Source organism: Mustela erminea, chromosome 9, assembly GCF_009829155.1.
Source record: "Mustela erminea isolate mMusErm1 chromosome 9, mMusErm1.Pri, whole genome shotgun sequence".
Lineage (NCBI taxonomy): Eukaryota > Metazoa > Chordata > Mammalia > Carnivora > Mustelidae > Mustela > Mustela erminea.
In genome coordinates, this window is record NC_045622.1 from 61,128,145 (window position 1) to 61,271,930 (window position 143,786).

Here is a 143,786-nt window from a genome sequence, read left to right on the forward strand (position 1 = left end):
ATGACATGTTGTGATATGTGCCATAGAGACAAATAGAGCAGAGAGTTATAGAGTCAGGACTGCTATTTTAGATAAATTGATCAGAGAATGCATCTCTGATTAAGGAACATTTGATCTGAATACAAATTCTACATCACTCTTTTATTCCAGTTTAATTAACACTAAAATTAAAATGTCATAAAAGACAAGAGAGGCAAATGGTCCTGAAAAGGAACTGATCAACACAAATAATAGAGAGGGCTCTAGTAAGATTACCTGATTAATCTGGGTATTTATAAAAAATACCCAATTCTTTTGGCACTTGAGGTCATTAGCAAGAGCAATTTCTATGCATGCTAAAACAAAAGTTAAATTGCAGTGAGACAAGAAAGCTATAGGAATTGAGGATGAAGAAGCAACATAAACAGGTTACTCATACTGTTTGTGATCAGGAAATAGGGGAAATCTCTGAAAAGAAGACAAAGTAAAGATATATTTTGAGATAGGCAGACTTCAAAACCTTCCTAGAATGAAGAGCACTATTCATCAGACAAGAGTGAATTAATCCTTGAGTGAAAGGCTGTCCGTTTTGTGGGCTGCTCTGGGATTTGAGGTGAATGGACTCAAACATTTTGTGACTAACCCCTAACAACATTTGGGTTGTATTCCCATTGCAATGCCAAAAAAAACTGGAGGATGTTTGTTATAAAGCAGGGAGGGCCTGGAGAGCACCACACCAGGATCAGACATCTCACGGACCTAATTTATACAAAAATCCCAGATTCCAAGAGTGGCAAGCAAGGACACAAATCTGTTCTGAACAACAAAAGGCTGACAAAGGCAGCTGAAGCCAGGAGAGCAGACACAGCTACAGAAGGCATTACAGGTATCTTCCAAGACTTCGAAGTACTAAGTAAACCAGTCAATGACCTGTACCCTAAAAGTGAGGGGATAGACGTTTCCCACCATCCTCTAAGAAACCCCCTTCCTCCTCTCTGAGTTTAGTTAGTATATGCCTTATCCTTGCCTTCTATGGCTTTCCTTATTTGATTCTTCACCTCTAGTACCTCCCTTCTCTCAGGCTCTTGACTCGTAGAAACTAAATTCTGTGACTAGGAAACAGGAGAAAAATGAGACTGAGTTCTAGGATTTTCAGTAAATCAATGATAAACCAACAGGCCTAGAATAATAAATTCTACACCCAGTATTCCTAGAACAAAAAGCAACTTTAAACAAAACATTGCTTTATTCACTCAATGAAAAGACATGATTTTTTTAAAGACCTCATATTTAATATAAATTGAAGCTGAGTTCCCGCTAAATCAACCAAAAATTGAAGCTATTTGCCATCACACTTATTTTATATTGATCATGAATTTCCAACTGTTTCAGTGAGATATAAAACAAAGATTAAAATATATTAATATTTATAAAGAGGGAAAGTAGCACTGTTCATAAGCAACTTTTTTTTTTTAAGGTATTTGTTGCACTTTTTTTTTTTAAGATTTTATTTTTAAGTACTCTCTACACCCAGCATGGGACTCTAATTTACAATCCTGATATCAAGAGTTGTATGCTCTGTGAACTAAGTCAACCAGATGCCCTAAAAGCAAATTTTTGTTATACCCAGAAAATCAGGAAAAGAGTATTAATGGGAAAAATTTAAACATTGACAACAGTTTAGCAAAATGGTTGATACACAAGACAGAAATAACAAAACAAACAAAATTGCAATTTATAAAATGATAAACCCCAAATATTTGGTTTATCAGCAATGATTAATTGGTTTAGATAATATAGAAAAAAATCCATGAAGTATTTAAAAGTAGCACAAGTTTAGCAAAATGAATGAATGCAAAAGGAAATAACAAAACCAATATAATAACACTAAAAAAAGGTAAACTCACTGGATTTCCATAGGTCATAAATACACAATGGAATACATAATGAAAAAACTCATATTCATTCAAAATATCTCAAAATACTAATAATAAGAACACTGCAGAAGTACAAAATTTTAATAAAATTTTTTGAAGATTTAAACAAAGGCAGAGAGAATCCACATTTAATGAATAAGCAGACTTGACAGTATAAAGATGTCAATTTTTTTTCCAAAATTAAGTTACAAATTTTGAACAGTCCCAAACAAAATTGCTATTTTAGTATTCGATATAAGAAATCAAATTTAATCTGAAAAACAAACACATGAAAAGGACTTTAAAATTAAAGAGAATAGGTAATAAGGGATTATAGTCCTCTTGTGTGTTAAATTTATTATAAAACTAAAATGTTTGACTCAGTTTGATATTGGCACAAAATTAACCAGAAAAAAATAGAAAAGACTGAGTGCTACATAGAACTTATACATATAAACATTTACTATATTATGAAAGAGGCATAATAATGGCTTGGTAAGACATGTAGAAACCACTGTTTAATTATGCAAAACCACTTTATTTACATACCTCTCTTTAACAGAAAAACTCATCCCATATAAGTAAGTTGCATCACAAAACCAGAAGGTCTACCATTAAAAACTAAAAGTCATAGAGAAGTGAGTCCTGGTCAAAATTCTCAGTGAAGAATGGTCTTTTGTAACTGTGTTTTGGTTGAATAACAGAATATTTTGAGAATTTGATGAAAGCTGAACAGTTCCTCTCCTCAGAATAATATAAATGTATATGAATTTTTTCATATAAATTTAAGAAATTCAAGAATTTCATGGAGACAACCAATAAATTCTTGATAAAAGAGTTCTACTTAAGTTTATAAGACCTAGAAACAAAACATTTAAAAATTGTGTAAGATACGACATAAATATATCCAAATATATATAGATAGATAAAAATATAGATATATAACATATATTTTTAAATTTGTAATAAAACCAAAGAAAAATTAGGGAAAATATTATAAAAGCCATATGACATCATTTAGTGGCCACTGAAAAAAATTGTTTCTAAAACTTCCCAATGCATCAGAAAATTTATATGTACCAAGAAATTTATATGTACTATGGGCACCTGGGTGGCTCAGTGGGTTAAGTCTCTGCCTTCAACTCAGGTCATGGTCTCAGGGTCCTGGGATCGAGCTTCACATCGGGCTCTCTGCTCAGCTTTCCCCTCTCTCTCTGCCTGCCTCTCTGCCTACTTGTGGTATCTCTCTCTCTCTCTCTTTCTGTGAAATAAATAAATAAATAAATAAATCTTTAATTAAAAGGAAGAAATTTACATGTTCTAAGAAAAAGCACAGGATGAAGAATTTCACTTACATGAAACTTTATAAAACATTATCTTTCAGCAAAAAAGTGCTGAAAATTAAATATTCTAAAACGTTATAAACCATTACCTTTGTTTGTTGGTATTTTGATTTATAGTTACTTTTCTTAACTTCTGTTTTTTGTTTTCTAAAAGTGCTACTGTTTAATTTTTTATTTTTATTTTTCAGTTTCATGAGTACTGTATGTTTATTATAATTATAAAAGGCATGGTCCTTCATTCTTCACAGAGGCAGTGAGGGATGGAGGCTTCTCTTATACTTAATGCCATCAATGAAGCAAAGATAGAGATTTGGAAAGGCAATATTGATACCTAAATATTTGACAAGGGAAGGTATTACTCACAAATAAAGGTTAAAAAAAAAAAAAAAAGAATTCTCAGGTATTTCCAAATGGTTTTCCAAAACCATAATGCCTGTATGCTTTTTGATACAAATTTTTGAAAATAGTCTACAATAGTTCAAGAGTGAACAAAACTGAGACTGTGAGAATGAGGAGGACAGAGTGTATAAAGGACCAATAATGAGCTGCAAAATCACTTAAATGAAACGGTCTAAATGTGTGTCATAAATGCCTACTGCTTTAAACCTATACCACACAAAACTCTGAAAGTGTTGGGAAGTCTGGTGGTAATTTTCTCTCCTTAAATCTTTTACTAATAAAATTGATGACTCTAAAATATAGCTTTATGTATGTCTTTAAATTACTTTCATAATTGGAAGATGAAATAGTGATATCCCTACAGATATTAACCTTTTAGCTAGGATTTGATGCCAGAGATTAATTTTTGCTCAAGTTTTCTCACTTATTAGTGTTTTCAGAAATGATTCTTATCTAGACAAATCATTCAACCTCTGTATCCTTATGTGTAAATACCAACCCCTGCTGGGTGAAGATTAAATTACTTGATTTTTGTGGAGATATCATTTGTCAACTACAGACATTGTTTAAAAGAAAAACATGGTCAGGTTCTCCCTGTGGTTGCTTGGTTTCTTCGTGAAGATCCCCAACAATGGAGAAAACACCTCTGCCCTCTAAATTTGGGTTCTTTATAAGGTACAAGTCTTCTGCTATGTGTCTGCATTACACACACACACACACACACACACACATCTACCCAGAATTTCCAGAAAACAAAGTCAATAAATCTTCACTTTTATTCTGCTAAAAATTTTTATGTTAGAATATATTTTTATGTTAGAATAGATATTGTTCTTATCCAAACTTTTCTCAGGGGTCCAAGTGGGTTGAGGATACATTATCTTAAAAAGGACTTCTTGAGTTATAAAGGATAAATCTTCTACATCTACACAAATTTTGAGCCTCAGCTGAGCTTACCATAGGCTATGCTTGTTTCCCCTTAATTCACAGATAGATGCTGAGAAGACATCCCACGATATGGATACCACCTTGAGCATAAACAATAGCTCCAGTTTCCAAGTGTCTGAGTTCATCCTCATGGGGCTCCCAGGCATTCATGAGTGGCAGCACTGGCTCTCCCTGCCCCTGGCTCTGCTCTACATCTTAGCTCTTGGTGCCAACATCCTCATCTTAATCACCATCCAACATGAGCCTTCTCTGCACCAGCCCATGTACTGGCTCCTTGGTATCTTGGCTATAGTGGACATTGGCCTGGCTACCACCATCATGCCCAAGATACTGGCCATTCTATGGTTTGAGGCCAAGGCCATCAGCCTTCCTGAGTGCTTTGCTCAGATCTATGCCATCCACTCTTTTATGGGCATGGAGTCAGGCATCTTCCTCTGCATGGCTGTCGATAGATATGTAGCCATCTGCTACCCACTTCAGTACCCCTCCATAGTCACTGAGGCTTTTGTGATCAAAGCCACACTGTCCATGGTGCTCAGGAATGGCCTCTTGACCATCCCAGTGCCTGTACTGGCTGCCCAGCGACACTACTGCTCCAGGAATGAAATTGACCACTGCCTGTGCTCTAATTTGGGGGTCACCAGTCTGGCCTGTGATGACATCACGATTAACAGATTTTACCAGTTGGCCTTGGCATGGGTTATGGTTGGAAGTGACATGGGTCTGGTGTTTGCTTCCTATGCTTTGATTATTCGCTCCGTGCTGAGGCTGAACTCTGCTGAAGCAACATCAAAGGCCCTGAGTACCTGCAGCTCCCATCTCATCCTCATTCTCTTTTTCTACACAGCTGTTATTGTTGTGTCTGTCACCCAGCTGGCAGGAAGAAAGCTGCCTGTCATCCCTGCTCTCTTCAATGTGCTACACAGTGTCATGCCCCCAGCCTTTAACCCCATGGTGTATGCCCTCCGGACCCAGGAGCTGAGAGTAGGCTTCCAGAAGGTGCTTGGTTTGGGCGACAACATGTCCAGGAAGTAAGCCAACTTTAAATGGCAGTGTTCTATAACTGGTGTTACAGAAAGAGCACAGGCTTTAGAGTGTAACAGCCCTGGGTTAAGAAAGATTGCATGTCTCCCAATTGTTAGGAATATCAATTCATATTAATTCACCTATTTGGTACAGCATATACTAAGTGCCAGGCACTGTTCAAAACATTTCACAAATATTAACTCATATAATTGCATAACAACCCTATGAAACAAGTACAACTGTTATTTATATATTTTGCAGATGAAGTAAGAAAGTTGAGAAACTTGCCCAAGGTCAAATGGGAAGTTGCAGAGTGAGGTTAGAACACACTTCTCTCTATTAAAATTCACTACTAACTTTTAAAAACAGAAATTAAGATGATAAAAAAAAAGGAATGATATTTAACTAAAGGAAATTGTAAATCACTTCTCCATTAATAAAAGAAAATTCCATTTAAAAGTTGGCAGCAATTTTCCTGTCTAATAGAAAATACAGTACATTTTAAATGCTATAGAGTCACTCTAGATAACCCTATTAATTACCCCTCATCACACACACACACACACACGCACACACACACACACACATACAGCCGTGTGTCTGAGAATTGGACCCAATTCTAACACTACTACTGGGAAACAGCATCAGATTTCACAGGTTAAGGGTTCAGTCCTACAAGACTGCCTTTACCCTACCCTCTGCTTCAGATGCCTAGTTGTAAGGCCTAGACTGTCCAGCCTGTGCTCCTGCCCAACCAGATATAGACTAGAGATTCCAAATGATGGGAGAGCAGAACGCTGGCTGAAGACAAAGCATAAGGGGACACCCTGCAACCTCCCCCCCTCCACTCTTGGGTGAGACCTGTGTGACATTCTTCCAGGAATCTCCCAACTATCTTAATGTTAATGCCTTGCTAGAGGGGAAAAGCCTCCAGTATCCTGTGAGTCTTCTTTTTTTTTTTTTTTTTTTTTGAGTCTTCTTTAGTATATAAAATTTCTTTCAGAAATCTCCCTTTTTCCTTACCTCCCCCAACCCCATAGTATATAATCAAGCATCCCTCACAAGCCCAGGCAACAGCTCTTTCTGCCCACAGGTCCTGTCCCTGTGCTTTAATAAACCACCATTTTACACCAAAGATGGCTCAAGAATTCTTTCTTGGACATTGGCTCCAGACTCCAACCCACCAAACGTCACCTATAATTACAAAACCACATCACAATGACCCTTCCTTGGGTTTCAGAAAGCAGTCACAAGTCCAGGTTGTTACCTGTACTTCTGACAAACTTGCTATGATCAGAGATTTCCAGGACCTCTTTCTCAAGTTCCATTAATTTGCTATGGCAGCTCACAGAACTCAGAGAAACATTTTTTTAGCTAGATCTCCAGTTTATTATAAAAAGTTATGTCAGAAATAGCCAGATGGAGGAGAAGCAGTGCAACGTATGTGTTAAGTGATGTGAACAAGAAAGCAAAAGAAAAAAATAAACTTCCTTATACCTTACAGACCATTGACAAGTACTTGAGACATGTTGGGGCAGGGTTGGGGCGTGAGGGGTCAGTGACCTTCCTCCAGGAATTGATGTTATACTTTGTTAGAGGCAAAGACAACTTTGGCTTGACATTAGCCTAGATTTTCAGGATCCTGTAAGTCTTCTTTAACATATAAAAATCTCTTTGGAAATTTCCTTTCTTTCTACCCCCCAGGATGTATGTTAGCAATCTTCTTCCAAGCATATAGCCCACTGATACACATCTGAAGGGTCTCACGACTAAAGTTTTACTAGAACGTAGTAAATGACCTTTTCCTAACAACAGCTAGCTCCTCAAGGTCCTGGAAACCTTGCTTCCAAATTCCTTAGACTTATGCTATCCCCAAACCCTTCCCAACTTGAAAGCATATAATCAGCCACTTCTTACAACCCCAGTGCAGCTCTTTTTGTGCATATGTCCTGTCCCAATGCTTTAATAAAATCGTTTTTGCACCAAAGACATCTCAAGAATTTTTTCTTGACCATTCACTCCTGAACCCCAATGTTTCACATCATTAGGGCACAGAGCTTCTGTGCCCTCTCCAGGCACAACACTCTCCCCATATCAACATGTGTTCACTGTTGGGTCCATGGTCAAAGGAACGAGACTGATAAAAAGTGAAGGTCAAGCAAAGGTTTATTTCATGCCAAGCACTGAGAATCAGACTGACCAGCCAGGGCCATCTCTTGCAAAGAGGCGACCTCTCTCTGCCTTACAGACTAGCTTTTAACGACAAAGGCCATGTGGTTGGACCTGGCCATGCACAGGTGGCCAGTGAAATTATAACACACAGGGAAAGCTGCACAGTCATGCTAGGTCACACATAAGTGACCAATTGAATCAATTGGATTACAATTTACCCTAGTAGATATTTGAACTAGCCTATCACCTTGGTCAGAATTGGTGCCCAAAAAGCACCCAAAGGACGGGGCCCATACTCTTTGGTAGCTAGGGAGAGAGTTTGCGCCCCCATTGATTGGATACCTCCACCTGGCCTGACCCATCCTTGTATTTGGGCTTTGTTACCTGGGACTGGTTTCGGGGACTTGTTTTTAAGTAAGCCCCCTGGGGGGAGGGGGAGACAGGGACAGTTTAAGTTTTACTGTATAAACAACAAAGTCATTCAAAGTCATTGCTTAACCAGATGGAATCACTCTGGCTGAATAGGCCCTTACATTCACCAGCTGGGAAGAGATCTGAACCCAGGCATTTTTTGTGGGGATTCCATTACACAGTCATAACTGACTAAGTCATTGGCCATTTGCTGACTCAGCCTCCAGTTCCCACCACCCCCACCCCACCCTTCCCCAGATGTGGGCCCATCCTCAGATTACAGAAGGACATCCCAAAAGTCACCTCATTGACATAACAAAAGCAACCTTTAGCTCCCTTACCACAGGAAATTCTAAGGGTTTTAGGGGCCTTGAGCTGGGAACAATGGATGAAGACCAAATACACAGGAAAAACCCCTTTGGTCACCTGAGTGACCAAAATATATATCCCTTAGAAATCACAGAATGAGAGACCAGGACTGAGAAACTGAGGCCATTAAAATTCAAAAAATTATCTTTCTTTTAACAGAATGAGTTAGATAGCAGTTCTATTTTATATCTATAGACAAGGCAGAATTGGACCATGTGCTTTTCACCTGTTTTTAACAATGATCTTTGTAGAGGCTGCTTTTAGGTAAACAGGGTTGAGCAAAAGAGAAAGGTCCCACAGTGACTACTTGGCTAAATACAGACAGTCCCACCAAGCCACCGACCTCAAAATATCCATAGACCCTAACTGAACAATGAGCTATTTACAATCAAGCACAGTTACCAAAAAGGGGAGAATTCCACACATTGCCATACCAACTTATTTTAACCCCTTTTTAAAAAGCCCCCATCCACCACATCCTTGCAGACAGTCCTCTGCTATCCTGTCCACATCTCCTTTGCTGTGTAGTCAATAAACTTCTATCGCCATTGTTCTGCCTCAGCTGAATTCTTTAACCACCTTGCCACTGGCCTCCTCCCAATCATCACCCAACATACAAACTAATATAATATTATATGTCAATTATACTTCAATTAAGAAGTTTTTCAAATTACTCTAATTTGAGTGGGCCATCTGTTCCCTATTAGTACTCTATCTACTGCAACGCTCATTCAATTAGGCAATATGGAAGTCATTAGCAAAACCAGTTTCAGTATAACAGTAGGATAGGATTCTTAGTTATAAGTATAAAGGTGAGGAATTGAGAGCAATATACAAAGATGACTCTTACAAGAGACTGAGTCAGGGAAAGATAGATGCTGGGGATACAGGGTATGACTGAGAAGTGCCATGGAAAGACCCAGGCAGAAGTGTGTAGAGAAGAGATATTCTGTGAAGTCCTTGGAATCCTCAAACATTGAGGTAGAAGATTCAGGAGAGTGGAAGACTGTGGACACAGGGTACGGAGGATACAGTCCCTTCTGTTATATCACTTGGTTTGATACATTACAAAACAGTTAGAGGATAACCAGATTTCACCTTTGCCTTTGTGCAATCCAAACACAGAAAACTGCATCAAGCTGGGCGTGAGCATCCTAGGATATAACACACACACACACACACACACACACACACACACACTCCTAACACCCACCAGATTCCTACCCTCAATCACAACTTTCTGAGTTCAGACAAAGCTCTTTTTACCACTTCACCATAAGCTTATAAGCTACAGCCCTTCCACCCACTTTCACAGTCAAATTTCATGTCCTTCTCAAAGTAAAGTGTTGTCTTCATTACAGTATTTGTATTTCCTTAACCATTTAACATGTGTCAAAATCTGCTAGGTTTATCCTAGTTCTCTATCTTTTTCATGTGTCACTGGTAACATTTCTGAGTATTACATTCCTAATTCCATTTTCCTCATAAATCCTGTGGCTTCTTATGTGGAGTTTTGCATAGCACAGTGATTTTGAAGAACTCCTGCATTCCATTACAACAGAACTGACTACTTGCTAGAGTGAGTGGGGAGGAAACCAAGTTTAGACAAAAAGGGCCAACACACTTTCTTCTGACAGTTCAACCTGGCAGAGCTGTCCACCTCCTGGGCCAATGTCCTTGGACTAGGTTTGTTCCCAGAGCAGCCAAGACAGGCCTCCAAGTCACTGGGGAACCTCCTGTTGGAGTGAGACATCTGCTCCAGGGGCAGCCAGATGGCAATGAGGAGTGCCATGGGGTGAGCCCAGGTTGGGGTGGGGGTCAAACCAAAACCAGGTGATTTCAGACCTGTGATTCACATCCAAAACCCCAGGAGTGGTAGGAAAGGGACACATCTGCTCTGAGCAACAAAAGGCCCAGCATAAGCAGCAGCAGCCAGGAGAAGGGAAGTAGCCCAGAAGGACGAACCAGCCTGGGAGGCATCTTCATGGCCCCTCCTGCAGTAGTAAGTAAATCAGCCACTATCATGGACTCTGGGAGGGGAATCAGTGGAGACAGTTCTCCTCTCAGGATTCTGTCCCTGTCTATGAATCTGGCTCACTGTCCTTGGATTTCTCAACTTGCCTTTCTTTACCTTCCAACAGTCTCTTCACCGGGGCAGAGGTTAAGAGCTCTAATCTGGGAATTTGTGGCTGAGTTCTGACATGGCCATATTGCAAACAGTGGGGCTCTCCATCCAGGGGAATGTGCAAAGAAAACCCCTTGGTTGCCACAGTGTCAGGCACACAGGAGCTGCTCAGTAAAGCTTTGGTGAGTAAACGACCAAGCTAAGTGATTCTTGAATGATAAATTATAAGGCAAAGATCCCCAAAATTAAAGGATATTATGAATCATGACTCTCAGTTCTTCAATGATCTGGAACTATTGCAGTATATAAAACACATTCTTAATTGGTTTTATTTGTAAAACACAAAAGCCAACACCATTCTCAGTGTAGAATATTTTATTAAATCAACCAATGGGGGAAAAATGAGATTGGCTGGTAGCACTGTTTTATGTTGTTCTGATTAAAACAAAGCAGAAAAACATAAATGAGAGCTATATTTGGAAAAGAGAGCTCCAAATTATCATATTTATAACACTAGTGAGGTCTTACTAGAAAATCAAAGAGAAAAAAATGAAAAAGGATTTATAGTGAACAATAAAATAGTGAAGTTAATCCAAAGCAAAATAGATATCAGCAAGTTTTTTTTTTTATTTCCAGCATAACAGTATTCATTATTTTTGCACCACACCCCGTGCTCCATGCAATCCGTGCCCTCTATAATACCCACCACCTGGTACCCCAACCTCCCACCCCCCGTCCCTTCAAAACCCTCAGATTGTTTTTCAGAGTCCATAGTCTCTCATGGTTCACCTCCGCTTCCAATTTCCAACTCCCTTCTCCACTCTAAGTCCCCATGTCCTCGATGCTATTTGTTATGCTCCACAAATAAGTGAAACCATATGATAATTGACTCTCTCTGCTTGACTTATTTCACTCAGCATAATCTCTTCCAGTCCCGTCCATGTTGCTACAAAAGTTGGGTATTCATCCTTTCTGATGGAGGCATAATACTCTATCCCCAGGGGTACAGGTCTGTGAATCACCAGGTTTACACACTTCACAGCACTCACCAAAGCACATACCCTCCCCAATGTCCATAATCCCACCCCCTTCTCCCAAACCCCCTCCCCCCAGCAACCCTCAGTTTGTTTTGTGAGATTAAAAGTCACTTATGGTTTGTCTCCCTCCCAATCCCATCTTGTTTCATTTATTCTTCTCCTACCCACTTAAGCCCCCATGTTGCATCACCACTTCCTCATATCAGGGAGATCATATGATAGTTGTCTTTCTCTGCTTGACTTATTTCGCTAAGCATGATACGCTCTAGTTCCATCCATGTTGTCGCAAATGGCAGGATTTCATTTCTTTTGATGGCTGCATAGTATTCCATTGTGTATATATACCACATCTTCTTGATCCATTCATCTGTATATCAGCAAGTTTCAAATGTACTAGCAACAATTAATTAGAAAATAAACTCTAGAGGAGCACCTCAATGGCGCAATCAGTTGCATGTCCAACTTTTGATTTCAGATAAGGTCATGATCTCAATAAATAAAATTTTAAAAAAAAGAAAGAAAAGAAACTCTAGGGAAAAAATCCACTAATAAAACTTCAAATATGGAGGGAAGACAGTTCGGGGTTTTTTGTTTTGTTTTTTAATTTTGAAATGTTGGGATGCCTAGGTGGCTCAGTTGATTAAGCATCTGCCTTCAACTCAGGTCCTGATCTTAGGGTCCTGGGATCAAGTCCTACATTAGGCTCCTTGCTCAGCAGGAAGTCTGCTTCTCCCTCTGCTTTGCTCTTTCTCTCTCTCTCTGACAAATAAATAAAATCTTTAACAAATAATCAAGTAAATAAAGTTTGAAATGTTGAGACATTAAATAATAGCTTTTAGTGATAGATGTATATGAAATTTAAGTAAAGACAAATCAGGGATGCCTAGGTGGCTCAGTCAGTTAAGCATCTGCCTTTGGCTCAGGTCATGATCCCAGGGTTCTGGGATCAAGTCCCTCATCAGGCTCCTTGTTTACCAGGGAGACTGCTTCTCTCTCTGCCTCTGCCTGCCACTCTGCCTACTTGTGTTCTCCCTCTCTCTCTGACAAATAAATAAATAAAAGCTTAAAAAAAATCAAATTGCTGAATAAAAGAAAAAAAACTTTAATTAAAAATAGAACTACTATAGGATCTATCAATTCCACTTCGGGTGGAACTGATTGCGCCACTGAGGTGCTCCTCTAGAGTTTATTTTCTAATTAATTGTTGCTAGTACATTTGAAACTTGCTGATATCTATTTTGCTTTGCATTAACTTCACTATCTTATTGTTCACTATAAATCCTTTTTCATTTTTTTCTCTTTGATTTTCTAGTAAGACCTCACTAGTGTTATAAATATAATTTGGAGCTCTCTTTTCCAAATATAGCTCTCATTTATGTTTTTCTGCTTTGTTTTAATCAGAGCAACATAAAACAGTGCTACCAGCCAATCTCATTTTTCCTCCATTGGTTGATTTAATAAAATATTCTTCATTGAGAATGGTGCTGGCTTTTGTGTTTTACAAATACTTCAATTTACAAATACTTTGGGTATTTATCCAGGAAAATAAAAACACTGATTCAAAAAATATATACAATATATATATATATATATATATATATATATACATATATACTCCATGTTTATTTCAGCATTATTTACAATAGCCAAGATATAGAATGTGTTAATGTTCATAAATTAGTTTTCATATTTTATAGGATCAAAATTAAATTGGGTTTTTTTTTTTTAACCAACAAAAGAATTTACAGTGTTGCTAGCAGGCTAAACATAAGTTTTAAAATTTTAAATGTAAAATATTGAGTGAATAAAAGATCTATATATGTCAAATTGATGTGGGGAACAAAGACAAAAGAAAAAAATTGAATTCCCTACAACTTACAGCCCATTGACAAGTCCTTAAGACAGGCAGAGTGACCTTTGTCTAGGAACTCAACTGCCTTGATGTTAACACATTGCCAAGGGCAAAAGACAATCTTACCTTAACATCATCCCAACCTCCAGGATCCTGTAAGTCTACTATTACATATAAAAATTCCTTTGAACTTTGGTCTTTTGGCTCAGAGTAGGCAGAGGTACAATTGACTTCAGTCATCCTGAATCCTGGTTTATCAGACACCAGTCACCTCAACCATGCCACCCACATTCAACCCCTATGAGATCAAACTCATATTTCTGATGTGCACCAGTGGCGAAGTTAATGCCACATCTCTCTGGCCCTGAAGATCAACCTCCTGGGTCTGTCTTCAAAAAGCGTTGGTGATGACATCCCTCCTAGTGACTGGAAGGGTCTGAGGATGACAGTAAAACTGACCATTCAGAATAGACAAGCCCAGATTGAAGCAGTACCTTCTGCCTCTGTCCTAATTATCAAAGCCCTCAAGGAATCATCAAGAGATAGAATGAAGGAGAAAAACAGTAAGCACAGTGGAAATACCACTTTTGATGAGATTGTCAGTATTGCCTGGCAGATACGGCACTGATTTTTAGCCAGAGAATTCTCTGGAACCATTAAAGAGATCCTGGGGACTGCCCAGTCTATGTGCTGCCATGTTGATGGCCATGACCATCATGACATCCTAGATGGCATCAGAGTGGTGCAGTGGAATGCCTGGCTAGTGAAAAACTATAAAGGAAAATATTTTAATAAAGGATCATTTGACAACCAGAAAAAAAATTCCTTTGGAAACTTCTCCTGTCCTTCAAGATACATGTTGGCAATCATCTTCCAAGCATATGGCCCACTGATATACATCTGAAGGGTCCCATAACTAAGATTTTATTAGACAGTAATAAATCACCTTTTCCTAACAATAGCTAGCCTCTCAAGGTCCTAGAAACCTCACTTCTAAAATTCAGAGACTTACACTATCCCTCATCCCCCTCCCAACTTGAAAGTATATAATCTGCCACCCCTCACAACTCCAGTGCAGCTCTTCCTGCCCATAGGTCCTGACCCTGTGCTTTAATAAAACAACACTTTTGCACCAAAGATGTCTCAGAAATCCTTTCTTGACAATTCGCTCCAAACCCCAGCATTTCCACCTCAAAATCTCTTATAAATCTAGAGAAGTTTTGCTCACTATGGTAATACCACAATGCACAGATAGAAAAGTGAAACAGAAAAAATATAAAAACTTACTGCAAACAAAAGGAGGAGTTAGCAGTCGATGGGAAAAGAAACTAAAAGAACTGTTTTGCTATTTGAAGAAAAATAAAACAATATAAATATATTCCTCCCATTATAGATCAAAATCTATTCAAGATAAATGAGTTACATTTTTGTAATGAACCATTAAAAACAGGAAAAAAGAGCAATGAGAATAATAATTAAAATTCTGAAGATGATTTTCTTATTCACTCAAGATTTACTGCCCATTTTCCCTTGCTGTTAAAATAACTTTAAAATGTTCTACAGCCAAGCAAGATTTGAATAAAAATAAAGACCTCACAAATGGGGAGGTACTGTTACAAAAAGTTACTATGGCAAACACTGATTTCACTTAAGCATAATTATCTAAATATTTAAATGTCAAAATATATACAGAAATTATGAAAATTAAATCTAGTATATGTTAAAATTCATTTAAGGAAATACATGGTATTATCCACTTTTTAAAATAATGCTCTTGGAAAAGTTCTACTAAAATCTGGAAGTGCTAGGAAAGTTGTTACTAATTTAATCATCTTATATATCTTGTATTTAAAAATCAATAAATTGAAAAATTAGGTTTTAATATGTTTTCAATTTAACTTTTATAATCAAAAAGGGAAAAGGGGTTATACCTTAAAAGAACCATTTTTACTAAGCCATCAGGAATAGTTTAACAAAATTTGCATAGTAGCTAAATACAGAATACTAGGATTTTTAGTTCCAGTGCATTTATTATTTAAAACTATAGCCTCAAATAAATCACTTAACTTCTGTGAACTTCAATTTCCTCAAATTTGAAAAAGTCCTCTTTCAAAAGATTTTTTTTTTAAACATCTAAACCCTATTCAAAACAAAACCGTTATGATAATTCCTGTTTTGATTTCTTGTTCTTCTTGGAAGACCTCCAAGAAGGGTTGTATCTATTCTGTCCTTAGTTTAACTCCTGAGAAATCAGAATATTCATGACTGTGTCTCCCGCTTTGTCTATACCCTCTTGCTCCAGGTAGAAAAATGCCACTGAGTGACATAAGCCTGTAAATGATTCCCCTCTGACTTTGCTTCTTCTGTATCTTCCTCTTAGGGCTCATGTTGGCCATCTCTGTTACTCTCTTCTGAATATTTTCCACAGACAAGGGACATGGTGTATTATCTTGACGAAAGGGACTATGAGTGAATCTTATATCTTTAAATTAAATCTGAATCTCAGCTGGACACTTAACCAAGCTTCCTTTTTGTTTCCCTGGATCTAAAGGCAGACACTACCAATTCAGATTCCACAAGATATGGATATCTCCCAGAACGCACCCAACAGCTCAAGATTTCAAGTGTCTAACTTCATTCTGATGGGGCTCCCAGGCATTCACGAATGGCAGCACTGGCTCTCTCTGCCACTGGCTCTGATATACTTCTTAGCTCTTGGTGCCAACACTCTCATTGTGATCACTGTTCACCATGAGCATAACCTGCATCAGCCCATGTATCAGTTCCTCAGTATCCTGGCTATAGTGGACATTGGCTTGGCTACTACCATCATGCCCAAGATTCTGGCCATCTTCTGGTTTGATGTCAAGGCCATTAGCCTCCCTGAGTGCTTTACTCAAATTTATGCTGTTCACTGTTTTATTAGCATGGAGTCAGGCATCTTCCTCTGCATGGCTGTGGATAGATATGTAGCCATCTGCCACCCACTTCAGTACTCCTTCATAGTTACTGAAGCTTTTGTGGTAAAAGCCACAGTGTTCATGGTGCTTAGGAATGTGCTGGTGACCATTCCAGTGCCTATACTGGCTGCCCAGAGACACTACTGCTCCAGGAATGAAATTGACCACTGCATGTGCTCCAACCCAGGGGTCACTGGTTTGGCCTGTGATGATATTACCATTAATAGGTTTTATCAGTTGGCTTTGGCATGGGTCCTTGGTGGAAGTGACATGGTTCTAGTCTTTATTTCCTATGTTCTGATCTTTCGCTCCGTGCTGAGGCTGAACTCCACTGAGGCAATAGTCAAGGCTCTGAGCACCTGCAGTTCTCATCTCATCCTAATCCTCTTCTTCTACACAACCATTGTCGTAGTGTCTATAGCCCATCTGGCAGGAAAAGCAGTTCCCATCTTCCCTGTTCTTCTAAATGTGCTCAACATTGTCATCCCTCCAGCTCTCAACCCCATGGTATATGCTCTTAGGGCCCAGGAACTCAGAGTAGGCTTCCAGAGGGTGTTTGGGTTAGATAAGAATGTGTCCCAAAAATGACACAATCTTGAAGAATGTGATATGTCATATTACAAAAGAGCACAGGTTTTGAAAACCAACAGACCCAAGTTGCAGTCCAATTTCCCTCTCTCATTAGGAAATATCATTTTTTTAGCTAACACATGAACAAAACTTCAAACTGTCTAGAAATAAAAATGTTGCAAACAAAATAAATATGAGAGGTAGTTCCTGACTAAGTGGAACTATACACATCGTTTTTAAGGGAAGCAATTTACATTTAAAAGTTACAGTCATGGAAATAACTCAAACATGCATCAGCTGATGAATGAACAAATAAAATGAGGTATATCCATATTTTGGAATATTATCCCAACAATAAAAAGGAATGAAGTTAAAAACAAAACAAAACAAAAAATGAATGAAGTACTGACACATGCTACAATGTGAATGAACCTTTAAAACATTATGTTAATTGAAAGAAGCCAGACTTAACAGATCATATATTGTATAATTTTATTTATAGGAATTGTGTGTAATAGGCAAATCCATAGAGACAGAAAGTAGATTTGTGTTTGTCAGAGGCTGGGGATGTTGAGTGTGGAGGAATGGCGATGACTACTAAAGGATAACATTTATTTTGTGGGGATGAAAGTGTTCTGGAATTACATAATGGTGATAGTTGCACATTTCTATGAATATACTAAAAACCAATGAATTGTATACTTCAAAAGAGTAAAGTATACTCTTTTGTATACTCAAAAGAGTAAAACAGTAGTATGTACAATAAGTTTCTGTTTTTTTAATGTTGCCAGATGTTTGTCTAACACTAAAGGCAGCAGATTTTCCTTCTTCTAGAAATCACTACAATAAAAATTAATTGTATATGGAAGAATGTAACATAAACTATTTTGTGATTTGACAAAGCTTGATCTCTCTCACTATATATGGAGAAGCCAAAGAAGCTTTCTGGAAGAAAAGTAATGAGATTACCTGACTCCATAACCTTTCATTTTGGATTTTAATATAATGTGATTTTTCCCAAAGAGTGGATGATGATCCCAACATATTCTAGATCTTCTCTGCATCAAAGATCATATAAAATACCATAAAGAGAAATCTCACCAGAAGAGAAGAGAGTGAAAAAGAAAGAGAGATAAAGAGAGAGTACTGGGAGGAAGTAAAACCAATGTCCTAGGACCAGTGTCAAAATCCAGATGGATAAGGGATAGTTGCCAGTTTCAGCAAATAAAGATACAGAATGTCAGTTGTTTTATTTTCAGATAAATAGCAAATAATTTTTTAGTAAAAGTATGTGTCATGCAATATTTGGTATCTATTCATACTTAAAAAAATTAGTCATTGTTTATTTGAAATTCAAACTTAACTTGGTGACCTATATTTTATCTGGAATCCCTATAGGTAGTAGTATGCTCACAGGTCCCCACATGGCTGAGGGTGGGACTCTTTCTGACTTAGTCTTTCCAACTCTGTGGGAAGAGTATTTGTCATAAGACTAAGCATGTAAGTGCTAGCTAAAGGGTTGTCAATTTGGGAGTCTGAGTATGGAGAATGCTTGGCCAAACATAATACTGAGGAAATGTGTTCATCTTACCACAAAGGAATTTTTAGACAGTACAAAATGGTTTGGAGAGGTCATAAATCTTCTTCTATAAAATTAGAAATAATTATCAGAAATACTCATATCATGGTTCTGAACACCAACAACAAACTGAGAGACAAAATTTATTGAACAGTTGCTGAATGTCAGCTAGAAGGGACATGATTCTGTTGCTCTTGCCTGGGGTGGCTCCCGTCTAACCTCCTCCAAAGCCAGCTTGGTCAGTATGACGGTTTCACCAGAGGAAGACTGGGCATAAAATCAATAGCTTCACTACTGGAAGGGGATGACTTGATTTGGAATGAAGAGTGGAAAACTCATATCCAGTGTTGAATGGGGAAACCCTGCAGTCATCCTAGCCAGAGGATGATGTTCTGGTTGGATTTAGCCCCAGACTGGGAGACTGGCCAAAGGTGAGAGAAATTTAGAGGGTTTAATAAGCTCTTCACACATGTCCAGCTGACTGGAAGGTTATACAGACATTCAAGGGAAAACAAGGAGAACCCAAACTCTCCACACATCCTAACCTGTCCAGAAGCTGAGTACACATGAGAAGACACTTAAAAAAAAACAAAGGAAAATTAAAGCAGGGGCAGACCTGAAAACTGCCTGAACTTTGGATGTGCTTCCCAAGCTGAACACAGATCCACAGCAGAAGAGACAACTCTTACTAGCTCAAGGTATTTAGACACAAAATCTGGTAAATCACTGGTAGCCCACTAAGCTACGCATACACAGGGAAACCCATTAAATTCCAGACTTAACAGTAAAATGTTAAGTTTAAAAATATCTGAGGAGAGAAGTCAGGTGAAAGCTGTGAGAGAGATGCCAGGAAAAGCCACTCAAAACAAAATAGCAACAACACTTACATGGGGTTGGGGAGAATCAGAAAAGATATTTAAAATGTCTAGTTTTAAAAAGTTGTTCTTTAAGCAGGAGACATGTAGAGAAAGAAGAAAGTATGACCTATGGGGGTGGGGGGAGGCAGCAGTCATCAAAACTCTCAGCAGACCTAGATACTGTGTTTCTCGAAAACAGGATTCAGAGCAGCCATTATAAACATGTTCAAACAATAAAAGGGAACCACACTTAAAGAATTAGAGAAAAATATGAGGACAGTGACTGTACAAACAGAGAATCTCAATAAAGAGATAGAAACTATACATATTAATCAAATGGAATTTCTGGAGTTGAAAAGTATGATAACTGGGATGGAAGGAACAACTCATTGACAGGCCATTCTTGGTGTAAACCAGATCTGAGAGGGCAGGAAAGAAAAACAAAACAAAACAAACAAACCCAGTGAACTTGAAAATAAATCAAAGGAAAGTATACAATCTGAAGTACAAAGAGAAAAAATAATGATTTAAAAAAATGAACAGAGACTCAGAGACCTGTAATACAACAAATACACCAACATAGACATAATGCAATTCTCAGAAGGAGAAGAGAAAGCAAGGATGGGGCAGAAAAATGTATTAAAGAAATATAGGTAGGAACAATTTATGAAAAAACAATAATCTACATATCAAAGAACATCAGAGTCCCAATTATGGTAAAAACAAAGAGACCTATATCTCTTTAATCTACACACATAAGAGTCAGCCTACTAAAGACAAAGAGAAAAATCTTGAAACCAGCAAGAGAAAAATAACTCATCACAAGCAAACACACATTACAACTGATAAATCCTAGAGGCCAGAAGAGAATAACATGACATATCTCAAGTTCTGACCATTCTTGGTGTAAACCAAGAATTCTATATCCAGCAAAATTAGCCCTCAAAACATAAAGGCAAATAAACACTATCATAGACAGAAAAAAAAAAAAGGCTGATAAAATTCATTGCCAGCAGACTTGCCTTATAGGAAATACTAAAGAAAATCACAGAGGAAAGTAAGTAACACCAAACAGTATGTTGAATCCATAGAAAGAAATGGAGAAAATAAGAACATTAAATATGTAGGTAAATATAATGACTATATAAAATATATTTTATTTTTTTCTCTCAAAAGTTCTTTAAAAGATAAGACTATAAGAGCAATAACAACAACACTCTGTTGGTGGGTTTGTAACACATACAGATACAATATTTATACAATAGTGATAACAAAGGAGGAAGTAATGTAGATATATTAAAACAAAGTTCTTATATTTTATCAGAATCAAGTTTTTATTCATGTAAATTATGATAAAAAGAGTATAAAGATATAAAGTGGGGGGGGGGGGACAAGATGGCAGGGAACTAGGAGGAGGCGCCTTTTCAACCTGTACCCTAAAGTGAGCTGAGTACCTACCAAAGAACTCCATTCACCCATGAAATCAGCCTGAGATCAGAATTATACACGTCTGGATCTCTACAGGGGCAGAAGACGCCAGTGGGCAGGTAAAGCAGAGTGGGAACGGTGACTGATATCAGAAGATAAACAAAAGGGGGAGGGAGCCACCAGAGGTGACCGGTTGGAAAGTAATATCCCTAACACAAGCGAGAGTGCCCTGCGCCTGGGGACCAGCATTAACTTGGAGACTGGTTGAAAGCACTCCAAAGAGCAAAAGAATGCGGGGGGGATATTGTAGGAATCAGGGCGGCTAGGGACAGGGGCTTAAGTCCCCAGTCCCAGGACAGCCTCCCCTGATGCTGAGCCTGAGAGAGTTCAGTGGAGAAACCAGGTCTTGGTCCCTGAGCCGCCAGCGCAACTGAGATTGTGTGGGTTCTGGCTCCTGTGAGGGGATGGAAGCCATACCGGAGGGCAGAACACTCGAGCCCTGCTATAGAACCTGAGATGCGCGGGGCCCCTCATCCTCCCCTGAGAGAGGTACAAAGGCCCAGCCTGCACTCTTTGATATGCGCCATTGTTTCAGAGCCTAAGACACGCCCCCAAACTCTCCCCTTAGAGAGGTGCTCGAAGGCCCAGCCTGGTACTTTTGGACCTGTGCCCCGTTCTCAGAGCCTGAGACGCGCACGCAACCCACAGACTCCCCTGAAAGAGGTGCGTGCAAGCCGGGCATTCTTAGACCCAGAAATACCAGGCACTCCCAGCCTGGGCCAGCGGGAAAATCTCAGCATGCAGTCATTGCTTGGATCCTCTCTGGTGGTCTGGAGTTCCCAGACAGCCACCGCTGCTGTGGTTTTGGGTACAAGCAGAAGATCCTGTGTCCCCAGGGACCGTGACTCAGAACCTGCACTGCCAGTGGCCAAGGGGAAATTTATATGGGCTCTGCAACACCCACAGAAGAACAGACTGAGGCTTCTCTCTGAGATGGAGGTCAAGGTGCAGTTTGCTTTCCTCTGAACCTATAAAAACCATCAAAAGCGGTCAAGACAAGAGGCGGGGGAAAAAAGAAAAAGGTGAACAAACATAAGAACCTCCAGAGAACAAAAGCCTGAAAAAAACCTGTTTCCTCAGAGCCCACCCTCTTGAGGGGGACTGGAGGACTTAACTCAGGGAACATCATTGACTGAAAAACCCATGTGGGAGACCCCTCCCCCAGTAAACCAAGCAGGAAATAAAAAAAAAAAAAAAGACTACATGAGAACCACCACCACTACTTCATAGGACAAGTTTTATTTTTAATTTGTTCCCACTATTCTGGCTCATTTTTCTAATATAGATAATTTTTTAACCTATTTACCATCAGAGCAAGCTGTCCATTACATCAAATTCCATAATAACCTTCTAACCTAAACATTTTGATACATACACCTGTGTTATTCTTTTGCATTTCTATTTTTGATATTTTTTAATTTTAGTTTAGTTCAGTCTAGTTTATTCCTTTTTTATTTTTATTTTCTAATATTCACATAGAGTTAAACTTCAAAGTAATCCCCTTTCCACAATCAATACTACCCCTATAGGTAAAACAATTTTTAATCCCCCTTTATCCTAGGAAGTTGAGTCCTAAGATATCAAGATACCAAGATATCAAGATACATCCAGGAAGGATCAAAACAAACTTCCTCACCCACACTGAGAATTTATAACCACTCTCCCATCTTTTTCTTCCACCAGTGTTTCTGTGTTTGTGTTTGTCCTGATAGTATATAAATCTTAAACTTGGGGTTCTTTATGACAAGGTTCTTCCTTTATTTGCATATATTTTTTTCACTTGTTATATATTTTATCAGTCTTTTTGTTTGTCTGTTTTTGTTTGTATACCTCATAAATCTTACCTTGGGGCCCATATGGGCTGAACCTTCTCTTTCATCTTCCTTTTCTTTCCTGTCTCTCTCTCTTTTTTTTTTCTTTTTTCTCTCATTTGGGTGGGGAATCCTGATTGCTCAGAAGTGTTCCAGGGTGCACCCTGACTGCACAATGGTCGATACATCCAGCTACATCTGTTCAGTCATCTATCACCAAAATGACTAGGTGGAGGAATGCCCAACAGAAGAAAAATACAGAGGATGGACCTTCTGCAACAGAGCTAATGGCTATCAACATAGACAATATGTCGGAAAGAGAATTCAGGCTAACAATTATCCAGGCAATAGCTAGGTTGGAGAAAGCCATGGATGACCAAATGGAATTGATTAGGGCCGAGCTGAAAGCGACCAAACAGGATGTTCACAATGTTAGGGCAGAGCTAAAAGCTAGCAGGGATGAGGTTCACAATGCTCTCAATAAGTTCCAATATAATCTAAATTCTCTCAAAGCTAGGGTAACTGAGACAGAAGATAGAATTCATGATCTGGAGGACAAACAGATAGAGAGAAAGGATCAGGAGGAAGCCTGGAACAAACAGCTTAGAAACCACGAAAACAGAATCAGGGAAATAAATGATGCCATGAAACGTTCCAACGTCAGAATTATTGGAATCCCTGAAGGGGAGGAGAAAGAAAGAAGTCTAGAAGATATAGTGGAACAAGTTTTTCATGAAAATTTTCCCAATCTCGTGAATGGAATCAGCGTTCATGTACTTAGAGGCCAAACAATCTCCACCCAAGATTATAGATTCCAGAAAAACATTAAAACACCTGATAGTCAAATTGAGGAATCATAATTGTAGGTATAATCTCTTGAAAGCCGCTAGGACAAAGAGGCTCCTTTTTTACAGAGGAAAGCCCATCAGAATAATAGTCAGTCCTGTCCACAGAGACCTGGCAAGCCAGAAAGGGCTGGCAAGATATATTCAGGGCACTAAATGAGAGGAAAATGCAGCCAAGAATACTTTATCCAGCAAGACTGATGTTCAAAATGGATGGAGAGATAAAGAATTTCCATAAAATGGCAAGGGTTGCAGATTGGATAAAACAACAGGACCCATCCATATGTTGTCTACAAGAGACCCATTTTGAACCTAAAGATACAACCAGACTGAAAGTGAAGGGATGGAGAAGCATTTATCATGCCAATGGGCCCCAAAAGAAGACTGGGGTAGCAATTCTCATATCAGATAAATTAGATTTTAAACTAAAGACTGAAGTCAGAGATACAGAAGGACACTATATAATCTTTAAAGGGACTATCCACCAAGATGATCTAACAATTGTAAATATCTATGCCCCCAATATGGGAGCAGCCAATTATATAAGAAAACTGTTAATCAAAACAAAGAGTTATATTGATATGAATACACTAATCATAGGAGATCTTAACATGCCTCTCTCAGAAATAGACATCATCGAAGCAGAAAATCAATAAAGAAACAAGAGCATTGAATGACACATTGGACCAGATGGGCCTCATAGATATATACAGAACATTCCACCCTAAAACAACAGAATATTCATTCTTCTCAAGTGCACATGGAACCTTCTCCAGAATAGACCACATATGGGGTCACAAATCAGGACTCAACCGATACCAAAAGACTGAGATTATTCCCTGCATATTCTCAGATCACAATGCTTTGAAACAGTAGCTCAATCACAAGGAAAAGTTCAGAAGGAACTCAAACACCTGAGAGCTAAAGATCACCTTGGTTAAGAATGCTTGGATCAACCAGGAGATCAAAGAAGAACTGAAACAATTCATGGAAACCAATGACAATGAAGACACTTCGATCCAAAACCTATGGGATACAGCAAAGGCGGTTCTAAGGGGGAAATACATAGCTATCCAAGCCTCCCTCAAAAAAATTGAAAAATCCAAAACACAGCAGCTGTCTCTACACCTTAAAGAACTGGAGAATCAACAACAAATCAAACCAACTCCACACATAAGAAGGGAAATCATCAAGATTAGAGCTGAGATCAATGAGGTAGAAACCAGAGATACAGTAGAACGTATCAATGAAACTAGAAGCTGGTTTTTTGAAAGAATCAATAAGATCGATAAACCATTGGCCACACTAATCCAAAAGAAAAGAGAGAAAGCCCAAATTTATAAAATTATGAATGAAAAGGGAGAGATCACAATGAACACCAAGGAAGTAGAAACAATCACCAGAAGTTATTATCAACAGTTATATGCCAATAAGCTTAGCAACCTAGATGAAATGGATGCATTCCTGGAAAACTATAAACTACCAAAATTGAACCAGGAAGAAATCAACAACCTGAACAGACCAATATCTAATAATGAGATTGAAGCAGTGATCAAAAACCTCCCAAAAAACAAGAGCCCAGGACCTGATGGATTCCCTGGGGAATTCTACCAAACTTTCAAAAAAGAAATAACACCTATTCTCCTGAAGCTGTTTCAAAAAATTGAAGCAGAAGGAAAACTTCCGGACTCTTTCTATGAAGCCAGCATTACCGTGATCCCCAAACCAGGCAAAGACCCTACCAAAAAGGAGAACTTTAGACCAATATCACTGATGAATATGGATGCTAAGATTCTCAACAAGATCCTAGCCAACATGATCCAACAGCACATTAAAAAGATTATCCACCATGATCAGGTGGGATTCATCCCTGGGCTACAAAAATGGTTCAACATTCACAAATCAATCAATGTGATACAACAAATTAATATAAGAAGAGAGAAGAACCACATGGTCCTCTCAATTGATGCAGAAAAAGCATTTGACAAAATCCAGCATCCATTCCTGATTAAAACGCTTCAAAGTATAGGGATAGAGGGAACATTCCTGAACCTCATCAAATCTATCTATGAAAGACCCACAGCAAATATCATCCTCAATGGGAAAAGCTTGCAGCCTTCCCGTTGAGATCAGGAACACGACAAGGATGCCCACTCTCACCACTCTTGTTCAACATAGTATTAGAAGTCCTAGCAACAGCAATCAGACAACAAAGAGAAATAAAAGGTATCCAAATTGGCAATGAAGAAGTCAAACACTCTCTCTTTGCAGATGACATGATTCTTTATATGGAAAACCCAAAAGACTCCACCCCCAAACTACTAGAACTCATACAGCAATTCAGCAACGTGGCAGGATACAAAGTCAATGTGCAGAAGTCAGTGGATTTCTTATACACTAACAATGAAAATACAGAAAGGGAAATTAGAGAATCAATTCCATTTACTATAGCACCAAGAACCATAAGATCCCTGGAAATAAACCTAACCAAAGAGGTAAAGGATCTGTACTCGAGGAATTACAGAACACTCATGAAAGAAATTGAAGAAGACACAAAAAGATGGAAGACTATTCCATGCTCTTGGATCAGAAGAATAAACATTGTTAAAATGTCTCTACTGTCTAGAGCAATCTATACTTTTAATGCCATTCCGATCAAAATTCCACTGGTATTCTTCAAAGAGCTGGAGCAAATAATACAAAAATTTGTATGGAATCAGAAGAGACCCCGAATTGCTAAGGAAATGTTGAAAAACAAAAATAAAGCTGGTGACATCACATTACCTGATTTCAAGCTTTATTACAAAGCTGTGATCACCAAGACAGCATGGTACTGGCATCAAAACAGACACATAGACCAGTGGAACAGAGTAGAGAGCCCAGATATGGACACTCAACTCTATGGTCAATTAATCGTCGACAAAACAGGAAGAAATATACAGTGGAAAAAAGACAGTCTCTTCAATAAATGGTGCTGGGAAAACTGGACAGCTATATGTAGAAGAATGAAACTCGACCATTCTCTTACACCATACACAGAGATCAACCCAAAATATATAAAAGATCTCAACGTGGGCGCCGGGGTGGCTCAGTGGGTTAAGCCGCTGCCTTCGGCTCAGGTCATGATCTCAGGGTCCTGGGATCGAGTCCCGCATCGGGCTCTCTGCTCAGCCCGCTTCCTCCTCTCTCTCTCTCTCTCTCTCTCTGCCTGCCTGCCTCTCTGCCTACTTGTGATCTCTCTCTGTCAAATAAATAAATAAAATCTTAAAAAAAAAAAAAAGATCTCAACGTGAGACAGGAATCCATCAGAATCCTAGAGGAGAACATAGGCAGTAATCTCTCCGATATCAGCCACAGCAAGTTCTTTCAAGATATGTCTCCAAAAGCAAAGGAAACAAAAGCGAAAATAAACTTTTGGGAATTCATCAAAATCAAAAGCTTTTGGAAAGCAAAGGAAACAGTCAAAAAAACAAAGAGGCAACCCACGGAATGGGAGAAGATATTTGCAAATGACAGTACAAACCAAAGGTTGATATCCAGGATCTATAATGAACTCCTCAAACTCAACGCACACGAAACAGGCAAACATATCAAAAAATGGGAAGAAGATATGAACAGACACTTCTCCAATCAAGATATACAAATGGCTATCAGACACATGAAAAAATGTTCATCATCATTAGCCATCAGGGAGATTCAAATTAAAACCACATTGAGATATCACCTTACACCAGTTAGAATGGCCAAAATTAACAAAACAGGAAACAACATGTGTTGGAGAGGATGTGGAGAAAGGGGAACCCTCTTACACTGTTAGTGGGAATGCAGGTTGGTGCAGCCAATTTGGAGAACAGTGTGGAGATTCCTCAAGAAATTAAAAATACCCTCCCCAATGTCCATAATCCCACCCCCTTCTCCCAAACCCCCTCCCCCCAGCAACCCTCAGTTTGTTTTGTGAGATTAAAAGTCACTTATGGTTTGTCTCCCTCCCAATCCCATCTTGTTTCATTTATTCTTCTCCTACCCACTTAAGCCCCCATGTTGCATCACCACTTCCTCATATCAAGGAGATCATATGATAGTTGTCTTTCTCTGCTTGACTTATTTCGCTAAGCATGATACGCTCTAGTTCCATCCATGTTGTCGCAAATGGCAAGATTTCATTTCTTTTGATGGCTGCATAGTATTCCATTGTGTATATATACCACATCTTCTTGATCCATTCATCTGTTGATGGACATCTAGGTTCTTTCCATAGTTTGGCTATTGTGGACATTGCTGCTATAAACATTCGGGTGCATGTGCCCCTTTGGATCACTAAAAATAGAACTTCCCTATGACCCTCCAATTGCACTCCTGGGTATTTACCCCAAAGATACAGATGTCTTGAAAAAAAGGGCCATCTGTAACCTAATGTTTATAGCAGCAATGGCCATGGTCACCAAACTAGATGATGCCCTTCAACAGACGAATGGATAAGGACGATATGGTCCATATACACTATGGAGTATTATGCCTCCATCAGAAAGGATGAATACCCAACTTTTGTAGCAACATGGACGGGACTGGAAGAGATTATGCTGAGTGAAATAAGTCAAGCAGAAAGAGTCAATTATCATATGGCTTCACTTATTTGTGGAGCATAACAAATATCATGGAGGACAAGGGGTGTTAGAGAGGAGAAGGGAGTTGGGGTATATTGGAAGGGGAGGTGAATCATGAGAGACTATGGACTCTGAAAAACAATCTGAGGGGTTTGAAGTGGCGGGGGGGTGGGAGGCTGGGGTACCAGGTGGTGGGTATTATAGAGGGCACGGATTGCATGGAGCACTGGGTGTGGTGAAAAAATAATGAATACTGTTTTTCTGAAAATAAGTTAATTATTTTTTAAAAAAAAAAACAGAAAGAAATAGAAACAGTCAAGAAAACAAAGAGGCAACTCATGGAATGGAAGAAGATATTTGCAAATGCCAGTACAGACAAAAGGTTGATATCCAGGGTCTATAAAGAACTCCTCAAACTCAACACACACAAAACAGATAATCATATCAAGAAATGGGCAGAAGATATGAACAGACACTTCTCCAGTGAAGACATACAAATGGCTATCAGACACATGAAAAAATATTCATCATCACTAGCCATCAGGGAGATTCAAATCAAAACCACATTGAGATATCACCTTACACCAGTTAGAATGGCCAAAATTAGAAAGACAGGAAACAACATGTGTTGGAGGGGATGTGGAGAAAGGGGAACCCTCTTCCACTGTTGGTGAGAATGCGAGTTGGTGCATGCAGCCTCTTTGGAGAACAGTGTGGAGATTCCTCAAGAAATTAAAAATAGAACTTCCCTATGACCCTTCAATTGCACTACTGGGTATTAACACCAAAGATACAGATATAGTGAAAAGAAGGGCCATCTGTACCCCAATGTTTATAGCAACAACGGCCACGGTCACCAAACTATGGAAAGAACCAAGATGCCCTTCAATGGACGAATGGATAAGGAAGATGTGGTCCATATACACTATGGAGTGTTGTGCCTCCATCAGAAAGGATGTACCCAACTTTTGTAGCAACATGGACGGGACTGAAGGAGATTGTGCTGAGTGAAATAAGTCAAGCAGAGAGAGTCAATTATCATACAGTTTCACTTATTAGTGGAGCATAACAAATAGCATGGTGGACATGGGGACTTATGAGAAGGGAGTTGGGGGAAATTGGAAGGGGAGGTGAACCATGAGAGACTATGGACCCTGAAAAACAATCTGAGGGGTTTTAAGTGACGGGGGGGTGGGAGGTTGGGCAACCAGGTGGTGGGTATTAGAGAGGGCACGGATTCATGGAGCACTGGGTGTGGTACAAAAACAATGAATACTGTTATGCTGAAAATAAATAAAAAATAAATTTAAAAAAAGATATAAAGTATATAAGGTAATAGCTAATAAAATAACTAAAACATGGTTTAAGAATCAATTATGTAAGATTTTGCTTCAGACACTTGGGGCTGTATGGATAGGTGCCAAACATTTATAGATAATGTACTTTCTAAGGTATTGGTCCTTCTAGCATTATTAAATAACTCTAGAAATACTTGTTTGAAAGTCTGTTTTATCTTACATTAATATAGTCACTCGAATATTTATGACTTTTGTTTGTATAGCTTATATTTTTACACTATAAATTTCAAACTGTACTTTTAAGAGTACTTTCGATCGCAGTGTTCAGTACCTGCACATTTGATGTTACTGTTTATATGTTTGGATTTATATATGCCATTTTGCTTTTTGTTTTCTATGTCTCTCTCTCTCTCTCTCATAAATAAATAAATACATATCTTTTAAAAAGACTTTATAATTACAAGGAGAAATGCTCATGAAATAATATTAATTTAAAAAGAAAACTATATATTTTTTTTTTACATTTTTTTTTTATTTCCAGCATAACAGTATTCATTATTTTTGCACCACACCCCGCGCTCCATGCAATCCGTGCCCTCTATAATACCCACCACCTGGTACCCCAACCACCCACCCCCCGTCCCTTCAAAACCCTCAGATTGTTTTTCAGAGTCCATAGTCTCTCATGGTTCACCTCCGCTTCCAATTTCCCCCAACTCCCTTCTCCACTCTAAGTCCCCATATCCTCCATGCTATTTGTTATGCTCCACAAATAAGTGAAACCATATGATAATTGACTCTCTCTGCTTGACTTATTTCACTCAGCATAATCTCTTCCAGTCCCGTCCATGTTGCTACAAAAGTTGGGTATTCATCCTTTCTGATGGAGGCATAATACTCTATCCCCAGGGGTACAGGTCTGTGAATCACCAGGTTTACACACTTCACAGCACTCACCAAAGCACATACTATCTTCAATAAGATATTTCTCTCTCTTCTCTTCTCTTTCTCTCCTATTTACTATTTTATATGCTTTGGTGAAAGACTGATAGGACTTTTGGGGTGCCTGGCTGGCTCTGTTGGTAGAGCATGTGACTCTTGATCTTGAGGTTGTGAGTTAGAGCCCCATGTTGCATGCAGAGTATACTTTTTTTTAAAAAAAAGGATTAAAAATAAAAAAGAATGGCAGAGTCTTTTGGATTGAGTGTGAGATGCTGGAGAAGAAATAGTAAACAATGAAGACATGACCTCGCCCCCATACTGTTTACATTCTAAAAGGTAATATAGACAGTAAACATATAAATACACTTCAATACAGAAGTCTCTAAAAATCAAGAGATTTGGATCCTTTGCCTTTCAGCCTCTCATCTGCCACATAACAGTAGCTGACAGCTTTCAGTAACTGATTTCTGAAAAATGTCCTCTCTACTCATATGGTTGACAAGGAGGCACCACCACTCCTTCCTCACAACACTTTGGAATATGAGTAAACATATGACTTCAACTGAACCAAAGAGATGCTTCTCCAAAATTTTTAGGCAGTCACTCTCCAGTGGACAAAATTTCTAAATATAACACTCAGAAACTGTATTTCCAGGCTACAGAGAAAACCACAATGGCTCTCCCTCAAGTGTTATTCTCTCCAGCTTTATTCATATATAATTGACATATAACACTGTGTAAGCTTGAGATGTACAATGTGTTGATTTATATACTTATACAATACAGAATGATTGCCACCACAGTGTTAGCTAACACCTCTATTACATCCCACAATTCACATAATTATCATTTCTTTTTAGTGGTGAGAACATTAAGATCTACTCTATTAGCAACTTTCAAGTGTATAATACAGTATAATGAGCTGTAATTGCCATGTTGTGCATTAGATCCCCAGAACTTATTTTCTTATAACTAGAAGTTTGTATCCTTTGACCAGCTTCTCCCCATTAATCAACCCCCATGCCTGGTTAACACTACTGTACTATTTCTCTGAGTTTGGTTTTTTTAGATTCCACATCCAGCCTCCAGAAATACTAGATATCTCACATATATCAAATCTAAAACATCCTCCTCTGGTAATAAACTTCCAAGTTAGAATTATGGCTAACATCGAGTGCCCACTAAGTGCTGAGCAATGTACCAAGTAGTTTATAAATTTTAGTCCTTACAAAACCATTACAGCATAGATAGGTTAGGACTAAATTTCCAAAAGGTGAGAACCTAACTATGGTGAAAAATCAGGAGATAAGGGAGCTAGGATTTGAATCCAGACACATTTTATTCCAAAACTATGTACTTTCTGCTTCAGCAAACTAAGGTGCCTACACTTGAGAACTTGGTTGCTAAGTTCTTTCTTCTCCTGCTGATAAGAGAAAATTGTGAAAGAAACATGACCTTTTTCAAGGCCTCCCCACAATAGATATCATGTGAGCCATACTGTCCCTGATTTCCTTGGTTTTTGCTCCATAGATGATGGGATTAAGCATGGTGGGGGGTGGGGAATTAACACACAGAGATTTGCCAGAAGGATGTAGACATGGTGGGGGATATTCTTGCCAAACTAATGGGTCAAGAAATTAAAACAGGATGGGATAAAAAGAGGAGAATGACTCCAATGTAGGAACCACATATATTGAGAGCCTTGTGCCAGGCATCCTGGGAAGGAAGTCTAAACACAGCTTGGAGAATCAAAGTGTAGGAAATACCAATGAGTGCAACATCTTCCAAAACTGATGCCATTGGCAAGGAGAAGCCGTACCAGATACTGACAATGATGTCAGCACAGGCCAATCTGTCCACTCCAATGTGCATGTGAGCATATGAATGGGGGATGATATTAGTTTGAAAGTATGGCAGCCTCTTTAGCCAGAATATGATAGGGAAAATAGTCCCAATGCTTCATCCCCAGATTGTCAGTCATTTTTCCAATTTCCATAGGAGCTAAGATGGCTGTGTATCTCAAGGGAGCACAAACGGCCACACAGCAGTCAAATGCCATGGCCAACAGGATACCTAACTCAGCCACAAAGGCAGAATGGATGAAAAACACCTGAGTGATGCAGGCATCAGATGCAATCTCCCCAGCATGAAACCAAAATACAGCCAGGGCCTTGGGAATGGTGGTGGTAGACAGCAGGATGTCAGTGCCAGCCAACATGGAGAGGAAGACATACATGCGTTCATGGAGGGTGCGTTCACTGAAGACAACAAGGTCAAGGGCTCCATTTCCCAATACTGCAGTGATGTACATAAAGCAGAAAAGGAGATAAAGCCAGGTGTGATAGTTCTCCAGTCCCGGAATGCAAAGTAGGGTGAACACAGTGCAGCCGGAAGGTGATGAAGTTAGCACCAAACATGCCTGCTTTGGGAGTCTCTCTATGAAGACTATATAAAGAGAATCAGTGGGCAAAACCAACAATAAGTTTCACTAAAAGTTGAACATTAGATAATTAAATCAATCACTAATGCCTTGACTTAGAGTAGAGATTATTGTGCTTTTATTTCCTACATTATCATTACAAACACAAATATAAATAAAGGTTCCTAGTCACGCCTCAGCAATGTCCAGTAGCCATATATGCCTCCCCATTCTCACTTACATGTTCCTATTCTGGCTTTAAGCATTCTTCATTTGTTCTGGTGCAATTGCATCCTAACCAATTGGCTCCCCATCAGCTATGTTGCAGCCTGGCTGTAATGCACAAAAACAAAAATCTTATTGGATTTCCACTTAAAACTTTTATATGATTTTTTCATTACAAGATAAAGCTCAAACTTCTCAAACATGCAAAGCCTTCCACAATCCCACTGTTACTCTCTTTTCTAGATTTAGTCCCCTTTAGGCACTCTGACATTAAACTACATGGACATTAAATAGACCATGATCTATTCTCCACACAAAGACTCAGTTTTCCAACCTTCGTGACTTTTTTTAAGCTTTCCTCTTAATCTGGAACATACTTTTCTACCTTTGATGTCTGTTAAATCTACTGAGCTTCCAATTCACAGGCTAAATATTTATCATTTGAGAAGCCTTCTCCAGGTCCAAATTCTGGGCTTCCAACCTCCTGATTATTGACAAAAGGCAAGTTTTTCACACTGCAGAAATTTAGTCTGATCCATGAAAATGAGCTATTCCTATTTATCTTGCAAGGATTAAATCAAATGCTTTCTTTAAACTGCCTAGTATAATGCCTAGCATAAAAATACTAAATAAATGTCAGCTATTATTAGTCAGCAGATCAATAAAACTACACAGAGAGCCCAGAAACTAATATATTTGGAATTTTAAGTGTAATAAAATACCATTTCAATTTAGTGGGGGAAAGGAAGGCCTAGTCAACTAATGGCATTGGGATATTGAGCAATGATATTTTTATAGAAGAATAAAATTAGTTCCCACCTCACTCAGTAAACAAATAGAAATCTTAGATAAATTAAAGATGTATATTTTAAAAATAAAATCAAAAAATATTAAAAATTAAAGTGAAGGTCTTAGGAGAAAACCAGAAAATACATTTTTAAGTTAGGAAAGATCTTTCTGAGTAAGTTAAGAAAATGGTATTTCATGGACAGTAATAATTGAATGATGTAATTGTGCAAAAATGTAGACAACTCTAGGAGAATAAATAAATATTCCAGGAGAATAAATTATAAAACATAGACAAAAGGCGAATATCCTTAAATAGTAAAAGTTAGTATAAATGAATGAGGAAAAAAAATATGCAAAGAATCAGAAGGGGCAATTCGTACCACAAGAAAAATAAATGGCCAAAATACACATGAATAGATGCTCAAAACTTATAGAACTGAAAATCTGTCAAATTGAAATATCACAGTTTTCCTATCAAATTGGAAAACATAAGCAAAAAATTAGCCTCCAGTGCTGATTACACAGCAAGAGAATATACAGATATTTCTATAAGGATACTCATTGCTGTACTGTCATTATAATAAAAGAAATTATGGCAACTTCCAAATCCATCAATAGGGCAAAAAAATTAAATTATGGCATATACAGTATAATAGACTGTTCTGTACTACCTCAAAAACTAATGATGGTTAATCTCACAAAACAAACTGAAGGTTGCTGGGAGGTCGGGTGGGTAGGGATAGGGTGGCTGGGTTATGGACATTGGTGAAGGTATGTGCTATGATGAGTGCGTGAAATGTGTAAGCCTGATGATTCACAGACCTGCACCCCTGGGGCAAATAATACAGAATATGTTAATAAAAATTAAAAATAAACTAAAAAAACTAATGATGTACTATATGCTGACTAATTAAACATAAAAAATAGAATGCTTTGTTTCCATTTTTAAGAAAAAAAGTATCAGTCATGGCATATAGTTAGGTGTAAAACCAAACTGAAAATTAAAAATGACTAAGTTAATTCTCTTCTTCTTTCTTGTTTCAATTACAACACTTTACATTATAAGTAACAGAAAATCCCACCTCACTTTGGCTTGAACACATAGGGAAATGTTTTTGCTCCTGCAACAGAAAGTTATGTTTCTAACCCTCAGGTTTATGGAAAAATTCAAGCAAGGATCACATTTCTTTGTGACTCTGGTCTATCCTCCAGGTGCTGAGTCTCGTAGGCAAGGAATAAGGTGAAATGAATGAGAACTTAGCTCAGTACAAAATGCAAGCATGCACCAAAAGCTCAATAAACATAATATTTTAATACAATTTTTTTTATTTCTATTCAGCGTAACAGTATTCATTGTTTTTGCACCACACCCAGTGCTCCATGAAATACGTGCCCTCCCCAATACCCACCACCTGGTTCCCCCAACCTCCCATCCTCCACCCCTTCAAAACCCTCAGGTTGTTTCTCAGAGTCCATAGTCTCTCATGGTTCACCTCCCCTTCCAATTTCCCTCAGCTCCCTTCTCCTTCCCATCTCCCCATGTCCTCCATGTTATTTGTTATGTTCCACAAATAAGTGAAACCATAAAATTGACTTTCTCTGCTTGACTTATTTCACTCAGCATAATCTCTTCCAGTCCCATCCATGTGGCTACAAAAGTTGGGTATTCATCCTTTCTGATAGAGGCATAATACTCCATAGTGTATATGGACCACATCTTCCTTATCCATTTGTCCGCTGAAGGGCATCTTGGTTCTTTCCACAGTTTGGCGACCATGGCCATTGCTACTGTGAACATTGGATACAGATGGCCCTTCTTTTCACTACATCTGTATCTTTGGGGTAAATATCCAGTAGTGCAATTGCAGGGTCATAGGGAAGTTCTATTTTTAATTTCTTGAGAAATCTCCATACTGTTCTCCAAATTGGCTGCACCAACTTGCATTCCCACCAACAGTGTAAAATGGTTCCCCTTTCTCTGCACCTTCTCCAAGTGACACGTTGTTTCCTGTCTTGCTAATTTTGGCCATTCTAACTGGTGTAAGGTGGTATCTCAATGTGGTTTTAATTTGAATCTCCCTGATGGCTAGTGATGATGAACATTTTTTCATGTGTCTGATAGCCATTTGTATGTCTTGATTGGAGAAGTGTCTGTTCATATCTTCTGCCCATTTTTTGATAAGATTATCTGTTCTGTGTGTGTTGAGTTTGAGGAGTTCATTATAGATCCTGGATATCAACCTTTGTTCTGTACTGTCATTTGCAAATATCTTCTCCCATTCCATGAGTTGCCTCTTTGTTCTGTTGACTGTTTCCTTTGCTGTGTAGTAGCTTTTGATCTTGATAAAGCCCCAAAAGTTCATTTTTGCTTTTGTTTCCTTTGCCTTTGGAGACATACCTTGAAAGAAGTTGCCGTGGCTGATATTGAAGAGGTTACTGCCTATGTTCTCTAGGATTCTGATGGATTCCTGTCTCATGTTGAGGTCTTTTATCCATTCCAAGTTTATCTTTGTGTACGGTGTGGGAGAATGGTCGCGTTTCATTCTTCTACATATAGCTGTCCAGTTTTCCCAGCACCATTTATTGAAGAGACTGTCTTTTTTCCACTGTGTATTTTTTCCTGTTTTGTCAAAGATTATTTGCCCATAGAGTTGAGCGTCCATATCTGGGCTCTCTACTCTGTTCCACTGGTCTCAATTTTCAAATCAAAATTAATGCAAAATATCCATGATGAACAAGTCACCAACATTTTAAATAAAGATAGGACTGACCATGCTGTACTGAGCCATGTCAGAGCCCAAGGCAAAAGAGAAAATGGGAGCACCTTTATATATGTTTTCATGTGCTTTTAATGGTTAACTTTTTCCCTAATTTTATTTTGAAAGCATTATTTATGAGTTTCTCCCATTAAAACGACTAGAATTAGAGTAAATTTTAATTTTACATAAATAGTATATTTAAACTTAATGTTGTGAGTTTTAATATACTGACTTTTCAGTGTTTTTTTTTTTTTTACTTTTAAGATTCATTTATTTATTTGAGAGAGAGTGTGTTTCCCACCTCATGAGTTGGGGAAGGGTAGAGGACAAGAATCTTGAAGCAGACTCTCTGATGAGTGAGGAGCCCAACACAGCACTTGAACTTAAGACCCATGAGATCATGACCTGGGCCAAAAACCAAGAGACAGACACTTAACCAACTGAAACATCCAGGTGCCCCCAGTGTTCAATATTTTTTTTCAAACCACTTTAATTCTGGGAAAATATTAGTCATACTCCCAGCCCTACATAGTAAAAAATGTCTGCAGCAGTCCAAGATGTCAAGATGTACACACTGGATAGTATATACTTATACTACACTATCCAGAGGAATCAAGAAGATCTCATCTGAATCAATAGTTTATTAAGTTTATTCCAAGAAAACCTAAAATTTCTAGGAACAAAATATTTGTCCCCTTCCCAGAAACGTACCCCAGTTCAAGAGAAAGTTCTTCCTCAACGTGTGAGAGAAGCTGAGTGAAATAGGGCAGTATTTGGACCTCATCCTTTGGGCAAGGAGAGAGCTTCTACTCCACTAGGTCTTTAGGGAGCATCTGGTTTAATTAGAAAGAGGCAGACCCCAGCAGAACCGATCTCCAGAGATCACTCAGGAAACAGAGAGGGTGGGCAATCTCACTATGCCCTACCTAAAGCAGTCTGTACATACCACATCTATTAAAGACTCCATGTCTCCGGTTAAGATAATGGACAGAGCGGATTTGGGTCAATACATAGAACACTGAAACCCTGCTTATTCCTGTTAGACTTCAATGTACATAGAAACCTGTGGAAATGTAGAAGAAATAGATCAGAAGGAACTAAGTGGTGTGTATGTGTGTGTACAAATGATTTTGTCCTAAAATTAGATAATACTTAACAGTGAAGGGTCCAGAGGTCAACCACTTCACCAACATTTCAAATTAATCAATCCATAAATATACATCGTGAATCCTATGCTGGATGTTGGAACTGTAATGATGAGTAAGACATATTCTGTACTCTCACAGAACCCAAGCTCTGATGGTTTCATGGAGTAATTAACCTTCGATTGAAATATAAATGTCATTGCTGTGGAAAGCCAGAGGACAAGGTAATCACCTCTAACTTGGGGGGATTGGTGAAGACTTCAAAAGGAATTGACATCAATACTCTACCATTTGCCAGGTGAGTGGCCTTCATTATTCATCCTCTCTGAAACTTGGGTGCCCTTGTGTGTAAAACAAATAGCAAAGGTACTATCTCATAAGGCTGTGTAAGGATTAAATAAATTAATGCAGCAGAGCACTTAACATGGCTCCCAGCATAGATTAATCCCTTAATAAACATTAGCTATTATTTTAAGTTATAATTATTAATACTATTATATACAAATAGGTTGCTATCTGGTCGTGTGTTTTGAGGTAGAAATGGAAAAGTTAGGACTACATTATTAAGTTAATGCATGGCTTAGAAATTACCCTATAGTCCTATGATTTCTAAACTGCAGCTAATGAAGCACTAGGTTATTTTAGAAATGTAAATTGATGTGCAATCAGAAAAATGATATGGACATGGACACAAATATCTATGGTCACATTACTGTGGGATATGCTGCAAACTCTAGTCTTCCCTTTGACAACTACATGCATGACCCACAGTGTCAGTATTTTTCACTTATTTGACCATGGAACTTTCTTTAAAACATCTATTGTGATATCTGCTCTTTCTGCAGAATAGTCTATGGAAAACACTTCTATAAGTAATGAAGATTACCTGAAAGTATTTGACAGCTCTGCCTTTTAGAATGTTTAATTTCAAGTCAATTTATAATTTAGGTTACAGTATAAAAGACTGAAAACAATGAAATCAATTAAGAAGCTAATGTGTTATCTGAGGTGAAAGATGATAACAGACATAAGTAATTGGTAGAGGAAACATTTAAAGGAAAACTAACAATACAAAGAACATAGCATTAATGAAATATTTCTCAGATATCTACTATGAACCAAGGATTGTATTAAGTATTATACATATGGTTTATTTCGTTTCATCGTCTCAATTATTATATATATGATTTATTTCATGTAATCTTCTCAATAATCCTATGAGGTATTATTGCTATCCCCATTTTATAGATAAAAAAATGAGGACTAAAAATATTATATATGTTTCACACATTCACACAGCTAGAAAATAATAGCGATAGGGCTTTAATCCTGACAGCACTGCAAATATTAGCCACATAATTATTTAGTGGTACAATTGGTATTGGTAATAATCATTAACTTCTTGAGGAACAGGACAGAAAGGAAGAAGTTGAGAAACTCCCCAGGGTTTCCAGCTCAGTGAAGCTGATTGAATCATCATAATCTAGGTCCTAAGAAAAGGGATGGAATAGAAAGAAAAGCTAGCCTTAATGGGAGCTCTACATCCTGGAGGAGAAATCCAGTTGATAGGTATATTTATGCATCAAAAACTCAAAAAAGATTTCTGGGGTGGAGAGAGGGATGTCGGACTCATTTGTGTCGATGGTGGTTGAAGAAATGAGTGTATATGATCTCTTCGGAAAAAGCATGAAAGAATGAGGGGCAAGACTTTAAACTCCAAGAGACTACCTCAAACTGCTAACCTGGCCAGGAACAATGTGCTATAATTCCTTACACTGAGAAGGGTCGGGGGCCAGGTTAGAAGAGAAAATCAAGAGAGCCCTGTTTCTTCCTACTCTAGTCTATTCCCTGGTCTCTGTGTTACAGCAAAGGTGTAAGAAGTAAGAAGCTCTGCACTCTACAGCTTCTTTGCCTCCCTGACACCAAGCTGCCTCTGTGAGGAACTGGTTTACTCATCACTGGTTTGTGGACTAATTTAGCTGATCATTTGAGTGCATAATAGAAATGCATGCTCTAACATCAGGATGTGATTGGGCTCTCATTCATTTTTCAAACATTTGTTAAGTGCCTGGCATTTTATAATGCACTGGAGTACAAATATGAATGACACACATTCTTCTGATTTCAAGGAGTTTACAGTTAATTCGGGTACAAATAAATAAACAACCCATTACAATTCACTAAACACATTTTGAGATTTGTACAAGATACAATCAATATACAAAGATAGCTGTCTTGGATTGCTTGGAAAAGTGAGGGAAGAGTTTTCAGGGAAGGTAGTTCTTCATCTGAAATTTGAAGAATGATTTCTAGATGGCTGAAGGGCATGCATGACTATTTTTCATAAACACCTTCCAGGAACACCTGGGTAACTCAGTGATTAGGCGGCTGCCTTTGTCTCAGATCATGATCCCAGGATCCTGGGATCGAGCCCCACATCAGGCTCCCTGCTTAGTGGTGAGCTTGCTTCTCCCTCTCCCACTCTCCCTGTTTGTGTTCCCTCTCTCACTGTCTCTCTACCTCTCTGTCAAATACATAAATAAAAAGCTTAAAAAAATAAAAATAAATAAATTTTAGAATAGATAAATAAATAATACCTGCCACTGTAAAAGTTAGGACACAGAACTTCCTGAGTCTCTACAAACAATCAGTGCACATTTGGAGATTAAAAAAAACAAACTGGAACCCCTTCAGATGTTAAATATAAAATTATTTTCATCCATGTGCTTATAACCCACTTCATGTTGTGTTCAATTCTCTGTGTTTCTGGAGTACGTCTGGTCTACTAGATACCAAATGTTCACATGAGAGTCATGTACATTTAGTTATTATCTCTGGGATGTGGAGAAAGGATATGAGAAGAGAAGATAAAGCAAACAAAGAAACAGGAGAGGAGGCAAAGATGAAGAGCCAGAAGAGAAAAAAAAAAGAAAAGATGGAAGGGACTGATGACAACAAAGAAGGAAGAGAAAGAGGAAGAAAAGTAAAAGCCCTCCTAGTCCAAAAAAATCTCTGTATTTTATGCTTAGTTTCCTTGATAAAGCTTGGAGTGCAGATTCATGGGGAGCCATTAGCCCAGAGGGGAAGCACAGCACCAAGTCTTGATGTCAAAGAACCGGTGGGCTACACCCTCCCGGATTTGCTTAGTCTTCACACCATAGACGATGGGGTTGAGCATTGGTGGCACCACCACATAAAGATTGGCCAGCAGGATATGGACATGTCGAGGAATGTTACGTCCAAAGCGGTGGGTCAATAATGTAAAGAAGGATGGAACATAAAACATGAGGATGACACAGAGGTGAGAGCCACAAGTGCTGAGAGCCTTGTGCCGGGCATCGTGGGAGGGCAAACGAAACACTGCTCGGAGGATCAGTGAGTAAGACACAGCAATGAGGATCACATCCAAGATGACCATGACAATGGGCACTGAGAAGCCATACCAGATGTTAATGGTGATGTCAGCACAAGCCAAGCGAGCCACTCCAATATGCTCACAGTAGGAATGGGGGACGATGTTGGTCCGGCAGAAGGGCAGCCGCTTCAATAAGAAGATCACTGGAAAGATGATGCAGAAGCTTCGGGTGACAATGGCCAGAGCAATCCTTCCCACAACACGCCATGTTAGCACTGTTGTATAATGCAAGGGGGCACAGATGGCCACAAAACGATCAAAGGCCATGGCTAATAGAATGGCTGACTCCCCCACAAACATCACATGGACAAAAAAAACTTGGGTGACACAAGCATCAAAGGCAATGTCATGGGCATGGAGCCAAAAGATGGCTAGAGCTTTGGGTACAGTAGTGGTGGATAGCAGGATATCTGTGATGGCCAACATAGAGAGGAAGAAGTACATGGGCTCATGAAGATTACGTTCCGTGATGATGACCACTATCAGGATGGTGTTCCCCAGGACAGCAGTGATATACATGAGGCAGAGGGGTACTGATAGCCAAATGTGGTAAGACTCCCACCCAGGGATGCCCAGTAGGACAAAAACCGCAGGATGGAAGATGGTAAAGTTGGTGTGAGTCATGATGCACTTTAGGGTCCTCTCTGTAACACCTCAGAAGCCGAAGAGTCTGCTAAAAGTGACAGGAACAGAAAGGATTCCTAAGTGTGTGCGGAGACCATAAAAGATAGCACTGGGTTCTAAACTGTGGGACTCTCTAGACAACTTCTCCCAGAGAACGCTCATTTGGGTGTAGGAATGACTTCTGATCCATGGTGCCTCATTAGCATGAACAGCTTCTATGTCAATCATGCTTCAAGAACTAACAGAGGTTTCCCCTGCCTCCAGTCACCCTACTCCCAAAGTTTGACCCCACTATACTTTTCTGACCTCATTCTGCCATTTCTACACAAGTGGTGTTTGCACCCTTACCTGTTTTATACTTCTCCCTGCCCCCAAGATTTTGCTCCTTCTCTGTTTATTTAAATTTCCCTTCCCTTCCTCTTCTACTTACACAAATTTTAACCTTAAAATACGTCCTTAAAATATATCAATTTGTAGTGGTCTGTGTTCATAGCAATGTATCTCCTTCCTGAAGACCTATTAGCTAAACTATATTCTAACCTGATTATATTTAATCACATTAAATTTATTTGGCTATTACTTTGAACATTTCACATGATATTAGCCTAATACCTTGGCACTTGTGCCTTCCTGTGCATGAAAAGAGAGCATCAAGCAGATATCCAGAAGGAGCCTAAAGCGTGTATTTCTCCATTCTGGCCCAAATTCAAATCTTCCCTCAAGGCAGGAAGGAATGGAGCAACCAATGAAACTAAGAGGGACCATATTCATTGCCTGCTCCTTGTGACTTCTCATGCTCCTCCCCAAACGGTTCCATAAATGTGTGTCTAGCCTAGCTCTCCTTATACTTAAGAGCCTCCTCCCACCCCCAGAATAGGAAAACTATTCTGAGTACAAGGAATCAATACACACAATACACTTCCCTGTGGCTCCATCAATATAGCCCTCCTCCTGCCCCACTTGTTTCTTAACCTCAGAAAGATTCAGATCTCCCTTCTGCTAAGAAGGGCTAAGCATAAAGTCCTCCCTCTTTAGCTTTCCCCAACACTCAGGTATGACTGGTTTCTTACTGAAGCTCTGGACTGCCTGTTAGCTATCAGGACTGGAGAAAGTATGATTAAATCTCTGAAAGGGAACATGGACAAAGGTATCATAGAAAGACTAAGGAGAGAATCAGGAGTATAAAATTACCAAATAAATACTAGATGGAACTACTGATAAACAGAGGGCCCCAGGGAGGAGGGCATCCAAAGGAATGAAACCCCCATTTATGAGTCTATCCCCCTGGCCCCTACACAGATGCACTTGCTCAGAGCATGAGGGGCTGTGTGGAGGGAGCAATGGGACTACAGGTGGGTACCGAAAAGGGAACAGGGCCAGATTCAAAGAAGCATGGTCCCCAGGGAGGCTAATAATATGATGTCTTTCAAGGCAGTATATTTCAAATATCCTTCAACTTCTATTTAGAGGAAAGGCTGAGCTTTGCTAGGATAAGCATAGAGAAAGACCACTGATAGCATTGCTCTGCCTCTATTTGAAAGCACAGGCCCCAAATTTATATAAACAAAGACCCACCAGAAAACAAATTCCTTTCCTTAGATGAAAATTTACTGAAAATTTTCCTCATCACTTCTCTCAATCCCATTAGTTATTAATTAGTTATTAATGCATCCCTTCTCAATGAAAGGTACCTGATCTAAGTCCTCAGAAACATAACTCTGGCTCTCTGTTATAATTCTAATGATGTTTTAAAACTTCAAGGGTGAGGCAGCAAAAGCAGGGCAGGGAGAAGGACAGTGAGAGCTGGATGGCTATTAATGAGATTCCAGAAAGGAGGTTACTCTGTGTGAAGAAGGATTTTCATTTCATTCAATGGCTTCTGAGTGCCCCATCTCAGCCCTGCTGAAGGTTCTCAACAGGAAGGTTCTAGCTTCATTTAAAAAGTGATATGAGGGGGCGCCTGGGTGGCTCAGTGGTTTGAGCCGCTGCCTTCGGCTCGGGTCGTGATCTCGGGGTGCTGGGATCGAGTCCCGCATCGGGCTCTCTGCTCAGCGGGGAGCCTGCTTCCCTCTGTCTCGCTCTGTCTGCCTCTCCATCTACTTGTGATTTCTCTCTGTCAAATAAATAAATAAATAAAATCTTTAAAAAAAAAATTTAAAAAAAAAGTGATATGAGAAGAGAGGAAAGTCATAGGCACAAGGAGGCTCATCCGAAGTTTCACAGAAATTATCTCCCAGAACTCTAAGAGAATATCTAGACGAGTGAGAAAAAAGGATTCAGAATGGTGAGGAAGGGGCAGGGAGCCATACTGAGTGGGAAGGAATAGGTATAGTAGGTGAGGACAAGGTCTAGAGCCAGACTTCCCAGTTAATTTCCCAGTTAATTTCCCAGTTCTCCCCTGACTAGCTGCATAATCCTGGGCAAGTTACTTTACTCCTGTACACCTCCATTTTCTCATTTATAACATGTGGGTAACAATGAACTTCAAGAGATAATCGGGAGGATTAAATGAGTTAGTTCAGATAAAGTGCTCCAAAAACGAGGTTATTATTCTCGTTATTAGCATTTATAAGTCTCTTTGGCTATCATCCCATTGTCTTTTTTCAACAGGCAAAACACCTTAATGAATATTCAGGAATATTAAAGTCTTATTCTTCACCCAAATACGACCAGAGGAAATTCATTTCCCAGGAAAAAAAAAGAGTGAAAAGGATGAGAAAAGTGTCCCAGAAGGGGAAAAAAAAAAAAAAAAAAAAAAACCAGCCTGAGAACAGATCTGTCAGAAGGACCTGGTGTCTCAGAACCAAGACTGGAAGGCTGGTGCACCGAGCAGGCCCACCACTGACGGACTTAGCTGGCGTCACAGCTACCTGGCAGGCTTCCCTTGAGTGCTTGGAAAAACACCCATCTGTCTCAGCAGACACAGACTGTCTCCATCATTTATAGAATGCTGGGGGCAGGGCAGAGTGATGGAGTCAGAGCTCCAGCTCTAGAACCAAGGAGAGCCAGGAGTGAGCATCGGGGGAAGATCCAGTTCAGGCTAAGGAAAAATGGAGCCATTTCTTCCCTGCAGCCCCTGAACAGACTTCGCTGTCTCCTTCTCCTCCCAGGGTCTTCTTTTCTTCCTGTGAGTCCCAACCAGCTCTATTTTTTGGTTATGCCCCTTCTCTGTTTAGAGGGTTATGTAAAAGCCTTTTATATCTTCATGTAGTCTTAACATTGGAAGACTCCCCTGACATCAGAACAACGTATAAAAATGCGTACTCACAAACTGCATTAAGTACAATTGTTAGACAACTATATAGCAGTGGAGCCCATTACTTTTTTGCCTAGTTGTATTATGTAGATATTTATTTATTTAAACAAATAGTAATTTTATATTGCCATTTTCTTTGTACACAGGTTTCAGAACTGAAATGCTTTTCACCACTCTTAGGTGTTTTTTTTTTTTTAATTTTATATATTTATTTGACAGACAGAAATCACAAGTAGGCAGGGAGGCAGGCAGAGAGAGGAAGGGAAGCAGGCTCCCTGCGGAGCAGAGAGCCCGATGCAGGGCTCAATCCCAGAACCCTGGGATCATGACCTGTGCCGAAGGCAGAGGCTTTAACCCACTGAGCCACCCAGGCACCCCTCACTCTTAGGTTCTTTAAAAAGTACCAGCTCTCCACACTGAAGCCATGTCCCTAATGGATAAAACAGCTTGCCCCTCACCCAAGGTTATAAGGTTGCCTCTGTTTGCAGCACAATATATTGGAAAGACTAGTTATGAGAAATGTCACAAGGAATTCTTTTCAATACAGAAGGTATAAAAACTTGTGAATGCTTATCTTTTTAATAAATTGGAGCAAATGCAGCTTTGTATCTCTAATAACCTCACTCTTGCTCACATGCACTTAAAGCCAGCATGTAAAATATTTTCATAATCTAAAACCAGTATTATCTATACTGCAGAGGGACTGATATGCCCTTAATTCACTGACATAGTAACTCACGCTTTTAAATAAATAAACATCTCAAGAAAAATTTCCACCTACTCATTTGTTTCACTCCTAATAAGGATTTTGAAGATTTTGTAAAACTCCAAGTAAGCATCTGGTGGTGTATCATGTATAAACAACATCCACCATATTCATATGTTGTGATGGCATAAACATAGAAAACCTAGCTCCAAGGCGCAATCTCTGGTCCCAATCTCTGTACCTGTTCTTCAAAGGAAAGACTTTCCTGGTTTATACACACCTAACACCCAGATTACCATGAAAAGTTTCCTCAAGAGTCCTCCTCAGTTTGGGACCGGGAGTTCACAGCACTACACACAGAGTCTGGCACATCATTGGTACTTAGGAAATATGTGAAGAAATGAACCACGGAATTAGTGATTAATCTTTCACCTGTAGCTTTCCCTGTCTCACCAATGTATTGATCCAAATCTGAGCCATTTTCATGAATATCCCCCACTGATAAACCCTGTCTTGGCACAGTCTGGTTCTGACTGCTCTGTGAACTGCCCCTGAACGCTTATCAGGGGCACCTGACTGGCTCAATGGGTAAAGCCTGTGACCTGACCCCAGAGTTGTGAGTTTTTAAAAATTAAAAACTTTTAAAAATCTGCTGAAAATAATGCTCCCTGTGCCCTTGTCCCAGTGATAATGAAAACTTGGAATAAAAAATAAAAAAAAATAAAAATAAAAAAAATAAAAAAAAAAAAAAACTTGGGCTCACAAAGAAAACTTTGAGACAGACGTTTACGTTCACTGTACTCGTAATAGCAAAAACCTGGAAACAACTCACATATCCTCCAATGGGTGAATGGTTAAACAGTGGTAAATACATTCATACCATGGACTACCAGTCAGGAATAAAAATTAAGAAACTATCGTGTGTACAGCAATTTAGATGAATCTCCGTAGAATTATGCTGAGTGAAGAAAAAGCTAGGATCAAAGTGATACATACGATATGATTTCACTTACATAGTATTCTTGAAATTAAAGGAAAATAGAAATGGGGAATGGATCAGTGTGATTAGCAGTTGCCAGAGGTGCAGGATGGGGGAAGAGAGGATTGTGTGGCTAGTAAAGGATAAAAGGAGGCTTCCTGTGGTGATGGAGTTGTTTTGTATCCTGATTTCATCACATCAGTATCCTGGGAAATATTATATTATAATATTGTAAGATGTTACCACTTGAGGAACAGGATAAAGGGTAAATGAATCTCTGCATTATTTCTTACAACGGCATGTGATTCTATCTATCCATCATCTATCTATTTTTAATTCAATTGAAAATATGTGTAGTTAGAAAAAAATTGTTTTAATTAAAAAATTTTTAATCAAGAAAAGTCTCTTTCCCCACATACTCCAGTGCTTTTCCTGGCCCCATTCTGCATTCCCAGTCCTAACCAGGGCCACCTCCTTATCAAATGGACATGTCCCCCTGTACCCACCCACCCACCCTATGCTCTGCCAGCACCCTGTGCAATCCCTCTCTCATCCTTTGTCCCATTCCCACATCTCTACTTTCTCTCTCCCAGCTCTAGTCTCTCCTTTACAGATACAGATACAGTACACAAACACTCACACTCCTGCCAATCCCTCCCCCTCCACCCTCAATGCTCTTAAACTCACCTACTGTATCACAGTATCAGCTGAAGGGCTGAGAAAGTGGGAGAGCAGAGCGCAAAACATTGCTTGTTCTGAGAGAAGAGGAATGAGAAGAAAAGAGAAAGCTGGAGACTGATCATGTTGGCCTGAGGGGTTGTCACTATCCCTGCTCTGTTCGGGGTGCTTATATTTAGAGTAAAAAGACAACATGCTTCCTTCTGGAGGCAGGTGTCAGAGTTACCCCTGGGATCATAAGCATGGGGCCAATGAACAAAAGGAGAGAACAAAACTCTAGCCCTAATGCCAACAGGGAACACTAACTCTAGGGATAATTACTCATCCAGACAGAATGCACAGAAAATACTTGAAGACACAGCATAAGAGCAGTGACAGAAATCCCAGCAATAAAATAATAACATAATAACAGTTAACATCTGATGAGCCCTTACTACATCCTTGTCACTGTGTTAGGGCTAAACACAAATAATCTCACTTAATTCTCAAAGCAATCCAATAAGATAAGGACTATTATTATATCCATTTGGCAGATAAATTGATAGAGGTTTAGAGAGACCAAGTAGCTGATAAGAAGAGAAAACAAAAGCCCCAGGTGAGCATGTCCAAGTGTTCAGACTCAATCCAGAAACTCTGATTGAGAGAGCTAAGAGAGGGGTGCCTGGGTGGCTCAGCGGGTTAAGGCCTCTGCCTTCGGCTCAGGACATGATCCCAGGGTACTGGGATGGAGCCACGCATGGCATTGGTCTCTCTGCTCAGCGGGGAGCCTGCTTCCCCCTTTCTCTGTGCCTGTCTCTCTGTCTACTTGTGATCTCTGCCTGTCAAATAAATAAATAAAATCTTTAAAAAAAAAGAAAAAGAAAAAAGCTAAAAGAGGGATGCCTGGGTGGCTCAGTGGGTTAAGCTTCTGCCTTCAGCTCAGGTCATGATCTCAGGGTCCTAGGATCAAGCCCTGCATTGGGCTCTCTGCTAGGTGGGGGGCCTGCTTTCCCCTCTCTGTCTCTCCCTGCTGCTCTGCCTACTTGTCTCTATCTCTCTGTTAAATAAATAAATAAAATGTTTTTAAAAAAGAGAGAGAGAGAAGGTGGTGGGGTTATGGACATTGGGGAGGGTATGTGCTATGGTAAGTGCTATGAAGTGTAAACCTGGCGATTCACAGACCTGTACCCCTGGGGCTAATAATACATTATATGTTTATTTTAAAAATTTATAAATAGGGGCGCCTGGGTGGCTCAGTGGGTTAAGCCGCTGCCTTCGGCTCAGGTCATGATCTCAGGGTCTTGGGATCGAGTCCCGCATCGGGCTCTCTGCTCAGCAGGGAGCCTGTTCCCTCTCTCTCTCTCTCTGCCTGCCTCTCCATCTACTTGTGATTTCTCTCTGTCAAATAAATAAATAAAATCTTAAAAAAAAAAAAATTTATAAATAAATAAATAAATAAGAGAGAGAGCTAAGAGAGATAATTTTGAAGCAACCCTACAAGATCAATCACTTAAGGTAAATTTAAGAAAAAAGAAACAGAATAAATTAAAGATTGATTAAATGTTTATACCATTAAAAGTAAAATTTATTTTGTGTGAGTACTTAATTAAAGTTGGGAGGAGAATAATTCTTCCTAACTCATCTTGTAACTTTTGGAGCAAAAAGTTGCTAAGAACCAGTGAGGAAAAAAGAAAATGACATCAGCCCAGCAATCCCACTTTCAGGTATTTACCCAAGAGAAATAAATCATAAGCCCACAAAAGCCTTGTACATAAATGTTCATAGAAGTTTTATTCATAACAGCCAAAAATTAGAAACAACTCAAATGTCCATCAACAGAAGAATGGATAAACAAATTATGATATATTTATACAATGGAATCTGTTCAGCAATTAAATGAACAAACTACTAAAACGTGCATCAACACAAATTAAACTCAAGATCATTATGTTGAGTGAAAGAAGCCAGAGGTTCTACAACAGATAACAACTAATCTGTGGTGACCTATCAGAATGATTGCCTCTGGGGTGGGAGGAAGTAGAGGGAGTTTCTTTGATGAAAATATGCTACATACGGAAACATGTGAGTTTCATGTGTGTCTGTATCTGTCAAAAGAAGGATTTTTTGAAGCATCAGAAACAACTAACAGTGAAGGAGCGGAAATATGGATAAATTCTTCTCATGAGTTTTTCATTTCACACACAACGGTTAAAACAAAAATTATAATACCAGCTGATACTCAAGATAATGACATATAAAAGTGGGAAGAGCAAAGGGACAGCATTTTACTAAAAATGGTAAAAAGTCGATACCAGTGGACTATGAGTCACATATATACATTTTAATGAAACAACCCCAGAGAAAACCGTACAAAACCACACACTCAAAACCCTCTAAATAAAGAAGGAATTCTAAAAATGTTCAAATAACCCACAGAAAGACAAGGAAACAGAAACAGAAGAAAGAGACATAGAAGAAACAAACAGAAAACAGTGAGATGGCAGACATAAGCCCTTAACATATTAACATCATCTTAACTGTAAATGGTTTCAATATACCAATTAAAAAACAGAGAGTGAATTAAAAAAAAAACCACACACACAAATCAACTATATGCCAAAAATAAAAGGATAGAAAAATATATATCATGTAAACATCAAAAAAGTAGGAGTAGCTATATTAATATCAGATAAAATGGACTTCAAAGCAAAGAAAATTAATAGTACCAAAGAGACACATTACATAGTGATAAAAGGATCAATTCACCAGGAAGATAAATTGATCCTAAATATTTACACACCACACAACAGACCCTGAAAATACATGAAGTAAACCAGAAATAACTGAACAGAAAAATAAACAACTCACCATTATAATTTAGAACTTCAACAGCCTTCTCAGTGTTAGGTTCTGTCTCAGTAACTGATGGAACTACTAGACAGAATACCAACAAGCAGAAAGGAAACTGACCAACACAATCCATCCGGATCTGATAAATATATAGAACACTCCACCCTACAATAATTAAACATGCATTTTTTAAGTACCCCTGGACTTTTATTGAGATAGACCATATCCTGAGCCATAAAACTAACCTCAGCAAATTTTTTTGAGTCAGATATGTGATATATCTAATATATTGGGTCAGATGTCTAGTATTTATCATTATCATTCATCATACATTTATCATTTCAGATATGTATATAATTATACATATAAGGTTAGGACAAATGCTTGGGGAAAAAAGTGTATAGTTTGGCATATATATATATATATATATATATATACATATATATATATATATGAGACATATATGTATACCAAATATTAACAATAAGTAAGTGCTTTAAAAGGTAACATTAGGAGTGCTGTTTATTTTTTTTAAGATTTTATTTATTTATATGACAGACAGAGATCACAAGTAGGCAGAGGCAAGCAGAGAGAGAGGGGGAGAAGCAGGCTTCTTGCCAAGCAGAAAGCCTGATGTGGGGCTCAATCCCAGGACCCTGAGATCATGACCTGAGCCGAAGGCAGAGGCTTAACCCACTGAGCCACCCAGGCAACCCTATTTTTATTTTTGGTTATTCTTACATTCTAACTTTTCTACAAGAATACCTGAGTTGAATTATAAAAATTTTGAAGTTTATTATTTTAGAAACATATGTATATTCAACTGAATTTTTGTGTTAATCCAGGCAATTTTTTAAAAGTTCTCTTTAGCGTGTGATAAGCCATTTGTTAAGTCAAAGAATGTGTGACGGCACTGTAATATTGACTACTGACTTGTTCACATTATTTGAGTTGCTTCCATCACTCAGTTGGTTAAGTATCTGCCTTTTCTACTCAGGCCATGATCCTCAAGTCCTGAGTTGGAGTTCTACATTCCATCAAGTTCCCTGAGCAGGGAACCTGCTTCTCCCTCTACTTTTGCCCCTCCCCCTGCTTGTGCACACAGTCTCTCTCTCTCTCTCTCTCTCTCAATAAAATCAATCTTTAAAATAAAATAACATAAAATAAAACAAAACAATGTTACCGAAGTGGGTACTTTATCCACCTAATATTGTAATTTATTGTGGAAACTAGAAAATGTTCCCTGGGTCACAAACATGAAAAATATTAATGATAAAAGTTATAAAACATACTACATTTGGGGGACACCTGGATGACTCGTTCAGTTAAGCCACTGCCTTCGGCTCAGGTCATGATCCCAGAGTCCTGGGATCGAGTCCCACACCGGGCTCCTTGTTCAGCGGGGATCCTGCTTCTCTCTCTCTGCCTCTGCCTGCCACTCTGATTGTTTGTGCTCTCTGTCTGAAAAATAAATAAATAAAACCTTTAAAAAAATTATATATATATGTATATGTATACATATATATACACACACATACACATACACATACTACATTTTGGAGGACTTTGTTATTTAAGGAAAACAGAACTTGTTGCTGTGCCATTAATTTTTTTAATTAACTACCACATAACAGCAATATTACCACATTCAAATACCAGTTCTTAAATCATTGGAATTTATTGGCTTACATAAGAAAAAGTAGGAAAGATAAAGCACCATAAATTAGTAATAATTCTGCTTCCTTTTGTTGAAATTATGGCAGCTCTATTTTCACCTTATTAAAATTTGTATACTTCTAAGCATTCCTTAAAAAACTTAAAATACACATTTCTAAAATAATGTGGAAAAATTTTTAAAAAGTGTGGTGTTTAGGGAGCCTGGGTTGCTCATTGGGTTAAGGCTCTCTCTCTGCTTGCTTCTCTGCCTACTTGTGATCTCTCTCTCTGTCAAGTAAATAAATAAAATCTTTTTTAAAAAAGTGTAATGTTTAGGAACACTGGGATGGCTCAGTCAGTTAAGCACCTGACTCTCTGTTTTGGCTCAGGTCATGATCTTGGGGTCCTGAAATAGAGCCCTATGTTTGGCTCCACACTCGGTGGGGAGCCTGGGATTCTGTTTCCTCTCCCTCTTCCCCTCCCACTTATGCTCTCTCTCTCAAATACATAGATAAATCTTAAAAAAAAAAAAAAGTATGACCTTCAATTTTATATGTCAATGTGTCTGGGCTAAGAGATGCCAGATAGTTAATATAACATTTCTGAGATCTCCTGGGTGGCTCAGTTGGTTAAACACCACTTCATGATTTCAGCTTTAGGCATGATCTCATGGGTCGTGAGAAAAAGAGTCCCAACTAGGGCTCCAAGCTCAGTACAAAGTCAGCTTGAACCTCTCCCTCTGCTCCTCTCCCTGCTTGCATGCTCTCTCCCTCTCCCAAATAAATAAGTAAAATATTAAAATAAATATATTTCTGGCATGTCTATGAGGGTAAACTTGGAAGACACTCAAGATAAATATCAGACAAAGGAAGAAAAATGTGCAAAAGAGGCATTAAAGAATATAACACACTCCCTGAATAAGGTTATACTCACCAAGACCAAGGAAGATCTTAAGCTTGAATAGAGGCAGAAAATAAAGCCAGATTAAATTAGATAAATTAGAGCCACACCTCTGTCAAATATAAAGAATTGAAATCACATAGTTCATGTTCTCTAACCATAACGGGATCAAACTGTAAGGCAATAACAGAGAGAACAGAAAAATCTCTAAGCTTTGAAATTAAACAACACACTTCTAAGTAAACCATGGGTCCAAGAGGAGGTCATCAAAGAAATTTTTTAAAAACATAGAAATGAATGGAAATTAAAATATAAACTATCAAAATTTGTGGAATATTACTAAAGCAGGGTTAAGAGGGGCTATTTTTTGTATTTTTATTCAGATATAATTGACATATGTTTACTCTCTTAGCAACACTCAAATATACAATACAGGAGTGTAAACTATAGTCACCCTGCTGTACATTACATCCCCAAGAATTTTTATTTTAGAACTGGAAGTTTGTCACTTTTAACCACCTTCACCCATTTCACCCATCCCCTACTCCCCATCTCTGACAACCATGAATCTGTTCTCTGTATCTGTGAGTTCAGTTTTATCATTTTGTTTTGTTTCAGATTCCACATATCAGTAAGATCACAAGGTATTTGTCTTTCTCTGTCTGACTTATTTCACTTAGCTTAATGCTCTCAAGGTTTATCCATGCTGTCACAAATGGCAGGATTTCCTCCTTTTTGCACTGAATATTATTCCTGTGTGTGTGTGTGTGTGTGTGTGTGTGTGTGTGTGTGTGTGTGTATCACATTTTCAATCCATTCATCCACCAACAGAGTGAGAGGGACTTCTATAGCATCAAATGCCTACCTTTAAAAGAAAATCTCAGATCAAGAGTCTAAGTTTCTATCTCAAGAAACTAGAGGAGGAAAAGGAAAATTAACCCAAGGCAAACGGAATGAAGAAAATAACTAAGTTTAGAGCAGAAATTAATTTAATGGAAAATGAGAAAAACAGGGGAAAACCAAGGAAATTAAAAGCTGGTTCTTCAAAAACAATCAATAGAATCAATAATTTCTAGCAAAATAGACAAAGATAAAAACTGACAATATACAAGTCACTAGTATCAGGAATGAAATGAAGAATATGTCATTATAAATTCTATTATTACTACAGATAATAAAGAAACACTATATAACAACCTTATGCTCATAAATTTGATAATGTACAAGAAACTGAACAATTCCTCTATAACTCTTTTAAAAATTGAATTTTTAAATTTTTATTTAAATTTTAGTTGGCAAACACGCAGTGCTATATTGGTTTCAAGAGTAGAATTCAGTGACTCATCACTTACATACAACACCCAGTGCTCAACAAGACAAGTGCCTTCCTTAATGTCCATCACCCATCCAGCCCAGGAGAGGGGGAAAAAAAAAGAGAAAGAGGGAAGCAAACCATAAGAGACCCCTAATGATAGAACAAATTTATTTTTTAATTAAAAATTTTTTGAAAAAGAAATCAGGCCCAGATGGTTTCACTGCAAAGTTCTACCAACTTTAAAAAAGAATTAACACTAATGTTTACACAATCCTTCCCAGAAAATAAAGGAGAGGACACTTCCCTACCCATTGTAAGGCCAGTTTTACTCTGAATCAAAGACAGATGAAGATAGTGGAGAAAAGAAGATTACAGATTGGTATCTCTTAAAATTCCTCAACAAAATACTAGCAAATCAAATCCAATAATCTATTTTAAAAGTCATACACCACAACCAAGTAACATTTTTTTCCAGCTATACAAGGTTAGTTCAACATGCAATGATCATTCAGTCTAATTCATCAAATCAACAGGCTAAAGAAAAAAAATCAAATAATTATATTAACCGACGTAGGAAAAAGCACTTGGCAAAGTCAATATCCATTCACTATTAAAAACTTTCAGCAATTTAGGAATAAATAGAGGGGATCAGCCTCAACTAAATAAAGGATATCCAGGGATGCCTGGGTGGCTCAGTTGTTTAAGTGTCTGCGTTTGGCCCAGGTCATTATCCCCGGGTCCTGGGATAGAATCCTGCATCAGACTCCTTGCTCAGCAAGGAGCCTGCTTCTCCCTTTGTCTGCCGCTCCCCCTGCTTGTGCTCTCTCTCACCTTCTCTGACAGAAAAATAAATAAAATCTTTAAAAAATGAAAAATTAAAAAAAATAAAGGATATCTACAAAAACTGACAACTAACATCATATCAGTGATAAAAGACTGAATGCTTGTCCTGTAGGTCAGGAATATGGCAAAGATATCCACACTCACCAATTTTATTTACCCTATACTTGAAGTTCCAGCCACTGTAAGAAGACCAAAATAATAATAATAATAATAATAATAACAATAATAATAATCCAGATGAGAAAGGAAGAAATAAAACCATCCCTATTTGCAGATGGCATTTATTGTACACATACAAAATCCCAAGGAATCTGCAAAAATATGTAAACTCCTAGAATAATAAGTGAATTCAACAAAGTTTTAAAATACAGTATCAACACACAAAAATCAATCACATTATCCTAACAAAAAACATGTGAAAACCAAAATTAAAGATAAAATACCACTGAGATGCTAGAATAGCAGATTTCAACCCTCAAACCCCCATAAAAACACCAATTTTAACATCCACCCATAGATAAAAATACCTTTGTAGGAGTCCAGGAATCCAGCTGAAAGGTTCCAGTACCCTGCTGGAGCAAAACAAAAAGAGAAAGAATAAAGCCATTAAAGAGCGTAAGAAGAGGGGTGCCTGGGTGGCTCAGTGGGTTAAAGCCTTTGCCTTCAGCTCAGGTCGTGATCCCAGAGTCCTGGAATCGAGTCCCGCATCGGGCTCTCTGCTCTACAGGAAGCCTGCTTCCTCCTCTCTCTCTCTGCCTGCCTCCCTGCCTATGTGTGATCTCTGTCTGTCAAATAAATAAATAAAATCTTTAAAAAAAAAAAAAAAGAGGGTAAGAAGAATAGTTTCACTTTAACTACATCACTCCTTCCCCCAGACAGTACAGCTCAGTGCCAAGAGAGACCCCCTCAGTTCACAATCTCTCCCACAAAAAAAGAGAGAGTTGAGGTTAGCACCCAGTTTCCCTAGCCTGGTAGGACACCGCCCAAGACGTCCACTTCTGCCTTGCTCCACCCAGAACATAAGGAGATCAGCTTTGATGAATAGTCTGGGGACAGCTATGAGCAGGGGAAAGGGAAAGGAACTCTTTTAATCACCAATGCAAAAATCTCAGCCAAAATTCCTACTAACCAGCTTGCAGTCTCCACCAATAGCCCATCCATGAATGCTGAAGGACATGTCACCTCTGGACACCCCTACAGTAGCCAGCATATGCCCCAGCATTTCACGAGTCCCCCCATTGCCAACACCCTGCACTCTTCTGCATATGGTATGTATGAGCCTCCACAGACAGCACACAGATATAAGCAGTCAACAAGAGTCTCCTGGCATGGAAGAAGGTACACAATACTTCAGGGTACCACCCTAAGAAAAGTAAATGGGAGACTCTCAGCAGCCAGCCTGGCTTGGTAGGATCAAAAGAAGACACACAACCCTAAGGATTTTTCCTCAAGAGAAAACAAGAAAAATGGAGCAGACACGTCCTTAGAAAAGTTCTTAGAGAGCTTTAAAATCTCCAGCCAGGCCTACTGGTGAAGATTTTCTCTCCTGGAAGCCAGTCAAAAGCCAGGCAGCAAAAAACTGAGGGAGGTGACTGCTTCTTCAAATATGAAGATAGAAACTCAAGGCTTAGGACAAATTAGATGAAAACACAACATAGCAATCTTTATGGGATGCAGCAAGTAGAGTTCTAAGAGGGAATTTTATAGCAATAAACCCTTACATCAAGAAAAAAATCTCAACCTAAATTTATACCTCAAAGAACTAGAAAAAGAAATAAGTCCAAAGTTAGCAGAAATAATTAATGAAATAAAGACCAGAAAACCTATAAAAAATCAACAAAACTAAAAGTTTATCTTTTGAAAAGATGAACAAAACTGACAAACCCTTAGGTACATTAAGAAAAAAAAGAGAGAGAAAATGCAATAATAAAGTCATAAATGAAAGAGGAACCTACAAAATAAGGAAAAGAAGAGGATCTATTACAACTGATACCACAGAAATACAAAGGGTGATGAATATTATATGAATATTACATGAATATTACAACAAATTGGATAACCTACAAGAAATGGATAAATACCTAAAAACACTCAACCTACCAAGATTGAATCATGAAGAAATAGAAAATCTGAACAGACCAGTGATGATTAAGGAGGTTAAAATAGTAATCAAAAATTTCCTAACAAAGAAAAGCCCAGGATTGGATAGCTTCACGGGTGAATTCTACCAAACATTTATAGAAGAATACCAATCTTCTCAAACTCTTCCAAAAAACTGAAGAGAATGGAATACTTCCAAACTCATTTATAAGCCTAGCATTATCCTTACACCAAAACCACATATGGACATTATAAGAAAAAAGTACAGGCCAATATCCCTGATGAAGATAGATACCAAAACTCCTCAACAAAATATTAGCAAACTGAATTCAACAGCACATTAAAAGAATGATACACAATGATGAAGTGGGATCTACTCCTAGGATGCAAGGATATTTCAACATATGCAAATCAATAAATGTGATATACCACATGAACAGAATGAAAGATAAAAATCATGATCATCTCAATAAATGCAGAAAAACCATTTGACAAAATTCAACATCCATTCATGATTTCTTAAAATGTTTCAATAAATTACACATACAGATAGAATGTATCTCAACATAATAAAAGCCATATATGTTGGGCACAGGTAACATCATGCTCAACAGTGAAAAGCTGAAACAGGAAAAAGACAAGGTGAACACTGTGATCACTTCTAACCAAAGTAGTACTGGAAATCCTCATGGGAGCAATCAAGCAGGAAAGATTAAAAGGCATCCAAATCAGAAAGGAAGAAGTAAAATGATCTGTTTGCAGAAGACATGATATTACAGATAAAAATTTTAAAGACTCCACCAAAAAAAATAATATGATACATCACCACTTCCTCATATCCTGGTGATTCACAGACCTGTACCCCTGGGGTTAAAAATATATGTTTATAAAAAATAAAAAATTAATAAAAATAATAATAATAATAATATGATAAAAATGATAAAAATGATATGATATGATAAAAATAATAAAGGGACTCAGTAAAGTTTCAGGATACAAAATCAACATACAAAAATCAGTTGCATTTGTATGTACTAATAGTGAACTATCCAGAAAAGAAACTAAGAAAAAAATACTATTTTATAGTTGCATCAAAAAGAATTAACTACTTAATAGTAAATTTAACTAAGGAGGTAAAAAAACTATACACTAAAAACCATTAAACACTGATTTTAAAAAATGAAGAAGATAAATAAATGGAAAGATATACCATCTTTATGGATTGAAAGAATTAATATTTTTAAAACCCATACTACCATAAAAAGCCAAAGCAATCCTGAGCAAGAACAATGCTGGAGGTATTCCAATTGTTTCAAATTATATTACAAAGCTATAATAATCAAACAGTATGGTACTGACATAAAAACAGACCCATATACCAATGGAACAGAATAGAGACCCTAGAAATAAACCCATACTTATACAGTCAAGTAATCTACCACAAGGATGCCAAGAATCCAAATTGAGAAAAGAACTTCAGTGACTGGTATTGGGAAAACTGGATAGCCAAATGCAAAGAATGAACTTGGACTTTTTTATCTTACATATTACACAAAATCAAGTCAATGCAGATTAAAGATTTAAATGTAATACATGAAACCACAAGCTCCTAGAAGAAAATACAGGGGAAAATCTCCTTGATATTGGTCTTAGCAATGATTTTTTTGATATGACACCAAAAACACAGTCAATAAATGCAAAAAAAAACCAATAAATTGGATTACATCAAACTTAAAAGCTTCTGTACATCAAAGGAAACAATCAAAACAATGGAAAAGCAATCTATGGAATGGGAGAAAATATTTGCAAACCATATAACTGATGAAAGGTTGATACTCAAAATATATAAGGAACGCGTACAGTCGACAGCAAGAAAAGAATCAGCTTAAATAACAAATGGGCAACGGACCTGAATAGACATGTCTCTAAAAAAGACGCACACAGAGAAACCTGGGTGGCTCAGTCAGTTGAGTATCTGCCTTTAGGTCAGGTCATAATCTCTGGATTTTGGAATAGAGCCTCGCATCAGACTCCTTGCTCAGCAGGGCATCTGCTTCTCCAACCTCCCTGCCCCTCCCCTGCACTCCTGATCTCTCTCTCTCTCAGATAAATAAATAATAAAATCTTTAAAAAAGAAAGACACACGCATACACACAAAGCACAAAAGAAGACACATAAATAGCCAACAGTTGTATGAAAAGGTTTTCAACATCACTAATCATCAGAGAAATGTAAATCAAAATCACAATGAGATATTACTTCACACCTGTTAAGATGGACAGCATTTAAAAAACAATAGATAACTAGTATGGCAATAATGTGAAGAGAATCATGGTACACTGTTGGTCAGAATATAAGTTGGTGTAACCATTATGAAAACTGTATGAAGGCTCCCAATAAAATAAAAAATAGAACTACCATGTGATCCAGGAATCCCACTTCTAGATACTTATCCAAACCAGAATCTTGAAGAGATAGCTATACTCCCATATTTGTTACGATATCATTCACAATAGCCAAGAAGTGGATATAACCTAAATGTTCATCCATGGATGAATGGATAAAGAAAATGTAGTATAAATATACAGTAGAATACTATTCAGCCTTAAAAAAGGAAGGAAATCCTGCTTTTGCAACAACATGAATGGACATTATACTATGTGAAATAAGGCAGATACAGAAAGACAATCACTGTACACTGTCACTTATATGTGGAATCTAGAGTAGTCAAACTCATAGATTCAGTGTATAAAATGGTGGTTGCAAAGGCTGGGGAGGGGGAAATGGGGAGGTAATGGTCAAAGAGTACAAAGTTTCAGTCATGCTGATAAATAATTTCTATATATTTACCATTCAGCATAGTGCCTATAGCTAATAATCCTGTCCTATGTACCTCAAATTTGCTAAGAGTGTAAATCTTATGTTAAGTATTATTCACACACACACACACACACACACACACAAATAATAATAATAAAAGGGACAAGAGAACACTATGGAAGGAAACTGATATTTCTATAATCTTGATGGTGGTGACGGCTTCATGGGTGTATACTTATACCCAAACTCTCAAGTTGTATACATTAAATATGTACCACTTTTTATATGTCAACCATACCTCAAAAAATCAATTTAAAAAAATACAGGGGCGCCTGGGTGGCTCAGTGGGTTAAGCCTCTGCCTTCGGCTCAGGTCGTGATCCCAGGGTCCCGGGATGGAACCCCACGTCGGGCTCTCTGCTCAGCAGGGAGCCTGCTTCCTCCTCTCTCTGCCTGCCTCTCTGCCCACTTGTGATCTCTCTCTGTCAAGTACATAAAAGATTTTAAATAAATAAATAAATAATGAATAAATAAATAAAAATTTAAAAATACAATTTACAATCACTCCAAAGAAAATGAAATAGTAAACTTAAAGCATGTATAAGATCTATATGCAGAATATTACAAAATACTTTTAAAAAAAGAAGAAGAATATGTAAATAAATGGAGATACACACTGTATTCATGGATTGGAAGATACATTAAAGCTGACAATTCTCCCCAGATTGGTCTATAAATTTTAATGAAATTCCTATCAAAATCTTATCCAGGATTTCTTTGTAAACATAAAAAATTATTCTGACTTTACACAGAAAGATACAGAATCTAGAATAGTTAAAACAGTCTTGACAAAAAGGAGAAATAAAGTAGGAAAAATTACTCTAGCCATTATTAAGGTCTACTATAATATAGTAGTAATCAAACAGCGTGGTAACTGGCAGAGGAATAGATACACAGATCAAAAGACCAGAAGAATGAACCCAGAAACAGACCCACACAAATATGCCCAACTGTGTTTTCACAAAAGTGAAAAAGCAATTCAGTAGAATAGCCTTTTACCCAAATGATGCTGGAGCAAATATATATCAATATGCAAAAAAAGAAAAAAAGTAACTCCACCTAAATTTCATACCTTATACAAAATTTAACTCAAAATGAATCATAGGCAAGTAAAAAAAAATATTAAAAAAATAACAACTTCTAGGGAAAAACATGGGGGGAAATCTTAGGGATCTAGATCCAGGCAGAGTCCTTAGAGCTGACATCAAAAGCTCAGTCCATAAAGGGGAAAAGCAAGTTGGCCTTTGTCAAAAATTTAAAATTTGCCTTCAAAAGACCATATGAAAAGAGATGAAAAGACAGTCTACAGACTGGGAGAAAAATATCTGCAAACACATGTTTAACAAAAGACTGGTATCTAGAATATATGAAGAACTCCCAAAACTCAACAGTAAAAATAACAATCCAATTCAAAATTGGCAAAAGACAGGAAGAGACATTTCACTGAAAAGGATATACAGATGGCACACAAGCACAAAAAACGTGTCTAACATCAGTAGCCACGAAGGAAATACAAATTAAGACCGTGATGAGATATTCAATACCCACCTCTTAGAACAGCTAAAAATACAAAATAGTGACAACACCAAATGCTGACAAAAATGAGAAAAACTGAATCACTCATGTATTGGTAGGAATATAAATGGAACATCCTCTCTGGAAAACAGTCTGGCAGTTTCTTATAGAATTATCCAGTTACCATATGACCCAGCAATTGAACTCTTGGGCATTATCCCAGAAAAATAAAAATTTATGTTTACACAAAAACTCATACATGATTGTTCATAGAAACCTTATCAGTAATGGCCAAAAACTGGAAACCTCCCAGATGTCCTTCAACAATGACTGGTTCAACAAACATTGGTACATCCATACCATGAAGTATCATTCAGCAAAAAACAGGAATGGACTACTGATTCATACAACAATATCAAGGGAATTATGCTAAGTCAAAAATCAATCCCAAAAGGTTATATATTGTAGGATGCCATTTATATAACGTTGTTTAGATGACAAAGCATAGAAATGGAGATGAGGTAATCAGTTGCTAGGAGTTATAGAAGGGGATGTAGGAAGGGGATGTATAGAGGGGAGGAAGTGGGTGTGATTGTAAAAGGGCAAAAAAAGGGATCTTCATGGTAATGAAACTGTTATGTATCTTGACTGTATTATTGTCAACTTCCTTATTGTGATATTGCATTATAGTTTTGCAATTTGTTGCTACTGAGGGAAACTGAATAAATGTTACACAGGATTTCTCAGTATAGTTTCTTACACCTGCATATGAATGCGTAATTATCTGAAAATAAAAAATGTGTTCTGTGTTTGTCTACGTCCATATACAGCTTTTAAAAGGATACATTAGAGGGGCGCCTGGGTGGCTTAGTGGGTTAAAGCCTCTGCCTTCGGCTCAGGTCATGATCCCAGGGTCCTGGGATCGAGCCCCACATCGGGCTCTCTGCTCAGCAGGGAGCCTGCTTCCTCCTCCCTCTCTCTCTGCCTGCCTCTCTGCCTACTTGTGATCTCTGTCTGTCAAATAAAATAAATAAAAATCTTAAAAAAAAAAGGATACATTAGTGCTATACATATTGACCTGAAAAACATACAATATTTTACTACTAATAATAACATAGTAATAATAATATTACTATTAATAGTACCTAAAGATAGTACTTGATAGAAGTAAATGTTCCAACAAACATCTGTCAAATGAACAAAAGAAAATTATACAAAATATACATATTTGTATATTATAAAAAATACAATAAACAAAACATACATAAAATATACTATTTGATCTGAAAATTATAAAAATTAAAAACTAAAAATCTAAGTGTTTATTTAATCTGAAAATTATAAAAATTAAAAACTAAAAATCTAAATGTTTATTTAAGTACCTATGCATGGAGAAAACTATAAAAGAATGCAGTATGTTAAAAAAGTTATTTAGGAGTAGATCGGGTTGGAAAGAGGATAAGAGGAAGAGAGATTATTTAATTTTTTCTTTATACATCTTTATAATTCTGGTTATAGTAAGCACCTGTGAAATTTGAGGATTTAAGAAAGAGACAATTAAGAAAATGTATTTTTAAAATATTTTTAGATTTTTGGAAAAAGGCAAACCCAATACAATGAAAGTCAAAGATATGAATGTGTGAATATGACTGTAGGATGCTTTTAGCCCACTGATATTCAAATGGTAAGTTTGCAAAATGAGACAAATGCACCTCTTATGTGCAAGGAAGTGGTGGCAAGATCCAAAGGTGAGAAGAAAGCCGGGGGTTCAGTGATGACAGACTAAGCACAAGAAGCAATGAGAATGAAGAAGAGAACTCTGTGACAACGTATTCACCAGACTCAAGAGACAGTCCATACGCAGACTCCCTAGACTACAAGACAAGTCTATGGCATTTCTCCCTCCACACAGAAAGGGAGAAAGATGGGCTAGGAACACAAACACAAAGTGACATACAGAAAGTGGCACTAGTACTGTTCACACAGAGGAGGCAGATTTGAGTGATGTGAAAACTGAGACAAAACTGACATTTGCAATGAATCCTCAGCCCAGGCCAGTGACACACTTCCAGTGTAGCAACTTCTACAGGGTGTTTTACATGCTTTCAGTGCACAAGGGAAGGAAGACAAGAAGGGATGCTGGCCAGGGAGTTAGGGAACATTGAGTGCGTCTTTAGGGAAGCTGGAGGGTCCAGCCTCAGAACTTTGGGGAAAGAACTGTGTGACATAAAATGCACAATGGCAACTACAGAGGAGGGGCAGAAAGAGCATGTACAGAAGCTGTAATGAAGAAAAGAGGGCACTGATTTGGGTGGATGCAACAAGATTCAAGTAAACTTAGAGGTTAGGAGAAAAGTTCTCTTCTTTACCGACAGATTTTAGGCAAAGCAAGGTGGCTGGTCCTTCAACTTGAACTGGTGCATTGGTCTAGGTAAGGAAGGAGAAATGCAGGCTAAGGAGAAATGAAATTACCTATTGTAAAAAGATGGAATCCAGCCTGATGTAGTTGTATGAAGCCAACATAACCCTGATACTATACATTCACTAAAGGAATCCATTTTGGACTCACACTGAGCTGGATCCAAATCCAGACTCGTTTGATGTTTTGTGATCAGAAGTCAACTATCCATATCTCAGTTAGTTCATTTGTTAAATGGAAATAATGATAGTGCCTACCTCAAAGGGACATTATATTGAGTGAGATGATACCTGCAGAGTGCTCAGCCCAGGGCCTGACTCACACTAAGTGTTCAATAAGTCACAGCTTGGGAGACAATACTAAAAGTTGGCAAGGGTGTAGAATAACTAGAAATCTCGTACAAGGTTGTTGGGAGTGCAAAATGGTACAACTACTTTGGAAAATCATTTCTTAGCTTCTTATAAAGTTAAACATAGACTTATCACATGATGAATCAATACCATTCTTAAAGGTTTACCCAAGAGAAATGAAAATATTTCTACACAAAGATTTGTAGGCAAATGTTCACTATATTATATTGTTATTATCATTTTATCATTATCTCAATAATGGTTAAAAATGAAGACAATTGAAATGTCTGTCAAAGGTATAATGGTTAAATAATTATGGAATATTCATAGAACTATTCACCTATAAAAGGAATTCACCTATTCACCTATTCGCCTATAAAAAGAAATGAGCTAATGATAACTGCAACAAAATAGATGACTCCCAAAAACATGTTAAGTGACAGGAACCATATGAAAAGTAGTATATACTATATAATTCCGTTTATATAAAAGTAAAAATTAAATTATAAGAACAGAAAGTTAGCTGCCTGAGGCTGGGGCTGGGCCCAGGGGTATAGGGAATCAACTGCAAAGAGTAGCAAGGGAATATTTGGGGATGATAAAACTGTTATATTTCTTGATTGGGATGGTGCTTATGTGAGTGTATACATTTGTCTAAACTCATCAAGTTAAACACTTAATATGGGTGCATTTATCCCAATAAATTGGTTTTTAAAACTATAAGAAACAGAATAAATTTTCAAAGATATGCATTATTATAATGGAGAAATCTTTAAATTTTATTGAATAAAATACAGGGAGATTTGAATAAATAATAAGATATATTATGAATGAAAATATTCCATATTGGAAGGATATTAATGCTCCTAAATTAATCTATAAGCTAAATTCATTCCCAATTAAGATCCCATAGGATTTTTCATGGAACTCAGGAAGTTATTCTAATAATCATGTAAAAGAATAAAGGCACAAAAAAAGCCAAGATGTTTCTGGAAACACACACAGAGAAAAACAAGAAAGAGTGACTTGCCTGACAGATATAAAGATAATTATAGTAGTTAATATTGGTGAGGAATTAGCAAATAACATTAATGGAATAAAGACCTAGCCTAGATCAAATCTATTATATATAGGAATTTAGTGTGTAATAATTGTATATCATTGCAGAAAAGTACTGGAAGAACCAAGTTTCCTTTTAAGAAAAACAAAGAAATAAAACTAGATCCTGGTCTCATGTCATACACACAAAAATAAATTTCAGATGGATTAAAAGAACTAAACATTAAAAATCTAAACACCATAAAATTTATATCTTTACAATCTCAGGGTAGGAAAGAACTTACTAAATAATACACAAAAGTACATGGCCTATATGTGCTTTTTATTAAAATTCAAATTTGGGGTGCCTGGGTGGCTCAGTGGGTTGAGCCTCTGCCTTCAGCTCAGGTCGTGATCTTGGGGTCCTAGGAGCAAGCCCTGCATTGGGCTCTCTGCTCGGCGGGAGCTTGCTGCCCCCCACCACCGCCTGCGGCTCTGCCTACTTGGGATCTCTCTCTTTCTCTGTCCAATAAATAAATAAAATCTTTTAAAAAAAATAAAATAAAATAATTCAAATTTTCTGTACAGAGAAGTGACAGCATAAACAAAATTAAAAAGTTAATTAACAGACTAGAAGGTTATATTTCCAATGTAAAACAAAGGATTAATATCTAGAATATACAGAGAAAGTGTACAAAATAATATAGGGGGAGAGACAACTGAAGAGAAAAATGGGCAAAAGAAATAATCAGACAATTTATAGAAGAAGAAATACAAATGACCAATAAATATATTAAAAATATAAATTAAAATGATGAGATAAGATTTCTAATTAGCCAGATTCACAAAAAGGTAAGAGTCTGATAATATAAAATGTCAAGGATGTTAAAAAACAGGAACTTTCATAAACTGCTAGTGGGAATACAAGTTGGAACAACTATTTTGAAGAACAAATTGATAAAATCTGCTAAAGAGGAAAATATGCGTATCTCATGACCCAGAAATTCTACTTCTAGATGTACAGTCTAGAGAAATTTTTATACATGTGAAAGAGGAGGCATGTACAAACATATTAAATAGCAGTATACATAGCAAAATATCCAGAAACAATAAGTCCACCAGTAAATAAATATTTGGCATAATCACAAGCTGTAAAACTATGTAGAAATGTAAAAGAATGATAAATATCTATATATCTGCATAAACAGAACTCAAAACATAATTTCCTCTATACAGTAGGAAATAATTTATGTAAAGGTCTAAAAGCACCAACTAGCAAAAGCAGTAAAAATTGAATTAGAAAGATACACAAAATTCATGATAATTACTGCCTCTAAGGTAGAATGAAACACTATAGGAGATAAAAGAGACTTTAATTTTATCTTTAACTTCTATTGCCTTGATTAAAAAGGAACTGAGGGACGCCTGGGTGGCTCAGTGGGTTAAAGCCTCCGCCTTCAGCTCAGGACGTGATCCCAGGGTCCTGGAATCGAGCCCCACATCGGGCTCTCTGCTCATCAGGGAGTCTGCTTCCCTTCTTCCTCTCTCTCTGCCTACCTGTGATCTTTGTCAAATAAATAAATAAAATCTTTAAAAAAAGAAAAAGGAACTGAAAGCAAGTGGGTCAAAATGGTAATAATGATCAGTTCTGGATGTCTTGATAACATGTGCATTTGTTATTCTTTGTACTTTTATATATCTATTACCCACTTTTCAAATAAAAGTGTAATGAAAAAAGAAAACACAATGAAGTTTCTTAGAAACAAGCGCATCTGTTGTGAGACTGCTGCAATATTCTAGGATAAGTTTGTGGGGTATACAGTGGGACATAAGCCAATTAGGATGAAAGGAAACAGATACACAAGCTCTTAAGGAAGTGGGCCTCTGTGGCTGTGTGAACGTAATGATAAGAGAGGCTGTTTCCCCATTCATGCTACTGTGTTTGGCATGTAATGAGTTCTTAATAATGTTTGCTGGATTGCATGGATGACATTAGTACTTTCTCTGTTGTAAGAGTTTCAGCCACGCAATATGAGCTTAGAGGAAAGGAGGTAATGGTGGAAAAGATAAAGGTGCTACCTATTACCTCAGAACAGAACTTTAGGGAATTAATTTCTTGAATGATGGCCCCAACAAACACAGTCAGTTCCAAAGTCCCCCTCTAAATGCTAGAGAGCCTTTAGAGGGAACTACTCATCTTCTGCAAGGAAAGTCTTTGGAAGAATACCCAGCACTGTTCTCCTTAGCCAATACTGGTCAGAGAGACTTTTAAAATGCCTCTTTCATGCCTCATATTGAAGGCAAAGAATGACTGGACAAATTAAAGCATGGGGTAGGGGGTGTTCAGCATCATAACCCAATTTTCCTGTCTTACAGTGTCACCTGGGAGACAAGGACAGGAACTGTGACCTCAGCATACAAGAGAACACTAGAGTCACCACTATCTATAGCCAAAGATAGAGTTAATCCAAAGGACTGACCCCACTGCAGAGGAAGGGAAAATGGATAAGGACAGCAGACAATATTACAGGACAATTGAGAAAAACTAGATCTGAGCTATTACATACCCCTACCAGAACCTGATTTCTACCAGATCTATTTATAATAGGGAGAACAGTTCCCTTCACAAGTTTACAATCTTAGTGCCAGAATATCCACTATCCTAGATATTGGGGTCCCCAAGTACCCCCAGAGCTTCATGGATTACTAAAGATATTCTTACAGAAGGACTGGAGGAAGGAAGTGAAGCTAGAAGACCTAGAAAACAGAGTGGTGTGGTGGTTTCATGTCATCCACATCTCCACAGATATGGAGTGCCACCATCTTACCTTGAGCTTATAGCGTCTCTCTATCTCTCCAGAAACTGAGGGAACGTGAAGCCTGCACTATTGTGGTACTAGTGGGCAGAGAGGGGCCTCATATTCACCAGGGAATTGAGACTTGACCAACTGAGAGTTTGCCTTAAGAGGTTTCTAGAAGAGGATCCAGTGTTGAGTGGCATCACTAGGCCCAAGATTTTCTGATCTGTAATCTATTGTATAAATGGGTAACTTACTGCTACGTGTTGTTGCTCACTGGTCAGTCGTAAGCAGAAAATCAGAACAGGCCTATACAAGCTGATATCTGAAAACCCTATTCTTAGTAAATGTTGGTGGTAGTTGCATTAATCAAAGAAGTAAGAAATTCAGGGACAATTCCCAGAGCCCTTTTATCCTCTTATACCAGTCAACCAGGGGCCCAATGAGCCCCTCCTCCTCCTCCCACTCTATCATTACCCCCCTACAGGGCTGGCATCCACCCCTGGGGAGCAGACTCACGCATACAGCCCCATAAGGTCACAGGTGTAATGTCAGATCCACTCCTCCAATGGCCAACGTCTCAGGGAAAGACCAGCCAAGTGACCCCAACTGTAATCAGAAAGCTGCTCTAATGTTGGACTGGGGCCTAAGGGATCAACAAAGGAACTTTTCTAGAGACAAAATCAACGATATCCCCCCATACATCCTGGATTAATAGCTAGTGAACAACACAGAATACAGAAAATTTGTGGGAACTTAACAACTTCAATTGTGTTGGGCTTAAAGGAACTGTGATTTATCTTATGAACAATCTTTTGTACAGTTAGTGCCCAGGACAGGCATATGTCAGCCAAAAGTCCCATTAGTGTTCTCTTGAGTCTGAATGTAATGTCACTCAAGGGCATTATCCCCTTCACAGTTCTCCATCCACTGCCCTCAGCTCCCAAGTTCTCCTTTCCTTCTTCAGCAATCCTAGGACAACCTGAACTTCTCTCACCAGGTACAGATCCTTCTGGCCCAAATGCCCTAGAAAACTCCTATTCATGTGCTAAATAAATCTCAGCAGAAATGTTTAAAGCAGTGGCTAAGAGCAAGAATGCTAGGGCCAGATCCACTTAGTATCTAACTGCTATTTACTATCTGACCTTGAACAAGTTTGTGCCTTAGTTCTTTGTCTGTAAAATGGGGGAAATCATGGTGCCTACTGAAATGCATGTGGTAAAACAGGACTTAGAGCAATACCTGCATATGTAGCCATTACTACAATTCAGAGAATTCCCTGACACCCCAGGAAGAGGGAAACCTCCTTTCTCTGTGCTCCCTCCATATTGGTACTAACCTGAATTAATGCAATTACTTAAGTAGCTTTCCAATAACTGTTTGCATCACTGTGTCCACTAGACAGTGAGCTCCGTGAGGGCAGCAGGGTCTTGTTTTTGCCATTGTGTCCACACCATATGGTACAGGGCCAGGTACAACCAAGATTCAATTAGATCGCTATAAAGTTGGTTTTGAAAGACCAAATTTGTTCCAACGACCCACTGGAGTACTGAGTATAATGAGAATTTCATGTTCTCTTATTCCCTCTGCCAGGAACTAGGTGAGTGCACAAAAGTGCATTCAAAACTGCTGAACACAGCAGCAAAGGATAATCCAACATGCATACACACCTGAAACATCTATTACCACACTTAGGTTATAAACCACATCATCCATATCTGGTTTACAACATTCCTCCCAACTTCAGATTACAGTAGTCCCCTGCTGTCTCCAAGTTATACATTCCAAGGCCCCAGTGGATGACTGAAACCTCGGATAGTACCAAACCCTAAGTACACAGCCACATCTCAGAGATACTGCCGATTCAGTTCTGGACCACTGCAATAATGCAAATAGAGCAATAAAGCAAGTCAAATGAATTTTTGTTTCCCAGTGCATGTCAAGGTTATGTTTATACAATACTGTAGCCTATTAACTGTGCAATGCCATTATGTCTAAAAAAGACACGTGAGGATTGTAATTTAAAAACTATTGCTGGTGGGGTGCCTGGGTGGCTCAGTCAGTTAAGCGGCTGCCTTTGGCTCAGGTCATGATCCCAGGGTCCTGGGATAGAGCCCTACATCAGGCTCCCTGCTCTGCAGAGAACCTGCTTCTCCCCTCTCCCCCTGCCTGCCGTTCTGCCTACTTGTGCTATCAGTCAAATAAATAAATAAAATATTTAAAATATATATAAACAGTGAATCTTGGAACACTGAAAAAATTAAATTAAATTTTAAAAAAAGAAAGAAAGAAAAGTAGCTCAGCATTTCCTCAAAGGAACATAAAGTTTAACATACGACCCAGCAGTTCTACTCCGAAGTACATACTCACAAGAACTGAAAACGAATGTCCACATAAAAACTTCTACACGAATGTTTAGCAATAGTGTTTATAATGGTCAAAAGAATGAAAACCATCCAAATGTCTATCAAATGATGAATGGATAAATCAAAGGTGGTATACCCATAAAGTGGAAGGAGACTTTGGAGACAGCAGGGGACTACTGTAATCTGAAGCTGGGAGGAATGTTGTAAACCAGATATGGATGATGTGGTTTTTACTATAGTAAAAAGTAATGAAGTACTGAGACATACCACATCATGGATGAACCTGAAAACACTACGCTAAATGAAAGAGACACAAAAGGTTATATATTGCATTATTCCATTTATATGAAGTGTATAAATGTAAATTTATACATAGAGGTAAATTTATAGAGAGAGAAAGTAGCTTAGTATCTTCCAGGGGCTGGGAGAAAGGGAGTGACTGCTGATAAATACAGGGCTTTATTTTGGACAGAGGGAGAGAGGGTTGAAGTAATGGAAATGTTCTAAAATTAGGACATGGTGATGGTTGTTCAACTCTATGGATATGCTAAAAACGCTGATTTGTATACATTGCTCAGGTGAAATTTGTGGTGTGTGAATTACATCTCAATAAATATGTTATAAATAAAAAATACATAAATAAATTCAATTTAATTAAGATAATAAAAATAAATAAATAAAAACTATTGCTAGGGACGCCTGGGTGCCTAAGTCAGTTATGCATCTGACTCTTGATTTGGGCTCAGGTCATGATCTCGGGGTCACAAGATCGAGCCCCCATGTCCAGCTCCGTGTCCAGCTCTGTGCCCAGCAGGGAGTCTGCTTGAGATTCTCTCCCTCTCCCCTCCAATCCCTCCCCCAGCTCGAGCCATCTCTCTCCAAAATAAATAAATAAATCTTTGAAAATCTGATTGCTAATGCTAACCATCACCTGAGCTTTTAGTGAGTTGTAATCACTGATCACAGAGCAACATAACAAATATAATAAGAATGAGAAGGTTTTAATTACGGCGAGATTTACCGAAATGGGACACAGACACGAAGTAACAAGTGCTGTTGGGGAAATGGCAGCAATGGGCTTGCTAGAAGCAGGGTTGCCACAAATCTTCAATTTGTAAAAAACGCATGATCTGTGAAACGCAATCAAAAAAGGTATGCCCATACTGTGTCTTCCTATACAGACATGCCTATGATAAAGTGTAATATATTAATTGGGCATAGCAAGAGTCTAACCGTAACTGGTAATAAGAATAATTGTAACAATATGCTGTAATAAAAGTTATGTGAACACGGTCTCTCTCGCAAAATACCTTACCGCATTGTACTCACCCTGCTTCCTGGGACGATATGAGAGGGTAAAATGCCTACGTGAGGACGCAGAGGGGAATGATGCAGCATTGTGATGTAGCATTAGGCTACGATTGACCTTCTGATGATTTGTCAGAAAGAGATCATCTGCTTCCCCACAGTAGTTGAGGGCAGCGGGCGATTGGAACTGCAGAAGGGAAACTGCAGATAAGAGGGGACAGCTGTGGTCTCCCCTTCTATCGCTTCTCAATTATTCACCAGCTGCCTTTAACACTCCACAAGGAAAACGCCAAGTCTTTTTCAAGGTAACGTGTCATATTTATTGGTGTATTTATGCACTATCTGACCAGTTAACGTATAAAACAGTGCCACCATTTTTATTGGAGTGCTATCCTTTTTTTTAAGTGTGTCACTGATGAAGTTTTTGAATGTCCCCTACTGCGACCTTTCCCACAAGCCCCATTTTTTTACATTATCTTGTATGCTGTGGTGATTTTTAGGGTATGTGTCATTAAAGCAGAATTGTACCCAGCGGACCTGTGGTTGATGGTGAGTAACTTTCTTTCTCATCTCCATAGATACCTAAGGCTCCTAAAACTGTTGGAGCCTCTGTTAGTCAGCAAATGCTGTCTGGCCAGCAGTACTGTCACACAATTAAAAGCAATAAGTAGTTACTCATAGACAAATACATGCCCGGCACTGTGATGAGCAGTGGAGATACTGGCTAATGAGAAGCACTGCTAGAGGTTGGGGGAGAGAGAGACAGAGAAAGAGAAGAGAGAGAAGTAATTACAATAGAGGGAACCGATGCTATTCAAGAGTATAGCAAGGTCTTCTCTCCAGACTTCAGGGAGTCAGCAAAGACCCCCCAGAGGAAGTGCTCCTCTTTCCCAGGGATCTCTTCACTCCCATCCGACTCTCCTTGTCCCCCTCTCTGCCTCCTTACTCTGCTTCCTGAGTTACCATGCTATCACACTGGGCAAGGAGGGAGCACAGGGAAGAGTTAATGTGGCACAGGTGGGGGGTGTATGGGCCCTGAGGGAACCAGGTAGAACAGCCTCATAAAGGGCCCCATAGGCATTCATCAAAGTGAAGAAAAGCTGCCAACACACAGCACTCGGGATCTTTCTTCAGTCAAGTCTTCTGCTGGTGCTTTCCTCCTTCATTTATCCACTTAATGTTTATTTCTCTTCTGCTGTGAGCGAGATTCTGGGTAGAATCGGTTCTACTCACCCTACCTCCTCCAACATCAGAGATGTTTCTTCCACGTATGACTGCTACTCTGGGTTGCATACCCTTTCCTCCCCTTATGGCACCCCAGTATTAAGACTTTGGTGGGACTCCTTTCTGGATCATGAAGAAGGAAGGGAGACAGAGAAGTTCCCTTTTTTTGCTGCCATCTCTCTTTTTCTGTTCCTTCCCAGGCCCAACTTCAACTCTCCACCCGGTGTTCAAAACCCAGCAAGTTTTCTCCTGTCACATCAGGCTTCCAGCTTCACTGCAGGTCCAATCTTCCTCTTCCTGTTTCTCTTTTTCTCTCTACTCATCTTCTCTGAGGGTTGATGCCCGGAATGTTAAAGCTGGACAAAACACTATAATCACGTGTCCACCTCCAGTGTGGAGCTGAGGAAGCTGAGGCCCAGGAGCTCTGCCTAAGGATACACATTCGAGGACAGTGCAGCCTGGGGCCTGATCCCCAACAGGCTCTGGCTTTCCCCCACCTTACAGAGACTGAGACGGACTCTACTTTGGATCCTGAGAAAGAAGAACTTGCATCTCAGCCCCGGCTCTCAGGTGACCCCCAGCTATAGCAGCCCCTGCAACAGGGAGGCTCTCCTTTCTCAATACCAGTGTCTCCCCATTTCTCCCCCTACAACACTCATGGGCTTTCAGGCATGAAGGACTCTCCCATTCAAACTGGGGTAGTGACCTTGATTTTCCATCCAAAAACCTTAACCTAAGGTTATAACCCTGTGATCCCCCAACGCTGCACTACCCCTACACGTACCCCATGGATGGGTCTGTGCCACTGTGACTCCCTCCAAAATCTCCCCATCTCTTCCCTATCAGGAGTCATGCCCCCATGAGCCCTAAAGCCTTGCCCCCCACAGGATGGCAGAAGGTCCACATCCCAACTCCACCTTCCCACGCCCGACCTTCTTCATACTGACTGGCATTCCAGGACTAGGGGGTGCCCAGGCCTGGTTGACACTGGTCTTTGGGCCCATGTATTTGCTGGCCCTGCTGGGCAATGGAACACTGCTGGCATTGGTGCAGATGGATTCCACACTGCAGCAGCCCATGTTTCTACTCCTGGCCACACTGGCAGCTACAGACCTGGGCTTAGCTACATCTATAGCCCCGGGGTTGCTTGCTGTGCTGTGGCTTGGGCCCCGGCCTGTGCCATACGGTGCCTGCCTGGCCCAGATGTTCTTTGTCCACGCATTGACTGCTGTGGAATCTGGTGTGCTGTTGGCCATGGCCTATGATCGTGCTGTGGCAGTAGGGCGTCCACTGCATTATCCTCTCCTAGTCACCAAAACCCGTGTAGGCTATGCAGCACTGGCACTGGCACTGAAAGCTGTGGCTATTGTTGTGCCTTTCCCTCTGCTTGTGGCACGATTTGAGCACTTCCGAGCTAAGACCATTGGCCATGCGTACTGTGCACACATGGCAGTGGTAGAGCTGGTGGTGGGCGACACGCGGGCCAACAATTTGTATGGGCTGGCACTTTCACTGGCCGTGTCAGGTATAGATATCCTGGGCATCACTGCCTCTTACGGGCTCATTGCCCATGCTGTACTGCGGCTGCCTACCCGGGAGGCCCGGGCCAAGGCCTTTGGCACATGTAGTTCCCACATCTGTGTCATTCTGGCCTTCTATGTACCTGGTCTCTTCTCTTACCTCACACATCGCTTTGGTCGTCACACTGTCCCAAAGCCTGTGCACATTCTTCTCTCTAACATCTATTTGCTGCTGCCACCTGCCCTCAACCCACTCATCTATGGGGTCCGCACCAAGCAAATCAGAGACCAGCTCCTGGAAATCTTCACCATCAGAAAAAGCCAGTTGTAAGAGAAAACAGTGGAGTCTGCTGGTGGAGAGGGGATATACAGAAGAGAGTCTAGGGCCTGGAGGTGTGAATTATGTCAGCTTTGTCCCACAGTCTACATAGGACTGTGATAACCACTGAACACATATTTGCTATGAAGTCTCTACTATGCATAACCACTAGCATATGCAGGCTTTGGCCTATCCATGTATCTTGCTTGGGAGGCAGGAGGCAGGGGGCGACATGTTACTATGCAGGAAAATAAGATCAGGAATTACCATGGTTCATAGTACACAAGATTTAACTTAATGAAAACTCTCCTCTCTCCGCCGTCATCATTTTTACCTAAGTCTCCCCATGTTTCCACACAAAATCTCCTCTACAGAGGCTAGACCTAGGGGTCTGGGAAGAATGATGCTGCCTCAGGAGGCAAGTGTTTGGGTCCTTGCCTGGGATCACAGCCCTCTCCTCTTCTGGATCCAGATTCTATTTTCAGCCTCTCCTTAGGGAAAGTTACAGGCTCATTCCCCACATTCTGAGAATCTGGATAATGTGCCCAGATGGGGAGTCCCAAATTTGGCCAGCATATTGATCTTTACCATTGCCAGTCCAGAGAGTCCTCTTGGTCTTGTGTAATTACTACCCCCCCCCACTCTCCTGTCAATATCTCAAGAATTAATTGCTAAAACTTCTCTTCCTGGGCCTACAGTCATAGGGGTCAGAGATCCAACTGAAAGAAATTTTGATATCCTGGGAAATAAGCACTTCACCTGATTGTCTGAAGTCCAGTTACTGTGGTCTCTTACCAGTTTGCTCTTCTCTGCATCCTCAGTCAAGAACACTGAATTCCTAAGTAAAATCCACATTAGCACCCCCATTTGGCCTGGTCAGCATCACTAGATGTACATGATGTTGGTGCAACATGATTAAATAGGAGTATTTTGTACCACTGTGGCTAGCAGAGAACAGAGGTATTACACAGGAAGTGTCATGGTATTGCCCAACAGGTGACTGACTTTCAGCTAAGATCTGCACTGGAAGGGACACTGCGCAAAAGATCTTTTACACCAGCCAAGAATGAATATAATCTCAGGCAAAAGGCAGGGATTCACCATTATAAGGTTGGAGAAAGCTACAGGCTGCACAGGCAGACCCAAGCTCTCCGGGAAAACTATCATAACCACAGGTACTGGAGTCAGCCATGAAGACCTAAAGTCAAGTGCAGGGCTAACCAACCGTTCAGCAGATAGCTGCACCAAACATCATGGAATACCACACAGCAGAGGAGGCTGCAGATCTGAAAAAGCAGGTGATATCCTCTCCAGGGCCACGTGATGTCTTACCAGGTCCTCATTAACAAGGAGCTGAAGAGATAGTGTAGAAGTTCTGCATGATTTTCAGAGGTGTTGCCACACTGAGATGTACAGTTGTCCTTGAGTGTGGGCTCACTCATTCTCAAGAATAATCTTTTTCATGAGGTTGAGTTAAAAAAAACTCCTCAGGCAACAATTTTGTGGATAATTGTGACAAAATCCCAATCCTAATTGGTCATGAGTCTTTGAGATGTCCATATTCTCTTAGATATTCCTCTTTAATAAATCTATCCTAACAAAATAATTAGAGATATAAACAAAGATGTATGCAGTAAGATATTTATTACAACATTATTATAAAGAAATGTATATGTGATGTCCTGTGTCACACATACACACACGCACATTTTTTGCCTTTCCCCTCTAGTACATGAAAAGGGAAATCCTATGCAGTCAATATTCATAAGCAATGAATTCTGTCACCTTCCCACCACAGGAAACCTCTTGTCTAAGGCACCTTCATTCCCTGGTTGTGCACAGCTCCCCAAGGCAGCTGAATTCCAAAGTTGTGCATTGCCCACTGCAAGAACCTTCTTTCTTCAAGCCAAATTCCACCCTCTTGGACATTAGTTATTTTGTTTTAGATTGAGATCACACACCTACCATGTGATGTGTTTAGAAGACTACCAGCGCTCCCTTATTCCTCACAACAACCTGAGAGTAATCCTATAATCCCTTATCCACAGTTCCAAAATAAAAAAATCTCTGAAGAAACAATATTTTTTGTTATAACTTTGGTCCAAAACCTAACCTGAAACATCACAATGGTATTTACAGTATTTATTTATCTCACTTGGTGTGAATATTCATACATTTAGGTTCAGAAATATTGATGTGTTCGATTATAGGGCACTGCCCTAAACCTCTCTGGGGTACTCCTTTATATAGGATAAAGGCACTATATTCCCTTCCTAAAATTCTGACATCCAAAACACATCTATCCCTAAAGGTTTCAAATAAGGGATTAGGGCCTTGTACAGTTATCCCTGTAGCCTAAGAGAAGTGAAGAGACTTGTTAGGGCTCTTTATCCCTCTAAAAGTTCTATCAACACTATTCTATAGTACCCTGGAGGTTCTTGCAGAGAACCCCATGTTCCCTAAATAACAGCCCCTGCCTGTTTATTCCTCTCATGTTCTTTAGTCCAGTCACCACTCAGATATGTTGCAGATGATCTGTCCACGGAAACCCCAGAATGTGCCACACTGGAGATAACCCAGTGAGCAGGCTATGGCCCAAACAGCCCAGCCCTTGGGCTCATCAACTCCATCCAGAACTCAGTTGTCATCTGTTTTCCTTCAGCAACTTTCAATCCTCAGACTCTATGAGCCAAAGGGAAAGACAGTCTCTTAATGTCAGGGTAGGGCAATGTGGAATGCAGGGAGCTTAAAGAATCATGATCATCACCAAAAGAGATGATGATATGGGCTGCCACCTGAGAAGTTCATCTATACCCAATTTCCCTCTCTTAGCCTCCTCTATGAAAATCTGAAAAAGAGATCCTCTTCACATTTCACAAATAGCCCATCATCCCTGTCCCTACCCCATCCCATCCACCCTCTTATTCTGGAATCCCCTTAGGATATGGATGTACATCATCCCCTGCCCATGTTTATTTATCAGTAACTTTCATATCTGTACCTCTGCATTTCTGCCTCCTTGCACTGTCTGTTTTGCCCCATGTCTGTGTCCCTTGTCCTGGTGTGTCTGTCTCTCTGCTGTCTACCTCATTTAGGATTCCTTTCTGGAGGGAACAGAAGTGCCAACCATACTACATCAGATGACCTCTCCTGGTGTAGGGCTAGGAGGGCACTAGAGGAAGAAATTTGGGTTTGCCTGCCCTGACAAGAAGCTTGGGGTTTCTGGTTTGGCTATTGCAGCTCTCTTATGCTACCTGCTTCCTTTTCACTAAATGACTTTGCACATCCACCGAGCAGGCGCCCTCCCACCATACACTCAGGAGAACAGAAGGGATACAGTAATTTCTTCCTTTACCAAAAAGAACTACCATACAAATTCTAGTTTAAAAAAGCTGGAATCAGGCCAACTTGGATTTGAATCCCAGACTGCCATTAACTCACTATATCCCTTGCACTAATCTACTTAACCTCTCTGAGCGCGTTAATTCACTTATAAAATGAGGAAATAATAGTATCTACTTCAAGAAGTTACTAAAAGGATTAACTAGGATAATGGATTCAAAGTGTTTGGCACAGCCCCTAGCACACAGGACTTCAACAAATATCTGATTTCAGTTCCTTTCCTGGAGCAATCCCACGCCCACTGTCAAATCTTTGCTTAAACACCCAGCACCCATACCCTTAGCTCTGTCTAGAGAGACTTACCCTCCCCTGAGGCCAGTTACATCATGTAGGACCATTCCTTGTGCCTCATACTCATACCACCTCAGCCAGCTCAGACGATGGCCAATTTCATGGGACAGCCCTACATGCTGGGCCAGGATAGGAAAGGATGCTCCTCATACAGAAGTGGTCTTCCTAGGAACACAGGAGACTCTCCAGAGGACTCAAGAGAAGACTCTTTAGACAGATAAGAGGCAGAATGAAGCTACTAGAAAGGCTCCACAGAGTGGCTCTTCCCCAAGGATAAACCACTGTTCTCCAGCAAACACCAGGTTGAGATCTCTGAACAGAGACACAAAGGGAAATCACACATAGATTAGGGCTGCAGCAGGAGAGAGCCAGCTACACGCAGATCAGCCTAGGTCAGGGAGTGATACATGAAAAAAAAATTCCTCAAATTTACCTGGGTAATTCTGGCTTCCTAAAAGTCCTCTCCAGTTACTAAGGCAACATTACCCGATTAGATTCTTATCCTCCACACTGCCACCACTCATATGGCACCCTCCTACACACACACCTGGTTTTTATTGCAATTGTAACCCACTCATTAATAATGTGTTTCAAGTTAGGCTGCACATCAGAACTGCCTGAGGAGCTTTTAGAAATCCTGATGCCTAGGCATACTCCAGACCAATTAAATCAGAATCCCTGGAGGTAGGTATCTATAGTTTTAAAAGCTCCCAGGTAATTCCAAAGTATGGCCAATGTTGAGAATTACTGCTTGTTTCTCAGTCTAAGTCCTGTTTTATACTTCTCCCATATCCTTCAGGACCCTTACCTAACCTCACAAAGAAGTCATCAGCAGCTGATAATACAGCACAGCAAATTGCTTCAGGAGGCTGCTGAAGGGGGAAGCCTGATTCTGTTTCCTTAAAGAACTCAGAGCAAGAAATATAAGCATACACACATACACGCACTCACACAAGCACACACATATACAAATCCACCAAACACATCTGCGTTCTTCTCCCCTAAGGAAGAGAATGGGTAAGTCAATCAAGAGCCTGGACTCGGGCTGTGGGCATAGTGAGGCTAGTAGAGTGACTGTCCTCTCCCTACCCAAGGCCCCATTATCTACAGGACCTCTATGACCTCATGTTGTAGTAGGTCAAAGCCTAAGGCCTGGGGCCTCACCTCCCTGGGCAGCTTGGGGTTCCTGCAGCAGCCACTGCCCTGCCTAACCCCTCTCACACCCCACCATGTTGGTTGGTACCCCCCACCTGCTGACACTGGATGAAGCTGATGCCACCTGGACCCTCATCAAGGATAAAGTAAGAGGGCTAAAAAGAAAGTAAGAAAGTGTGACCTAGATGGGTCTGAGCAATTTATGAGTAGGAAGACAATTCCTTGAAAGGCAATAGGAATCGATGAGAACAGTAACAAGTGCTAAGTCAGGGTAGGACTTAGGAGATCAGGAAGGCCTCCTGGAGAAAGTGACATTCTAGCTAGGCAAGTAGGTATTATTCTCATGTAGAGGGAAAAGGAATGCCTGACTCATAAATGGTGCTTAATAAACACCTAAATGAGTTAATGAGCAGGTGGGTGGGTGGGTATGTGAACAGTGTCCTAATTAAAGGTACAGCATATGCAAAAGCCAAGAGGAAAAAGAAAAATGCATATTTGCAAACTGCAAATAGTCCTTTAGAGCAGAATTCAAATGAGTAGTAGTGAAAATGAGGTCAAAGACGTCCAAGGGCAGATCACGAAGGGCCCTTTAAACTTTCTAAAGGAACTTCAATCTCTTCACAGATACCTCCTACACCTTTAGCTTCTACAGAATGGGAAATTTGGGTTTTGAACAAAATATGTAGATTTCAGGAGCAGGCAGAGATCAGCTGTATCTAGCTGCAGGTACCCAACAAATCTCATCAAATCCAGATGGCTACAATTGCTGAATTTGGAGAATTTGGGGATCAGGTTCCAGTTATGTGATCTGAAGGACAGTGAATTTCAAGCGCTCATAGAGGGCAGCCCACCAATTTTAAAACAACCATCTTAAAGTAGTGCCTGCCAGACTCAAAGCAGCCTTAATAGCATGGGGTTCCCATCTGAAATGGAGCAGGAGCTCACCACAAAGGTCAGCCTCCAGGGAAGTAGAAATAGGAGAGTCGAGGCCTTCTGAACTATATAGTTTCAGCAATGTAAAAGGTTGGTCTGGACAAGATCAAGCAGTTTATTAGAATGAAAGTAAGTATGATCATCAACTAGTGTAAAGCTACACTATCTCTCAGCATCAGAAAATTTCCCTATTCAAATGGAAAATTGTCAGGAAAGGCAAGGTAATGATTCAGGATAAATCACCGGTGGTACGTGGCAAATTCAAGGAGCAGGACACCTCTAAGTGACCTGGTTTCCTCTCTCCAGAACTGCTGAGAGTTTATTGAGTACTTTGTAATACACAGAGCTAACCAAAACATGGCTCAAAAGCTCCTCATTCAGCTCAAACCAGCCAAGGTACATCCAGGAAGAGTCTTCCACCCTCACTTTCCCAAGCTGCCCCTGGGAGATCTAAATTTGCAGCGCTCTATATTCCACAGAACTTTTACCCCGAAACAAAGCTGCAATGGAAACAACAGGTAGTGGTCTCAAATGGTGACTCTACCAAGAACAGTCACCCTAGCATGGAAATTTTATTTTCCCTAACTACTGGGGGCCTGAAGGATAAGAAAGAGGGCCTGATAGCCCACCCACCCCAAGGCAAATTCATGTCTATATTCTGGGAAAAAGCCTCCAGGTACATTAGTGAGTCACCTCTTAGCAGACACGTGGACCATAAGAACCAGGTATTTGTGAAAATCCCATTAGAGAGTTACCTCCTGGGGACACTCCTATTTGCCTTATTTGTATAGGAACCTAGGGAACAAAGGAGCAACGAGGGTAGGATTCTGAAGTTATACTTGGTGACTATGCTTTTTTCATCAGGGGACAGAGCATTCTATACAAAATGTCAACCCACCAGTGCTCTGCTGTCACCCCTGGGAAATCCAAAGGGACCTTCTTAGAGCCCTGTTCTTCAGCATGATTCCCCCACCAGAAGGAAAGTATTCCATGTCTCAATGAAGCACAGGAGAGGAAGATGGGAAATTCTTCCATGCACATTAAGAAAGAGCGCCATTTACTTCCTTGGCTAGGTGACAAGAGACAGTAGTCTTCAAGTTACTTCAGCTTGTTTTAAGTGCAGACACAACTCCATCAGTTAACTACCCCCCTCTTATGCTCTGTAGTCACACTTCTAAAACAGCTCTATGTAGCAAAAAAACCAGACTGGCCTTAAGGGATCACTGATGAATTCAACCAGAGGCCAGCAAGGTGGGCAATGCCAGCAACAGGGAGACAGATGTGTGGGGCTGAGGAAGAGAAGTAGAACAAACAGGAAAGGGACCCAAAAAGGGAATTTTACATACTCCCTAGCAGAACACAGAGCCAGAAGTCTCAGCCAGCAATATCTTTGATGAGTTGAGATCATTCCTACATACAGTTATTAGAGAGGATTTTACAAGGTTTCCCAGGTAGTCATGAAGTTAAACTTCCCAGAACTGGATTGCCAAACCAAAAAAGGCAAGACAAGAACAACAAAACCAAGAGGAATTAGAATCCCTAAAAGCATATTGGGGCCTGCATTACAAAGATGAGGCCTCAAATCCCTAAAAGAAGTACTCCCTGTAGCCAGGGCAGATGTTGAAGAATGGTCATTCCAAACCTATCTCTGTGTGCCCATTGTAGTGAATGATATCAACTACCTAACCAATCATCTAAGACTAATCCCACATGACTCCTTTTCCCACACTCCTTAACTAAGTTCTACTAATTCTATAACCTAAAAATCTTCCCCCATTATTTTAGTGCCATTTATTTAGTTTAGAAAGCCTCACCATGGCTTGCCTGCTGTAATACAATACTCTTAACTGATATTTCTCTCTCCTTATTTTGTCTTGCTGTTCAAAATTAACTTTCTAAAGCACCTCTCTGATCCTGTCCCTCTCACCCAGAGCCCTTCAAATGGCTTTCCATTGCCCTCAGGATCAAATTTCTGTTACTCAGCACACTCAAGATCTTTCATAGTCTAGTTCTTGTGTGTCTGTCCCTCTTCAGACCTTATGTTTAAGTACTGTGAAATACTGTGTTCCTGAATGTACCCTTCTTAGTTTCTAAGTTCCAGTTTTTTAAATGGCTGTATCCTTTCCCTGGATTAACCATCCTCCTACCTAGCTAATTCCTTCAAAATTCAAGTATTACCACCTAGAAACTAGAAATCCTCTGATCCCCTTCTATCAAAGACAAAAGCTGTTAAGTCACTTCTGGTCTCCTCCACACCTGGCTCTTTATTATTTTACTTAGCTGACTACCGTATACATCTTCGTCTCCTCCATTAGACTCAGCTATGATGAGGTCGAAGTTTTATGCTTTTATGTATTCCCAGTACCCAGCAGGGTCTGGCAAATAGTAGACAGAACTAGACAGAACTAGGAAATAAGCAGGAAGCATGTTGTGGAGATGTAATTGCACAGTGAACAATGGGAGGGTCAATCTAGAGTAGGCTACCAGGTAACTCCTGACCCTAACTCAGTCACTGACCTGTAAACTGGCCATCTGCAGGTCATCGAGGAGCGCTTTGGGCCCAATGTAGTGGCAGTACCTTTCCTGTCGGATGCAGCCTGCTATGACCTACTGGGTGTGCTAGTGAAGCAGTCCCGCCCAGCCCACACCCGCCTGGCTTTACCCGGTCGGCAGGGTCGGCGGGCACTACAACCAGTGGGGCTACTACCAAACCTCCTGGAGCAGGCAGGGTCCGAGGGTGCCTTTGCCCACTGCACTCGGGAATACTCACCAAATGGCCGAGCAGAGATAGCCTATGAAGAAATGCGACTTTTGGAAGGGCACCCCTGCCGGATCCGCCTGCACATGGGTGGACTGCGCAAGAAGGTGGCCTTCCTGCTGCTGCCACCAGGGCAGGTGAGCCTACAGCAAAATCTTCCCTGGCTCCGAAGCACCCACAGCATCTATGTCATCTACCAGGTCTTCTCCTGTTCCTGGCTGCAGCTGGGGCTGTTACCTACAGCCCGTGAGCCCCAGCTGCTCCGGTTACAACGGTCACTGCCTGTTGCCTTCTCCTGCCTCAAGTTTTCACTGCAGCCCAAAGGAGTGCTGGGACCACAGAAGCCTCTGACCAAAGATCCACTGCCCCATGGTGCCAACTGGGTCAGACCCAACCTTGGCATCATGCCACCTCTGGCCCTCACATCAGTCGCTGCCAATACCCCTGAAGCTGCTGATGTGCCCCCACCTGTCCCAGGCCCACCTACACCACCTCCTCAGGAAGGGCCGGAGGGCAGACCCACCAGATTCTCCTACAAGGGCCGAAACCCCTTCCGCAGAGGGCCCCAGATGTTGTCAGGTACTGCTAGGTGTTATGAAGCTGAAAAGGATGGGATTGGGTAAAGGGGGGAGGGCATGGGGAATATAGGAGTGTGTGCCCAGCAATGTGTGGGGAACCCCTAACTCCACACTGGATCCCGGTGACAGGGGATGGAGTGAGGGAGCCAGGGGCAATGAGGTGGAAGCATGGTCCTGGTGAGGGGGTGGGCACAGCATAGAGGGCCAGGGAGGGACCAGGGAGGCAGAAAAACCAGGGCATGAGTCAAGCTGTGACTATCCCCAACCCTGGCAGAGAACTGGCTCTTCAGCCCCCGCAGCCCCCCACCAGGAGTCCAGGGTGGGGGCCCCGGGGACCCCGACCGGCACTCCATGTCCCTGCCCCTGCTGCAGGGTCTGTCCTCAGAGTTCGACAGCGACGAATGAAGCTGAAGCGAGAAACACAGGGGGCAAGGCCCCCAAGATCTGGCATAGGGATACTGGTCCCCAATAAACATCAGCTGCTGCTGCCCAAAACCATCCTGGGCCCATGCTGCTTCTTCCTTCGGGGGTCAGAGGAGAGTCCCTACTTTTTCTCCTAGGCTCCATGACCCCCTCACCCATTAAGGGCAGCATAAGAAGCACCCTGAAACCTTGGCACCAATGTCCTCACAAGAGACAAAGTACCCCTGACCTCCCCATTTATGTACAACCTTCCTGGGGCCACAGCCCAGAAAAAAGGGTGGGAAAGAAGAATGAGCACAGAATAGAGATTTCCCTTTTATACATATTGCAACAAGTTCTCCATAAAACATTCATTGGAAATAAATTAAAAAGTCCTCTTGCCACTGCCTCCAAACATAAAAAGGAGCCTATAACCCGGCCCCAGCCCAGGCCATGTGAGGCCCTGATTGTCCATGGAAGAAAGTTAAGGATTGAGGGGCCCAAAGCCTGAGACAGGAGGGCCAGATCCCTCCTCTGAAGTATCCAACAAGAAAGGCGAGGTGACAGCATGGGCTTGGGAGATGGCAGCCAATTCCTTGAGAAACTCAGGGAAAATGACTGCACAGTAGACCGCATTCTTGACTCGCAGAGCCTCACCTTGGCGCTCAGGGGCCCCACCCCGAGGGGGCAGAACTGGAGTTGAAGCCCCAGGGGAGCCCCCACCTAGGCCAAGTCCTGCGCCGTCTCTCCCAGGCTGAAGAACCAACTGTGCCGCCTGCCGGGCCCTGGTTGGACTGTGTGCATGCCGCAGGAGCAACTCCCCCAAGGACGGCCTCCGGCTCTTCACTGGGAATAAATGGGTATTGGGGATTGTGAAGGTACTGGGGTCAGGCACACTCTCTCAGTCTGAGAGAGATGCCCCCCTCCCTGGGTTCACGAACATCTCAACTATGACTCTAAAACCAAAATGCTGCCTGCCCAGCCTTCTTCCCTCTATCCAGCCTCCCTACCCAGTCAACCATCACCCTCAGTCTTCTCAGTTAGTCAACACTTCAGCTACTTCATTCTCATCCAAGACCTTCTCCATGCCCTCTCACCCTGAGGGACTCTCTTACTCCTCCTCCCTTTCCAATTGTTATTCTACTACCACTAAGCTGTCTCCGCAGTCCTTAACATACCCTTACATTATGCTCCTACACTGGAGCCAACCACTTCCACCTTCCCTCTGCCTGTCTATAACACATGACCCACATCCCCTGCTCCTTCCACACCCACAGGGCCATATATGCAACAATTATTCATAGGCTTTACCACATGTCCCATACCCTACTACCCTTCCAAAATCTGATCTCCCGTGCCACCACTCCACCTACCACCAGTCCCCCTCTTATATCCACCAAAGCCATCCTTTTACCTCACATCAGCTTAAACAACTTCACATGGCCAGACAAATTTACCTCAGCTTAGACTCAAATGAACCATTTAAAATAGTGCCCTCTCTCTTCTAATTTTCTTCCTCGATTACTGGTTCTGGATCTTTGCACAATATTTAGGGCCTAGACTCTAGGGATCTAGAGTCTATATCATGTTATGGTTCTCATTCTCTATCTCAAACACTGGCTACAGAAATATGCTACACAGATTTACTAAATATGGCATTCAGAACCCTTCACAACCAGGCTCACATGCCCCTTCCAACCCTTTCTCCAAACTTTTTACACCCTCTCCTGCTTTTGTACCCACAACTATCTATTCTTCCTAAAATCTTCAACCCTCTTTTCATGCTTCTGTAGCCCTATATGCCTTAATTTTACTCTCCCCACTGTTTTCATTAGCCCCTTGGCCTAATCTCATTATCCCCACCCCCTGAGAAACCACCTCTGATTTGCCCCCCACTGACTTCCCATTTCACCACCTTTATCACACTGTATTGTAATAATACTTGTGTTCATGTCTTCCATCTCATAGGGAAATCTATGAGCTCAAGTGCTTAATCCCTTATTTACCTCCACAGTGAACACAGGACCACAACTATGGAAATAAGACACAGTCACAGCGCTGTACCATGAGGAAATCATGCTAAGGAACATCAACTGTAAAATAACCATTATGGTACTGTATTCCCAACTCAAATCTCTCAAGATCTTCCATCTCACCCTGCTCTCTTGCTTTTAGCACATTATTTTGTCTCCTACTTTGATTAGCAAATAAAGGACTTCAATTCCTGACCTTCCCCTCTACACCTCACAACTCCATGGATACGCTCACTTCCTCCTATCATAACTCTAAGATACATATCATTTGCCTTCGGAGGGCAGGGAACCTTTTCCCATCCAAAGTTAATTCTGACCTGGTGCACTACATTCACCACCTTTGGGACTTTGCTTTTTCAGTAATGACACTTCTCTATTCACTCTCCAGACTGACTGTCAGCTCTTAGAAAGTAGTGGTCTCATCTTATAACTCCCTGAGTCTCCTGTACCAAAGACAATGGCCAACACACAGAGCAAGTACACAGACACTTACTAATGGAAGCTCTAATTTAAAGCTGCATGGTCATATTTAACTCTACCTTCTTCCCTGCACCCCACAACCATTCACCAAACTCTGCCAATACTTCCTTCCCATTTCTACCTTATCCAATTCCTCCTTTCATTTTCCACTATTCTAATTCAAGCCTTGCTGGACATAGCTATACTCCATTTGCTCCTGGCTCCAATTCACCTAGCACATGAACTAACATGCTTATCTCTCCGCTCTCATATCTAAGAACACCCAATGGGTTCTCAATGCCTGAAAGATCACAACTTCTACCCAGCCCAACTTCTCATCTGACCACCTACGGCTCTGGCCAAATCTTTCCAGCCTTATTAACAAACAATTTCACCACCTTCTAAATCTGCTCCAACTTAATAGTTCGTGTGGTCCCCTAGACAAAAGAATAAAGCCATCCCACTCCTTGGCCTACGCAAGGACCACATCAAATATCTCTCAAGGACTATGTCAAATACCATGTCCTTTCCCAATACCTCAACCTAGAGACTACTCTGTCCCCTTGCCTATCCTCAACTCCTAGTTTTTGCTGGTGCTACTGATTTGGCTCTGAGTGGACGTAACTGTATTTTATCCTCTGACTAGAGCCAGACAACAAACATCAAGACTCAATTTTCTGCAACTTCATGGCACAAGACTCCACCCTTAATAAAAGCTCAATTAACCTGGACTAATTAGCTATCTAGGGAAGACAGGGAAAGGAGTGGAGTGGTGGGGTAGTCCTCACCTAAGGGATCAGAGCGGCGGGGGGCAGGTCCTGCTGCAGGGCCTTCAGCCCAGTCCAACTTGCCACGGGCAATGAGGTACTTCTTGGCTTTGGATAGCAGTGCTGGGAAGTCCTCCTGGGAGGCCGCAAAGCTCTCAATTTTATTCTTCACAGAACCCAGCACCTATGAAGCACAACTTCATGACATTTCTGTGTGGCTCTAGACTGAGAGTCCTTCCTAGTCCCACTGGGCCTGTTCCCAGCCCCCCCAGGGCCACTCCAGCTGCGGGCCTGGCCCACCACGGAGCCTGGACGCACCCATGCATGCATGCATCGCACACCTGCAGCAGGGACTTGACACTGGGCTGGAAGACCATGTTGGTGTTGAGCAGGAAAGAGCGGAGCAGGGGCTGGGGGTGACAGGCCAGCTGGGCCACCAGCCCCGTCAGCAGGAAGTTGACATAGACGGAGTTCTGCAGCATGTTCTCGAGTTTGGCAAAGAGCACAGCCATGAAGGGGCCTGGGAGGGGTGGGTACAAGGATACAAGGCCTGAACACAATGCACATCGCACTCATTCCTCCCAAAACCAAGAGACACACCCCCAACCATGCCACTAGGTGAAAATTATTTGTATGTCAGTTTCCGGGTGTATGTTTAAGCATCCTGTGATCACCTACTCTGGAAGAGATGAAATGGCAGACACCAGATGGACCCACAGGAGTCCAGATGCCAGCTTTACACACACTTAAGATGAAGAGCCAGATCATAGGTTCTGGAGTCAGACTGACCTGGTTTTAAATTCCAGCTTTATCTTTTACTAGTTAAGTATTGGATGAACCAAAATTCTCCAAGCATAGTTATCTACTTGGCAAAATAAAATATACCCACCTCATAGGATTATTAAAAGGATCAAAAAGATACTATTAGAAAGCAGTCAGTCAAAGATCAAACAAATTATAAGTATTCAGTAATAACTATAAGCTACATAACATCTCTTGGTTTTTTAAAAAGCTTCATCCAGGAGACACAAAAGAACAAGAAGCAAGAAGGTGATTGGGACCAAAAGAAGAATCAGGTTACACACAAAACAGAGGATAACACTACACCTGGGTCAGAAGAAACCAAGAATGAACTGTAGCAAAGACAAAGGTGCCTACACAGGCCAACTTCAAGATAGGAGAGAAATCTCTGGAAGCCAAAGAAGAAATCAGTTCTGTTCAGGAACCAGGAACCAAGAAGGCAGAAGAGAATTTACAGAAAAAAGAGATTAGTTCAGAGCCAGAGAAAATTGATTGAGGGCAGACTCTTTGCTAGGTGAGAGGATAACAGAAAGGATGAAAACGATCTACCAGGAGAACTGGTCTCAACTGAGCCAGATCACCAAGCATGAGGCCTCTAGAACCACCACAGTCTATCTGACTAGGGGTCTGTGAGGGAAAGGGATTATACCTAAGAACTGCACTATGACCTAAGGAGAACAACGAAAGCAAAGAGGCAGTGAATTCTGCAAAACATTCTTCACTCCAGATGCACATGAGTAGCCTTAGCTCCATAAACCCTAGTTTAACAGGGTCCCTAAGATACCACATAACTTTGTCCTACTGTTTCTCTTATTTCCTGAGACTCTCTTGCAAGAGAAAATTCAAAAATCTCAGATGAGTTTACAGAGAAGAAAAGGGATACAGCTTCAATTAATGCTTCAAGAATGTGGTAAAACCTGCATACCACCTTCTAGTGGTATTGAGCAAGAAGGAGCAAAGCCTAAACAAATGGAAAGCCATTTTCTATAGTCTGCAAGTGGGAGCGATCAGGACTGTAGAGCAGAAGCCTTGGTGCTGTGCAAGCAGCATATCCCAGGCCAGTAAGGACATGGACTGATCAAGGCACGATAACCTGACTGCGAACACCCAAAAGATGGGCAGATACCTTGGTCAACTTTTATCTGCCATGCACCCAAGAGATGATATTCCTAGTAAAAAGTTACAATGTGCTGAGTTCTCCCAATGCAGCAGCATCACAGTAAGTGGTTTAAATTCATCAGTGACATGAACAGACACTATTTCAAGGTGTGTCCAGTCCAAAGCACTACGCTGCTTCTCAGAGGTGGTTTTTTGCTCCCTAGAGGAAGGGGAGTAAGGCTAAGAACCAGGATTGGCTTTGGTGAGTGCTGTGGGGTGTGTGGACCTGGCAATTCACGGACCTGTATCCCTGGGGATAAAAATATATGTTTATAAAAAATAAAAAATTAAAAAAAAAAAAAAAAAGAACCAGGATTGGTAGAGCTGGCTCTCAAACAAAAAACAAAGAGGACTTAACTGGTCAGGTCAGGTCTAGCTCCAGGGTCTTTGAAAAGACCAAAGAACTCAACTGGAGCACTCAGGGCCACACTTTTGTCATTTGCCCTCCAAGACATATTTCACGGTATCTGTTTTAGTCCTTACTACTAACCGTAAGACTTAAAGAAAGTCTTACTGGGTAGTCATAGCAACCAACAAGGCCCAAGGAGAGAGAACAAGAAAATCCTGAAATTGAGTCCTTCTCTGAGGAGACTGGGAGAAGAAAGAAGGCCATGGTAGAGTAAGGGAAGAACACAAGAAGGGCTGATCCTGGGCTACAGAAAAGTTGACAGGAGACCCAACACCCAGACAAATATACAGGTGGGAACAGCATGGCTTACAGGTGCCTCACAAAGAGGACAACAGGTATGCCCTCCATATATATTGTTCAGATATATTGCTGTGATTCACCAGGAAACACCAAACACAGAATACCCTGAATCACAATCCCAGGAAAAGGCCAGACTAAGGAAAAGGAGGAACATGCACATAGGACAGACATACAAGGCTCAGACATAAATCAATACTCAAATCAGCACAAGCATGGAAGATGTATAGACAGACACAGAGACATTAAGTACAATATGATATGTGTCTGGAAGGGACCCAAGCAAAATGGATGAGGAGCTGGGCAAGTACACAGAAATGACATGGCCAAGAAATCTCAGATATTAGCACAAACATGTCAAGTACATGCAAAGTGTACAAAAAGGAGAAGGCCTAGGCTAAGTAGCTTACCAGTGAAGGGCTGGCTTGGCAGCTGGTTGAGAGTCCGCAAAGGGCTGCTGAGGAAGGGGCCAGGGGGCTCAGGGGGACAGGTGAAGCTCTCATAGGCCTCCTCCTCCTCAAGAGGTAGTGGAGGCTCTAGCAGGGGTTCTGAGCCAGCCCCCCCATTGCTCAATGCCACTTCCAGTTCCCGGAGCTCCTGCCCAAAGCCCTCTAGTCCTACCATGCCCTCGGAGGTGCCCTCTGGCAGTTCCCCAGCTCCCTCCTCAGGTACCCGACGAACCTTCTTGGCCCCCTCAGGCCATGGTCCTGGCACCCCATTGAGCTGGGGAGCAGGCAGTAGGCCAGGGCCCTCCCCTGAACCCCCAGCAAGCCCCCCACTCCCCAGCTCTTCTTCCTCCCCTTCCCCCACAGTGTCCCTGTCCTCCTCAGGCAGTAGGCTGCGTTTCTTAGTCCGGGAGCCAACAGGACTGGGCTCAGGAGGGGGCCGCTCGCCATCATATGGGGCAGACCAGGTACGGCAGGCTCGGACACACCGGTCCACACCACGGCGTGCCTCACGCAGATACTCCAGGTAATTGTCTTCCAGCTCACCAGGCTCCTCCACAGGGCTGGGCCTTCGGCCAGGGCTGGAGGCTGGGGATGCAGCAAGCCCTGGTGAGCGAGGGGCTGGAACTGGGGATTCCGAGCCACCCAGACTCTGCTGTCGCAGGAACAGGGCCAGACGAGATGGTGTGGAGGGCCGGGGCACTGTCACCACAGAAGAGGAGTCAACACTTGGGCTTCCAGGGCCTACAGAGGGAAAGAACATAGGAGGGATCAAAGAGACAGGGGGCTAAGAGGAAGGATAAGACATCTATGGAGACTGACAGAGAAGACAAGCAACAAAGACATGTGATCTATTCAGACAGCTGATTCTCCACCCTCCTAATTAAGCTTTTCAGCATCCACCACCTTCTCTCACCACCCATAACACCAAAGAAACAATGGAAAATAGAAACAATACAGGATTGGGATGAAGAAGAGCAACTTTGCTCAGAAGCTACATTTCTTTGGTGGAGTTAAGACTCCACCCTGCAAGACCCCTCATCGACCACCGCAAAGATGGAATGCCACTCATGGCCACCCTTCTCCGCACACCCTAGCCCCACCTTCTTGCTAGGCTTTCCAGAACCCAGGCCATACCCGTGGTGTCCTCCCTTCTCCCTGCCTCTCTGCTAGGCCCACCTCGTGCCCATGAGGCATGCTCTGGACGGGGTGGGCTAGGGGCATGATGCCGACAACAGCGGGGGATTAGGGAGAGAAACTTGTCTGCCGCTCGTCCATATAGGTCCACATCACGTACAGCTGGCTTCTGGCTCAGCATCACATGGTTACATGGGACAAGATACCTGGGAAAGACAGCAGAAAAAGGACACAGGATAGATCAGAAAGGACAGGACCTGGGAGAACATCAGGCCAATGAAACTATATGACTAAGCCAGGAAACACATGAGCAACCCCAATACAACCCATTGCCCAGCAGTGCACAAGGCCTGGAGGGTTCAGGATCAGCCATCCCTCAGCCCTGTCCCCACAGGTACCTGAGAACCAGCTGCAGCAGGACATCCTCACAACTGAGGTTCAGTAGGGTCCTGAAGAGACTCAGAGAGACCATGCAGAGCTGGGGAGTGGGGGAGGAGGGAGGGAGTCACCATAAGAGCTCTCTACCCTCCAAGATGTTTACCAAATGGGAACCCCCCAAGCCCCAGGCCCAACCAACCACTCCTAGAGTAACAATATGCACAGGGCCTGGCATATAATAATCATTCAATTATTAAATAAATGCTCATATGATCTTTATAGGCAAGACTTCACTGTTCACAGATAGTAATGAAACATATGTCAGATTCTGTATTTCTACAGACCACACACATGTCAGCAGATTCTCTGGCTGTGGAATGAGTACCTATGAAGAGAGACCCCATGAAATACTGGGACTGAGTGAATGACTACCAGGAGCCAACAGCAATATGATAACTGAGTAAATGCCTGTCAGCAGAGACCACAGCCGAGGCCAAGCAGAAGCCAGAGGGAACCTGGAAGAATCCCAGCTGCGAAGTAGGTGGTGCTGTGAACAAGGAATCTGAGTCACCTCTCCAATACTGGTGTATCTCTCAGAAGGTAGAAGAAAGAGAAACTCAAGCACAGCTGACAGGAAAAGGAAAAAACAGGTGGGTCCAGTACAGAGGGAACCATTTGTTTTAGAAAATAAGAAGGTGGTTCTCTGGCTAGGTGAAGAGAGGGGAAGAGTACAGATGTGTGTAAGCACTCCCTCGAAATCCTCCTCCAAATCCCCACAGCACTTTCTCTCTACTTCCCTCATGGCAAGTATACCTGGAGCTCCCTGAAGACCAACTACTGGGTCTTGGGCCAGGACACCGCTGCACAGTCTAGGAGCTCATCGGTTACTAAATAACTGTGGGAGCATTAAAAGTCAACTGCAGCAGGAAAGAGATGAGAGAGCAGTTCACATTTTGGACAGCAAAAATGTTCAGATTTACCCTGACCATTTTAACTAGCAAAGGAAACATTCACACTCATGGTAGGTAGAAAAACGGAAGATGCCTAGGTCCTAATCTCCAGAATCTGTATTTTTACCTTACATGACAAAAGGTACTTTGTAGATATGATTATGGTTAAGGAATCTGAGATGGGAACAGTAGCCTGGTTTATCCAAGTGGGCCCAATCAAATCACATGAGTCCTTAAAAACAGAGAACCTTTTCCAGCTGGGTCAGAAAGAAGAAGGAAAAGAAATCTGAAGCACGAGAGAAACCTGATTCACCACTGATGGCTTTGAGGATAGAAGGGGGCCATGAAACAAGGAATTTGGTTGGCCTCAGAATCTGGGAATGGTCCTCTGCTGACAGCTGACAAGAAAACAGGAATCTCAGTCCTAAAACTCCAAGGAAACAAATCTTATTAACAACCCTACCGAGCAAGTAAACAGATCTACGCCTAGAGCCTCCAGAAAGGAACACAAGCCCACCAAACATTTTGATTTTAGCCTGATGAGATCCATGTCATAGTATGATGTACAGAACTACAAGATAATAAATTCATGTTGTTTTAAGCCACTACGTTTGTGGTAATTTGTTATGACAGTAATAGGAAACTAAAACAGATAGCCAGGTACACAGACTGATAAGCTAGTATGATTCACTTTAAGCCACAAAAGACAAGCTTAAAGAAGTTCAAAATCAGGGCAACTGATTCACGCCTTAAAAGGCCAAGCAACAGAAAGGAAAGCAATTACACAGGTAACACAGGCAAACTGAAATCAGAAGCATTTGGTTCCTCCAAGAAGCAGGAACCAGGAAGAAATAGCCCAAGAACCTGAAGGCCCTTGAGACCAGAGGACCAAACGCAAGACTAATAGAAACAAATGCTAGAGACGAAAGAAAATGAGAGAGAATCAAAGAAGTGAGGATAATACTAAGATGAAAGGAAGACAGATAGAGCCTAGCATAGGGGGAAAAAAAAAATCAACCTCAAGAAGGAAATTAATGGTCCCAAAACACGAACAGGACATCCCATTAGATTAAAGATTAAGACCATGGTTTAACTTTAGCATAACGAGAAATAAACCTTTTTTGGTATCTTTATAAAATTAAAGTTTTGACTCCTATCCTTTATTGATTTTTACCAGTAATACTTAATCCATGCATGTATCATAATTACTTGATTCATATGCCCTGTGTATTATAATTCAAGAGAGCTAAGGCAGAGCCTAGAATATGTTATTGTTGTTGCCATTTTCAAATTCTGAAGTGTTCACCCGGTTCAGAAACACTGGTCTCATCAGAGTCAGTGTGAAATATCTTATCCATACCCTTAATTATTCAGATACCCTTCAGACACCCTTAGTTATTCTATACCCTTCAGTTATTCATAGCTCTTCCGAAACCTCACCTACCACAAGGCTGACTACAGATATCTCAAGGTATCTCAATTATCTTGAACAGTTTTCCATAACCTTTAGTAATCCAAGAACTTCTTTTTTAAACATATGGACCTAGGGAACTTCAGTTATTTATAATAAGAAGGAAACAAAAATGGTTGCGTAGCCAAATAAATGCCATAAAATCCATGACTAAACAAACAGCTTTCTTCCCCTAGAAAGACTTTGGGTCTTTATTACATAGAAACTACTTACTCCTATTTCATATATTGGTTAAAATCCAAACTTCTTACTATGGTCTAGAAGGCCATGCATGATCTGAATCTTACCTACCTCTCAACTTTCATCTCATTTCCTTCTCCCTCTTGCTCACGTCACCTCCATTCATACTGGTCTTTCACTTCCTCAAATACATTCAGCTCACCCCCATCTCATATCCTTTGCATATTGCTCCCTCCGCCCAGACTCTTCTTCCACTTGTTCTTCAATAGGCAAACTCCCTCATGACATTTAGGTCTCAGCTCAATGTCACCTCCTCAGCGAGGTTTCTGAACGCCCTAATAAGCACCCAGCTCGTGCTTATTTCCTAAGCACGTTGCTTAGTTTTTTTCATAACAATGACCACAATTTTCAATTATTCAATTAATGGGTTTGTGGGTCTATAAAGGAAGCTCCATGAAGTCAGCAACCATGTCTATCCTGTTTACCATTTATCCTTAGTACGAGAAAACAGCAAGGCATGTAGCCAACATTCAGTATAAATGTTCAGGAAAAAGGAATGTTTAAGTCGGTAGGTGGACCAGAATGGGTGCTCTGACTTATAGCAGTTCAAATGCAGCAAATCCAAAGGGGAGAAAAGCTAAGTATACCAGTAGCAGCAGGATCACCTATCAAAGCAGATACAAAACATGAAGAAGTGATCTCAAGTTACCCACAGCAGGCCACAGAACAACACACAGCTAAAGAGAACCTCACGCCAAAGCTACAAGTATAGCACAATGGCAAAACCTCTAGTCATGATGAGCAGCCAGCCAGTTATCCAGAAAAAGTAACCGTGCTCTAGATTCATGTATCACAAAAGCAAGGCAGCAGATTAAAATCTACACCCAATATGGTAAAAAGTTTAATACTGGAAAGTAAATGCCACCTAACTTTGAAGTCATTGCTGGAGACAAAGGCCAAAAAAGGGCAGGCACACCCTCCCAGAACAAAGGTCAGAGAGAGAAGATGGCTCACCCAGGTAAGCCAGGACAGAGGTAGGGGCCATACCCGGGAGTTGCTGCCAATACGGGCAACGAGGGTGTCAAGGATGGTGTGGGTGTCATGCCGGTGTAACAGCAGGAACCGCAGGAAGGTACGGAGCAAAGCAGGCTCTGAGATACTCCGCAGGAAAAGTTCCAGATACGCGGTACTGGCAATCATCTCCTCCACAGAGGTCTGGACAAAGGGAAGGGAAAATTTGGAAATTTAGTGCTTTCCCTGAGTTCTACGGAGGAAGCAGGAACAAACATGGAAAAAGAGAGGAGTACCCTGCCCACTGCCTCCCCTATTAGTTCTGGCATTTAGGTCACCACCCCTCAGCCTAATACCCTGATTTGCCTTGCCACCCATAACTCTCACCTTGTGCAAGGCAGGGCCCATGACAGGCACCAGAAACCCATTATGGATATAATCAACTAACTGCTTCTGCACCAAAGGGTGAGCCACCTGTAGGAGTGTAAGAGAGAGAGGGAGGAGGAATGTGAGGTGGCCACTGTATGGAAGGGAACAGAATGGTACAAATAGGCATCCCACCCCCAAGATGGCAGAATAGCAGAATTCTAGGGAATATGCCCACTTCCCCCTTATCTCCCCAGAATGACCAAAGACCAGACCTCCTGGGAACCCCAGTCCCACCTGAATGACTGCATTGCAGAATTCTAGGGAACTCATGAACAGCGCAAGGGCTGGCACGCCCAGCCAGTCTTCCCGTCGCAGGCAGTGCCAATCATCCCCCGGAACCTCAATCTTTCGGGGCAGTGAGGAGTACAGGGCACTCAGCCCTGTGGCCAGCACCTGGGGGCCATCCCCAAGGACAGGTTACCAAAAATTCAGACAATATTGCTCAAACAAGCTCAGCAGGGGAGTAAGTAACCCAGAGTTTTGACAGGAACAGGGGAAAGAGCTATTCCCAAATCAGATATTTAGTTACCAAAAGTGCCAGGACATCACCTGGAAACACTGGCCCATGAAGAGCCTTAGTACTGGTGCTATCCACCTAAGCCCATGTTTCATTCCCACCCCAACTCCAGGTACTTCTTTCAAACCTAGGGGCTACTACCTAAAGGAGAAGGACCCCATACATAGCCCCTCCACATCTTCTGGATAGCAAGATGCTATCCAACGTCTACAAACCATACCCCACCCCCCATTCCAGGAGGTGCTGACCGGGCAAAAATAAGAGTGATCTGCAATGTAGCGGCCCACAGTGGGACTCCCAGCCGACAGAGCCATCAGCAGGAGTAGGGCATCACGAGCCTGCTGGCCCAGTGTGCCCTCTCGATGGACGAAAGGAACGAGGCGAGAAAAGAGGAGAAGACGGGGGGCAGCTCCAGGCTCAGGAGGTGGCTGTAGGAAGAACTCGAGCAATGAAGGCTCCCGGGCCAGACACACACACAGCTGGCTGAGAAGTAGCACCAGGCCTTCATCCAGTGCTGGGCTACTGGGCACAGGACGGCCACAGGCATCCAGCAAGGTCAGCAGAGCCTCACGAACTGGACCATGTCGCAACAGTGGCTGGCGAGCTTCACTCACTAGCATCTCAAACAGCTTCAGTTGTTCAGCTCGCCGTTCCTCAACCCCATCCCCAAGCTCATCCCACTGAAGCTGCCACGCCAACACACGGGTTAGCAGGTCCTCACGCAGAGCAAACTCTAGCAAGGGCCCAGGGGCCATAGGGGCTGAGGGGACGGCACGATCTTCTACCAGCAGTGTCAACATCTGGTAAGTGTGGTTGCGCACAGCACTGAGATCATCCGCACCCCCAGGAGCTGCCCGAGGGCCTTGCCGCTCCAGGATACGCACCACCTGAAGAAACAGGAAAGAAGACTGCAGGAATCTTAGATGAAATAATGACTAGTGATGGTGAGAGTACACAGTAGGGTGGAAGAACTCAGGCAGCCAGTAAATCAGGCCACTTGGCATAGAATCTCCTACCTGGGACCAGTGATTCTTGAAGACCATGAGGCAGGTCTCAGGATCAGCCACGACAGGAGTCTGCATACTGGCCCCCTGAGGTACACGGTGCCCAGGGCCCCGGGAGGCCAGTCTGCTCAGCCAGTTCATCCTCTCCATGAGGCAGGCTGGGCAGGGCCAGTGGCCAGAAGGCCACTCTCCAAGAATCTGCCAGTTGGAGGTTTTCTCCACTTGTGTCTCTAGTCTGCTTCATCCGGTCTGCAGGAGCCAGTAGCTGGCCATGGAGCCAAAGATACACCAGGCTGGAGTAGTGAGTTCAGTGATCAATGCCTAGTCCCGACTGGCAAATCTAATTCAAAGATAGAGAAGGAAGAGATCAACTGGAGTTTGCCTCTCCCCATTCCCCAAAAGAACCCAGAGCCACCAATCCACTGAAAATTCCATGCACACACACTCACCATAGCTTCTTAAATGTAATGTGTTTAAAAGAGAACTCATTTCTACCATCAAATCTGTTCCTCCTCCAGCCTTCTCCATCTCAAGAAATGATAACAACATTCACCTACATGCTCAGACCAAAAACTTGGGCATCATCCTTATTTATTTTCGTTAATTCCAATATCCAATTCATCAGCAAACCCTATCACCTCTATCCTCAAACATGTCTACTATTGTAATAATTTCCAATCTGGTCTCCATGCTTCCAGTCTTGCTTCCCGCCCTCCTCCCCTGACAGGTATTTCATTTTATTTTATTTTATTTTATTTTATTTTATTTTATTTTATTTTAGTTAGTTAGTAGGCTCCATGCCCAGTGTGGAGCCCAATGTGGGGCTTGAACTCACAATCCTGAGATCAAGACCTGAGGGGAGATCAAGAGTCAATCCTTAACTGACTGAGCTGAGTCACAGAGTATTTGTAAAATCCTAATTATGTTACATCTCTCCTCTGCTGAATACCTTTCAAAGATTTCCCATCACACTAGCAATAATCCAAATCCCTTACCTTGGCCTCTAGGGCACTATATGATCTAATCTGCATTAACATCCTACCATCCTCGTCCTCACGTTTGATTTACTCGTACAGGTCTTCCTGAATAATCTCTATTCCCTCTGCCTGGAGTATTCTTCCCCTGATCTTCACTTTCTTCCCATCACTCCATTCTTTTTGAATGCCATCTCCTCAGAGAAACCTTACTTAATTATATCTTAAAAGCACATCTTCCCACCTTCACTCTCTAGCTTCCTATTCTTACCTTCTTCTTAACAGGTTTTAGCACCTAAAGCTATTTATTTGCTTATTTATTTGTCTAGCTTTCCCACCAGAATGCAACCTCACTGAGGGCTAGGTTTATCTATTTTATTTACTGCTATATCCCTAGTACCAGAGCATTACCTAGGAATTCAGTAAATATCTGCTGAATGTATGAATGCTTAAGTGAATGAATGAATGAACAAACAAACAAATGAACGATCAGTCTTGAGGTGCCTGGGTGGCTCAGTCAGTGAAGCATCTGCCTTTGGCTCTGGTCATGATTGGGGTCCTAAGACTGAGCCCCACACTGGGTTCCCTAATCATCGGGGAGTCTACTTCTCCCTCTCCTTTTACTCCTCTTCCTCTCCCTCTGCACCTTTCTCTCAGTGTGTGCTCTCTCGCGCTCAAATAAATAAATAAAATCTTTAAAGAAAGAAAGAAAAGAAACCCAGTCTTGGGGTGCCTGACTGGCTCAGTCAGTAGAGCATGGAACTCTTCCGTCCACACTGGGAGATCCACATTGGGAGGTTCACACTGGGTGTAGAGATCACTTTAAAAAAATAAAATCTTAGAAAAAAAAGAAAAGAAGGAAAGAAAAGAAACCAGGTCTCGATCGGACTCCAGACACCTGGGACTACTGAGGAAGAAATTTTTTTTCTACCAATCACTGGCCCTCCCTAGAAGCCCACCCAATAGAAAATAATCCAACAGACCCTTAACTATCTGAATATACACATAAGAGGTGGAAATTCAGAGCAAACCAAAAGAGCAGAACAATTTTCATTCCAGCAAAGAACACAGAGACACATTCCCATATACACACATATACCCCAATCCTGCCAGATTTTTACAACACTTACTCCTGGGGACATGACATGACACCCTCAGTAAAGAAATGAGAAAAGTACTAAAACAGCTGTTGTTCTAGACCATAGCTCACAGCTCCGTCTCTATCATACCCCTTACCCCTCAGCAGTATTATCTCTGACAAGTAAAAAAAATTTCAGAGGAAAGGTGTGGTTCAGTTGTCCTTCCTCTTTAAGTTCAACAAAGGCTAAAGGAACCCAGAGACCTGGCACCAGCCGCACGCTTTGCCCTCGAGTTACATTAACATCTTTCCCTTCCACCCAGATACTGTCTCTCACCATTACCAACTCACAACTAAAGGAAGGTAGCAACTAGGCTTAAGGAAACCCACAGAACAGAAGAGACAGTCTTATGATAAAGGGCATGGCCAATACTGAATATCAGGCTGGGCTCACTCACTGATTAACTCAAGTACATCCATACTGATAAAGTACTCTGCTAAGTAATCAATGGAAATATGAAGACAGAAAAAAACATTTGGGTGGGGAGCATAAATAAAAACTCCAATGAATATTATAAACAGAGGTACTTACAAAAGAGTTACAGAGACATGAAAGAAAGCAACTAATTCTGCCTGAGAGATTATAACAGGATTCCAGAAAAGAGGTGATGTCTGACTTAAGTCTTTAGCAATGAGATACTAGCCACAAAGAGAGTAGAGGGAAAGGCCTTCGCATTAAAAACAGTATGTACAAAAATATGGCACTGTGAAAAAACATGACAAATTTGAAAATCAGTTCCAAGTTTGGGGTGGCCTAATCACAGACTACTTAGAGAAGAAAGAAACATTATTGAGTTGGAGGGTAAATATGGGTGAAGAGTATCATTATCATTGAGTATCATGCTAACAAGTTTAGGTTTTGTCTATTGACACCCTGGAAACAAAGGAGGTTTTTAGACAAGAAAATGACAAGATCAAATTTGCTTTTAAAAAAGATGTCAGATAAATTATCATATGATGTCTCTGATATGAGGAATTTGGAGGGGTTGGAAAGGAAAAAATGAAACAAGATGGGATCAGGAGGGAGACAAACCATAAGAGACTCTTAAACTCACAAAACAAACTGAGAGTTGTTGCTGGGGGTTGGGGGGGTTGGGATAGGATGGTTGAGTTATGGACATTGGGGAGGGTATGTGCTATGGTGAGTGCTGTGAAATGTGTAAGCCTGATGAGTCACCGATCTGTATCCCTGGGGCAAATAATACATTATATGTTAATTTGAAAAAAATTAAAAAGAGAGAGATGTCAGAGAGCAGTGTAAGGTGGAGCAGAGAGAGGCAGACGATAGACAAAGTAAGGTGGTAAGAGCAAAATTAGAAAAGATAAATCTGAAATTCACCTTCATCTTAGCATGTCCCAGGTGATAATGAAATTTTTTACACCTGTAATATCTCTGCCAATAATAGCAAGCTATTTCAAAAGGGACCATATCATTCATTCTTCTTTGCAATTATAGTGCCAACACAGTGCCTGGCTTTCAAAAATGCTTGTGGAACTGAATGCTAAATTAAAAATAATTATAGCTAACATATATTAAGCACTTACTACATGCCAGGCTCTACTCTAAGCACTATATGCAGTAGCTCATTCAAACCTCATAAAAACCCTAGATGTACTAGTATCTCCATTTTACACATGAGAAAATAAAAACCTACAAAGGCTAAATATACTGTCAAAGTTAACCAGCTGGTAAGTAGCAAGACTGGGATGCAAATGCAGATAACCTGCATCCACTTAACTTGAAGTAAAAAGACCTGACAAATGGATGGAGGATAATAGAAGACTCTACCACGTATAGGAGATTCAGTAAAAGATAATGCCATTAATAGGTGAGAAACGCATAACAAAGGTGTTTTAGAAAAGAGGATGAATAAACTTTGTTGAGCTTTGAGATATGTTAATCTTTGAGACATCTATAGGATATCAGAAAGCCAACAGAAACATAATACTTGAGCTCAAGAGTGAAATCAAGACTATAGAGATATATATCCAGGAATCAACAACTTATAGGTGGTAGATGAAGCTAGGGAGATGGATGAAATCTCCAAAGAGAACAGCAGATCTTCAAAGGAGCTGAGAGTGACATCCTGAGGAAAACCAGAAATTAGGAAAGCAAGGAAGTATCTTTGAGGACTGTGAAGGGAGCCAGAAATGGAAGGGAAAAACAAGCAATGATGATAATCTAGAAATCAAGGAAAGGAAGTTTCAAGAAAGTGGAGATCGCCAAAATAAACAGTTTACAGACAGACTAAGTAGAATGAATGTTAAAAATGATCAGTTGGTTTTAGCAATCAAGTTTGAGATAAACTTAGGGAAGTAAGTAGTTAAAGAATAACTAAGAGCCAAAGAAGTGTAAGATGCAATACAGGAAAGTCAGTGACAAAGGGAAGGATGAAAATAGGGCAACAGCTTAAAGAAGCTAGGAGGGGTGGGAGGTGAGGAGTCAAGAGAAAGAGTTTTTATCCTTTGGTGTTGTTTTATTTTAGGACGGAGAGCCACAAGTATGTCTGTCAAGTGAGGAAAAGTTATGAAGAAAGTAACAGGTTGTGGACAAAAAAGATGGGGATAACTGACAGACAAATCAGATACAGGACCACTCTGAGAAACTGAGGTATTCCACTTGCTCTGAGAAAGGAGGAAAACAGTAACAAAGGATGGGTGCCAGTTCAGGTAAATCTGAAATCTGAGGGGCACCTGGGTGGCTCAGTGGGTTAAAGCCTCTGCCTTCGGCTCAGGTCATGATCCCAGTTCTTGGGATTGAGCCCTGCATCCGGTTCTCTGCTCAGTGGGGAGCCTGCTTCCTCCTCCTCCTCCTCCTCCTCCTCCTCCTCCTCTCTCTCTCTCTCTCTCTGCCTACTTGTGATCTGTCAAATAAATAAATAATAATAAAAAAATCTTTAAGAAAAAAAATCTGAAATCTGAAATGGGGAAGCTAGTATCCATCACCACCCACCAACCACCTAATCTTCCCACATTCACTCGCCCAAGAGAATGGGGGTGGTGAAGAAGAGAATAAGTGAGAGGGGGTAGAGCCACAGAACGGATGCTCAGTCTTTCACACAAGGTTTCCTATAAACCATCAAATAGTCCTCTACCCTAGTAGCTACCAGCAGCAGGGACACACTGAAAAAGGTACTTATCTGTCTGCCCAAGTCCTTAAGCATGGGCTGTGGAAAGCAAAGCCAACAGTAGAGAATACTGGTTACTAGCTCTCTGACTGCTAGAAGCCCTGGCAGACTCCATCCCTCTTGTTTGTTTCCTTAAACTCTGCCCATGCCTTTGTAAATATAATCCCTTTATTAGATTCTTCCCAAACTAAATATGTGCAATCTGCCTTCTGTAAGGACCCTAACTGGTACAAGAGCATTACTGGTTACAGAATCCTTTCTCAATCATATCTCATTTGAGGACTGAAAATAAATAGAGGCCGTAAGGTCAAGAGTAACACAAAGTAGTAGGTAAAACACGAGCTCTGGTTTGAATCTCAATCCACCATTTTCCAGCTGTGTGACCTTAAATAAATCACTTCATACGTGGGAGCCTCAGTGTCCTTATCTATAAATTCCTGATGAAGTAAGTATTGTTACTGTTATAAAAATTAAATAAAATAATCTGCATAGCATGCCAGGCATACAAAGCAGTCTCTCGTAAATGACATTTTCTTTTCTCCCTTCCTTCTTCTAATCTTATCTGACCAAGATATCCTTACCTCTGAGAAGAGATCTAACCTGCTCTGACACATCCATCCCTACCACTTCACACTCATAATCTAGTGAGCTGAGGAAGGGCAAAGCAACCGGTCTCAGCAAAATAAAATCTTACTTAACATGTCCAAAACTGAACTCCCTTCAGCTCTTAGAACTCAATTTCAAAGATTAATAACCAACTCCTACCTTGACTGCAACTGGGGTGCCCACTTCTGCTTCCCTACTTGACCAACAAAGGGCACTTCTCACAGACCCAAGGAGGATAGCCTCCAGGACCTTTCTTCAACCCCTCATCTTCAACTCTTCTCAAAGACCTCAAAGAGAAGAACCACGCTGAAATCAGGGTCTCAGAACACAAAAGCTAACACTTAACCTGGGCCCCCTTCACATGCAGCAAAAACAAAAGAAGACCATAGCTTGGTGTTCCTGTCATCTATTTAAGACTCTCTCATTCCCTCTTAACTGAGCAAAGTTCAAAACAAGACAAAGAGAATAACAAGACAAAGAGAATGGAATCGCCACCTTATTACTGCGCCCTTTCCTCTCACTGCAAAGTCTAAAAAAAAGAGTAGACCTCTCTTCCTAGATGTAACTTCAGGCTCAGCCACAGGGGAAAAGAGGAAAGGAAGAACTGATCTTTCAGACCCACAAACAGCCAAGGTCAGTCACTCACCTTATAGCACAAAATATAGCCTTATAATAAGGCACATTCAGCAAGGGTGTCCACCAACCTCAGAATAGCAGGCACAGGGCAGGAAGTGGCTCAGCCTCCCTTATGAACCTTTGCCCTGGGAGAGGCAAGACAGGGAGGGAGCTGAGAGCAGGGATACACCTACAATATCCACAGCAGACAGGGAGAGACCAAAATGACCTTTCAAGAACAGGTCAGAAAAGTCCTAAGGTTTCTCTTCCTACAATGGCTCTTCCTAGGCAAGATGACTGATTACTCACATAGAAGGCATGAATGAGCCATTACCCTAAATACTGAAAGTAGAAAGATCTGATTAAAACCTCACAGCAGTACAAAAGGCAGGCGCGGTGGGGGGATCACAGGAGCCTACTAAACTAGAGCTCAGCTTACACATATCCTCCCTGCTTGTCCATCCCTCAGCCTACATGTATAAGACAAACCGGCTATCAATGCATGATTCCAACTCACTCCCTCCCCTCTCCCCCAAGAACTTCTGCTTTTGCAGGGAAGCTCGCCTGACTTTAGCACAGCCTTTACATAACTTCTATCACAGTGATTCCCCTTTAGAGCAGTGAATCTCCATGTCACACACAGTTCTTTCTCCACCCTTCTTGGGTGATGATGACAAAGAAGATGTCAAAAAGAAGAGGAGAGAATGAACTATCCTAAAGCACAAGGGAAGTTCACTGGGCAGAGAAGAAGAAGTATTCTTAGCAAGGGAGACAGCTATTACAAAGATCTCAAGGCTCAAAAAAGTAACATGTTTGTTAGGGAACTGTGAACAATTTATTCAAGCTAGAACACAAAGTAAGGAGTGGCAGGCGATGAGGCTGGAGAGGTGAGTTGAGGCCAAATGATGCCATATTAAGGAATTTGGATGTTGTCCTACAGAACACAAAGAGCCAAAAGTTTTTAAGCAGAGAGGAGCTCCATGATTACATTTGTATTTTTAGAAAGATCATTCTAGGGACAGACTAGAAAAGAGCAAGTCTGAAGGCAGGAGACTATTGGGGGGTGGGGGGATCCAGATAAGAGATTAGAAGTAAACTAAAACTTTAACAGTTAAGAAGTAGCCATGGAGATGGAGAGGAAAATACTTTAGAGAGAAATATATTAAGATTTTAGTGAGTGATTAAATGCAGGGGATGAAGAAGCAGAAAGAATGAAAAGGACACTGAAGTCCTTGCCGGAACTGAGACAGGGCATGTGATACAACAGCATGCTCTCAGAGCAAAGACACTAAAATGAGTGCTGTTTTGGATATATAAATCTGTAATACCTGTGCATATATGGTAGACCACAGAACATGTATGACACAGGGAGAGACTATATCCCCATGATATGTGTTTGTATTTCACACTCTCTCTCTAAACTAAAATTATCTTTTCATGTATCTACCTCTCCCAACCTGACTGAGAATTCCTTGAGACCTCAGAGGACCATGTCTTGTTTACTTTGCTATCTCATAAAATGTAAGCCTCACAAGGACAGACTACATACTGAGAAAGCATGAGCTGAATGAATAAATGAATTAATACATGAATGAATGAACTACCTCTCCCAGCACTGAGCAGAGTGCCTGGTGCATAGCAGATGCAGAATAAACAGTTACATACAGCACTCCAAACATGTTTCTACCTCTACATCACCACCCTCATTTAGGTTACTTCTTCTCAGGTCTACCACTGGGCTGTATGTCTAAGCCAAAATCCACTTTACTCACTGAACTACTATTTCAACAGAGTTCAATATAGCTTACCAAACCCAGTGCTTTCTCCAGAACACCTGAGAATCTGGACAGTCCCTAAGAACACTCTGACGACTTGACTCATCCTACCACTAACACAATGTGATCCAGGTATTATGTATACCTGTTCCCATGTCATTGCCACAATATCATCCTCAAAGTTCCTTTAGTCTCTTTTGGAACCACACTAATTGCAAATCATAAAAAATGCTTTTTGCCAGTATAATGTCCTCTGAATCATCACAACTTTTCCCATACCTAACATGCCTTTTAGTCAACATGGCTTTCACTCTGCTACAAACCTTCTTCCTCCAAGTCACCCACTCTCAGGAAACCAGATTGGATTCAGCTTTGCCACTTTACCACTATGTGACCTCTGGTTCATAAGTTTGAATCATCTTCTATAACATAAGAATTCCTGCCTGTGCCTACTTCACAAAGTATGTAAATCCATGGAAAAGTGAGATTGAATGAATACTGTTCAAATTTCAGAAATTATCTAGAATTAGGCCTTCTCAACCATAATAACAACCACCACCCATCATCACTCTAAATTTCTCCCTTTCAGGAACCAGTAAAAATAATTTCTATAGAATTTTTAAAATAGGCTTGTTACTTATTTTGGCAAATCAGACCATTTCTTTAAAACCCACCATCTACTGTCATTATTTCATCAGTCAGCACTTTAACACTAAAAGAGTAATCTAAGAATGAACTTATCTTTATGAAAAATTCATGTTTCATATGTTCTCTTTCTCGCCCTCCTCCTTGGACAGATGAAATCTTTATCATGGACTGGCACTATCCTTGGCCCAGTGTTTAGGAATCACTGCTCTAAACCCTGTTATGACGCGTGTCAGTTATACAGGGTTCTGCCCATCAAGGTAGGTGGTCAAGGGTTCCATCAGCATGAAAATGTATGGCCTCCAGAGAGAAGCAATGAAAACGTGCCATTGGTCAGAACAGTTGGTCCCAAGGCTGAGACTCTAGAACAGAATGGCAACCTGCACTTGGACTGCCCCTAATTCGCAAGAAAACAGTCTGGATAGGAAATGCTTAAATATCCCTGAGGCTTGGGAAGGTATCTGGGCCCTGTGATCCACAGTCACTAGAGAGGAAAATTTAGTGGTGGGAAAGTGAAGTGTCCACCACTAGACCAGCTGTCTAGAACTTTTTAAATGTTCATGTAGTATGGGTTGGCAGGGAGAAAAGGATCTGTAAAATACTAATAAAGTGAACACAAAAATGTGTCATGGACGGAGGAATGAGTGCAAAGGGATAGGAGTGCAAAGGGGGCAGTAGAATGTTCAGTATCTTGAAAGTGGTGATGGCTTCACAGATGTAAACATATGGCAACACTCATGCACATTTTAAATATGAGCAGTTTATTGTATATAAACTTACCTCAAAAAGGTAGGATTTTTTAACTGAAAGAAACTGAGAGCAAAGCCATTCTGTTTGAGCCTAAATATAGTGTTGTATGTAACAAACCACGTGACTTTCATGAAAGTAGAATTAGCAACTGAAAATGGTTAGTCCAATTTAGATGACAACCATCAGAGCCCCACAGCTAAACAAAGTGAGGAGCAGCACGGGAGTAAGGTTGCCCAGAAGCAGGTGGAGAGATAACAAACATAGGCTGTCGTGGTCAAAACACCCTCCGTGAGAAAGGCCATCTCCAAGTTTGGAACCCCAAAGAGGAACTTGAGAAACCGCAGTTTCAGTGATTACTCTGGTTAAAAACTAAGCCTCAAAAATGATTTTCGTTATCATAGTTATTACTGCCCATGACGCCTTCGTTTTTCTGGTCTCCTAAAGCCAAGTGCACAACACTTTCACCCAAGCTGTCCTACTCGGTCCGAGACTAGGCAGGACACTGGGCAGGACAGTCCATCGAAGTGGGCTCCAGAACCAACCTCAACCTTATCCCAGCTTCACAATCCTCATTCCTTCCCTCATGCCCTAGCTTCAACTCCTTCACCCATTTCCCACCAGCCTGCAAGATCCCACCTTTGCCCCTTACTCTCCCCTCCTCGCAAAGGCCGTACCCCCTCACTCTGGTCTCAGGGTTGCCCTCACCCCTGCCCACAGGTGCCTCAGCCCCTCGCTAAACCATGTTCACAAGTCCCTTTCCTTTGGCCCCTCAAAAAGCATCCCTAGCCCTTCTTGACCAGCTCCTCACTTGCCCGTTCACCCTTAGGCTCTTACGCTGCTCCCCTACCTTAGCCACTCACACTCGGCCCCTCACCACATGCCGGCCCCTCACGCTGTCCCCTCTCAACCAGCAGAGTCACCAAATCCGGTGCCGTTATTTCCCAGTCCCTCAGCCCCTCACACGCCTCTCCGGGCCCTGCGACTCATACTTGCCGTTCACTCACAGAACCCCGACCCTGACCAGGCCCGATCTCCGCAGCCGTGCTAGGTGAGCTCAGGCCGCCGCCATCGCTCCTCAGGCGCACCAGTCGCGCCCCGCCCCGCGCCACACGCAACCCGCGCCCCCGCGCACCCCACGTAGCCGCCCAGCGACGCACCGCTGGGCAGTGGCGTGCCAGCTCATTGGCTGGACCCGGCCAGAGCCGGAGCGTCGTGCTTGTTTCCTGGCAACGACCGAGTGCCGGGGCGGGGTCGCGGGCAGCATTTTGAGCGAGGAGTACCGCCTCTTCTCCGGGTCCCGCCTCTTCGCCCTGTAAACCCCGCCCCTCTCAAGGACTCCAGCGTGTCATAGGGAAAGACTTCTGGGGAGGCGGAGGACCGTAGGGCGGGGGCGGAGCCTGAGGAGGAAAGGTCGAACCAGAGGGCAGAAGGCGGGACCTAAGGAGGAACGCGACTTTAAGAGGCAGGGAAAGGCCGGGAGCGGGGCTTCGGAGAGAGACCCGAGGGCTGGGAGACTAGCGTGGGGGGGCGGGGCCGATGGTCCCACGCGGTGGTTAGGGTGGGAGAGTGACCTGGACGAGGCGGAGCTAGCACGAAGGGTAGGTCTGAGGGGAGGAGTCAGTAGGTACGAGGGGCCTGTAGAGAAGCTGAGCCTCAGAGAAGGCTGACTGCAAATAGACTAGGTCATTTTGCCCCATCTGCGCGCATGGCTTGGACTGTACCCGGCCGATGACCGCCCCTTCCTAGCTACCCCACCACCTGCTGCCCCGTATTCCTCCTTGGACACGTCTTGTTCAGTCACTCAAGGAACATGGAACAAGCACCTCCACACGGGGCAGGATTCCAGCCAAATCAATTAGAACCCGTATCTGCCCTGCAAGACCTCAGCTCTTAAGCCAGACAATCGCAATATAATGTAATCATTGCCATCGAAGAGGAGCACTTAGCATGGCTGGTGAGATGAACGGAAAGAAGGGCAAAGGGGCTTAGGGAAGTCTTCAGGAGTAAATGATGTCTGAGCAGAGAAACAAGCAAGAGTATAGTAAACTAAGAGAAATGCAAGTTTCAGATCAGGTCTGTGGCTTAGTTCAAAGTATTGTACCAATGTTAATTCCCGATGTTAATCATCGTACTCTGGTTATGTAAGATGATAACAAGGGAACATGGCTAAGAAGTTTCCGGGAGCTTTCTGTACACTTTCCGCAACTTTCTGTAAGCCTGAAATTCATTTAAAATAAAAAGTATTTAAAAAAGAAAAAGAAATTGGGGCACCTGGGTGGCTCAGTCCTTAAGCATCTGTCTTCAGCTCAAGTCGTGATCCCAAAGTTCTGGGATGAAGCCCAGCCTCAGGCTCCCTGCTCAGCCGGAAGCCTGACTCTTCCTCTCCCACTCCCCCTGTTTGTGTTCCCTCTCTTGCTGTCTCTCTCTCTCTCTCTCAAATAAATAACTAACTAAATAAATCTTTAAAAAAGAAAAAGAAATGGAAGTTTCAGCCTGAAGGATCAGCCCATACTAAGGTAAGGAAGAATGAACAACAGGTGGGGAGGAGCCTTGGGAACTACAATCAGTACAGCACGTCTTCGTGTATAAAATGAAGAATTTTATACATGGTCAAATTAGTAAGGCCCAAACTGAAGTAGTAAAGTTACAGAGAAATGGGCATGTGGACATGAAGGTAGGGCACCAGGACTTGATGACAAGATGCATACGGAAGGAAAATAAAAGTATTAAAAACTGGGTGCCTGGGTGGCTCAGTGGGTTAAGCCGGTGCCTTCGGCTCAGGTCATGATCTCAGGGTCCTGGGATTGAGTCCCGCATCGGGTTCTCTGCTCAGCAGGGAGCCTGCTTCCCTCTCTCTCTCTCTCTGCCTCTCTGTCTACTTGTGATCTCTCTCTCTGTGAAATAAATAAATAAAATCTTTAAAAAAAAAAAAGTATTAAAAACTGATGCTTAGTTTATATAAGTTCATTCACAGGCAAAATTCAACTATGGTTTGGAAGTCAGGCTGGTGATTACACCTGGAAAAGCAATGACTGGAAGGGGGCAGAGTGCGGTTCATGTGAGTGCTGGTTACATGGATGTGTTCACTTTATAAAATTCATCAAGCTGTATACTTAGGAAATGTGCACTTTTTTATATATATGTTTGTTCTGGGTACTATGCTGCATAACACATCATCCCAAACTTAGTAGTGTAAAAATATGACCATTTCTTTATGCTCACAGATTCTGGAAATTCAACCAAGACACAGCAAGAATGGTGTACCTCTAGTCCATGATGCCTTGGGCCTCCTATAAGACACCTGAATTCCTGGGGGTGACTTGAGGGTGGTGGCTAGCATCACTTGAGGCTTCTTCACTCTTCTTCATATGTCTGATGCCTGGGCTGGTATAACTCAAAGGCTAAGCTCAGCTGGGACTGTCAAACACAGTACAGGGACATGACTATTCTTTGTGGCTTGGATTTCTCACAATGTGGCCGCTCGGTTCCAAGCGAGAGTATCCTGATGGGGGGCTACCAGACAATGAGCATGCCCAAGAGAACCAGAAGGAAGCTGCATGGCCTTTTCTGATCCAGCCACAAAAGTCTCTCTGCTGTATTCTGTTGGTTGAAACAGTCACAAGGAAGGAGTGTCAAAGAATTTGTGACCATTTTTAAAAACTGCCACAATGTCATACAATAGTAATAATGATACTAATAATAATGATAATAATAATAATAATAAATACTGATGCTAGATATCTGGGCTGAAAGACCAGAAAGAGGGATTACAAGAGAAGAGAAGAAGGGAGATAATGAGCTCAATTATAGACCCAATGGGCTAAAGGTGACTGGGATATCCAGGTAAGGACATCCAGAGAGCAGTTAGTGGGATAGAGAAGTCTACAGCTCAGAGTTCCTGGGAGTCAGTAGATGGGAAAGGAGATCCTGTGGGCGGCCAAGATCAGCTGGAAGGAGAGGAAGGCCTAGGTCAGAGTCTTAAAAAACACCAACACAGAAAGGATGGACAGACAAGTTTATGAAAAGACTAAGAAAAAATAAACAGAAGACCAAGAAATTATGGTGTCACGGAAGCCATGGGAAAAGAGGATTTCAAAAAAATAAAATGTTGAGGACTACAGACATTTCCATGAAACTTTTCCAAAACCCTTATCTGATCATAGCACTTAACTACACAAAACACTTTGCAGGTTCTCCACTGCTTTAAAATAAAACCCAGCTGGGCACCTGGGTGACTCAGTTGGTTAAGCAACTGCTTTCAGCTCAGGTCATGATCCTAGCATCCTGGGATTGAGTCCCGCATCGGGCTCCCTGCTCAGTGGGGAGCCTTCTTCTCCCTCCGCTGCTCCCCCTGCTTATATTCCCCCTGTCAAATAAATAAAATCTTTAAAAAAAATAAAACCCAGCTTTATAAAATGACTGAGAAAGCTGTCCCTGGGCTGTCCTCTCCTCCATTCAGCTTCATCTTGCACCCCTAGCCCCTCACATTCTCTACAGAAACCAGTCAATGTCTCCCAGTCACTATGTTTTTTAGTCTCTATGCCTTTGCACACTCTATCTACTTTGCCTCTACTGCTCTTCATTCTCCCATCTCTAGAACTAACTCCTATCCATCCTACAGAGCCCAGGCTCAGTTGGGACCCTTCTTATAATGTATCAGCCCTCTGTATATTCACCTAACAGAGTACCATCAAACTGATATGTAATTGCCTATCTACCCAACCATTTCCCTTACCAAAATGAGTTTCATAAGGGCAGGAAATGTGTTTCATTCATCTTTTATCCCCAATATTGAGCATAATATTGACTTGGCTCATTGCAGGTCTTCTGATTATGATCTGTTGACAGAGAAAAGATGATAGGAGTGAAAGGCACTTCCGACTGACGGAGAATTTTCAGGGGTTTGTTTGTTTGTTTGTTTGTTTTGATATGGGAGAGACTTAAGCATGTTCATAGAAAGGGAAAACTGAAGGAGGTTGAGGATCTAGATAACACATGGAGTAGCTGATGGGATTGGGTACTAGAGGTAACAGGAAAGAATGGGGCAAAACTCCCAGAGAATGGCCCCCATCACACTCATCACTCAAGAATGGGTAAGGTTGGGGTGCCTGGGTGACCCAGTCTGTTAAGCAGTCTGACTCTTGATTTCAGCTAAGGTCATGATCTCAGGGTTATGAGATCAAGCCCCCATCCAGCTTCATGCTCAGAGAAGAGTATGGCGCACACGCGCACACAACCACACACACACACACACACACACACACACACACACACACACACTCCCTCTCTCTCTCTCCCTCTCTTTCGAATAAATTTTTTAAAAAAATGAGGTAAAGTGGGCATAAATGTAGATAAGGGTGCAGATAATGAAAACGGAGCTCACTTTTAATGTGGCAAGCATTGTTTGTCCCTAGAGACTAATTCAGCACCTGACACAAATAAGCCATTCAGTAAATAGTTGTGAAATGAATAAATGATGAGGCCCAAGCAGAGACCTTGCACAAAGTAAAAGAGAATGTCTATCTGAGCCTACACTGACACTCCCATCTCCTGACTTAAAGGACCCCTAAGTTGTTCAGCCTGGCAGGGTGGGGGAAGAAACAAGGCCCAGCCTTACCTCTGAGGTATGCACCTCCACCTTCTCCAGGGATCTCATTAGAGATGTTTAGTTGGGCAGGTGTAAGCCCAAGCCCTGGGAGACAGGGCGGGGTGCTGGAGCCACACTGCCTCTGCCCCTTCAGTAGGGGCTGGCCCTGGTTGTGTTGCTAAGAGCTTCAGAAGTCAGAGGCAGAGGAGTTGCAGCTGGAGGCCAAGGGCAGCCTCTTCCAGACAGGGAGGCAGGCAGACAATAGCCCCCACCTCCTGAAGCCGCTATAGGCAGAGGCTCTGAATATCCCACATCCAGGCATCACGGAAGCATGAGCCAGGACAGCAAAGTGAAGACAACGGAGTCCAGCCCCTCTGCCCCATCCAAGGCCAGGTGAGAGATCCTGGTCCCATGTGTCCAATCTGTCCATCTAACTGGATGGAGCCTGATTCTTCTTGATGCCCCCAGTGACAAATTCAACAACAAATGTCTGGTGAAAAAAAATGGAACACTGCTTCTCCTCTTGCTTCCACAGGACGTCACTGCCTGTCCTAGACCCATCTGGGGATTACTACTACTGGTGGCTGAACACGATGGTCTTCCCAGTCATGTATAACCTCATCATCATCGTGTGCAGGTTTGGCAAGGCAATGAAATAAGGGCTTTAAGCAGAGATAAGGCCTCAGGAGTCAGGCAACAGAAAGGGGCAGGGCCTCCGGCAGGGCTGGAAGGAGGGGCAGCACAGAAGAGAGGGTGCAGGGCAGAGTGCTGAGTGCTGAGTGTCTTGGGAAGATTCCCTTACACAGAGGGTGATCTTGAGCCAATCTCTTCTGTCCCCACCACACAGAGCCTGCTTTCCTGACTTGCAACACGGTTATCTGGTGGCCTGGTTGGTGCTGGACTACACAAGTGACCTGCTATACCTACTGGACATCGTGGTGCGCTTCCACACAGGTCAGTGAGCCCAAGGCTGAGCCTTTGTTCAGGTTACCTTCCTAAAGAGGACCTCTGAGTCACAAGGAAGTGAGCCCCTCCCTGAGAGCACATTCACATGCCTCCAGGCTTCACAACATCCCTGTGCCCATCCCAGAAACCCTGGAGCAAGGTTATGCCCACCCCACCTTGTCCCCATGTCTTTCTCCCTGTCCTACCCTGGCCTGCCCACCCTCACCCTGATTCCTGGAGCAGGCAGGTGCCCTGACTCCGCCCCATACCTGAGCCCATCTCCTGGCTGACCCCAGCCTGCCTCCGCCTCCCAATCCCCAGGATTCCTGGACCAGGGCATCCTGGTGGTGGACAAGGGCAGGATTTCAAGTCGCTACATTCGCACCTGGAGCTTCTTCTTGGACCTGGTTTCCCTGATGCCCACAGATGTGGCCTACGTGCGGCTGGGCCCACACACCCCCATGCTGAGGCTGAACCGCTTTCTGCGTGTGCCCCGCCTCTTTGAGGCCTTTGACCGCACAGAGACCCGCACAGCTTACCCGAACGCCTTTCGCATCACCAAGCTGATGCTCTACATTTTTGTTGTTATCCACTGGAACAGCTGTCTATACTTTGCCCTGTCCCAGTACCTGGGCTTCGGGCGTGACGCCTGGGTGTACCCGGACCCCGCGCAGCCTGGCTTTGAGCGTCTGCGGCGCCAGTACCTCTATAGCTTCTATTTCTCCACGCTGATCCTGACCACTGTGGGCGACACGCCACTGCCTGCTCGGGAGGAGGAGTACCTCTTCATGGTGGGCGACTTCCTGCTGGCTGTTATGGGTTTTGCCACCATCATGGGGAGCATGAGCTCGGTCATCTACAACATGAACACTGCAGATGCTGCTTTCTACCCAGACCACGCACTGGTGAAAAAGTACATGAAGCAGCAGCATGTGAACCGCCGGCTGGAGCGGCGGGTTATTGACTGGTGAGTGATGATGTCCCAGACCAGGACACATAGAGGTGCTCTGGATAAAGCCTGAGGGAAGTGTTTGGGTCCTTATTGCCTGGTGTGCCAGGCAGGGCACCTGAGTCATGGGGAGAGGGGTCCACTGGATGGGGCTTAGAATCGAATGTCTTCTACTAGTTGCATCTGGCCTTAGGGGGCTGGGTCAGATGAGAGATTGATAGGGAGAGGAACTCAGACACATGGAAGGATAACCTGGAATAAAAATGTCATTATCTGGTAGGGCTCAGAAGGCCCTGGAAGGGGTGAAGGGAGAAGAGCAGTATGTCCCAGGAGATGGCCAACAAGATGGCTGACTATGTTATAGTCGTCCCTACCGTGGGGTGAACAAAAGGAAATGTCAGCAAGTCTGGGAGCTAAAGCAGACGGCCGCTAGATACAGGGCTCAGTGACTGAAGTAGGTATCCATGGGATGGTACCAGGCATCACTAAATGGTAGGTAGAGTAAAGCGTCACAGTAGGTAAAGGGTGTCTTATTCATTGTTGACTGGTGGAGGCTTTTAGGCCCTGGGTGAGGCAGAAGTGGTCAAAACATATCTGTGAAGTGATCCTGGAGTGAAGATATTCATCAGCCAATGGTCCAGTATTCCCATGACCCCTGTTAGATCTCAGTGTGACTGGGTCCTTGGCCAAAGCTTAGCTGAATCCTGATGGAAAAAATAGAGGCAGGTGTGTGGGGTGCTGGGGAGGAATGTTGCTGCCCTTGCCCCCAGGTACCAGCACCTGCAGATCAACAAGAAGATGACCAACGAGATAGCCATCTTACAGCACTTGCCTGAGCGGTTGCGGGCGGAAGTGGCCGTGTCCGTACACCTGTCTACTCTGAGCCGGGTGCAGATCTTCCAGAACTGTGAGGCCAGCCTGCTGGAGGAGCTGGTGCTGAAGTTGCAGCCCCAGACCTATTCACCAGGCGAATACGTCTGCCGCAAGGGGGACATTGGCCGAGAGATGTACATCATCCGTGAGGGGCAGTTGGCCGTGGTGGCAGATGATGGCGTCACCCAATATGCCGTGCTTGGTGCGGGGCTCTACTTTGGGGAGATCAGCATCATCAACATCAAAGGTGGGCCCCTCGGGTTCCGTTCCGGGACAGGGCTGGGGGAGGCGGTGGGTACAGCAGAACCCTCTACTGAGACTAAATGGTAATTCAGGGCCTACGGATTAAGGAAACCTGGCCTTAACCTGAATCACTAAAGGGCTCACAAGAGCAGCAGGACACGGAGGGCCCATCCCTTAAGAAGCCGAGCCAAGGTTAGTGTACAAAGTGGATCCTTGGGAAGAGGAAGTAGATCTGCTCTGTCAGTGTCAACCCGAGGCACCAACAGACCAGTGGAAAGTGACAGAGATGATAAGAACAGGAATAGCTAGTATCTATTGCACACTCACTACCTGCCACCTTCAAAGTGCTTCACATGTACCAGCTCACTCAATTCTCACCACAGCTCAGGTAGGTACTATTATCTGTACTTTCACAATAAGGAAATTGGGATACAGAGATGTTTGGGAAACTGTCCAAGGTTGTCGAGGTAAGAAGTACACACACTTGGAGTGAGTACAAGGAACTTTCTCACAACCAAATGGAAAGGATGGAAGAAGGAAGGCATTGCCATTCACTCCACCAACTCCAGGCCAGGCCAGGTGTTGTACGCTGGTTCACTGACTTTTTTTTACTGCCTGTGCATTAGGCGTTGCTGGTATGCCCAATCACAAGCAAAGGCGCTAAGGCCCCAGGGGATGGGAGAACATGGCAAGGGGTGAGCACACGGTCACTGACTGAAGCCACACAGGCTGTCAGCCTGGGGATCTCACTCTCTAGTTATTCCAAAGGCCTCACATCTGTCCTCCAAGGGCCCCTCAAGCTCCATGTCCTGGATGCAGTCAGCTACTGTCCACATGATTTTGGACAAGTCATTTCCATTTTTTAGGCTTCAGTTAAATATGACATATTCAGTTAAATATTAAATATTAAAAACCCCTAGAGTTATTTGTGAGGATCAGATGAGTTGTATGGGTAAGGCATCATGGCAGTGGCTGGTGCATAGCCCGTGTTCACAGAGGGTCGTTCCTATGCCCCTTCTGAGTCCTTCCAGCTCTGAGCTTTGCAGCATTCAGCCTCATCAACCTTGCTCACCATCCCTCACCAATATCTTCCCAAAATGTGACTGACACCATTCAGCTCCCTTGCTTAAAATATCTTAGTACTTTCCCACTGTCCTCAGCACAAGGTCTGAACTCCCTGTCCCGGCTTACCACACCAGCATGCCGTGCTCTCCCTCCTCTCTCCACTCTCCCCCCACCCTGTACTTCCACCACTCTGGACGGCTTACAGTTTGCTGCAGCACCTAACTGGCTCCTACTCACATCCCTCTGCTAGTACTCCTCCCTCTGCCTAGATGCCCCCCTTCTGACCTCCTGCCCCCGCCCTTCCCCTCTGACCTCCTGCTCAGTTAGGCATCACTTCCTCCAAGCTTTGGAGGCTCTTTTTTGTTAGGGCCTCTTTACCTATCTTCCCACAGCACTGGATGCACAGGTCTACACCGCACTTGCTATACTGTTTTTTAACTATCACATTACATGCCTATCGCCTGTAGACTATGAATTCTGGCAAGCAGATCACTGTGACCCACCCAGTCACATTACTACTGAAAGAAAGAATTAATGAAGCTGAAAGAGAGGCTCAAAAGCACAGATGCGGAGGTGGGGGTCCTTTCAGGAGTGAAAAAAAACCCTCACACCTCTCCTGACTAACTGTCCTCCCATGTGTCTGCCCGTGGGCCACAGGAAACATGTCTGGGAACCGCCGCACAGCCAACATCAAGAGTCTAGGGTACTCAGACCTGTTTTGCCTGAGCAAGGAGGACCTGCGGGAAGTCCTGAGCGAGTATCCCCAGGCCCAGGTCGTCATGGAGGAAAAGGGCCGTGAGATCCTGCTCAAAATGAACAAGTTGGACGTAAATGCTGAGGCAGCTGAGATTGCCCTCCAGGAAGCCACAGAGTCCCGGCTACGAGGACTTGACCAGCAACTCGATGATCTACAGACCAAGTTTGCTCGCCTCCTGGCCGAGCTGGAGTCCAGCGCACTCAAGATCGCTTACCGCATCGAACGGCTGGAGTGGCAGACGCGAGAGTGGCCAATGCCCGAGGAGCTGGCTGAAGCTGATGATGAGGGCGAGCCTGGGGAGGGAGCTTCTCAGGGTGGAGAGGGCAGGACTGCCCAGGAGGGACCCTGAGAACCAGAGTGACCCATTCCTAGCCCTAGGATTCCTCTAAGAGAATCCAGAGTTGTAGGAAAGCCTGCCCGCAGAAACTCTGCCATCCTGTCTGCTAGGTACAGAGAAGGGAATGAACTGGGGGTGTAGATGCTCACCTAAAGGTATAGGAGTATAGCACCCATTCATCCCCCATTCCCCAGCACACGTGCACACACATACACACATACACACACACACAGTTGCATATATACACACTGCACCCAAGGTTGCATTCCATATAAAATACTCTACAGTTTCCATTTTCAGGACACATGCTTTCTCACAAACATAGGTATGTCTTAAACCCACATAATATGTACACATTCATTCATGCACCTCATAAAGACTCATATACTGAGGCTCACATACCATAGACACACAGATGCCCTCCACAGGTGTGCACACACTTGTGAATGCACAGAAACACACCCAGAGCCTTTCCAAGATACCCTTGAAGTGCCTCCCATATGGCAAGTTCACAAATGTAGCCTGAAAGTTGCACCTCAATAAAATGTTTGCCTCCTCACTAAGCATTTATGGGAGTGACAGGAAAAGGAGAAGCCAGTGGTGGGCCAGGATGGATTCTGTCGGAATGCTGACTCACGGGGTGAGGGGCATGGACTGTGTAGTAGCTGGTAGGTTTGATTCAAAGGGACTGGGGAGCAAGATGAGGATCAGTGCTGAGCCAAGGCAAGGCTGGGTTATCAGTTAACATCACACTGCTGTAAGTACGCACACACTTTCATAGATATATACACTGACCATTATATTTCATTCCAGCGTGTGTATCCTTACCTGTGTGAACTCTGAGTGACTTGACCTAGCTCCGTGGACCAGAGAAGATCCTTCTCCTCCTTCCGTCTTCCTCTGGCCCAGCCCTAGAGTCTGGGGCTAGCACTACCCCATGTTCCAGACTGATTACAAGGAGAGAAGAGTTCACAGGGTCACTCACCTGGTCCTGCTCTACCCGGTTGGTTGTTACAGCTGACTTTGGTGCTGCCAGAAATCCAGCCCTCCCTCTTTATGGTATTTCAAAATACAGAGTGGCAGCTGATAGAGACAAGGTAGAAGGGAACATCCTGGGTGGGAACAATGGGAGATTCGTTTTTGGAGAGTTTTTCAGTAACTTTGGCATATTTGGAGGAAGTTCTGCAGGCTTGGGCAGAGAAAGTGTTTTGGGGGTCTCTGGGGAGGAATCTGTTATCATCTCTGAATCATATTCACCCTGCTCACAACTTTGGCTCCTCCAGGGCCTTGCCAGTCCTTGGTCTAGGCTGTTCCAGGTGGCATTTTTAAATATACCTTGGATTTAATTGATCAATATGACTGAGTGATGACACATAGAAGTCAATGCCATTGAAAGAAGAATTTATTACTTATTGTCCCCAAGAGGAAGGGATACACCCCCATGCAGGGCCATACAGGGAAGCACCAGGGCAGTGAGGAAGGAGTAGGAGTAAGGGGAAAACATGGGCAAAAAAGCTCTTTTTACGCTAGTGCCGAAAAGGTTTGAGGTGGGGACACCCCCTACTGGGCAGGTAGCAAAGATAAAGGAGCTTGTGGTTGGACAGCTCGTAATTTGATTTTCAAGAACCCATGAAAGCAAGACCACAGAGGACAACTCTGGTGATCAGGCTGGCCCATGAATTCAAGATGCCAAATCATCAATTACTGAATATCAAGAACGATGATTACAGGTAGTGCAAGAGAAGGGAGGGTCGGGCCCTCAGTGCTGTCAGGCAGGATGTGTGGGAGCATCTGCTGGTGTGTAGTCATGGAGACAGTCCCCCAGAACTGTTGGTATCCTCAAAACTGAGGACATATCCTTTGGATACTGTGGATGCAGGGGACATAGATGCACCCAGACATGAAAGACTGGGAAAGGAACTGAGGCTGTGGTTGGGGTACAGGCATTAGGAGGTACTATGAGGATCACTATACATTAATTCATTTAAAAAGATGTGGTTACTTGCAATCTCTTCCTCACAAAATATGAGGGCTGGCATTCAGTCTCTCTTGTTCATCTCTGTCTCCTCAGGGCCAAAACTGTGCCTGACACAGTGTATGTCCTACAATAGATATTTGGCAACCAAAGAGATGGGAGTTGAAACAGATAAAGGCCCAATGTTGGAGAAAGATGTGTGTTGATTTCGTAAGACTTCCCTACTATCTCTGCCCTCCAATTGTGTTGACTTAGAATGGGAGGGTGTGTTATACAGGCCATTTTTGTGGTACCTGATGGATTTAGGGAGGTGAGAATAAGCTTTCCATTTACACATTACAATTTGCACACCTGTCCCAAGAGAAGGCTCTCTCAGAACAGGTGACTCCTGCTACTCCCAGAGAATCCTGGTCTACAACACAAGGCCATCTCCCCTGCCCTGGATGCAGAAACAAAACTCTTCTGGGACCAGAGGTGCATCTAGCTCTGCCTCTGCAGTTCCAGAATGAGGAGGATTCCTCATGGAAATCCTTATGGATTCCTGCATGCCAGAAGACATCTTGAATATCAGCAACTTCATGCCGGGGGCCTCTAGTGCTGGAGTGCTTTCCACCACTGCATGACAGACATTGTTTTGACAATATGGGATCAAACTGGATAGAGTTAGGTCGGGGCAGGCAGAATGGGCAGAGTATAAATAGTAATAGTAGTTACTGTGAATTAAATACTAGGCTAAGTACTTACATATATATGGCAAGAAACTTTATTGAATTTATTTTATTGAAATATTCATTTAGGTTTTTTTTCAAAATTTTATTTATTTGACAGAGATCACAAGTAGGCAGAGAGGCAGGCAGGATGGGGGCTCCCTGCTGAGCAGAGAGCCTGATGTGGGGCTCGATCCCAGGACCCTGGGATCATGACCTGAGCCAGCCAAAAGCAAAGGTTTTAACCCACTGAGCCACCCAGGCACCCACTCATTTAGTTTTTGTCCATTTCATCCCCCCATCATAAGAAAGTACCTAAATCTTTGTATCTCCTAGACTCACAGCTTTTTTTCTTTTTTCTTTTTCTTTTTTTTTTTAAGTAGGCCCCATGCCCAGCATAGAGCCCAATGCAGAACTTGACTCACAACCCTGAGATCAAGACCTGAGCTCAGATCAGGAGTCTGATGCTTAGCCAACTGAGCCACAGAACTTTTTGAATTACAGAGTTGAAAATAGAAATTTTCAGAAACTCTCTACCCTAACTTGTGTTTATGACAACCAGGGGTTCTAGGTGAATTGTCTGTGAGGGCTTAGAGTTGAGGAAGCAGGAGTTTCTGAACCCGGGGAGAGGAGATTCTCTAAGACTAAGAAAAGGAATGGGATTCTTGAGTATTGTATTAGTTTTCTCTTGCTGCTATAACATGTTTCATATAAACATGAGTTTAACAGCTTAAAACAGAACCCGTTTATAATTTCACAATTCTATGAGTCAGAAATTCTGGCCCAGTGGGCCCAACAGGGCCCTCTGTTCAGGGCCTCCAAGGCCAGAATCAAGGTTTTGAGTGAGCTGTCCTCTTTTCTGGAGCCTCTGAGGAAAAACCTGCTTCCAGGACCATTGAGGTTATTAGAAGAATATAACTCCTTTTGGTCATAAAACTGAGGTCCCTCTATCTTCAAGCCAACAAGGTTGCTGTGAAATCTTTCTCATTCTTCAAATCTCTCAGTTCCCCTTCTATAACAAGGCTGAGAAAGATCTCTGCCTTTTAGAGCTCCTGTGGTTAGATTAGGTCCACCTATATAATCCAGGATAATCTCTCTTCTTTAAGGTCAGCTGTTTGTTTTTTTTAAGATTTTTATTTATTTATTTGACAGAGCAAGAGAGCACAAGCAGGCAGAGCAGCAGAGGGAGAGCGAGAAGCAGGCTCCCCACTGAGCAGGGAGCCCGATGAAGGGTTTCATTCCAGGACCCTGGGATCGTGACCTGAGCCAAAAGCAGACGCTTAACCAACTGAGCCACCCAGGTGCCCCAAGGTCAGCTGATTTTTAATCTTATTTACATCCACAAAGTGGGTGGATTTGTTTGTTTGCCACAATCACAGGAATAACACCAGAGGCAAGGTAATAGGAGCCAAAATTCTACCTATCACAGTGCTTGTGAGGAGGAAAACAGCCTGGACCCCACTTTCATAGAAGGCCCAGGATAGGGACCACTATGAGCCAAGTCTTTGGAAAGGGGGGAATGAGTACCCTGGCTCAAACTGGCACTGGTGTCTCAGAGCAGCGCCACCTAGGGGTAGCACGGGCTTGAGTTGGGTGCATAACCAAGCCTGGTCTCCATATATCCTGCTCAACATAAAACCCACGGAGACTTTTTGCAAGATGCTAAATTGTGGGAAGAAAGAGTGAAAAAAAGCCAGAAAACACAAAATGAGATTAAATTTTCCGTAATGTGGACAGGTAAAAGCTTCTATGACAATTGTCTGATTTAGGGAACCAAGGGAATGTCCTTTTTTTTTTTTTTTTTTTACACACTGTTAGGGAATCATTGATAACTGTTATGTCATACATTACCTCATTATCCTTTATAACAAAGTTAGGAAGCTTCAATTGTTATTATGCTGATTTTTCCAAATCAGAAACTGAAGTCCATAGAGCAACTAAAAATATTAGATATGACTCCTTGAGGAGCTATTTTAATGCCAGGTCCTGGGTTACATTGTCTCAATCAATCCTCACAAGTACATGAGAAAGATGCTACTACTGCCCCATTTTAAAGTGAGGAAACCAAGGCTCTGGGAAACTAGATAATTTGCCCAGTACCACAGGGTCCCAAGTCACATGGAATAAAACCTAGTTCTGCCTTACTGTTTCTTTCAGGGAGATAAGTAAAGGGACCCCTCAGCTGTGGCTGAGGCCAGGCAAGCTCCCACCTCTCTTAAGAATGAGTGTTGCGAGCAGTATCAGGGGTGGCCAGGGAGGAAGAAGCCCTAGTGCAGAGCAAAGCTCAGGAATCACCAGCAAGCCTGCCCAAAGTGCTGAAATCCTAATCTCAGGGCTGCGGCCAAAGACAAAGGACCACCCAGTGCCCTGGAGCAGAGCGGCCAGAACCAGCTCTCCCATCTGCACCCACGCAGCTGTGGGAGGAGGGCAGAAGCTTTGGAGGGGCTGCTAGATTCCTACAGGGGTGAGTTGTAATTCTCCTACAAGAGCTGTCCTAGGGCCCTGCTGCTGAGAGCCCAGCTGCTTCTAGAGCTTAGTTAGCTCTTCTTCCTCTCACAGGACCTAGGGCCTCACCCATGTCTCTCCTGAGATCACTAACCTCAGGACACCTCAGCCTGGCTAAGATTTGAGATATACACTCCTCCTCAATGTTCCCAGTTAGCTACACCCATCCACCGCCACCACCCTCCACACACACACTACAGAGGCTTCTTCGGCCTCCCTACTTCATCTTTTTCTTTCTGGGAGTTTGGCTGCTTGCCCAAGAGACAGATGGAAATTAAGTATCAAGCTTGGGAGGAAATCAGATTCATAGGGAGAAGGGCCATCCAACCCAAGGAAAGATCCAGGGCAAACACTAGGTGCCAGGAGCAGGAGGCAAGGTGGGTGGATTCTAGCTTGAGGCTGAAGCTAGTGTTTGCCTTAAGGCTCAGATCAGAGAAGGATGGTTAGGCCAGGTTGGAGCTGGTGTCAGAGTCGAGACCCAAGTCAGGGGAAGTATGAGGCTGGCCTAAAAGCACAGCAGATGGAAAAGAGATTGGAGTCAATCCAAGTCAGATTTTAGCTCTGAAATATCACTTACTAGCTGGGGGACTCTCAAGCCTCCTACACAATCTTTCAGGGCTGTTGAAAGAAATGCTTGGAGAATTAAAATGTAAATGAGATAATGACTGTAAACTGCCTGCCAATGCCTGACAAGTAGCAACTGCTTAACAATGAATGGTAGCTATACCCGTTTTTCCTACCCCTCTAGCCGAGGTTGCGCCTTTGAGGCAGTGGGGCACAGGTGGTCTGGCCCTGCCCAGCAACCCTGGGCCTCGGGCCTGTCCTGGCAATGCCGGGTATGGCCAGCAGAGGGCGCAGGGCTCCATTCCCTCCCCTCCTTCTACTGCCCGCCCAGGCCTTGTAAAGCTGGGAGAACTAGAATCTTAGGGACAACGAGAAATGGAATCTTAGGGACAGAACCGTGGTCTGGCTTGTAAAAACTCTTGATTTTTTTAGCAAAGACTAAAATCCATTGGTGATGACGCTGAAAGCTGTTACAGAGGAAGATGTGCCAAATCAGGGCCTGAGGCAGCCCTGGTGGGAGCAGCACTACTGGATAGCCGAGAGCATTCAGGACAGCCTCCCCTGCAGCTTGAAAAAAATCCTTGTGCTCTTGGGCGAACACGCATGGGCCCTCTCTGTGTCTGGCACTGCCTTTCCAGTTTCGGTATCTTGGCCGGTTGTCCTCAACCTTGCTATTCTCCAACAGGTGTCAAGGGGCCCTGCAAGCTTGTAGCTGGAAGCCCTCTCTCTGGTGACTTTCTGAGTGAGGCTTCCTGTGGCTTTTTTAGCTTTCAAGTGAGACCCTGACCTGGGAGATCCAGGCCCCTCTTGGCCTACCCCTGAGAGCCCATGTCTGAAGCCAAACGCAGCCATCAGTGAGAGCCAGCCCCTATGTGTGTGCTTGGCTCTCCCCAGCACAAGCTCCAGGCTCTGAAAGGGGGTCTTTCCCTCACTGCTTTCCTCTGACCAGCATCCCTGCCTGCTCTGGCTCCAGCCTGTCTGTCTTCAGGGCCTGCGCCCTCTTTACTTATTCCAAGAGAAGAGCCTCCAGCGTGGGCAGGGAGTGTGTGGGCAGGAGCTTAGCAAAGAAACAGAGCTGCACATCACAGAAAGGCAGACAAGAGAAGGCCTTGAAAGATGTGGAGAGAAGGCAGCAGTGAGCCCCAGAGGGAGGGGCTGAGCCAGTGGGCGAGTGGGGACCCCAATGACTACACTGTTATTAGCTCTTCTTCTCACTGGATCTGAGCTGTGCATGTGAGTCAGAGCCAGAGGTGCTGGAGGCAGAGCTCATCCATGACCTTCACACAGTGTGTGTGTGTGTGTGTGTGTGTGTGTGTGTGTGTGTGTGTGTGAGTACTGGGTTTTCCGGGTAAACCACTGATATTTGGCAAAGCTGCAAGACCCCTAGAAGAAGCAGTCCCTCCTAAAGCAGGTTATCTGATGGACATTAGGCACTGTATTCTCCCCTCTCTAGTTGTTTCCCCAGAACATTTACTGAAGTGTTGTTTAAACGTTCCCCTCTTATCTCAGTGGTGATAGAGAATATTGAAAGAAGGATCATGTGCCCACACTTGAGCCACGGTGGCAGTAGCTAGGTGATTGAGACTTCCCCCAAGGGAAAGGTAAATTATTCTAGATATAAGAGTCAAGCAAGGTGGGCCAGCACTCCCTTTCACACACACACACACACACACACACACACACACACAGTGAGAGAGAGAAAGCAAAAAACGTGACAACCTTGGCAGGTCAAGGCTAGAATCAAAAAAGCAACTTCCCTCAGAACTGAGCTTGGCCCTCTGCCAGGACATCCTGCCCTTGCTTCCTTGACCTCTTAGGTTTCTGACTTGTTCTGGGACGAGGGTCAAGGTCTCTTTCCTCTGGTCACCCATACTGACTTTGCAGTTCCCTCCTTGCTTTGATCCAAGGTCCCCTGTTTCCTGATCCTGAGCAATCCCATTGTCCCTAAAGGCTGAGTTAATCCCTGGCATCGATGGAATTTCCCGATTTTGAGAAACAATCTTCCACCTTCTCTTAACACCTCATTTTTACCCTCCTCTGCTCATTGTATTCCCTCATCTCCACTCTACCCCTTCTTTGGGTTTTTTTCCTCTTATAAACCATAAAACGATCTATAACCACCACCTCCTGGCCCTCATCTCCCCATCACCCAGATGAATTTAGTTACGGGGACAGTATGAGCAAGGTGCGAGCGCGAGGAACAACATGGGATGCACCATAGTATAAGATGATATGGAGGTACATAGGAGAGGCACCTAACCCAGGAAAGCTTCTCGGAGGAGTTTCCCCCTCTGTAACCCCTTTCCCAACGTCAGCTTCTTTGAACCTTCTCACAACTCCCATGTTAACTAAAACCAGTAGGCCTGCAAGGAGCGTACACCCTCTGCGGAAAGGAGGGGCTCCTTTTCATTCAAAGCTCAGTGCACAGATTTGGGGTCCCCTGCGCTCACCAGTGCTGCTTCTTCACTCTCAGTACACCCCTCCTCCTTGACACTCCTCCATAGGATCTTTGCACTACTCTCTTCCCTTTCTCACTGCTAACAGCTCCACTTAGGAAGCCTACTTATTACTCACTTTAGACTCTGTCACCTACCTCGTGGTTGTCTTCTCTGTATCCGGCTGAGATTTCATGGCCCATTATTTTGCCCTTGTCCCTTTGTTTTTCACTTCCACCCAACTGGCAAAACCTCAGCTTTGGATGAGCCGTATATTCAGCAGTCTCCGTGCCTGCATCCAACTCTCTGAGCTCTGCTGGAGAAACTGGTATCACTAGAAATTCATGGTCACCAACTCCTAAGTGGGTCCTTAACACTTTCCTAGTTGTCTTACTACATTTCTCTAGCGTCCACTTCCCCTTTCCCATTTTATACAGTTTTCTTAAACCATCCTACTAAAATTTCAGTTGTGTCCACACACACACACACACCATTCACTGATAACCAGATCTCCAACTTCACAGAGAACATAGAAAAGATAAGACAGCAGCTCCCATGAAATCTATGCACCTCCTATGTTGATTGAGATACAAAACAAGTAGCTAGGATAAGAGGAGCAGTTTCTTCTTCATACAGGAGAACCTGGGGTAATAAAACAATGATAAAACTGCCGTCTTATCATTCTGCCATCCCTAGTGAAATGACTGAAGATGGCTTACCTTCACATTCACATTCAACCTGCAGGAAAGGGCAAGGAGGCAGAAACAGTCCAGTCCTCTCCTATAACACTTGTGCCCACAGCCACCTTCCAGAACACGGTCATTAAGCCACACTTAGCTGCCAAGGCGTCTAGGAAATAATAGTTGCTAGCTGGTCAGCCGTGACTTATTTTCATCTATAATTATTCTCTTCTAACTTCCTCTTACAATTGAGTATCTACTCCTATCAAAACCTAGAACCTTCCACACGGGCTCTGGATTCCATACCTCCCTGCCTTCTCAGGAATCTTGCGTTAGAAATTAATTAACTTCTCTCTCTCTCTCTTTCTGTCCCTCTCTCCTTTCTTTCCTCCTCTCTCTGCCTCTCCACCCCTTTCTCCTTTCTGTTTTGTTTTTCCTTTCTTTTTTTTCTATGACGGCTTTCTCCCCTTGTCTTCCTCCCAGCTCTCTGTCTACTCCTCTTGGTCTCTTTCCCAGGCTGGCCTTTCTCTATCCAGCCTTTAAATATTAAATATCCAGCCTTTAAATATCCAGATTTCTGATCTGGTTCCTCATTTTTTTTTTTTATTTAACACACTCTCATTAATTGTATGGTTTGCATTACTTCCTATGCAACCTGTATATTCAGCTTCCTACTGGAATTCCTACTTGGATGTCTAATAAGCATCCGAAACTTACCACGTCCAAAATGGAACAGATTCGCTGGTGGGAGTTGCTGTCTGATGGTTACTATTTTCTCTATGAAGTGGGAGGCCGGGTTATTTATTGTGAGTGAAGGATGGTATGCGTGAGTGGTGTCGGCTGGGGGAGGGGGTGGTGGAGATGACATGAGAGATTTTACAAGTCCAAAAACATTGGAAAAACTACGGTGTAAAAGAAGAGAAAGGTGATCAGAGAAATTTAGTAAAACTTTGGCTCATTCTTGAAAGCATCATCGTATAAGCACCTGAATTCTGATGTCCAAAATCATTGGCATTGAATTGTAACTTTTTCACCCAGTAGTTTTGTGGCTTTGGGCAAGTCACTTAAACCCTCTCTCTCTGAGCCACAGTTTTTTCAGCTAAAATAGTGACCAGTCATACTGGACTGAAATGTATAGTTCTTGGTGAGGATTAAAAGTAATGTAAAAAAAAAAAAAAAAAAAAAAAAAGTAATGTGCTTTGAATAGAGTAGGTGTTCACCAAACAGTTCCTATCCAAGTACCAGAAACCGTATTCATCTTAATCTCATCCTTCTCCCTCACCCTCCGCATGCAAGCAACCTCTAAATTCTGTCTACCTCCTAAATAGCTCCACGACCCATCTTCCCCACTGCCTCCAGGACTTAACTCAAGCCTGAGTTAAGGCCACCTGAGTTGTGTCATGGACTCCCAAGGCCTCAAGATGCTCCAGCTGCTCTCCACACCAGCTGCCATAGCGCTTGCTCCAAATCTTTCTAAATCTTAACCAATTTCCAGCACTTCTACTTCCTCGCATGGCTTGCAGGGATCGGTATTTGCTACTTCCTGTGACTGAGAGGTGTGTTTGTTTTCTATTGCTACTACAACAAATTACCATGAATTTGGAAGCTTAAAACAATATCCACTTAGTAGGTCTTGGGCATGTGGGCCAGAAGTCTGGTACAGTATGGCTGGGTCCTCTGCTCAGGGTGTCACCAGGCAGAAGTCAAGGTGTCAGCCAGATGAAATTCTGTTCTGGGTTCTCGGGGAGGGAACCCAGAACAGAATTTCATTTCCAAGCTCATTCTTGTCATTAGTAGAATCTAGTTCCATGTGGGCAAAAGACTAAAGTTGTTTTCTGGCTGTCTGTCAGCCAGAAGCTGCTCTCAGCTACAGCCCACTCTCAGGTACTCACTCATTCTGCACCCTGCTCCTTCCTCAAACCAGCCTCAGGCCCTTGCATTCCTTACCACATGGCCCCGCCCTCTTCAAGCCAGCAACAGTGTGTCAAACCTTTCTTCAAATATCTCTGATTTCCTTTTCTGCAGCCAAGCAGAGTAAATTCTTGTGACTCCATTAGGACTCATTGAATAATCTCTCTTGAGGTCAACTGATTAGTAACATTAATTACATAGGCAAAATCCCTTTTGTCATATAACAGGATCGTGAAAGTAGCATCTTATATTTACAGGTTCTACCCACACTCTAGGGAAGGAGACTGTGCAAGACTGAGCATCCTTTGGTGCCATTTCATAATTCTGCCCACTACACAGGAGGGGAAACCAGGAAAAATGTCCCTGAGAAATGCTGATACCTTGAGCTGAGATGAGAAGGCTGGCAGGAGTTAATTAGATAAGGAAGGAAAGTTTCCAGAGACCATGTGCAAAAGCCATGTAATTGGCAGAATATATCCAACAACAACAACAAAAATGGACTAAAGAAAGGCCAGTGTCTCTACAGGGAAGAGAACAAGAAGCACAGGGACTTGAAAGAAGCTAAGCGGTTAGAGAGATCAGTAGGAGCCAGACCACACTGGCTTCAGAGACTCTGTGAAAAGGTTTTCTCTATCCCCAAAGCAAAGGTCTGAAGAGTGGCCAATCAGGTTTGTGTTCTGCACATATCACTCGGACTTTAAGGTGGAGGACGGATGTAAGGGCCATCAGTAAAAGGTGGTGGAAATGTCAGCGCAGATGTAAGCATACCGATTCGAGGAACACTCAGTGGCTAAAATCAACAGGCTTCATGATGGATTGACTATGGGAGGGAGGCAGTTCTGTTCCCCAGGAAGCAGAGTCTGAGACAGAGATTACTGGGGAGGATGTTTACTAAGGAGTTCTCCTGGCGTCAACACCTGTGCAAGAGCAAGGATGAAAGAAGGACGGGGTGAAGGCAGAAGCAGGTCAGTGATTCCGTCCCCATAAAGGCCTTGGGCAATCCCGTGAGGAGCTGTGCACATCTTTCAGAGCTGTCCTCTGTCGGAGTGAGGAGGCTAAGCATCTGTGCTGAGCTGGCCACTGGAAGCAGGATGCCTGAGGAAGGGAACAGGATCTTGCCTGAGCAGTCATTCCTTGGCTCAGCCGACTCCCCAAAGGGCTGGGCAGTTGAGGACTGACTTCCCAAAGCTGCTTGGCAGCTGCAGAGTAAATCCTTCATACTTGGATAGGAGTCTGGGCTTTTGTGACAGCCTCTATTCCAGGTGAAGGTGCCTAAAGGAGTAAGGCAGCCAGGCTGATTTCTAAATTTCTGACTTGTGTATCGTCGCAGATGCACATAATTGTTGGCTTACTTGTCACTTTCCCCCAGGAGAGTGGGAGCTACTCAGACACGGGATGTATCAGACAACTAATACACAGCCCTACAGCTGACACATACTTTGCTGAATAAGTGAATGCCCATCTACTCCTATTTCCACTCCCCTCTCTCTCCAACATTTCCTTTGTTTCCCTGTCCCCCAACCCTACCGTCATCCAATGTGGGAAAAGTCCAGCAGGTTATCTGAGATGCCACCTGTGCTGGAGCTGAACAAACAGCAAATCAGGCTCTTCTAGCCCAGGGCACTCTGATGGGGAAGGCAGGCAGTGCCAGGCGGAGGGTGTGCGGGGAGACAGGTGACATCCCCACCCACCTCGGGCTTAAATCCTCCTTTAGTGCCCCAGCCCCTATAAACTCAGTTCTTGCAGAAACAGGCTTGCTGAAACAGGTCCTTTTCCAAGGACAAACCGGATAGGGGTCTCTGAATTCCCCATAAACTCAGACCTCATTCACAGTCTGTCTGCTGTTTGACTGATGCCCCCACCTCCAGCAGATACTGCTGGGGGCCAGAGAGTGGAATTTTAAGGTCATGTTGGAGTTTCCTTGGAATAGAGAAGAATGGATAGCCAGCAGGGCTGAAATGTAAGTGGAGACAAATCCTGCCCCAGGAACTGAAACCACCACTTCGGTCCACTGCATGCCCTCTTAAGCTTTGCTCCAGCCGCACCCCAGTGATCTGGCCCCCTTCTGGTCCCCTCTGGTGGGAACTTGACGCCCCACACAGGCTGCTCCACCTGCACAAAGAGCAAACAGTGAGCGTCAGTGTGTGGTGTGGGTGGGCGCTGCCTGGAGACAGGAGAGCCAGCCCCCTCCTTTCCTCTTGTGCCAGTGCTGGGCACACTCTGGAACCAAACCCCACCATCAGCCCAACCCTCCTCCGTTTATTCTAAGCAGTTCTCTCTGCTACCCAGGCTGCCCTCACACCCAAGTCAGACTCTTCCTCCCCGCAGCCCTTTTGCGCGCCAAGACTCCCCAAGGACAAATGCTGCCCGCCACCACCAGCCTCCCCACCCCGCCGTCCTTGCCCGTTCTGGAGGGTTCCTTGGGAGCTTTGGCTGGAAGCCTGGGTATTGGGCCCTGAGGTGGGAGGTGGAGGATGTGGGGGCAGATGGAGGGGCTATTCCAGCCCCCTTGGCGAGGAGATACAGGGAACTCTGTAGCGATAGTGTCGCGGTCACTGGAGCCACTGCGGCATGGTACAGAAACCCGCGGCTGATGCCACTCTGTTAAAAAGGCCACCTCCAGGTCCCCGACCCACCAGGGAAAAACGCTAGATCCCAAGGCAGCCGCGCCCCACCCAAACCCTCTCACCCTCCTCCCCCCAACCCCGCCACCTCCCACCCTACCACCCCTCCATCCACACGTAACCCCCACCGCTGCCCTCGCCAACACACGCACATAGGCGCGTACACACACACAAATACATACACACACAGGCGCGCACACACACTCCCAAGAATTTCTCCGAACCGGGACGGTGGTGAAGGGGAGTGGGCGGGAAGGAGATCTCTAGGAGAAGACCGGAGACAGAGAGTAGGGAGGGGGCGAGCCTGAAGAACAGTCCCGGTGGGTGGGGGGAGTGTGGATGTCCTGAGTGTAGGAGGGGGGCGGAGAGTCACCTGGCGGGACCGAGGCAGACTAGCCTGGGAGGGAGGCGAGCCTAGGCGGGGCGAACGGAGGAGGAGCTGCGGGGCAGGGGCCAAGGTTGGGGGCGGGGACCAGGCGGGGCGGAAGCCTCCGCCCGAACCGCGGCGGGAGCAGGTGGAGCCGCAGCAGGAGCCCTCCCGGCCGAGCGGAGGGAGGCGGTGGCTGGGCCAGGGCCATGGAGCTGCTAAAGCTGAATCGGAGCGCGCAGGGGTCCGGAACCGGGCCGGGGGCTTCCCTGTGCCGCCCGGGGGGGGCCCTCCTCAACAGCAGCGGTGCGGGCAACCTCAGCTGCGAGCCCCCTCGCATCCGCGGAGCCGGGACACGAGGTGGGTGCCCCCCTAAACCCCCTCCACCAGCTCCTCCTTGCTGCACCCCACACTGATAGTGGCCCCCATTGCCTCCTCAAACGCCTACACCATCCCTTCATAGTACTCCCTCTCAGTCTCCAAACAGCTCCCCCGACACTTCTGCCCTCTCCCCCCGCCCCCGCCCCCACCCCAAGGCTCAAAAAAACTCCATCACAGCTTCACACCACCTGATAAGAGCCCCTTCACGCCCCGGTCTCCGGGCCGCACCCAGAGCTACTGGTCACCCCCAAACACATAACACAGAGACTCCTTCTAGACACAGACGGTCAGGAAGCAAGGACCTCCTCTTCTTGCCTATCCTCCAGGTCTCTCTTCCTTTTAAATCCAGTTCCCAGAGCCACAATAGGGAAGGAAAGAAAGAAAAGAAGGCAAGACTGGGAAAAAAGAAGAGGGCTGGTTGAGAGAAGGAGCACTATGGAAGGCTTACATGGGAAGTTAGAGTTATAATCTCCAGTGTCCCCCACCCCAACCCCCAGCCTTCCCAGAAGAGATCTTCAAACCTGAGTTAGGCTGGACACTGGGGGCTGCTCCCTAGAGCTGCATGTCTCCATTTTACTCCTCCTCAAATCCTCCTGCCTCCCAAAGTTGGAATTCTAATCAAGCCACTGTCCCCTCTCTCTTTTTGTTTTCAAGTCCCAAGTCCCTTCTCCAACCTGCCTCTCCTGAGGTTTCTTCCTCTTAGAGCCTGACTTCGCCCTTTGTCTCCTATCCCTTGTGCCACCATCTCCCCCCCACCCCCACTGCTTCCACTTACTCAGTCCCCAAAATGACTTTCCCTCCTCCCACAGGCCAACAGCCGCATTTTCTTGATAACCCAGCTCACTATAGATGTTTTCTCTTTCTGCACCTTTTCTTTCCTTAAATGTCTTCTGGATACCTACTGTTGTAGCTGGGCTAAATGCTGGGGACACAGGAATGAAAGAGACCCAGTCCAGACCCTCATCTGTCCATAGTCAAGTGCAAAGGGGAGACAAACCAGTGGGAAAATAATAGTCAGCATGAGAAGTCCCAGGAGAGCGTCTGAATTGTGGGCACCCAAGGAGATGGAATCCAAGAACTTCCTAGACGAGGGAGCCCAGGACCTGGATCTTGAAGTAGGGAGTTCAGTAGGCAGAAAAGGAAGGAGGGGGATTCCAAGAGATGGAACAGTGCTGAGCATAAGGAAACTATTCCATGTTCAAGAAAGGAAAATGAGTATTTGAGTAAATACTTGAGTATTTACCCCCACAAAATAATGTATGTTTTCTCAGACTAGTTGTTACACACTCTGACTTAGATTCTTTCATTCAACAAATATTTATTGAACCAGAGTTAGTGCCAGGTACCAAAATGAACAGTTTCTATTTCATGGAGCTCACAGTTTAGTGGGAGAGACAGACAAGCAGGGAATTGCAGCACAAAGTGGGATTGTGCCTTAGGAAGGCTGTGGGAACAAAGAAAAGGAGTCCTAGCCTAGCCTAGCTTAGCCGTGGGAATCAAAGTTGGCCTCCTGAGGAATAACTGAATAAAAATAAAAAAGACGAGGGAGAGCCAGATACATGAAGGGGCCAGAATGGCCAAAAGCATTCTAAGCAGAGGAACAGTATGATGAAGCTCCCAAAGTTTAAATCGGTGGTACTTCCCTTCAGTGTGTCAGTTTCTGAGAGCCTGAAACACACACCATAAGAGAGGAAAAAGCAACGCTCAGGATTAAGACCAGCCTAGAGGGTTTGCGAAGAGCTTCACAGACCTGGCTAAGCAGTGTGGATTTTTTTCTAAGATTTTATTTATTTATTTGAGAAAGCAAGCACAAGCTGGGTGGAGGGGCAGAGAGGGAGAAGCAGACTCCCCACTGAGCAGGAAGCCCCATGACTCAGGGGCTCTATCCCAGGACCCTGAAATCATGACCTAAGCCAAACACAGACACTTAACCCTGAAAGGGATGGAGCCACCGAGGCGCCCCAGGAGAGTAGATTTTTATCCTGAGGGCAATGGCAACTGCTGAAAGGCTCAGTAGTACAGCCTGAATAAGTTCTGTAGTAGAGAGGATGGATTGGAGTAGAAGACATGAAAGGTGGGTGTTGGGGAGACAGTTTAGAAGACTATTATACTACTATGGTGAAAGACGATGTGGGCTTAGACTAAGGTATCTGCAGTGGGGATGGAGAGAAGTGGGTGGATTTGAGAGACACTTCTAGAAGTGGAAACAACAGAACATGGTGATTCATTAGAAACGGAGAGGGAGGAAGAGGTCAAGGGATGACATCTCGGTCTCTGACTTGGACAATTGGATGGATGTTGGTGCTATATCATGAGAAAGAGAAGAAAGGGACAGAAACCAGGTTTGAAGGAGAAGATTATAAATTCAATTTGGAATCCACTGAGTTTAAATGCTGGTAATATACCAAGGTGGGATTGGCCAGTGAGCTGTCAAATCTTATGGTCAGGAACTTAGGGGAGAGGTACCAGCTGGAAATACAGACCTGAAAGGTCTTTGCATAGAGGAGGTAATGGAAGGCATGGGAACAGATAAAGTCATACAAAGACTGTGCAGGATGAAAAGAAAAGAGGTCCTAGGACAGGATCCTGAAGAAGACCGATACTTAAAAACCAGTGAAGGAAGGAGAGCCCATGACAAAACCAACAGAGAAACAAGAAGACAAGGAAAAGACTTCAAACAAGATGGGATAAGTGATGTCAAATGCTGCTGCTATAAGTCAAATAAAGACAGAACAGCATTCTTCAGATCCAGTAACAAGGACCTCCTATCAAGGAGGCTTTATGGGTGTTAAGGTCTGGTTACAGTAGGTTGAAGTTTGGGACAGTGGGGGAGGGGATTCTGAGAAGTGAACCAGGGTGTGTAGACAAAACTTTCCAAAAGTTTGATAGGGAGAGAGAGGCAAAGAAAAAAATAGGATAGTGCTAGAAATAGCATGGGGTTGAGGAATGGTGTATGGGGTGGGGGAGTTGTCTTTGGGGGTGTGTGTGTGTGTGTGTGTGTGTGTGTGCACACACAGTAGAGGCAAGAGTCTTTTTTAAATGTTGATGCAGAATGGGCCAAGAGAGAAGAAGACTGAAGGTACAGCTGAGAGCAGGGATAGTCAACAGAGCAGGGGACCCTGAGAAAGTATAACATGAAATGATTGAGAGCACAGGTGCAAGAATTGGCCTTGCTCATCTGGATGTGTTATCCACAGAGTTAGTTGGCTGTTGCCCAAGCAGTCAGAAGTTACCCACAAAGACCATTAGCCTCTCAGTCAGATATTATGCCCACAGATGCTTGTTAGCCAGGCTTACTCCAGTGTTACCAGTAGAAATGTAGATTTTACTCACATTAGTCTTTTTTTTTTTTTTTTTGGAGATATATTAGAGAGAGAGAGTACATAGGCACATGGGGCGGGGGGGTGGGCGGGGAGAAGCAGACTCCCGGCTGAGCAAGAAGCCCGATGCAGGACTCGATCCCTGGACCATGGGACCATGACCTGAGCGGAAGGCAGACGTTCAGCTGACTAAGCCACCCAGGCGCCCCACCCACATTCGTCTTACCTGTTACCCACACAGACCTGAGTGCTAATGCTCACTGGGTGCTGCCCACTGAAAAAGAGATGTCACCCACAGTTCCTTGAACATTGCCCACGTTATTTAGATGTCACTCATCCACCAAACACACTTGCTTTCATTTTATCATCCACACATAGATATTGCCCGTGGTCCCCTAAACAACCTTTTCCAGATACTACTTATAAAAATCACAGGCGTTACTCTCACGCATTCAGATATTATCCACAAAGACCCAAATGCTACCTGTGTTCGCTCAGGCGCTCAGCTACTGTACTCGGTCAGATTCGTATCTCAGCTAACATCTTCTTTTTTTTTTTTTAAGATTTTATTTATTTATTTGACAGACAGAGATCACAAGTAGGCAGAGAGGCAGGCAGAGAGAGAGGAGGAAGCAGGCTCCCCGCTGAGCAGAGAGCCCGATGTGGGGCTCGATCCCAGGACCCTGGGACCATGACCTGAGCCGAAGGCAGAGGCTTTAAGCCACTGAGCCACCCAGGTGCCCCTCTCAGCTAACATCTTAACGTGTTAACATCTCACATCCATTCGCACTTAATTATTGCCCACACATACTTGGATATTACTTCTGCTTACTCAGCTGCTACCGTCATCACTTGGATACTCCCCCATTCACATTCAGACCTCTGGATATAATCCATGTTTCCTGAAGTTGTTATCTACAAAACGAGATCTTATCCACAAACGTATCTACAGATACTACTCTCGTTCACTCAAATGTGACAACTGGCCTACACATCCACAGCTACAACCACAGCAGCACCTACGCGAACATTGGAACCTATGTTACGACACTTGCTCGGATATTATCTAAACCTACATGTACCCCCCACTCAATCAGGCATTACCTACAGACACCTAGCTGTTACCCTTCTCACACCTTGTCCACAAAAATAGGTATTACTCTCACCCACCCAGGTATTATCTCAAAAACTAAACTGTTACCCAATTTACACTCTGATATTAACTACACATCCTTCCACATTATTTCTGCTCCCTCAGTTAGTACCCCATATGCCCAGCTATTATCTACAATCAGATGCTACCGTGCTCCCACAGACACATAGGTATTACCTTGATGTCTGTGTTCCTAACATACCAGTGGAAGGCAGGATTCGAGGCATCAGCAGCTTCAGTGTCATTCTTATAAAGTCCTGATTTTTGTTTTACGGCACATTATCTGGATTTTTGTGCTTATATTTCTCTGCCATCATCTGGACAGAACAAATGCAGATTCCCTAGACCCCAGAAGCAGAAATGAGCTGTCACGGTCTTCTGAGTTCTCTGGCTCAGCAGGACAATGCCCACAGGTCCTATCTATAATATTAGATAATAGGCATGATATCTGGAAGGTGCCTCTCCCATTCTTCCACCTCTACCTTAAGTTGCCAGTTGTTGAAGCCACTGTGATCACTCCTATTCCACCACACAAATGCACAGGGATGCATAAATACAGACAGAAATACACACACAAGTCTTCCTTCCAATTGCTTTTTTGTGACTTTTGAGAAAACTATTAGACTTTTATTTATTTATGTATGTATGTATTTAAGTAGGTTCCATGCCCAGCATGGAGCCCAACACAGGGCTTGAACTCACCACACTAAGATCAAGACCTTAGCTAAAATCAAGAGTTGGATGCTTAACAGAATCAACCACCCAGGCATCCTACTAATAGACTATTTTACAGTAGTTTCAAGTTTACAGGAAAACTGAATGGAAAGAACAAGGAGTTCTCTCTCTCTCACACACACACACACAATTTCCCCTATTTTTAATATTTATATTAAGGCAATACATTTGTTATATTTGATAACCTAATATTGATATATTGGCAACTAAATTCCACAGTGTACATTAGGGGTTCACTCTTTTTGTTATATATTCTATGGGGTTTTTTAAAAATATTTTATTTATTTATTTGACAGAGAGAGATCACAAGTAGGCAGAGAGGCAGGCAGAGAGAGAGGGGGGAAGCAGGCTCCCCACTGAGCAGAGAGCCGGATGCAGGGCTCAATCCCAGGACCTTGGGATCATGACCTGAGACAAAGGCAGAGACTTTAACCCACTTTGTGCTCCTATTCTATGGGTTTTAACAAATGTGTAATAACATCTAGCTACCATAGTACCATACAGAATAGTTTCACTGCTCTAAAAATCCTGTGCTCTACCTTCCCCCTCCTCAGACTCCTAGTTCTAAGATTTCTTTTTCACTTCTCCTAACGGTTCAACAGCAAAGACTTGGAGAGATAGCGGTGGCTAGAAGGTGATAGCTGGGAATGCTCAGCAAAAGCGCAAAGTGCTTGGCAATTTTACTGGGACTCTAGTTTTCTGGAGACCCACGCAAATTGGGACCTTCTTAAGGGTGGGCATAGTCTCATTTTTCTGCTCCACCAAGTTCAAGGATACACATGGGACACATCAGTTGGATGAATGAATGAGAAAGGTGCTTTCTATACTTTAGAGTGCTGTACCAACTTGAGGTTTGGTTATTGATTCAAGAATTAGGAGCTGAAGGAGTGCCTGGGTGGCTCATTCATTTAAACGCCTGGCTCTTGATGTCAGCTGAGGTCATGATCTCAGGGTCCTGGGATGAAGTGTGGGCTTTGGGCTCTATGCTCAGCAGGGAGTCTGCTTAAGGATTCTCTCTCTCCCTCTCCTTCTGTCTCGCCCCCTCTTCTTTCTTTCTCTCTCTCTCTCTCAAATAAATAAATTCTAAAAAAAGAAGAAAGAAAGAAAGAGAAGAAAGAAAAATAAAGCAAGAACTCTTTGAAAAGAGACATCCAGGGAAGGATCTGAGAAAGATGATAGAACTAGAGAGAGTAAGGAAAGGGCTGGGTTGGGGGAAGAAGAGTGGACTGAGAAGAGACACAAAAAGTACGTAACAGCTCTTTTTTGGGTCCAAAGACCTCTCTGACAGACCTCTCCCTCATAAATGTTCTTTATTTACACACACACACACCCTTCAGATTTGCTACACATAAGCCCTCCTTGCAGAGAGGGTGGCATGCGTCTCCAGAGAAACAGAGACAGAGACGAGAGGGCATGCTGGAGCTTTAGAGGCACAGAGGTGAAGCATGAATGGAGAAAGACAAAGCAGGTGCATTTGTGTGGAAAGTGACAGTTTCATCCAAAATCCATTAGCCAGCATGTGTGAACACCTCCCATATGCAGAAAATATTACTCTAAGTGTCAGGGGTAGGCTGAAGAACAAGATGGGCCCTGCCCCTGTCCTCAAGAAGCTCAGAATCCAGTGAGGGAGATAGAGAGTTAAACATAATACAGTGAGCAATGCCACACTGGAGTACACAGAGGCAGGAAGAGGCACTGAGATTGAGATTTGATTGGGAGGAGGCAGCATTATGAATGACAGAGGGATGAGGAATTAGTAGGAGGCAGAGCATTTTAGAGATCTGGAGACTCGGCTGCCATTCCAATTCAGCACCTTACTTACCTGTGTGATCTGAGCAAGTAATGTCACTGCTGGGTTCTGTTCAGGGATCTCTTGTAAACAGCGTGCACTGGATGCCTGAAACTATTTCTGAGTAAGTTGGTTATTGTTATGAAAACAGTTTAATTCAGAGCCTATGGCAAGAGTCAGTGTACGGGGTTGCAGAAAGGGGGGGCTACCCCTCTGGGCCCTTCCTTCCCCACAACCTGAAAGGCTCTGTCTCTGTGCCCTCTCTCCCTTCCAGCTCTAGTCTCCCTCATGTTGAGGCCATGGGTTTGAATGACTGAGTCCAGTTTAATTCAATTAAATTTCATTTGGGTCTGCTTGGCTGTGATGAAGCCATCCCCCAATAGACAATGACACAAATGAATGGGGTCAGCCCTCTGTCTAGCCCAACAACACTAGTGTCACCTCTGCGAGCTCCCACAGCACTTTGTATATTCTTCAACATCACTCCTTATCACACAGTGTGGCACTTAAATCTGTCTATATATCCAAGTTTCCCTCTAGATCATGGGCTTGCACATGGCAGGGAATTTGTCCCTAGGGCCTGCATAAAGGGAGTCCTCTGTTCCTGTTTGTTGAGTGAGAATGAATGTTTGGAGATAATTAAAATACAAGGCAGAAAAGAAAAAGCATTCTAATAGATACCTAAGGAACAGGAATGGGTTAGAGGAAGGAGAGATTAACTCCAAATGAGGCATCTAGAAAGGCCTTACAAAAGAGGGGGCCATTCATCCGAGTCTTGAAGGGCAAGAGCGAATAGGAATTTACGAGATACAGAAAATGAGTTTGTGATGGGGGCTGGTGAAAGAACATTCCAGGCTGAGAAATCCATGTTAGCGAGGGAGGAAGTCATGAGTGTGCATGAAGCCTTCAAGAAACTGAGTCATCGGGTGGCTTAAGTGGGTGCTTTGCAAGAGGAGACGAGCGGAGGAAGAGGACAGTTCTCAGAGGATCTGGAAGACGTGCCAGAGGAATGCAGACAGTACAGAGCAGGTGAAGGGGTTTGATTTTTTTGTGTGTTTTTTGTTTGTTTTATTTTTAGACAATAAGGACATGACCTGACCTGTGTTTCAAAAGGTGGTGGGTGGTCAACAGTGCCAAATGCTACAGGGAGATCAAGTAAAATAAGCTGAGAAGAGACCTTTGGATTTGGCAGTTAAATCTTCATGATCTTGGGAAGAAGTGTCCAAATGGTCATGGAGGAGACAGATGGGGCACTGGACTGTAATGGACTGAGGGGTGAATGAGGAGATCCAGATAATCCTTTCAAGAAATTGAGCTGTAAGGAGAAGGGAGATTTTGGAGCAAAGCTTGAGAAGCGACAAACTTTCTCAAGGAGAAGTCAAGCCAATTTCACTAAGCCTCAAGGGGTTAGAAGCCTGGAGGATTCAAGTTCACTACCCACCGCGTGGGAGGAGGTGTTCCTGGGAGGCAGAGGGATCTAGCTGGGTAGCCCAGGTGGGAAATAAGTGGGCTTGGAGGGTCTGGCTGAGTGAGATCCAGACTTCCTACTGCCACTTCTCCCTTTTCCTACCCAGAATTGGAGCTGGCCATTAGGGTCACCCTTTATGCAGTGATCTTTCTGATGAGTGTTGGAGGAAATGTGCTCATCATCGTGGTCTTGGGACTGAGCCGCCGCCTGAGGACTGTCACCAACGCCTTCCTGCTCTCACTGGCAGTCAGCGACCTCCTGCTGGCTGTGGCTTGCATGCCCTTCACCCTCCTGCCCAATCTCATGGGCACGTTCATCTTTGGCACAGTCGTCTGTAAGGCGGTTTCCTACCTCATGGGTAGGTGAGACAAACCCCTGCCCCTCCCTTTCCTAAAGTCCTTGCCATACTTAAGGGTCTTTCCCTGTGGGCATTGAGAAAATCACACTGGTTGAGTGTGTGATACAAGTTTCCTAAGTGACCCCTTCCTCTTCCCTTGTTTAGGGGTGTCTGTGAGTGTGTCCACACTGAGCCTCGTGGCCATCGCCCTGGAGCGATACAGTGCCATCTGCCGACCACTGCAGGCACGCGTGTGGCAGACGCGTTCCCACGCAGCTCGTGTGATTATAGCCACATGGATGCTCTCTGGACTGCTCATGGTGCCCTACCCAGTGTACACCGCGGTGCAGCCAGCAGGAGCCTCCCGTGTGCTGCAATGCGTGCATCGCTGGCCCAATGCACGTGTCCGCCAAACCTGGTGAGGGTGCTCATTACCTAATCCTGGGAATTCTCTTCTCCATCAGCTGCTTACTACCAGTCCCCAGAATCCTCCTCCAATACTCCAATTACCTTTCCGCTCCCACCACCCTGATTCCCATTTGGCGCCACTCCCCAGTTCTCTAGCCCTTCCCGGCAGCACCCCCAAATCTTACTTCTACCCCAGGGACCTGCTCAGCAGCCCTAGAAAGAATCCCTGGCTCTTACTTTATCGCTGATTCCACGTGGACAGATAGATACCTGTGTGATGTGCTCTGTCTCCAGGTCGGTACTGCTGCTCCTGCTTCTGTTCTTCGTTCCGGGTGTGGTTATGGCTGTGGCCTACGGACTCATCTCCCGCGAGCTCTACTTAGGGCTTCGCTTTGATGAAGACAGTGACAATGAGAGCCAGAGCCGAGTCCGAAGCCAAGAAGGGCTGCGGAATGGGGCGGGACCCGGTGCGTGAAATCCAGCCACCCAACCCCACCCCCACCCCCACCCCGTCCCTGGCCTTGGGAAGCAGCGGCGGGGCCTAGATGGGGTGGAGCAGAAAAGAGCCGGAGTAGGCAAAAAGGCTGGAACTAGGGGTCTGGTGGGGGTGGGGGTGGGGGTGGGGCTGGGGGTTGAGAAAACTCAGCCCGAGGCTCTGACCACCGTCCTCTGTGCCCAGGTCCCGCCCACCCGACTGGGCGTTGCCGGCCGGGGAATGGGCTGGCTGGCGAGGACGGTGACGGCTGCTACGTGCAGCTTCCGCGCTCCCGGCAGACCCTGGAGCTGTCCGCGCTGACCGCGCCCACTCCTGGGCCAGGATACGGCCCCCGGCCCTACCAGGCCAAGCTGTTGGCTAAGAAGCGCGTGGTGCGGATGCTGCTGGTGATTGTTGTGCTTTTTTTCCTGTGTTGGTTGCCACTGTACAGCGCCAACACGTGGCGTGCCTTCGACAGCTCTGGCGCACACCGCGCACTTTCAGGGGCGCCGATCTCTTTCATCCACTTGCTCAGCTACGCCTCAGCCTGTGTCAACCCCCTGGTCTACTGCTTCATGCACCGTCGCTTTCGCCAGGCCTGCCTTGAGACGTGTGCCCGCTGCTGCCCCAGGCCTCCACGCGCTCGTCCCAGGCCTCTTCCCGATGAGGACCCTCCCACCCCTTCCATTGCTTCCCTGTCCAGACTGAGCTACACCACCATCAGCACACTAGGGCCTGGCTGAGGCGCAGAGGAGGAGTGAAGGCTGAGGCGGGACACCCCCATTCCTACAAGCAGGGACCCATCCAGACACACAAGAGACACACACCCACTGACACCCAAAAGCATGGACTAATCCCAGTGGCCCTGCACATGCACACACACGCACAGTTGGCTTACCTGACACAAACCAAACTCCCACACGGGAAATTAGGTACACTCTTGATCTGGGACTGAGCCCGGCACACACAAACATGGCACTGACCTTAGACATACACACACACAGCATCCCTAGCAATGGACTATCCGTACTTAGCGGAAACGCAGGGAGGCTGGCCTGCCTCTCATATACACATAGTAATGGCACTGATGCTTTAAGGCTCCGGAGCTGGGCACGGTACCAAGTCCTGAGATGCTCCAGGCCACCCCTACTTTGACCTCACAGTGCCCTTCCCCATTTCAGCACTGAAAATACCACCCAGCCTAATCTCACACCTCCTTGACCCAACAGGCTGTTCTGCACTGAAAAGTCCCTTCATTCCTTTCCAGTTCCATTCTATGGCCCTGCCCCTCTTCCCTCACCCAAACTCTTTGAGAAATAAAAATGACTTGGCTTCCTCCTGAACTTCCTTTCTGGACTTTTTCTGGGGGGCAGATGAGGGGCACAGGGTTTTGTAGAATACTCCCTGTCAGGTCCCTCTTCCCGCTGCTCGCTCCTGTGCATGACCACCTGCCAAGAAGCCCATGGTCTGAGGCTGGAGGGGGATGTGGGGATTTTCTCTGGGTTGTCATCCTGGACTCACCTAAATACACGGTAGCTGGGTGTAGGGGTTGCGGGAGGATATCCATGATATATGATATATATCCTAGCATATTCTCCTGAAGCTGTGCCACTGCAAAGATACTATATTAATAGATACTTACTTAAATTTAATTGACATGGTATGAGGAAACACGGTATAATAAGCCTCGGTTT

The 143,786-nt window shown here is 42.8% G+C and overlaps 8 protein-coding genes and 2 pseudogenes across 21 annotated transcripts; 7 read left to right on the forward strand and 3 right to left on the reverse strand.

The window, feature by feature from the left end:
* Window positions 1-4,654: 4,654 nt before the first annotated feature.
* Window positions 4,655-5,620, forward strand: LOC116600347 (olfactory receptor 688-like). Its single transcript, XM_032360517.1, has one exon. The coding sequence runs from the start codon at window positions 4,655-4,657 to the stop codon at window positions 5,618-5,620; it is 966 nt and encodes a 321-aa protein (XP_032216408.1).
* An 8,193-nt stretch (window positions 5,621-13,813) lies between these two features.
* LOC116599826 lies at window positions 13,814-14,354 on the forward strand (annotated as a pseudogene).
* A 1,805-nt stretch (window positions 14,355-16,159) lies between these two features.
* Window positions 16,160-17,125, forward strand: LOC116600346 (olfactory receptor 688-like). The gene has a single exon (XM_032360516.1). The coding sequence runs from the start codon at window positions 16,160-16,162 to the stop codon at window positions 17,123-17,125; it is 966 nt and encodes a 321-aa protein (XP_032216407.1).
* A 14,866-nt stretch (window positions 17,126-31,991) lies between these two features.
* Window positions 31,992-33,216, reverse strand: LOC116599827 (annotated as a pseudogene).
* A 7,647-nt stretch (window positions 33,217-40,863) lies between these two features.
* LOC116599494 (olfactory receptor 52B2) lies at window positions 40,864-41,912 on the reverse strand. Its single transcript, XM_032359358.1, has one exon. It carries the CDS (start codon window positions 41,905-41,907, stop codon window positions 40,939-40,941), a length of 969 nt encoding a protein of 322 aa, XP_032215249.1. The 5' UTR covers window positions 41,908-41,912; the 3' UTR covers window positions 40,864-40,938.
* Window positions 41,913-73,951: 32,039 nt separating this feature from the next.
* Window positions 73,952-74,917, forward strand: LOC116598338 (olfactory receptor 52W1). The gene has a single exon (XM_032357010.1). The coding sequence runs from the start codon at window positions 73,955-73,957 to the stop codon at window positions 74,915-74,917; it is 963 nt and encodes a 320-aa protein (XP_032212901.1). The 5' UTR covers window positions 73,952-73,954.
* Window positions 74,918-79,747: 4,830 nt separating this feature from the next.
* C9H11orf42 (chromosome 9 C11orf42 homolog) lies at window positions 79,748-84,657 on the forward strand. 2 transcript variants are annotated; one of them, XM_032357008.1, is made up of 3 exons: window positions 79,748-79,899; window positions 83,225-84,023; window positions 84,395-84,657. In XM_032357008.1, the coding sequence occupies exons 1-3, from the start codon at window positions 79,828-79,830 to the stop codon at window positions 84,580-84,582; spliced, it is 1,059 nt and encodes a 352-aa protein (XP_032212899.1). In that variant the 5' UTR covers window positions 79,748-79,827; the 3' UTR covers window positions 84,583-84,657. The 2 variants fall into 2 exon arrangements, with proteins under 2 accessions (XP_032212899.1, XP_032212900.1); XM_032357009.1 differs by having other exon boundaries at window positions 84,297-84,522.
* A 79-nt stretch (window positions 84,658-84,736) lies between these two features.
* On the reverse strand, window positions 84,737-108,621 carry FAM160A2 (family with sequence similarity 160 member A2). 12 transcript variants are annotated; one of them, XM_032357001.1, is made up of 12 exons: window positions 108,492-108,620; window positions 97,884-98,211; window positions 97,116-97,775; window positions 96,585-96,743; window positions 96,309-96,395; window positions 95,925-96,125; window positions 92,330-92,409; window positions 91,974-92,137; window positions 90,759-91,538; window positions 88,025-88,203; window positions 87,705-87,867; window positions 84,737-85,270 (listed from the first exon to the last, which is right to left on the reverse strand). In XM_032357001.1, the coding sequence occupies exons 2-12, from the start codon at window positions 98,019-98,021 to the stop codon at window positions 84,909-84,911; spliced, it is 2,973 nt and encodes a 990-aa protein (XP_032212892.1). In that variant the 5' UTR covers window positions 98,022-98,211; window positions 108,492-108,620; the 3' UTR covers window positions 84,737-84,908. The 12 variants fall into 12 exon arrangements, with proteins under 12 accessions (XP_032212892.1, XP_032212897.1, XP_032212886.1 ...); XM_032357006.1 differs by having other exon boundaries at window positions 91,341-91,538; window positions 91,932-92,137; XM_032356995.1 differs by having other exon boundaries at window positions 91,932-92,137.
* A 4,799-nt stretch (window positions 108,622-113,420) lies between these two features.
* On the forward strand, window positions 113,421-118,270 carry CNGA4 (cyclic nucleotide gated channel subunit alpha 4). Its single transcript, XM_032357011.1, has 6 exons — window positions 113,421-113,482; window positions 113,625-113,726; window positions 113,937-114,043; window positions 114,356-115,001; window positions 115,754-116,103; window positions 117,822-118,270. The coding sequence occupies exons 1-6, from the start codon at window positions 113,421-113,423 to the stop codon at window positions 118,268-118,270; spliced, it is 1,716 nt and encodes a 571-aa protein (XP_032212902.1).
* A 13,124-nt stretch (window positions 118,271-131,394) lies between these two features.
* On the forward strand, window positions 131,395-143,435 carry CCKBR (cholecystokinin B receptor). Of its 2 annotated transcripts, XM_032359009.1 has the most exons (5): window positions 131,702-132,386; window positions 140,979-141,230; window positions 141,375-141,627; window positions 141,912-142,084; window positions 142,297-143,435. In XM_032359009.1, the coding sequence occupies exons 1-5, from the start codon at window positions 132,236-132,238 to the stop codon at window positions 142,833-142,835; spliced, it is 1,368 nt and encodes a 455-aa protein (XP_032214900.1). In that variant the 5' UTR covers window positions 131,702-132,235; the 3' UTR covers window positions 142,836-143,435. The 2 variants fall into 2 exon arrangements, with proteins under 2 accessions (XP_032214901.1, XP_032214900.1); XM_032359010.1 differs by lacking the exon at window positions 140,979-141,230 and having other exon boundaries at window positions 131,395-132,386.
* The last annotated feature ends 351 nt before the right edge of the window (window positions 143,436-143,786 follow it).

What these genes read in the sequence shown, in the direction of transcription:
- LOC116600347 (XM_032360517.1), top strand. Translation starts at nt 4,655, where the DNA reads ATGGATACCACCTTGAGCATAAACAATAGCTCCAGTTTCCAAGTGTCT.
- LOC116600346 (XM_032360516.1), top strand. Translation starts at nt 16,160, where the DNA reads ATGGATATCTCCCAGAACGCACCCAACAGCTCAAGATTTCAAGTGTCT.
- LOC116599494 (XM_032359358.1), bottom strand. Translation starts at nt 41,907, where the DNA reads ATGACTCACACCAACTTTACCATCTTCCATCCTGCGGTTTTTGTCCTA.
- LOC116598338 (XM_032357010.1), top strand. Translation starts at nt 73,955, where the DNA reads ATGGCAGAAGGTCCACATCCCAACTCCACCTTCCCACGCCCGACCTTC.
- C9H11orf42 (XM_032357008.1), top strand. Translation starts at nt 79,828, where the DNA reads ATGTTGGTTGGTACCCCCCACCTGCTGACACTGGATGAAGCTGATGCC. An exon ending in GGACCCTCATCAAGGATAAA is followed by an intron (nt 79,900 to 83,224) that starts GTAAGAGGGCTA and finishes GGCCATCTGCAG; the next exon opens with GTCATCGAGGAGCGCTTTGG. An exon ending in AGGGCCCCAGATGTTGTCAG is followed by an intron (nt 84,024 to 84,394) that starts GTACTGCTAGGT and finishes CCCCTGCTGCAG; the next exon opens with GGTCTGTCCTCAGAGTTCGA.
- FAM160A2 (XM_032356995.1), bottom strand. Translation starts at nt 98,021, where the DNA reads ATGGAGAGGATGAACTGGCTGAGCAGACTGGCCTCCCGGGGCCCTGGG. An exon ending in GCCAAGCCAGCCCTTCACTG is followed by an intron (nt 88,204 to 90,758) that starts GTAAGCTACTTA and finishes CACCCCTCCCAG; the next exon opens with GCCCCTTCATGGCTGTGCTC. An exon ending in CCGCCGCTCTGATCCCTTAG is followed by an intron (nt 85,271 to 87,704) that starts GTGAGGACTACC and finishes ATTTATTCCCAG; the next exon opens with TGAAGAGCCGGAGGCCGTCC.
- CNGA4 (XM_032357011.1), top strand. Translation starts at nt 113,421, where the DNA reads ATGAGCCAGGACAGCAAAGTGAAGACAACGGAGTCCAGCCCCTCTGCC. An exon ending in TCTGCCCCATCCAAGGCCAG is followed by an intron (nt 113,483 to 113,624) that starts GTGAGAGATCCT and finishes TTGCTTCCACAG; the next exon opens with GACGTCACTGCCTGTCCTAG. An exon ending in CAGCATCATCAACATCAAAG is followed by an intron (nt 116,104 to 117,821) that starts GTGGGCCCCTCG and finishes CGTGGGCCACAG; the next exon opens with GAAACATGTCTGGGAACCGC.
- CCKBR (XM_032359009.1), top strand. Translation starts at nt 132,236, where the DNA reads ATGGAGCTGCTAAAGCTGAATCGGAGCGCGCAGGGGTCCGGAACCGGG. An exon ending in GGCGGTTTCCTACCTCATGG is followed by an intron (nt 141,231 to 141,374) that starts GTAGGTGAGACA and finishes TCCCTTGTTTAG; the next exon opens with GGGTGTCTGTGAGTGTGTCC. An exon ending in GCGGAATGGGGCGGGACCCG is followed by an intron (nt 142,085 to 142,296) that starts GTGCGTGAAATC and finishes CTCTGTGCCCAG; the next exon opens with GTCCCGCCCACCCGACTGGG.